Consider the following 122,446-nt stretch of genomic DNA (forward strand, 5'->3'; position numbering starts at 1 on the left):
ACTTTCCTGTAGTATTTTTTATTCTCCATACATTCTGAGTTTCTTTATCTTTTCTAGAAACTGTGTGTTATTTAAAAATTCTGGGTTTTGACAATCTGTCATTGAAAACAATGCCTAACATTAGGTTTCCTTCACAAATGTCCTAGCCAAGCGGCCCAAACAGCATGGCAGCAACATCCGGGCAAAGGGCTCTGGTCATAGTGTCACATAATTTCTAATAGGTGAAGGAAAGAAGGAAGATTGCCCAGAGATCACAGGACGTTCGGGATGCTACCGTGGTAAGCCCTGTCCTTCATTTACCATTCTACATATTCAAGCCTATTTATAGCAAGTCTGCTCTCAAAAACTCTGAAGGCTCTGAACTATAAAAAGTCCTTCTTCCTCTGAGTAGATACTAGGATCAGTAATGACCTGCAGACAGAATGTTTATTTACCTACTTTATTCCATATAAATACAATGGAAGAAACCACACTTTGCTTCCTCAACACTTGACGCTGTCATTAAGGTGTGGCAGGCCATTTATCCTTTCCTGTACTGCTGTATGGGCACAAGCAGAGGTATCATGTCTTTCCTCCTTCCCCTGACGTCTACATTTTCAGAGACAGTGAGGTGAGTAGCATCTTGTCAATCATTCCCATCCTACCTTAATAAGAGCAGGGCTGGGTGTGATGGCATAAGGCTGTAATTCCAGCTCTTGGGAAGCTGAGATAGAAGGATAAATAGGGGCTGGAGAGATGGCTCAGAGGTTAAGAACACTGACTGCTCTTCCAGAGGTCCTGAGTTCAATTCCCAGCAACCACATGGTGGCTCACAACCACCATTTGTAATGAAATCTAGTGCCCTCTTCTGGCCTGCAGGCATACATGCAGGCAGAACACTGTATACATAATAAATAAATAAATCTTTAAAAAAAAAAAAACAAGAAAGAAGGATAAATAGTAGCAATAGTATTAGTCTTCTTAGTAAGAATAATAACACCTGAGACAGTACCTCTTTCCTGTATCCTCTACAATGAGTAAAATGAGGGTTTATCAACTATTATCTTCCAGAATTGAGAGAACAATGGCAAAGACATGCTACCACACCTCCTACCAATTTTAGAATGGAGTAAAGAGTTTGGAGGAAAATTGAAAGGAGGGGGTTTGGTCGAAGGGGGATTGTCTGATGCTCATATATTCAGTAAGCTTACGATTTTGTGGTGAGCCACATTCATACCTATCCTAGGGTGGTGTATCAGTTGAACACATCCAGGAAAATTGTAGGTTGAGGCAGGAATAATAATGGACATTTTTCTTAGGTTGTTTTTCCTATTATTCTAGTTATTAGAGGAGATAAAATCCAACTCTAAGTGTCTTTCATCTGGGACTTTCATGCTTCCTTTTATCTGGGACTACCACTCTATTCTGCATCCATGGATAACTTACCACATACATAGAGAAGATAAGAGATCCATGAAGGAGGGAAAATAGATTTAATTCAAATCTACCAATCACCAAAAGATACCAATAAACTGTAGCTAATTTTTCTAAACATTTTGTTTTATTTTTAGAATCCAAGGACTCAGGCTGGAGAGATGGCTCAGAGGTAAAGAGCACTGACTGTTCTTCCAGAGGTCCTGAGTTCAATTCCCAGCAACCACATGGTGGCTCACAACCATCTGTAATGAGATCTGGTGCCCTCTTCTGGCCTGTAGACATACAAGTAGGCAGAACACTGTATACATAATAAATAAATAAATCTAAAAAAAAAAAAAAAAGAATCCAAGGACTCTACATCTGGGGGATCTGCCTTTAAGGAGTCTCTATAGCAGCAGATACTGCATGCAGTGCTTTCTGAGTGTGTACACACATATTCTGGGGAAGAAAAAAACATCTGCAGCTTTAGCCATTTTTGAAATGTTTGTGGAGGACTCAAAATAGTATCACTAACGTTCTGCTAAGTGAAAGTCAGATTAATGTGACGTGTCAAATATTTTGTTGGCTAGTATTAAAATAGAAACATAGAACAAATTAACATTAAAGATTTTAATTAATTTATGATTTATAGTCAAGGACAGATATGGTCCGCTAAATACATTCTTTATGTTGGAAACAGCATTTACAAATTAATAGTTACAATTGGCTGTAAATAATTGGGAATGTATGAACTCACTTCTGTGTGGAGTATTCCTTTTCACTTGTGAATATATGTCACTGTGATTGGGTTAATAGAGAAACTGACTGGCTGGTGGCTGGAGGTTAGGCAGGAGAACCAGACTAAAGACACTGGGAAGAAAAGGGGAGGGAAAGAGAGAGGAGTTGCCAGCCAGACACAGAGAGGAATCAGGAGGTACAAGATGAAAGAGAGGTAACACCATGTGGCAGAATGTAGACTAATATAAACGGGTTAATTTAAGTAGTAAGTGTTAGCTAGTAGCAAGTTTAAGCCTCTGTGTGGGTTATTTGGAAACTGGCAGACAGGAAAGAAAAGGCCATCTACACTTCTATAGTATCAAATGAACATTTTTGTTCTTGTAGTGTTCATTTGAACTTCGTTTACTAGAACACAGGTAAGCTTTGAACTATTCATGGGAGGTAACTAAAGACTGGCTTCCTCTATAAAAGTCCGTAGAACTGGTTGGTTGTATGAACACGAAAACCACAGTATGTTTGTTGGGTTTCTCTATGGGGCCATTGCACTCATGAGTGTTCCACTGATGCCTGCACACTTTTGGGTGGGAAGGAACAAGTGCCTCTTGTCTTCAGCGCCTTTATCATTGGGTACTCATAAAATTCCTTAGCTAAATACTTAGCAAGGTGGCAGGAGAAGCAGCAGGGGATACAGAATTGTGAATTTGAAGGGAAATGTCAGGAGACAAAAGCCCAAATGCTAATAAATTCAAAGACAGTGAAAACAAAGAGAAACAAAACCAAAACCAAAATGCCTTCAAAGTTCCTAAAACGAACAAAATACTGACCAAAATGCCTTTAGACATCCAGAAGCAAGCAAACAAACCAAACCAAACCAAAATGCCTAGACCAAAATGCTCTCAGAGCAAAGAAACAAATGAGATACTTTTAACAAAATACTTTGAAAACAGATCAAAGTAGGATCCTCTTGTCTATCGAAGTAGCTCCTTCCTAACCAGCTCAGTTTTTTGTTTTGTTTTGTTTTGTGTTTTTTTTTTTGTTTTTGTTTTTTCGAGACAGGGTTTCTTTGTGTAGCTTTGCTCTGGAACTCGCTCTGTAGACCAGGCTGGCCTGGAACTCACAAAGATCCTCCTGCCTCTGCCTCCCGAGTGCTGGGATTAAAGGCGTGCGCCATAACCGCCCGGCCCTAACCAGCTCTGAATAAGCAAAATGAACCACTGACCAAATTTAGGGAGGTCCAGAGTCCTAAAAGAATTCACCAACAATCCACTAAGGAAATAACAGCAGATGGCCTGCATTCAGTGGGTTCATACAGTCACCTGGCTTCCTCTCAGGTGATTTATTCAATGAAAAGTGGATCATTCTCGACATCCCACATTGCAGCGCCATACTTGATGAAGCAAAAACCACATCTCTCATCTTGAAGGGTATAAGAGATAGTTTATTCTGGAGCCATTTTGAGTAACCGTGACCTAGGAACACAGATTTAGGTTACCCCAAACTCCACGTTGCAATGTGGAAGCAGTTTCATGAAGTTCTTATAGTTCCATGAACAAAGGAAGTCATAAATCAAGACAAGTTTAACAATTGATGAGCATATCAGAGATGGAGGTATGTGGGGAGCTGTTCTATTCATCTAAGATCCTATCTGGTGACATCTGGTAGAAGTTAGTGGTCTGCTAAGCTAATAGATTCCAAAAGGGCTATTATCTATTGTCACAAGATGTTAATTGCGACACAGTGGGACAAGGAATGGCTGTTTTGGAGGGCCAAATTTAGAGGGCTGGAATTTGGCCCAAGATAAGGTAATTAACTCCTGGACCTGCAACATTCCAATCTCTCCACAGTCCTGAAATTCTAATCCTCCACTCAGCCTCTGCAGATCCTTTCGGGAGTTGTGGTTCACAGTAGGATGGCTTAGTGAGATACTTAGGCACTGTGAGCCTGCATTTTGGGCTCTAGTGGTCCCTGAAACAGTATCTATCTTTATGTCCTTATCAGCTAACCTACAAGATTATCTTGGCACGCTCTCACACCCAGTCGGTGTCTTTATCTGTCTCTCAGAACGTGGGAGATATACAGAGAATAATCTTTGCACTAGTTCAGACCTCATACTTCATATCATGCCTGGATCAAGCTGTTACACCCACTCTTAAAGACCTCCAGCACCGGATCACAGTTCCTCCTAGTCTGTGCTTTACAGGACTTGCAGGTCTCCGGTTTCTAAAACAAAACAAAAAAAAAAACAAAAGGATCCGGTTCGGATTGGCTGATCTAGGAAGAAGGACAGAGACTTCACCCAATCACAAAACTAGAATTTTTATTGTAGTCTCCTCCCTAAAATCCTAGTAACAGGGCTGCTTGTTTTTTTTCCCCTTAGAGAAGGTCAGCCTGGGGTTGCTATGGAGACAGGACGCTGCAACCTGTATAGCTTGTAGAACCCAGAAATTGATTGCTTAGGAGATCTCAGCAAAACTCCGTATTGCTTCCTTCCTTCCATATCTTCACTCTCCCTTCAGCCAGAATCTTTGTTTTTATTTTTGACTCCTATGGAAAACTCTACTTCTCTGAAGCAAGAAAAAGAAAACCAAGAGCCAGAGGAAGCAGAGCAGCTATGGGAAGGAGCATCAGTAGCTTCTCCCCAGGACCCTGGTCCCTCATCACCTGAGTACCGGGAAGAGGAGCAAAGGTCAGACACTGAACCCCAATACAGAATGAGCCCCTCTTGGGGCCGCCAGTCTGGAGCCAGCCCGTCTCTGGAAGACCTCACTGGACCAGGATTGCGGTCCTCCCCTCCTCTGCTTCCTCCGGAGTTTCATGCCACTCCTTTCCTGACCGCACCTACACAGGACCCTGTAACTTCATCACAGGCAGAGAGGGGCCTGAGTGGGACTCTTGATGCTGCGACACCTCATTCTGATCCATGGGAACCATATGCTGCTGCAAGACAATTAACTTCTCACTACACGAGCCAAGCAGAGGGAAGCACCTTCCCAGGGTCTCCGCCACACCAGCCTGACCTGTGTGGGCCAGGCGATGCCAGCCGTAATAAGTCCAAGCCCAGCGGGCTGAGATATGACCTTCTACCGGAGGAAGACTCAAACAGTAACTGTGACCCAGACCAGCCCGAGTTTAGGGCCGATGAAGCAGCTCCCAGTATGCTTGAGGTGGCCATTCAGAATGCAAAGGCATACCTGCTGAGTACCAGCAGCAAGTCTGGTTTAAACCTGTAAGTATCACAGGGGTTGGGGGAAGGACAGTTAGACAAAGCAGGACAGGGGCAGAGTGAGGTAAGCGTGTCTGTGAAAACATGCTGGAGATGAAAGAAGATAGAATTGGAAAGGCTTTCATTTGAAAAAGAAAAGTTACTGGGTGTGGTGGCCTAGGCCTTTAATCTCAAGACCTAGGAGGGGAACTAGAGGCAGGCAGATCTCTGTTTATAGGTCTGCCTGATCTACACAGAGTTCCAGGTCAGTCAGGGCAACACAGTGGGACTCTATCTCAAAAACAAACAAATAAACAAAGGAGAGAAAATACAAATAAATGAGTTAATGAGATAATTGTGTCAAACACTTAAATCCAGGCCACTGCTGACCATTCTTTCAGGTCTTTGAAGACCCTAGTCACACAGTCTAGGTATATTTTGTTTGTTTGGGGTCTCATTGTTGTTTGTTTTATCTAATTTTGACTTGAAGGGAATTATAAAGTCATGAAATCTAAGCATCTTGTAAAATAGAATGCCTACAGTGACCGTGTGCACTCTTGTAACCATTCCAGGACTTGTGTAGGCTGACTTTATGCTCAGTCCCTGGACAGCACTGGGGTGACTGCCCACCCTGGCTTCCTTAGGTCTGTCCTGCAACGTGAGCACTGAAAGTTCCACGTCCTGTGTTCTACAGGAAACCAGAAAAACTGGCTGTTTAAAAACATTCTAGTCTTTCTTTTAAACGTGTGGTAACCAAATGTCCAGGTGTGTTCTTGACATCTCATTGTGGTTTTAATGTGAAAACTCATCATAGTGTAGGTTTTTAGACATTTTTGCTTCTGGGATTATATAATTATAGATGAACTTTGTGGCTAGAAGCAATGCTAGAAAACATCAAATGGAAATGGGGGTGGAAGAGATGGTCGGTGGTTAAGAGTACTGGCTGATCTTTTAAAAGACCCACGTTCAATTCCTAGTTCACAATTGTCTGTAACTCTGGTTTTAAGGATTCTGAAACTCTCCTCTGGCCTCCCTGGCATCAGGCACACACTGGTTGCACAGACTTATGTGCAGGCAAAACACCCATACATGTTTTAAAAAGTGTTAATAAAATTTTCAAAATAAAGAAAACATAAAATCAGGTTGTTCTTTTTCAATATGAAGGACCTGACTCAGAAACTCATGGAAGACTTCATTTGCTTGATTCTCAATTTGTTTCATTCCTCATTACTCTTCTCCAGTTATAAGAAATAGTCAATTCCCATGATCTCTCTGCTGAGGAGGCTTTTTCCCTCAGTCTTTGCTTAGTTAGCTCTTGACCCTTCAGAACTCAGCTGCCACAGAACTCTCCTGCAATAGTGTATGTTTTTATTTCATAGTACTTTGTGACAGTTACAATTTTATAAATTTATGAGACATCATAATTTTATAAATGTTTATGAACTTATATTTTGATGCCTGGCCCTCCCACTAGGGATCATCAGCCTCCAAAGTATGAGTAGGTAGCAGCAGGAACTAGAGGCTACATCTTGCAAATACAATGTGGGTGCACGTGAGTACTGGAAACCCAACTGGAGTTCTCTCAAAGAGCAGGAAGAACTCTTAACCACTACATAACACCATGTCGTAAAAATAGTTTATTTTTAATTATGTATCTATGTGTGGGAGTGTGCTTATGAATGGGGTGCCCTTGGAGGCCACAGACATTGGATCCCATGGAGTTTTACTCAGTGTTTACTGACAAAACAGGACACAATGCAATAGATTTTGATGATATTGGAAACAGATTGTCAAGAGGCATAGGCCACTATTTCCCCATCCATCCATCCATCCATCCATCCATCCATCCATCCATCCATCCATCCATTCTTATTCTGTAAATCAGCATTGTGCTAGGAGATAAGTATTTAGTAGTGTGTAAAGTCCATGCAGTCTCTATAAATCTAGTGCTTGAAAACCACAGACTGTGAGTTATGAACAATGTATAATTAATTAATGGTAAATGAAGTTTTGCTACTATAATTGTGAAATAGAGTAGAACAAAATGTTATAATCACCACTCCAGAGGAGGGCCACATGTCTAAGAATATTTGGGCAGCACACATTGGCCCTGATGGAGGGGGGGAAAAAAAGACACAAAGTTGAGTTGGTGGATCTGGGAAGAGTTGAGAGAGAGAAGGTAAATGTGATTAAAACACATATAAAATTCTCCAAAAACTAACAAAAATAGTTTAAAACAAAAGAAAAAATCAAATAATTTGTTAACTTGTTTTTTACTGTATGTAGGTAGATAGCAATATGAAATGCTTTCTTTGGGAGCCTAAAAACATTGAAGCAAATCGTTACTTTAAAAATATAATGTAGTGAGTAGAGACAGGGCTTAGTGGTTAAGGGCACTAGTTGCTCTTTCAGAAACCCAGGATTTGGTAGCCAGCACCCACATGGTGGTAGCTCACAACAATCCTTTAATCCCAGTTCTAGGGGATCCAAAAATGTCTGACCTCCTCAGGAACCAGCATGCAAATGGTACATATACATACATGCATGCAAAATACTCACATGCATTAAATAAAATAGATCTTCTTTTAAAGATGTAGGGGCTGGAGAAATGGCTCAGCAGTTATGAATGTGTACTGCTCTTGTAGAGGACTAGAGTTTGGTTTTCAACACTCATGTTAGGCAGCTCAAGAGCACCTACAACTCAGAATCCAGGAGATCTGGCATGTTCTAGTCTCCAAGGGCACGTGCTTTCACACGTACCTACCCACATGCAAAGACATACTTGGAAAATTCTTTAAAATATGTAATATGGTAAGAACACAGCTCTTAAGGGATTAATAGGATAATATCAAATAACATCAGATTGTATTTGGTGAGGGCAAGGATGGGGAACAGGAAATAATTAAGGTAAGAGTGAAAAATGTTCATCACTGTTAGTGTATAGCTAAGAGGTTTCAATTTCAGAAATGAAATGTGAAAATAGCTGATGTGTATTATAAATCCTGCTGCTATGTTTTCCTTTACTAACTTAAATATCCACCTCATATTAGAGGATTTACTAGAGAAAATTCTAGAGTATGTACTATCTGGAATGGTAGAAATTAGCTTCTCTTCAAAATCACTTAAGATTTCAAATTTTTAATTTCCCCAAAACCCAACTGAATTTGCATGAAATTTTTTTTTTACGTGTTCATGATGTATATACTATCTGGAATTTTCTCTGTTTGGGTAGATATGATCATCTTTCTAATGTGCTGACCATGATATTAGACCAGCGTCCTGCAGATGCTGTTGACATCATTGAAAATATAAGCAAAGATGTAAAGGTGGCCAATTTTAATAAAAAATTAGATACACTCCACAATGAAAATGAGATGCTTCCAGCATATGAAATAGCAGAGAAGCAGAAGGCTCTTTTTCTTCAGGGACAGTTGGAAGGAATTGATCCAGAACTGGAGGAGGAAATCGTAAGTGATCACTAATTATCTCAACACTCATCCCTGAGCCTGGGAATCTCAGGGATGAGTGGCATTGGCTTCATGAATATACTATTTTATAGATCTGTAAATAGTAGTAAGTGATTGCCAAATAGCTTGATAGTACTAATGAGCACTGGAATCTCAGGGATGAAAGAGGTTTGTTGATGAGCACACCAACTGTTTTTTATAGATCTGTAAATAGTATGTGAATCAGATTTTTCTATATCCTTTCAAGCCTTCCAGTGCATTTCACTATGATCATCTGGTGACTTCCGTGTCAGTAAGTGGTATGAATTTTTCATCACTTTACGAGATCTTTGTCATGCATGATGTCTGTCATTTTTTAGAAAGTCACTATGTGGTGGTATTGTGTTCACCAAAATATTGTGTACCTTAATAAATTTATCTGGGGTCAGAGAACAGACAGCCACTAGATACAAAAGCTAGAAAATGGTGGCACTCACACTTTTAATCCTAGCATTCCAGAGATAGAAATCCCTCTGGATCTCTGTGAGTTCAAGGCCACATTGGAAATAGCCAAGCATGGTGACTCACGCCTTTAATCCCAGAAAGCCAGCCTTTAATCCCAGGGAGTGGTGGTAGAAAGCAGGAAGATATATAAGGCGTGAGGACCAGAAACTAGAGATTTTGGCTGGTTAGGCATTTGGCCTGGTTAAGCTTCAGGCTTTTGAGCAGTAATTCAGCTGAGACCCATTCCAGATGAGGACTCAGAGGCCTCCAGTCTGAGGAGACAAGACCAGCTGAGGATCCGGCGAGGTGAGATAGCTGTGGCTTGTCCTGTCTCTCTGATCTACCAGCATGGACCCCAATAACTCGGCTCAGGTTTGATTTTATTAATAAGAACTTTTAAGATTCATGCTACATCACTATTTGGTACATAATCAGATAAGGCATCCACTCTTGATGGATGGATCGAGTCTTTGTCACTGTTGTATTGCTGTGAAGAGATGCCATGAACAAGGCAACTCATAAAAGAAAGCCACTTGATTGTTTGGGGTCTCTCTTACAGTTTCAGAGGTTCAGTCCATTATCATCATGGCAGAAACCATGGCAGTACACATGGTGCTAGAGTAGTAGATGAGAGCCACAACAGTCGGCAGACATTCTCAGGAATACCTTCAGAAAGAAATGCCAGTATTAAATATAGGAACGGGGCTCTCGGTTGTCCAAGGCAGCTTCACTAGGTCAGGTTCTACACCCCGATATAGGAGGTGAGTGAGAAGACACATAGCTGTTTTGAGTCTGGAGCCTGACCCCACCTTGACCAAGCATCTTCCTAATAAAGGGTCAGGCTAGCAGCTGTGAAATACGGGGGCTGAGTTACAGGATGAAGAACACAGCTTCCTATCAGGGCCAGAAAGAGGGTAAAGGCTCCCGGTGTCATGCTTGAAGTCCCCGCTGGGTTCAGTCCTGGAACCTGCATGCTTAAGGACAGAACCAACCCCAGCAAATTGTCCTTTGACCTCCACAGTTGTGCTCCTGACCCCGCTGTGTGGTAGATAAGTGAGCAGGGCCAAGAGCAAGGGACACTCTACACGCCAGGGAAAGAACTTTGCAATCTTATATCACAAGTGAGGATTTTAAATGTGTTATATTATATTAGATGTATTAGCCAGGCCAGGTGGCTTTAATCCCAGCACTCAGAGGCAAAGGCAGACAGATCTTTGTAAGTTCAAGGCTAGCCTGGACTAGAGAGTGAGTTCCAGAGCAGCCACGGCTATACTCAATCAAAACCAACCAACCAAACAACCAAAGGAAAAAAAAAAAACTCAAAAAGTCCTTACTTTTATTTTGACACCACAATGGGAAAATATAAATAATAGTAAGTCACTTGTAAGAATGATGAGTAATCATACCTGCTCTATCCTGTGAGTCAAGACTGTCTGGGAAGCATTCCGCTTCAGTTAAGGCTCTTCCGTACTTCCCTTTGGTCTTGTAAATGCTATTCTCTGGTCCCTTAGCACCCTGTGTTCATTTTCCTCTATTCCTTTTATGGAATTATGTTTGTTATTTCAAATGCTGTTATCTACTATATAGACTGTCAGGTGCATTTGTATTTTTAAAGTGTAGATCATGCCAAGCACCTCAAAAAATGGTTTCCTTTTTTATCCTTCCCATTATTTTACATGTTACTATACAGATTGTTATCTACCTGGCATACATGTAATGCCACGAATGCAGTAATATTTTAATGTATTTAATGACAACAAACACAAATGTTTATAAATATGTCTCTGCAAGTTAAACTGTATCTTATTTTAGCAGTGTTCACTATTTTGTATGAAAAATAATGTTGAACGTTTTTTCAGATTGAGCCTCACTATATAGCCCTGGTTGGCCTGGAACTTGCTATATAGGTTAGGTTGGCCTCAAACTCAAAAAGATCTACCTGCCTCTGCCTTCCAAGTGCTGGGATTAAAGGTGTGAACCATTATGCCTGGCTTGAATTTTTGTCATTAGTAATTATTAAGTTCTTTTTAAGAGTCATATAAAACAAAGTACCTATCATCATATCAATGAGTATAGTACACAACTGGTGTAAGAAGCTTTATGTGTGAGGGAAGAACTGAAGTTTAGGGATTAACACATTTTCATGCATATCTTCAAAAAAAGAAGAGTAAAGGAGAAAGTTGAGCTAGTATCAAGACATAAAAAAGAAGTAAATATTCCCCTTATGAATAAAAATTTGTATTTGTTTTCCTAGGCAGAAAACTCTCTGCCCAATGTGATGGAGTCAGCTTATTATTTTGAACAAGCTGGAGTTGGTTTGGGGACAGATGAGACGTATCGGGTGTTTCTTGCCCTCAAGCAACTCACTGACACACACCCAATCCAAAGATGCCGCTTCTGGGGCAAGATCTTGGGTCTGGAAATGAATTACATTGTTGCTGAGGTGGAATTCCGTGATGGCGAAGATGAGGAGGAGGTGGAAGAGGAGGCGGTAGCTGAGGAGAGGGATGACGGAGAAAGTGAAGCCGGAGAAGGGAGGAGGATGAATCACCAAAGCCCTTGTATAAGGCCCCACAGGCTGTCCCAAAGGAAGACCGCAGAACAGGTACAAACAAGTACGTCTATTTTGTTTGCAATGAGCCTGGAAATCCGTGGGTGAAGTTACCGTCCGTTACGCCTGCACAAATTGTTACTGCAAGAAAAATCAAGAAATTTTTCACTGGGCGGCTAGATGCGGCCATCATAAGCTACCCACCCTTCCCAGGAAATGAAAGCAATTACTTAAGAGCCCAAATTGCCCGCATTTCAGCAGCGACCCATGTCAGCCCTCTAGGATTCTATCAGTTTGGTGAAGAGGAAGGAGAAGAAGAAGAGGTGGAAGGTGGTCGAGACAGCTATGAGGAAAACCCCGATTTTGAGGGCATCCAAGTGGTTGACCTGGTGGAATCTCTATCCAATTGGGTTCATCATGTGCAGTACATTCTTCCTCAGGTAGGGGAGTATTTGGATAGTACATAGACTTGGATTTACTTGTGTTCTGAAATAATCTGCTATACTGTAAATATTGACATGCATTAATTTTGTCAACAGTTCTTTTATTCTACATGAAGCTTTGATGTTCAAGAACATTAAAAGATTACTACAGTTTTGTACAGCGGTTATATAGAGACTCTGTGCCAGATACACTACATGTAACCAATTATGTATGTAAACACATATGATATGATTCTCACCACAACCCCAAGAAGGCTGGGGGATTACCTTTATTTTTACAATGATGGATTGAGGCAGGCAGAGTGGGAGAAATGCTAAAGCAACCTTAGCTGATGTGTTATAGAGTGAGGTGTGAGACAACGGACCCATAGCCCTTTCCCGAAACATCCCTTCGCTTCTCCATCACGAACAGAAAATCTTCACTTCCTTCTAGACCAGAGGTGCTCCTGAGTACTCTAGATAAGAATTAATACCTGAGCAATTAGGACCCCAGTCCTATCACATTTAAAATGTCGTTATTAATAATAATTAGCATTGGAAGGGGATACAAGAGAAGCTAATGGGGGCTGAATGTGATGAAAATACATTATATACTTGTATGTAAATATCACAATGAAACATTATTTTGTTCAGTTACTATATGCTAATAAAAACAAATATTTAAAAGTTACTATGGTCAGGTGATGGTGGTACACACCTTTAATCCCAGCAAGCTGGAGGCAGAGGCAGATGGATCTCTGAGTTCAGGCCAGCCTGGTCTAGAGAGTGAGTTCCAGGACTATCAAGACCACACAGAGAAACCCTGTCTCAAACAAACAAACAAAAAACAAAAAACAAAAACACACACACAAAACAAACAAATAAACAAAAAGTACTGTGAAGGCCAGATATGTATGATTATAAACCATTTCACCAAGGCTATCATGGCAATGCCTTACAACTATAAATATTTTAGGAATATTCTATAAATAAGGAAATATAGGAACTGGTCATAAGAATGCCTAGCTAATAAGAATGCTTGCTGGCCTTCCAGAAGACCCAAGGTTGGTTCCCAGTATCCTTGACAGGAGGCTTACAATGGCCTGAACTCCAGCTCTAGACTATCTCATATCTTCTTCTGACCTCCATAGACACCTGCACACATGTGGCACACACACACACACACACACACACACACACACACACACACACACAAACCTTTAGAACAGAGGGAATTATAATGATAGATTTTTATTGTTTGAGACAGGATCAGATTATGTATTCCTGACTAGCCTGGGACTTGCTATGTAGATCAGGCGAGCCTTGAACACATAGAGATCTACCTGCCTCTTCCTCCTGAATTCTGGACTTAAATGTGTATTCCATCATGCCTGGTTTTAATGATTGGATTTTAAAATGTTAAATGATCTTAAAACCATTCTTACAATTTCTAATCTAAAATAACATATTAATAAAATCAATTAGAACCTTTCAAGAGAAATGAAAAATACGCTTTTTAAAAAATTACCAATTATTTCATTTATATAAAGTACTACAAACTAGTTAAATGTATTGCTGCCATTTCCATTAAGATTCTGTCCATTTTAAAGCAAGCATCCACCTTCAAGTTCTGAAACTCCAAGAAATGGAAAATTATTGAAGTAACTACTACAGGTTAGTTGTTTTTCCTTAAGTAACCCAGATGGAAATAATACTTGGTGAAAGTACACAGAATGAATAAGCTCAGTGTGAGTGCCTGTGTCGGCAAGCCTAGCACTATAAAAACGGAGGCAGAAGATTGTAGAAAGTGACCCTGTATCAGAATAGTTGGCCAATTTCCCACACAGAGAAGCCTCATCTTGATAACTACCAACCAATATGAATATTCTGACGTTTGTAAGGTTCACATTAATCATTAAACCTTGCAACGTTCATCTCCAGGGTCGCTGTACTTGGTTCAATCCTATACAAAAAAACGAGGAAGAGGAAGAGGAAGAAGATGAAGAAAAAGGAGAGGAGCCTGACTATATAGAACAGGAAGTGGGGCCTCCTCTTTTGACACCCATCTCTGAAGATTTAGGTAACTTTATACAACGGTTAACAAGGACTCATAAACCATATATTTCACACATTGTGTAGTAAACATGCAACCATTGGAAACCCTAAGAGGGGGACAGAGAGATCGGTCTCTCCTTCCTGGGTTCTGGAAGGGTGGGTGTAAAGAGTGCTTTCGGCTATACTAACATGCTTTGAAAAAGGTTGGTGGTGTACAGAAGAAACAGGAATGGGCTGTCACTAACTGGAAAGGTCGACGTCATTCTTGTCTGGCATTCTGTATGCCACAAACACATGGCATGGCTATGGCAAAATGTCACATGTGGTCTGCAGTTGGCTTCCAATCTGTACTCTATTGTTTCTTCCTATTCTGTTTTGCTTGCAAGTCTTTTTTTTTTTTTATTGATTTATTTTATTTTACAATACTATTCAGTTCTACATAACAGCCACAGATTCCCTTGTTCTCCCCCTTCCTGCCCCCCTCCCCACCTCCCATTCCCACCTCCTCCAGATCAAGGCCTCCCCCGAGGACTGAGATGGACCTGATAGACTCACTCCAGGCAGGTTCAGTCCCTTCCTCCCAGATTGAGCCAAGCGTCCCTGCATAAGCCCCAGGTTTCGAACAGCTAACTCATGCAACGAGCCCAGGACCTGGTACCACTGCCTAGATGCCTCCCAAACAGATCAAGCCAATCAACTGTCTCACCTATTCAGAGGGCCTGATCCAGTTGGGGGCCCCTCAGCCTTTGGTTCATAGTTCATGTGTTTCCATTCGTTTGGCTATTTGTCCCTGTGCTTTATCCAACCTTGGTTTCAACAATTCTCGCTCATATAAACCCTCCTCTTTCTCGCTAATTAGACTCCCGGCGCTCCACCTGGGGCCTAGCTGTGGATCTCTGCATCCAGATTCCTCAGTCCTTGGATGGGGTTTCTGACACAACTATTAGGGTGTTTGGCCATCCTATCACCAGAGTAGGTCAGTTCCAGCTGTCTCTCGACCATTGCCAGCAGTTTTTTGTGGGGTATGTACTCACTCATAGGAGGATACTAGATGTGGAACAAGGATGACTGGACTGCTACTCACATCACCAGTGAGGCTACCTGGAAAACAGGACCCCAAGAAAGACACGAGGATCGCCCAATGACGGAGAAATGGCTGAGATCTACATGAACAACCTGGACATGAGTGGGAGCAATGAAGGGTGAGGGTTGAGGGAAAGAGAGCGGGAGATCCCAGCTGGATCAAGAACAGAGAGGGAGAACAAGGAATAGGAGACCATGGTAAATGAAGACCACATGAGAAAAGGAAGAAACAAAGTGCTAAAGAGGCCCACAGAAATCCACAAAGATACCCCCACAAAAGACTGCTGGCAATGATCGAGAGACAGCCGGGACTGACCTATTCTGGTGATGGGATGGCCAAACACCCTAATGGTAGTGCCAGAAACCCCATCCAAGGACTGAGGAATATGGATGCAGACATCCATGGCTAGGCCCTGGGTGGAGCACTGGGAGTCTAATTAGTGAGAAAGAGGAGGGTGTATATGAGCGAGAATTGTTGCTTGCAAGTCTTATTAGCCTTTTCCATAGTAATGCATTGCCTTGTCCCTTGGTTATCAAACTATTTCCTGACTATACAAACTTCTCCTTTAGTAAAGTCTCTGTTTAGCAAAAATATTGATACATATTTATATATTTGTGTTATATATTTATACATAAGATATATGTATGTATATATGTATACCACATATACAGGCTTAAAATTATATTGGTTCAGAACACTCATAAAAACTCTCTTGATTCATACACCAAGCTGCTGTTTTACCTTCTTATAGCAAATGTTGATTGTTCCATATTTACAAAAATCACTTCAGTTATTGGTAGATTCTTGTCTGTTTTGTTGTTAAGCTTGTAACTTTCTCATTGGGTTCCAGATATTCAAAATATACCCTCTTGGACATCACGGCTGTCCTCGAATCTCATTCCACAGTATGCAATTGCTGTCCTTCGATCCAATCTTTGGCCTGGAGCATATGCCTTTTCCAATGGCAAGTAAGTATCTGGCTGCTCACAAAGCCACATGTAACCAAACTCAGTTTATATTTTGGTGAGTGTGAAACCAAAGCTAGCTCCACCAGGACAGAAAGCTGTGAAAGGATATATTTACCCACAGCAGGTAAGCAGAATATCAAAATCCATCAAGAATGATGATGTCATTCAGGGAGCCCCTATACTCACCCAGGGTAGAGACACTCCTGAGTATATAGTATGCTGGGTTGTAAGCAGTACACTCCCAAGCATATGCAATTAAAACTCATAATCTGGGAAGGAAAGATAACAGATCTGTTTTGAGACATGTTTAGCTGAAGATTAAGTAGCAAGGTTTGGGGCTTAAATCCTCGACAGGAATGACTCTGGGCATGCTCAGATAGAACTGTAGATACAAATAAAGGACACGTTGAAAGTGCATTAATATAGGCATTGGCTTTGAAGGTGCTAGCCTTGCTTAGTGTCTGACTACTGTAATTATTTAGGCTCTGGAAATTATGTTACTATTGTCTAAATTCATCTTTGGCATGTTAGATATACAGTGTATGATTTATTAAAATGACTTCTGTAATGTAGTAAAGATTAAGTTTAGAGCTAGAGTAATTCAGGGTTGTACTTTTTCACATAATTATCCCATTTATCTATATTGGACATGGTTTTACATCACTCATTTAAGTTAGTGGAGAGTTTAAGGTGCAATTGAATTAGACATTATGTTTGTTGAGTGTTTTGATAAAAGTTATTTAAAATATGCTTTATTTAGGTGATCACTTTCAGGGGCATTATGATCAAGAGACTACTACAGCTTCCTTTATCCCTTGCTGAGAAAGAACACAGTTCCATTTGTCTTGTTTCTGTTTCTTTCCTAATTAGGGTCAGAAAGTGCCACTGAGCAGGTGAGAGCCGAGCTACATTGGCTAGACTAGCCATTAAAGCAAGCCTCATGTTCAGGTATTAGTTAGCCAACACAAAACACGCGCAATGCACTCTGTGTGTACATGTGCATGTATGTGAGATGCATTGTTTCTAAGAAAGGAAATTGAGTTGGATGGATGGGGGAGTTTGGAAGGAGTTGGAGGAAAGAATATGATAAAATATATTGTATGAAAAAATTTAAAAACCACAGTAAGTCAAAAGTGAAAACCAGTGGCCACTGGAGTTTGACCATGCTCCAGTGAGTATATGGACAACACAAATTGGACTTGTGTTTTTTTTTTTTTTCCACTTTTTTTTTTTTTTTTTTTGAGTGGGGAGGTCACAGGGTTAGGGGACCAGACCTGGGACTTAAGGACTGGGAAGTGAGTGTAATCAGGGTGCATAATGTGAAATTCCCAAATAATAAAAATATTATACTGAAGAAAGAAAAAAACAAGTAATAGCCAAGCTTTTAATTATTTATCATGATAGCACAAGGAGGAGAAAGTTTTGCCTTTCCCCCCACATTTTTCTCTTCCAAAGATCAAACAGATTTGCAGGAATGTGGTTGTCACAGATATATGGATATCATCAGGTCATCTCATGGGTGGGCCCCACCCTCAGGCCTGAGACAGAACACTAAGAAGGAAAGCTCTTGAGTTAGGAGTACATGACTAGCCTTGGGGGCAGAGTTCTTGACTGATACTCCTGTTAGCATAGGGGGTCCGTCAATTGGTTATGCATCATATCTGCTGTGGGATGGGGAGTCTTCCCAAGTGGGGTGAGGCCTACAAGATAAAGCCTCTGCAATTTCCTATGATCAGGCCTAAAAAATAACACATCAATTTTTAGCCATAGCTCTTACTCTTCATCCAGCCAAAGTGAGCAACTTTTGAACTTTGTAGAAAATGTCTGCAAAAAGTGAAATAATTGAATAACCCAAGGCCCTTTCTTGAGGGAGGTCTAGATATAGGGTGTGTTTTTGACAGACTCTGGCCCTGTTTTTCATAACCAACTTAGCAGTTTAGTACAAATAATTTCCAGTACTTGAGGAATTACTGGGGACTATTTCACTCTAGCCTTTTAAATGCTTTTTAAAAAAACAAAAGAAAACAAAACAAAAAAAACCAAAACACGTGGTTCCAAGATACAATAACAATACATTATTACAATGAAGGGATCAACTTTTCTTAAGAGACATGGCTTTATTTTCTTTTCACTTACAGGAAGTTTGAAAACTTCTACATCGGCTGGGGTCATAAGTATAGTGTGGAGGATTACACGCCCCCAGGCCTACCACCAGTCTATCAAGAGTATCCCAGTGGACCGGAAATTACAGAAATGGATGATCCCAGTGTGGATGAGGAACAGGCTTTCAGGACTACACAAGAGGCTGTGGTCCATTCAGCTGAGGAGAGTGAAGGAACTGAGGATGAAGATGATGATGATGATGACTAGCACAAAATCAGCCCAGTCTTACGTGGCACCCCCCCACCCCCCCACATGAATCTTCTATGGGGGACCGATTTTATATATACATACATATATGTTGGAAATACAGATATGTTGGAAGTGATGATGCAAAGTATCATCCCTTTAAAGTTATCAAATGGGGAGGGGATGTGGAGAGATGGCTCAGTGGTTAAGAGAAGTTTTGCCCTTGCTGAGGACAGTTCAATCTCCAGCACCTAAATCAGGAGACTCGAGGAATTCCTATGTCTTCTTCCGCCCTCCATGGGTACTACTGCACATGTGCATATCACATCAAAATCAATCTTTTTGTTTGTTCGGTTTTTGAGAAAGGCTTTCTCTGTGTAGCTTTTGTGCCTTTACAGGAACTCACTCTGTAGCCCAGGCTGGCCTCGAACTCACAGAGATCCACCTGCCTCTGCCTCCTAACTTCTGGGATTACAGGCGTGTGCCACTACCACCCGCCTTTCAAAATCAATCTTTAAAAAATATTTTAAAAGATAGATGTGGTAAGACACATCTTTAATCCCAGCACTTGGGAGGCAGAGCCAAAATCTCTTTGAGTCCAAGGCCAGCATGGTCTACATGAGTTCTAGGACAGCCAGGGTTACTACATAGGGAGACCAAGTCTTGAAAATAACAACAACAAAAAAACATAGGAAATTGGAGACTTCATATATAGAACTGTCAGCATTTACAGAAAGTTGCCCAGTGGATTTTCCAGAAGCTCATGTGATCATATCACTGTTATAATAGCTACAATCAAGGTAATTAACACTTAAGTAATCTTGATTTGAAAAGATCTCAATTTTTACTCTCCTGGACAGGGTTTCCCTATGTAGCTCTATCTGTCCTGGAACAGGACAGCTTTGTAAACTAGGCTGACCTCAAACTCACAGAGATCCACCTGCCTCTGCCTAACCAGTGCTGAAATAAAAGGTGTGAAACACAGTGTTGTTGTTTTATTTTACTCTTTTGGGGGCCCACCACCCAGCTCCCAAATAAATCACACACGGAGGCTTATTCTTCATCATGAATGCCTGGCCTTAGCTTAGCTTGTTTCTTGTCAGCTTTTCTTAACTTTAAATTATCCCTTCTACCTTTTGCCTCTGGGCTTTTTACCTTTCTATATTTCTGTATACCTTTCATTATTTCTTAGTCTTTGCTGGATGTGTAGCTGGATGGCTGGCCCCTGGAGTCTTCCTCCTTCTCAGGCTTTCTTCTTTTTTCCCAGATTTCTCCTTTTATATATTCTCTCTGCCCCGTCTATCCTTTCTCTTGCCTTGCTATTGGCCATTCATTTCTTTATTAGATCATCAGATGTTTTAGACAGGCAAAGCATCACAGCTTCACAGTTAAACAAATGCAACATAAACAAAAATAACACACCTTAAGATAATATTTTACAACAACAATACTCAAATTTAATTTCTAATATGGCAAGTACTGAAAGTTGTAATTCACAATGCTTTTTGGAAATGCCTAGATTTTGAGTGTCAATGGATATGGAATTAAAACATCGATAACCAGGGGCTGGAGAGATGGCTCAGTGGTTAAGAGCACTTGTTGCTGTTGCAGAGGACCTGGGTTCAGTTCCCAGCATCCACATGGTAGCTTAAAACCATCAGTTCTAGGGGATCCAATGCCTTCTTCTGGTCTCTTTGGGTCTCTCTCTCTCTCTCTCTCTCTCTCTCTCTCTCTCTCTCTCTCTCTCTCTCTCGCTATAGACAGGCAAAATAATCATGCACATAAAAGAAGTCCAACAAACAAATCTCTAATCATTAACCTAAAGCAAGTATTTAGCCTCTGCCAGAACTGGAGTATATATTCTTAAATCTGTAGCTCCTTATGCTGGAGCCAATGGTACTGTGTGCGGGAATATTGTGCATGTGCATCCATCCTCTTTCCTGGGTGAGTAATGACAATTCCAGAAACAGAGTAAAAGCTGTACAGTGGGGTTATAAATTATAAATGTACTGCCTCCTGTCAACATTGTATACTTCTATTTGATGATTTCTGTGTCAAACATTATATGGAAATGTTTCCAAATATTTTCTGTATTAACTGTGAATGAATAGAACAAAATAAATTGCCTGTAATGGAAAAAAAAAAAGCTGTACAGTATTAAAATTTTAGAGCTTGTATTTTCATCAACTTCTCCATCAAACTTCTTGCTCATCATAAACTAGTTGGTGGGAAAAGAATTACAGAGATGGGAGGTGATGATATCCAGACACTTTACATGTTCCCACTCTAATAAAACATTTTCATTCATTAAAAAGGAACTTGAAATTTTATTTGTATTATGTGTGTGTTTTGCCTACATGTATGTAAATGTACTAGGTATATGCCTGATTCCTACCAAGGTCAGAGGAGGGTGTTGGATGCCTTGGAACTGGAGTTATAGGTGCTTATGAGACACCGTGTGAGTGCTGGGAATTGAACACAGGTCCTTTTGCAAGAGCAAAAAGTGCTCTTAACCACTGAGCCAACCTTTCAGCCCCCAGCATTTTAAAATCTAAATGTACTGGACATCATGAGATTATGAATAAAATCTTGGCACTGCTTCTGAACATTGCTTTTATTGGAGAGGGATTATAAAAAGGAAAATATAATGTGGGGTCCCATAGATCAGCTTCTCAAACTCTATACTAAAGGACCAGTTAAAAACAACTCTCTGGGGTTCCGCATTTCGGCTCTCTGGAGTGTGGGAGGCAGATCGGCCGGACTCTGCGGACTCTGCGGTGTGTGCTGGTTCGAGGCGGCTGGACCCCAACCCCAAGACCGGGCCCTGAAGCTTGGGCGGCCCTGCTTAGCCGCGGACTGCCCTCCGCTTCCCAAGCCAAGTCTGACTGGGGCGGGGGCCGTGGCCCCTTGGGCTAGCGAGGATGAGCTTCCTCTTCAACAGCCGCTCTTTGAAAACATTCAAACCAAAGAAGAATATTCCTGAAGGCTCCCATCAGTACGAACTCTTAAAACATGCAGAAGCCACTCTGGGAAGTGGCAATCTGGAGCAAGCTGTCATGTTGCCAGAGGGAGAGGACCTCAATGAATGGATTGCTGTTAACACTGTGGATTTCTTCAGTCAGATCAACATGTTGTATGGAACCATTACAGAATTCTGCACTGAGGCGAGCTGCCCAGTCATGTCTGCAGGTCCCAGGTATGAATACCATCGGGCAGATGGCACTAATATTAAAAAACCAATCAAGTGTTCTGCACCAAAATACATTGACTATTTGATGACTTGGGTTCAGGATCAGCTTGATGACGAAAAAACCCTTTTCCCTTCGAAGATTGGTGTCCCGTTTCCCAAAAACTTCATGTCTGTGGCAGACTATCCTGAAGCATCTCTTCAGGGTTTACGCCCATATTTACCACCAGCACTTTGACTCCGTGATGCAGTTGCCAGAGGAGGCCCGCCTCAACACCTCCTTTAAGCACTTTATTTTCTTTGTTCAGGAGTTTAATCTGATTGATAGGCGTGAGTTGGCACCACTTCAGGAATTAATTGAGAAGCTTGGATCTAAAGACAGATAAATGTTTCTTCTAGAACACAGTTGCCCTCTCGCTCTATCTACCGCTAGCACTCTCTCTTTGCTGTCTGGTGTGGACTAGTGATACTGACTATAAGAAAGCAGGATCAAAAGACCCATTGTTGTCTGCAGAGAAAATTGTCCCAAAGGTAGGTTGGCCAGATAGCTTCAGAACAAGGCCTGTATGGCACAGCCAGATTGGAGGTGCTGTGTGGCCACCCGTCCTTTAGTGTCCTCTGTTGTAACCTTAGGTTAACCTGTAGTTTGTTGCTGATCTTTTGTTCAAGAAAGTGATTGAAGCCGCAAAACAAACAAACAAAACAACTCTCTGAGGCAGAGAACTGGCTGAGGATAAGAGCACTTCTCGCTCTTGCAGAGAACCACAGCTCAGTTCCCACAACTCACATTGGGTAGCTAACAACCACCTTTAAGTTCAGCTCCAGCAGATTCGATACCTCTTGTAGCTTCCACAGGCTATACATACCCACAAATAAAAATAAATCCTTAAGAAATTATGAATTGGCCGGGCGGTGGTGGTACACCCTTTAATCCCAGCACTTGGGAGGCAGAGCCAGGCGGATCTCTGTGAGTTCAAGGCCAACCTGGTCTACAGGACAGGTACCAAAATTACACAGAGAAACCCTGTCTCAAAAAAATAAATAAATAAAATAAAATAAAAAATAAATGAATCAATTGTGTTACATTTAGAAAGCAATCAGCAATTCACACTTTTCCACCTTGTCATAGAATGGGACTTTGGAGATCACTGGTCTACACTTTTGAGTGACACTGTGGTAAATCAGGTGTGGCTACTCCACATTTGAGTAGCTCTGAAGTTCATAAGAGCCACCGCATAGACCACTATGGTGAAGGGCTCCGAGCAGCAGGGGCTGCATTTTGGCGAGTTTGTGTGTGTGTGTGTGTGTGTGTGTGTGTGTGTGTGTGTGTGTGTGTTAGGGGGGTGTTGAACCTGCAGAGAGGCAAGCAGAAGCTGGCTAGTGTAGGAAGGCTGGTGCCATGGCTCCAGGGATTGATCTGACAGGGGTGAGGGAACGAAGAAATGACAGACACACAGGAAAACTGGGATGGGAAAACTGGGCTCCCTGATGGAGAAACCTCAGCAACCCGCAATCTCAGTGTCTTTATTGTTCACAGCTGAACATGAGGCAGGTTTTTGCACATGAGGAGAAAGGTTATTGTATGCACCTGAACAAGGAGGCAGGTTTGACTGATCTTGGTAGGCATAGAAGTCTCTGTAGGGTATCAGTCTTCAGACCATAAACATGGGATGGGTGTGAGAAGGCTGGAAGTTTTCTGCACTCACTGTTAATATTCACACTCAGACCCCAGGAAGGTTTTGCCACCATGCCGAGCTTCACCCAGGGAAGGCTTAGCCATTCCAATGAGGCTGAGACACTGGTCCTTGATATGGGCATGGCCCATGTCAACAATACACATTCACTCAGGACTTCACTGACTTTCCTACAGGCTGGGTTTTATAAAGCAGCAAGAAAGAGTACTGAACTAGGTCACACAAACACACGTAAAGGTTGAACATTTTGGCTTCAGTGTTAAAGACAAATTATAGAGAATTAAGACAGGGAGACTCATTGGGAGGCTGGAGGACTGAAATTTATGCAAAAACCTTCAATCAGGGGTTTTTGTTTTTGTTTTTAAGTAGAAACCTTTTAAAATTGCTCAGTATCCATTCCTTCTGAGGACTTCTGTTCCACACCAATCAGACGTACTCTGTTTATAATCTGAAATTTGAGCATTATAAAACTTCTAACTTGATTGTTCCTGCTTTAATAATTGACACCAAATTGTAGCCTCTACTTGATTTGGTTCCAAGCCACTTCTCTAAAGTTACCAACAGATTCTGTGAGTTTCTAAGTCTTTTAATAATTCCCTTGTTTATTGGGCAGAGTAAGAAGATTCTCGTGTACACGCATACAAGGGATGTCTGACCAGAATCTTGCACTCCTCTTACAGGACACATTAAACCAGAAGGCATTCATCAGAGATGTAGGGTTAGTGGAAATGTTTAACAAGAGAATCCTTGGTTTTAGAGCTGGTTACATATTAAGGCGATTACTACATTGAGGAGGGGCTCTCATTATATGGTAATAGAAGTGTTCCCCCACTTAAAAAACAAAAACAAAACAAAAACCCCAGCTCATCTGTTCAGTTTAGACTCAAGTGGTAGATCCAGTTATTGAGTTGATTGGACCAGAAGAGTTCTGACCTAGTCAGGGATCAGTCATTTGGTGGATTATTTGAAGTCACTCTTGGAGAACATTGGAGGAAGTAGGTCACCGTGGGTGTGCTCCTGAGCGTACAGCTTGTTCCTGGCTACTTCCTGCCTCTCCCTCTGCTTTCTGGCCACCAGCAAGTCAGGGGCTCTGTTCTAGCAGCACCACAGCCTACAGCCATGGTGTTCTGTCTCACCAGAGGCTCTTGTGTGCCTGTCACAGCAATGAAGCCTTGATGAACACAACCCTGGAAAATCCAGTCTGGGCTCCATCTTGTTATATTCTTGGACTAATCCCTAATCTCTTAGTGAGTCAGCTTCCTTCATGGGGTTAATAATAGTACTTGCCTCAAACAAATGTTTTAAAAGTAAATGTTATTAATAGATGTTAAGTACTGAGAGTAACTCATATAAGTAACGACCCAATTTATATGAGCTTATAACTATTTCTGAGACATGGATAAGAAATCAAAACCAACAACACAAAGTATTTTATTCAACTAATTACTAGACAATGAAGTACTAAGAAGTATAACTTAACAGGCATTTACAACTTAAATATTATATCAAGAACTTACATGAAATCAAATTCTTCAACTATATCAGGGTTCTATATCAGAAAAAAGATCAGTACAAAATCACCAAAATATTTCACTCAAGGAATCTTCTCCGCTGTAAACACTTGAGAAGCCTGTTTTCTGGCCTTGAAAAAGAATTGAGAAGAAAGCAGCCTGTGAATTATAATCTAGAAATTAATTACATATGCTACATTATCATTCTTTCAACTTAATTTATCATTTTATCTGTGCACACGTGCGTGCACACATGCACGGAGCTCAGAGCACACCTACAGAAGTCAGATCTCTTTATCCCAGGTGGACCCTGAGGTTAGTTTGTTAGCCTGGGCAGCAAGTACCTTTGACTGCTGAGCCATCTTGTCAACCCTGTAGTTTATAATTTTAACGCAGAAAATAAAACCTGGATTTTTTTTTTTTCAAGATAACAATGAAAAGTCCTAGTGGAAAATTATGGCCTAAAATTTAAAAAATCAGTACTACATATTTTTAAAGTCAAGTCATAAAGAAACTTCTAGATAAAGACAAAGTAGAATGAAACAGAATGTTATGCACTGTGTTACGACTGTGTCAAATGTGAAAATGCTAGCTCACAAAGAAATATAGATGGAGGAGGTGTGAGGAACACCAGGGGACCAAAGAAGAAGCGAAAAGGAAGACAGAGCAATGAGAAAAGAACCTTTAAAAAACTTAGCTACTTTGTTAGTACCCTAACCATGTCTCTTCAAAAATCTTTAATCCCACCGCTCAGAACGCAGAGGCAGGTGGATCTCTGTGAGTTCAAGGCGGGCTTGGTTTACCTAATGAGTTCCAGGATAGCAGTACTACAGAGTGCAACTCTGTCTCAAAAGCAAAACCAAAAACAACAACAAAACCCCCCTTATTTATTATGAGTTAGTATTCCAGCCTTGGGGTGAGGGAGAGTCAGTTTTCTCTCAGGGTACGGCCCCTCGTACCCAGGACTATATGAGCACAAACTGGACTCTGTGGGTTATGAAGACAAAAGTACAGGATGGGGGTGTGGTGGGAGTGGATCTGGGAGGAGTTGGGGGAATAGAGGGAGGAAAACATCATCAGAATATATTATATACACATAGAAAATTCTCATAGAGTTAATAAAATACTAAAAGAAAATAGGAAATTTCATTCACTGTGCTGCTTCCAAATTTGGGTTACAAACTAAAGCATATTAAACTAAGCTAAACTTAACCAGTTTGGTTAAATCAAATTCAAAGTAGTGGGATAACATAATAAAAAACTAAGAATGTAGTGAGGCAAACTAACAACTATCATTAGATGTGAAAAGGAGCAAGGTATGGTATTAAATACCAATAATCCAGGAGGCTGAGGTAAGAGAATGAAGAGTTCACAGTTAACCTAGGCTACACAGTGAGTTCAAGACCAGCCTGGGCCACATGAAACCTTGTCTCAAAAGTTGGCAAAAAATTTTGAAGTGAAAATAGGGTGCTAGAAAACTGGCTCAGTGGTTGAGAATGTCGTTCTTACAGAAGATGTAAGCTCAGTTCCCAGCACCCACACTGGGCAGCTCATGGCCTCCAGTAACTCTATCTACAGTGGCTCTAGCGCCATTGTCTGATGCCTTCTGATGCCATCTTATATTCTGGTATAACTCCAGTGTGGTATGCACATAGGCACACACACAAATACAAAAAAAAGATCTTTTTAAAATTGATGATATGGCTAATGGCTATAGTGGACATGTTTATTTATTTTTTAAGTAACCTTAATTAGAAGGTATTTATTCCTTCAACTAGTAAGAGCTTAAACATCTAGACAGGTCTGGAATAAACAACTACTCAAAATATATTCACAGCAAACATCTTATGGCAATCATAAGACAGTCTCAAGAACAGAAGACGTTTTGAATGTCAACCTCTGTTTGTGGATAACAGTAAACAATTAGTAAAGTATCCTAACAACAGGGCCAGTGGAATGGCTCAGTAGTAAAGGTACTTCCTGCCAAACCAATAAACTGAATTTAAGGCCTGGGACTCACTCACATGGTAAGAGGAAAGAAACAACTTCCGAATGCTGTCCTCTTGCCTGCCTACACACACACACACACACACACACACACACACACACACACACACACACGTTTAAAAATAATAAAAAATAAGCATAATTTAAAATTATGAATAAGGCGGGACATGGTGGTGTACACATTTAATTTCAGCACTGCGAAGCAAAGGCAGGCCAGTCTCTGCGATTTCTGAGGACAGTCTGATCTATATAATGAGTCCCAGGTCAGCTACCTGTCTCAAAAATTTTTTTTTCTTTTTGGAAAAAAAAAAAATCAGAACCACGAGTGGGTTGATGGGGTGGGAGGGAAGCAGAAAAGGTGGCGGTGGTGAGAATAATCAGAATGCCTAGTATACATGTATGAAATATCAAAAAGAAAAGAAAAATAATTTAGTAAAACTTAGTAAAAAGTACCAGAACTTGGGCTAGAGAGATAGAGGGCTAGATCCCTTCAAGAGGCAACAGAGAGCTGAGCGCTGATGAACTGCCCACACTGAAGGTCTGATTTTACCACTCATTATAAGTGTCCTCATTTATAACATGGGAATGATAACCATTTACCTTACAGTGATGCTATGTACACTGATATAGGTAAAGCGCTCAGGATGCTGATAATTCTTAAAGGCACAGCTACTGTCTAGCAACCTCCTAACCTCCAAGGAACAAAGTCAAAAGTAGAGAACAGAAAAAACATGTTTGGTATTCTAACAGCAACAGTGACCCACTTTCCAAAACCGGAAACATAAAAGCCAGCTAAGACGCTGTTCACCAGGAGCCCATGGCAACACCTGACCACCACTATACTCTCAAAAGTTACTGTGCACTGGTAGGCAAGCATCGCGACACGTAAGAAGAATTCAAACGAACCCTAACTCTATCTGGCCAAGCTAGCAATAGGATTACAAAGGAGATGGCAACTGGGGATTAAAGACATTGCAAAGAAATCTTCTAAAGCATAAGTAGATGGAGTAACCCAGCAAGCAACCCTGGCATTTCTATGTCAAGTTGAGCTGAGCTGAGCTAGCTCCTGTCTCAAACGTTACTCCTTTCCTTGACCCTGTTCTTTCCCCAGTCCTTCTCGAGCCCGGTTTCGTCTGTAGAGGGAACAAACAGGAGGTCCTCAAATAAGCACTCTTTCTAATTTTCTCATAAATCTCCAGACCTCAGGCTGGAGACGTGCTCGATGGTTATGAGGACAGTGTGCTCTTGCAGGAGGCCACATCCAACAGCTCACAACCACCTCTAACTCCAGCTCCACGGGATCTAACGCCCTCTTCTGGCCTCCCTGAGGGCTACACTCCATGTACAGTCTCACACACAGACATACACAAATGCATGCAATTAAAATAAAATAAAAAACATCTTTACAATCTGGGATCTTATGCATTTTCTAGGATTGGTGTGCTACGATGTAGCTGAGGCTCACAACTTCAGTGGAGGTGTTCTAATGACTACAAATTCTTCAGTAATTTGGAATTCATCACATAACTATAAAGGATAAAGGCAACAGTTATTCTAGAACTGATTATAATCAGAAGATAAAAGGATAAAATACAGCTTCAGAATCAAAATTTAATAAACAATAAGACCACCTGAGTTAGGTTATAGACTGTTTTTATAACACATTATTGCTCATGATCACTTGCCTGACATCAAAAATTAAAATTATAAAATTAAATTTTTTATGAAGATGAGTTCAGCAACTAAAAGACATTTAGGTACCATCTAAATTTAAAAATGGCCATTCCCAAAATTCAGTGATGTTCAGACAAATGAATTTCTCATCTCATGAAATAGAATGAGTTGTGAGGAGATAAAAAGAGATAACACTGATTTTAACTAAAAATTTTAAGCCACTTCACCCAATACTGAGATACTTACAACTTTCTCCTCTGGCGAAAGAACGCCGTCTACTGCTACTATCTGGTACTGCTTATGTTTTAGATTTCCCACGGATTTCCGCAGCTGCCTGAGACTCCCAGCCTCTATGTCTTGTTTTAACAGTTTCTGCATTTCTCGGGAAGGACATCCAGGATCAAATATTAGTAAACACAATGTTCGGTTTTTTTTCTCTTCAATTCCAACAATTGTTCGACTGTGACCTAGTCAAAGTATAAGTAACAGTTAATATATTACATCTATACACAGTTATTACTACACACATACACACACACACACACACACACACACACACACACACACACACACTTGCACGTTTAAATAAGTGCAGTCTAGAAAGGCTCAGCATAGTGACAAGTTGGTAAAGACAGGAAGAAGGCAAGGGATGAATATGAGAGCAGTGAACCAGAAAGAGGCTGTGTTACCCAAGAACGTATTAGAACGACAAGCAGCTCTGACAACCGGTTACATCAGCCCCTCCCAGCCCGTCACCTCCACTATTACAGTCCTGCCCTGCCCTTAAGCAACAGTCACTCTGCTATCTTAAAAGCGACATTTCTGTGTGATCTACTAACCCTGGTGCTGGAGATAGACAGGAGGTTTAGATGTACACACCACCTTTGGGTTCCCTTCCCGCTCTGAAGAATAATAATTCAATATCCACTCAAATAAACGAGGGTGTGTACCCGAAGGACCGGTTGGCTTGTGAAAATCAATAATGCGGCACCTAAACAATTGATAAAACAGATAATTTAGAGACAATTTCTGCATAAATGTAATTATCCTAACCAAAAAAAAAAAAAAAAAAAACTTAATCCAGAACAAATTTATATATCCATTACTTCCTTATGAAGAAAAAAGTAAATATAATTTTTACCCTTATTTAGAAAAACTATCATTTTGTGGGGAAAATAATTATTCCAATCCCCACTCATGCTAAGACTGAGGAATGAGCTAAGCATTACAAAGATTTCCTAACACGGAAAGTCTCCCTGCACAGCAAATGAGGGTCTCGCTGGACTTTGAAAACCCATGTGCTAGAGTCTAGGACATAGTCACTTTTAGTCTACTGTCTCTATCCCTGATCATCAACTAGAGACCGACTTTGGAGCTGGTGAGGTGATGGTTCCATGGGGAAAAGTGTTTGCTCTGCAAGCCTGGTGACCTGCATCCCTGGAACCCACATCAGGGAGGAAGGAGTGGTCAACTCCACACACTTGTCTACGACCTCCACATGCACACTCCAACACACACATAATAACAAAAACTCAGGAGCTTAGAGAAATCGCCCAGTGCTTAAAAGCACATACTACTCTTTCAGAAGATCCACATCTGGTCACAACTGGCTGTTAACTCCAGCTCTCAGGGATCCAAAGGCACCTGCACTCATGTGTACATATACACAAATGGGCATATATACACATAACTTAATAGCAAAATAGTAATTTTTAAGGCTTATTAAAAAAAAAACAACTGACTCCTAGCAAAATTTTTTCTACCTAGCTAATTTATAACAGTGTAAACACAGAAATAGATCAGTAGGTTTTTGTAATTTTTTTGGTTGTGAGCCTAGCCTCTAACGGCTGAGCCATCTCTCCAGCCTGGTTTTTGTAATTTTTTTAAAAGAAAAAAAAGAATCTGAATTCTGATTTTAATCCTCAGTCATTTCTGTACATTAAAAGCATTCTAAATACTTTCCAAGAATATATAAATAAATATAAAAATATTCTGAATACATTCAGTTTTCTTCAATTCCAGTTACAGACAATACTGGTGAAGAGCATAGAAAAATGTGTGAGAGCTCACACCTTCATATCCATGTATCTCCTGCTTGGCCTCAGACTATGGTGGTATACTTCTTTTAAATGGAGTCATCTTGAATAAATGAGGTTGTTGAAGTAGGCTCACTTCTATGTTACTCAAAAAATATTTTATAAAGTTTAACCAAAAGCATGTAATAGCTTGATTATTTTAAGTCCCAGCATAAACAATGCATCCTTGTCTCTCACGGCAATGAAACCTCAAAAAATATTCAGAACTGTTAATGGTTTCCACCATAGTTTGTATGTGAAATGTCCCTTGTAGGCTCCTGTCAGACTTGGTCTTCAGCTGGTAGTGCTTTCTGGGAAAGTTGTGGAAACTGCAGGAGGTGGAGCCTTGCTGGAGGAAGCAGATCACTGGAGGCAGGCCCTGAAGCTTTACAGCAGGTCCCCATTTCCTGTTGAAGCTCTGCCTCCTGACTGCCAACGCAGTGTGACAACCAGTCTACTTTCTGCTCTATGCCTTCCCCATCTCCCCACCACGATGGACTATATCTTTTGAAACGTGAGCCAAAATAAACCCTTTCTCACTTAAGTTGCTTTGGTCAGCATATTTTATCACAGCATGGAAAAAATAGCCAAGGTACTTAATTTTAGTCAATACTAAATTTAATGCCGGTAATTTGCAAATGAATACAATAATATTAACTGGAGTTAGCGGGTACATACTTTACTCTCAGTGAGGTCAGAAGTGTATAAATCTCACATGCTCCAATCCAGGCCTTTGTTCCCTGTAATTTGTTGTTAAGTTGACAGGCTCCCTGAGGATCAAAACCTTCCTTCCATGCATCTTCAATCATGGACTGAATTTTTGGAATACAAGGAATTGACATACCTGAAATTATTTAAGCAAACAAGTCACAAGGCCAGGTACTAATATGCTGAACAATAATATCACATAGTAACATGTATTCTACTAAGAACCCACAAGAGTTTCTATGACACTTATTCATAATACCCTCTGTATATTATAAACTCAGATGATAACAGTATTTTACATACCTTTCAAGCAGTCACCATACACATCATTTTGTAGTAATGATGAAAGCAGCATCTGGAAATTTCTATAACCACAACCCCAACCTTTGTCCCCAAAAGATGAGTGAAAGTGATCCACCATTGTAGAGAGCCACACACACCTCACATCTGTGGCAGTGTTCTGATAATATCTATGGAGGGCTTCAATAATTCCTAAAATAGGAGAGATTCAGAATACTTAGGAAGATTCGTTATCACCATTACATGGCTGCTTACGTCTAACATCGGCCTCAAGCTCACAGAAAAATCCTACCAACTCCACTTTAAATTCATCTTCTCGCTGCTACAACCCTAGCTCATGTTCTCACTGTGCCCACAACCCAAGTTTTCTAGCACTAAAATAGCACTCCCTGCACTGAACTGAAGTTGTCTGCATCTTTAAGCTCTTCAACTGCAAAGCCCAGGACACAAAAGCACCACCCACAGAATGAAAACTCTTTCCATTTGTTACACGCACCACTGGAGCTTGTGAAGTCTCATTAATCTGCTTCCACCTAAAGTACGTATCTCCTGAGAGCCTACAGCATCAGTACCAATCCTCAGCACATAAAGCTTACGCCAGGGTCCTCCATCTGACCTTCATTTTTTATTCTTCTTGACGTAATTTTGTTTGTGACCTCACAGTGAAATATCCTGCCTATGAGTTTTAATTTAACTTCAGTATTGTGCTTTGTATAGATAACAGGATAGTAAGTGCTAACCAAAGAGAGATAAATGGGACAATATCCCTAGAAATATGGCCCTAGACTAGAGTGCTAGAGTTTGGTTAAGCAAGGTTATTTGGATAAGTTTACATATGATTCTTCCTTTTAGAATATTCTTCTTCTATTTAGAATCCTAAAATACCTGTAAGGACCAAACATCATCTTCAAGTTACCTTCTTCTGACTCTTAAAAACAATCAGTGCATTGATTTTTTCATGACCCTACTTCTCCAGTCACACTTTGTCACAGAGGAACATTACAGTCCTTTGTGTTTGTTTTGTCTCCTTTAAAAACCCGAAGCTAATGGGCAGCGATGTGTTTTCTGTGGTTCATGCTTTCTCATGGTTATGTGGCATGAAAAAGGAAAAGTCATTATATGTATTTTATTTGAATGGAATACATCGAAATATGTCTAGGGAGATAAGTTTAAAAGAAAACAAGCCGGGCGTGGTGGCGCACGCCTTTAATCCCAGCACTCGGGAGGCAGAGCCAGGTGGATCTCTATGAGTTCGAGGCCAGCCTGGGCTACCAAGTGAGTCCCAGGAAAGGCGCAAAGCTACACAGAGAAACCCTGTCTTGAAAAAAAAAAAAAAAAGAAAACAATAAATCAAAACAGTCCTTTAACCAATAGCTGTAACTATGCCCACTATCATGGAGAGCTGAAATTAGATATCAATTTTAGAAAATATATACTTAAACAAGACTCACATTCAAGAAAAAGAAGGATGGAAATGACTTGTGACTGAGGATTGAGTTTACACATGGAGAAAAAAAATGATGAGGTGGCACGGAACAGGTACTCTCAGAACAGAAAGATAAATGTTGACTCAGATGAGATCAAGATTTAAGACTCCTTTAAGAATGAAAAGGGGAAAACCTAAAAGAATACGGTAATATATGTTCAAGCATACTCTGACATGCATATTACATATAAGACAGAATGGTAACTTTTCTCTTAGCAATGATATCATATAATCACATTATAACAAGTATTTTTTATTCCTAAATTTCCTTAGATGTTTTTTTAAAAAGCTACCTTTTGTTAAATTATATTTTATTGTTAAAAATAACAAGGCTGTAAATATGTAAAGGGGTATCAAATAGTGACTGCTCTAATAGACACTTGTATAATTAACAAAAAAATAAAAATCTTGGCCCTGAGGCTGGAGAGATGGTTCAGCAGAAAAGGACATTTGCTGCTCTTGTAAAACACATGAGTTCAGTTCCCAGTGCTCACGCTGGGCAGCTCAAACACACTGTAACACAAACTCCAGGGGATCTGACACCTCCACAAGGAAAACAGACTCAATAAATGGTACCAGAGAAACTAGTTCTGTCATATGTAAGTGCTGGCAAATATAACATTGATCCTTCCATCCCCACCCTGACCCCTTAATAAACAAATACTAGGTAGATAAACATAAAAATATAGGGACTGTAGAACTGTCTCACGGCTACTCTTCCAGAGGACCCAGATTCAGTTCCTAGCACCCATGTAGTGGCTAAAACCATCGGTAACTCCACTTCTAAAGGATCTGATGCACAATTTTGGCCCACGTGGGCACCAGGCATCTAAGCAGTGCACAGACATATATGCAGCTGAAACTTCCAGACCTGTAATATATTTTTGAAATAAAAATATAAATAGCATATTTAAAGAATCATAAAGGAATGCACATTTGTGATCTTAAAGAAACCCTTTCACCTTATTAAGACAGACAGAACACACACAGTCAAGACAACAACTGATAGACCTGTGTGTGTTAACTCACTCCTGCAATCCCAGCACTTGGAAGGATGAGGCAGAGGTCTGCTAAGAGTCTGAGGGTAGCCAGGGCTAACAAATGAGTTCCAGGTCAGCCTGTGCTACTGAGCCTCAAACTTCCCTCAAAAATACACGAGAAATGTGATTATATTCAAATTTAAAACTTCTACCTAAAGATCCATATACAGGTCTGGCACAGTGGTACGCGGCTTTAATCATAAAACTTGGGAGGAGATATACGTGGATCTCTGTGAGTTCAAGACCAGCTGATCTACAAAGCCAGGCTGCAGGACAACTTGGGCTATATAATAAAATCACGTCTTTAAAAATAAATAAATAAATCATTTGTGTGTGTGTGTGTGTGTGTGTGTGTGTGTTTATCTATCCCCTAGATCTGGAGTTACAGATTGTGGTGAGCTACCATGTGAGTACTGGGAGTTGAACTGGGTTCTCTCTAAGAGCAACAAGTCCTCTAAACTACTGAGCCATCTCTCTAGCCCTGTGAGATCATGCCTTTAAAAACAAAAGACCTAGTCATGGGAATGCAACTGCTTCCATATAAACTGTGTTAGAACCTTAGCAAACATAAAGAAACATAAATGGGAAAAATAAAGCCACTCACTAGAAAAAGAGACATACCATCTTGAATAAGGCAGATCTGATTGTTAATACTAGCTAGCCCTACAGCTAGTGGACAATGTAAGTCCCAGACAAGTTAGTTATACACACTGTAAATATCAAGTACATAAGAATATTCATTTGGGCCCAGAAGAAACAATGTATACAATGCTTTTAGTATCCAAAAATGTAATGAGCAACAGGGTGGCCATGACACACATGAGGCTATTGAGCATTTGAACTGTAGCTTATTTAACTGAAATGTGCTGTGAAGTAGTAAATATAAAAAAAATTGGAAGACTATACAAAGAGTGTAAAACATTTCAATTAATAGTTCTTGTGAGATGAGCATGGTAACTATTACACTATGGAAAAACCCTCTTCATACTGACAATATGTTGAAATCGTGCTGTAGATACTGGGTTTAAACTATTAGAAGGTGGGATTCAGACTTCTGACAGTTCAACTGGAGTTTTCTTAAACTTCACTGCAAAAGCAACATTGAACAGAAACCATACTTTGACTGTTGAAGTGTTCCTGAACTATGGGTAGGTACGTAGTAAGCTACTTTCCACAGAGTGCTTCCAGTCAGTCACCGCATTAGGAAGGCAACTGCAGAATGAACAGGGCATCTTGGGAAGCTACAGTGTCCAGTAGGTTAGGTATATACAAAACGCAGTTTCAACTTATACTATTTTCAACTTGAAATGGATTTATCAATACATAATCTACCATAAACTGAAATGCTTCTATAATTTTATGGGTTTTTTTCCCCCTTCAATGTGGCTCTAAGAGATGTAAAATTCTGCAGGTGGCTTACATTATGTTTTTGTAATGTGTTCAAACAACCAATAATTTAAGCTAATGGTTCAGTGACATGACTGCTTTGGGGTAACCAGGCACTTTCTGACTGGATTAAAGGTGTATCTACAAGAGCAAAGTCTGGTCTGGTAATGTAACCATTGTCAAAAGCCCCCTGGGTAGGGAACTCATCAGCCCTAGTAGGAAAGCAAGTTTTGCCAAACTGACATGCTATGCTATCGACCTGTCTTCTCTATGTTTATATTTACATGCATAGATTAGTGTTTGGTAGTGGGTGTCAGTAATTAGGCAAAGAACTGAGGGAGAATAAATGACTATTTCCTCTTCAGTCCTAGATGGGATAACTACATCAAGCCCTCCAAGGCTCAGCAAACATCAAGGAAGGGGAGATTGAGAAACAGAAGAGCTGTCTCCCAGGCATGGCAGGGCTGGGGGCTTTCCAACGAAGCAGCGGTGACTATCGCAACAGTACTGAGCTGGCCAACACCCTGTCACAGAGGAGAGAGGTGCTCACAAGGACCCACCCCTCTCTGAGGATTTACAGACATTACCCCATTGCTAGCTGGGAGCTCGTAAGGCCCCTCCCCTCCCTCAGAGCTATAGGAAGCTGATGTAACGTTACTGGGGGTAGAGAGTGGTGAAAACACACATCTTTTCCCTGACCCACGCTCCGTGTCAATAACCCTTCACCTATGCTCTTATTCGTAACCCTTACCCAGAACCAAGTAAACCTAACAAACAAATAAAAAACACATGGAAGCAGATGTGGGGAGGGGTCAAGGGGTCAGGGGTTGTGGTGGACACAGGCTGGGAAAGGAATAAAGGGTACAGCAGGAGCAGGACAAAAGGGGGTAATGGGGTGGTGGGGAATGTCACCGAAATATATTACATACCTATATGAAAGTATAATAATAAAACATATTACATATAATTAATATATGCTAATAAAAACGTTTTTTAAAAACCCTAAAGGTTCATTCCCCATTGCTGTTAGTTAACACAATAGAAACTAAATTATTTTAAGTGACTTATTTACTATAAAAATAGAAGTTTAGTTTTAAACTTTTTGGAAAAAAACATGTGAACATAACAATCTCACCTCAAACTATATAAATAAACTGTTGACTGAAAATTTAGCAAACTCAAGTGATAGATGCAGTGGCGTATGCAATATTAAACTGCAGCTTGGATTTTTAAGCACTCACCGGAAGTTTTTGTTTTTCCGTCATCAATACCAACAGCTATCGATTCCATCATGTCGGCTTTTCTGCTATGAAATTCAGAGGGATGCATCCTTCCCCTGCTGACTTCTCTCTCCATATGCCACAGCTGCTGTTGTCTGTAACCTCCAGAGTTATCCAAACCATACTGCCGCTGTCGAACAGAAAAGCAAATAACTTAGTTTTGTGCCCCCGTACTTCAACCAAACGGAAACTTACAACTGGTTTTTTAATTTTTGGAAATGTACATTCAAATAGTCTGGTTTATGAATTTTTCATACAAGTAACTGTAAAGATTTTTTATGAAAATTAAACCATACATCCATAACTTAATAATTAGATATTTCTCTGTAAGCTTTTGTAGCTCTTATAAATAATTAGTTGCTTTCCTGGCAGTGTAGGAATGAAAGACCCATCTTTCTGCTGAAGGTCTTGTGAAGGGCAAAACTGTAAAGATACAGTTGGTAAAGGGACCAACCCTAATTCACAGAGTCCCATTTTACCCACAAATCACTCAATCATGTTACAGAGCAAATGGGCTGCGTTTGTGCAAAATGGACTGAGACTCAAACATATAAACTGCCTTTATGAATAAGCTTCCTGAGGTCCAAACAACTTACAAAGTTACACCTGTGTCACAGTTAATCTTTGATTATCAGGGTTGAAGGGACTTAAATTCACTATAGAAGCACTTTAGGGCATGTCTGTGAGTCTGTCTAGATTGAGCTAATAGAGACAGGAAACCCACCCTAAACATGACACCATCCCCTGTAATTCACAGACTGAATAAAAAGGATCAAGATGTTCGCTCATCTGTCCCTGCGTCCTGGCTGTGAATGTCACGTGACCAGCAGCCACCCCCTTCCTCACCCTGTTCATAGAAACCCTCCTTCCCTACAGTGCTCCTTATCAGTTATTTGAGCAAAGCACCAGGTGAGGTGTAGGAAAGCTGAAGGAGTGGGCATCTACTGGAGTAAACAACCAGAGAGTTCTCAGGCCTCCGGAACCTGTCTGAGGGGGACTGTGAAAGAGCTTGGAACTTCAGGCTCAAAAAGCCCTAGAATACCGTAAGCGGGGCGTAAGGGGCCATTCTGATAGAATGGGAAGACCAGAATGCCAGGAAAAATGTAGAGTGCAGGACTGGCTCAGGAGGTTTCGGAGGCAGACTGGGCTAGAGGCCCTTCAGGATATCTTCTGGCAAAGAATTCAGCTTCATCCTGCTTGGGTGCTAAGAACGTCACTCAAGTTGAAGGAGTCATGAACCGGTAAGGAAATCTCAAGACAAGATAGCATTCAGACTGCACCATGATTACAGCTTATCCCTTATGTAGGTCTATAGTAGAGCACAAGGTAGAACAGAGCGCTGGAAAAATGAAGTGGTAAGGAAAAGTGTTAGCTCAAAGTTACAGACAAAACAGGTATGAAAGCAGCTGCAGGGTGAGAAAGCTCCGTGGGTAAAGATAATTGCTTCTGAAACCTGATTATCTGACTTCAAAACCTCACACCCAATGTTGGAAGGAGAATCATCTCTCAGAAGTTTTCCTCTAACTTCCACATGCTTGCTATGGCATGTGTACACTCATAACCACAAATGACTTTTATTTTTTAAAGCAGCAGTTAATTGTTGTGGTGATCTGAATGAGAATGGCCGCATAGGCTCTATGTTTGAAGACTTGTTGAAGACTTGGTCCCCCAGTTAGTGGAACCGTTTGGGAAGGATGAGGAGGTGTGGTCTTGTTGGAGTAGGGATGGCTTTGTTGAAGGAAGTGTGTCACTTGGGGTACACTTTCAGGTTTCAAAAGTCTATGGCAGGCCCAGGCTCTCCCTCTGCCTGCTGCCTGCTGATCTAGGTGAATTCCCAGCTCCCATTCTTAGTCTTCCTGCCTGCTGCCTACCACGATAATGGACTAACCCTCTGACACTGTAAACAAGACCCCAATTAGATGCTTTCTTTTATAAGAGTTGCCTTGGTATGGTGTCTCTTCACAGCAATACAATAGTAACTAAGATAACCATTAAAGAGACAAGCACATTAAGAGAGAAATGAGCCCTGAGACAACAGGAAAGATTCCTTACTTTTATCCACTAAAGGCTCTATCTAATGAAAAGAAAGGGAATTCATTCCAAAGGAGGGGGCCTAAACTGAGAATGCCACTGAAGGGTTCCCTAATCAGAAACCATCATGCAGGAAAGTGTTTTCCCAAGGTTGACACTCAAGGTCAAATGCAACTATGTATGGTCCAAGGGGCCAGGCTCCATCCCAAGAAAGTAACAGAATTTGAGTGTTGTCGAAGTGGTGCTGATTTTGCAGGCATGAATGATACGAGACTCACTGGGTCTTGCACCGTGGGTCTAGAGAGCCACTGAGGCCATGAGTGTGTGGCGGGGTCCTTCCACAGCAGAGACACAGCAAGGAGAACCCAAGAGGTCAGTGAGTAAAGCTGTGAAGGTAAAGCATAGGTTGTAATAGAGATCCCAGGATGCTGGAGATGGAGATGACAGATCCACAGGACATCAACTGAGGAAAGCTGTAGGCACAGAGTGAATGGTCCAAAAGAAAGGCTATTTGTGTTAGAGGCCGCAGAGCTAGAGAGGCAGGACAACCAAGCCCTCTGGAGCCCGTGATTCCATCACGAGTCCCAGATGCCGAACGTGGAGCTGCAGGATTTGGTGCTTGGTCTGCTGGACTGTGTTTTGCTTTGGTCTGATATTTCTTTTGCTATGTCCCCATTCTTCCTTTACGGAAACAGAACATCTATTCTCTACCATCCTATGGTAGAGGCATGAAACTTGTTTTGTAATATTAGAGAGGCATACAGTTCAGAGATTGTGTGAGCCTCACAAAAGACTGTGCTTTCACTTTTGAACAGTACTGTATTAGAGACTATGCGATCTTCTGAAGTAAAAATGAATGCATTGGACATTATGAGATAGCATGAAACTTTTTTTTTTTTTTTAAATGTTATAGGAATTTCCAGTTAAGACAGTGCCTGAAGCCGGGCAGTGGTGGCACACGCTTTTAATCCCAGCACTCAGGAGGCAGAAGCAGGCGGATCTCTGTGAGTTCTAGGCCAGCCTGGTCTACAGAGCAAGATCCCATCCAGGACAGGCTCCAAGTCTATACAGAGAAACCCTGTCTCAAAAAAAAAAAAAAAAAAGAAAAGAAAAAAGATAGACTTTTGAATAATGTCACACATCCTGACATTATTAAAGACTATGGGGACTTTTGAGGTTGGACTGATGGATAGTCACAGGAGACAAGTGGTGGAAAACTATGGTTTAAGAATGATGTGTTTGGGTGTCAAGTTGACAAATGGCAGAGTTGCAGTGTTTTGACTGTCAACTTGAGGAGATTCAGAATCAGCAGGAAGGGTTGCTGGAATGACCCAGTGTGTAAAAGTATTTACCAGGTCAGGCTGATGACCTGAATTAGATCTCTGAAACCCATAGTGGAGGGAGAGAACTGATTCCCAAGGGTGTTCTCTGATTTCCACGTGTGCTTTATGGCATTGGGCACACGAACACACACACACACACACACACACACACACACACACACACACATTAAAAACAAAAATCACCATGAAAACAACCCCGGGGAATGAATGTGAGAGAGCTTATAGATTTGGTTAATTGAAGTGGGAAACCCATTTTGAATGTGTACTGCACCATCGTCCCATGGGTTGGGGTTCCAGACTGAATACAAAGGACAAAGTGAACTGAGACCTGGAACCATTTTCTTGCTTCCTTAACTGTGGATGCAGTGTGAGCATCCATTCCTCCTGCCATGTCTTGCTGCTCTAACAGACTGCATCCCCTCCAACTGTAAGGCTCCCTCCTTTATGCTGCTGCTTGTCAGGTGTCTGATCACAGCAACAAGTAACTAACACAGTAACAAAACTCTAAACGTTAGGGACTTTCTTATTGCTGATACTCAAAAGGCATTATACCCAAACAACAGGCCATGTTTTGAATACCTGTGTCCCAGACCAAGGTGCTGTTTGGGGAGGTTGTGGACGTGTGGGAAGCTGTGCTTCCCTGGCAAAAGGAGGCCAGCAAGGAGCAGGCTCGGTTCCTGCCACATCTGGTCCACCGTCACGTGAACGGCCTTTCCATGTGTTTCCCATCATGACGGTCGGAAACTGTGGGTCCAGATTAGTCATCCCTCCCTTAAATTGTTAATGTAGACAACCATGGCTGCAGTGCTGTAGAACTAGTGGGTATGGCAAGAAAAGGACTTAGAAAAAACAACCCCCTCTCATTCATCTGAATTCTGATATGAAAAGCAGTTTGCAAGTAAATGAAGAACTAGTACACTGTGAGGTGGTAAAAACCCTAAGTTATAAATGAATAACTAATGAATTGTAAGGTGGTCAAAATCCTAAGTTAGATCTTCCAAAACTCATTTCAAGGAAAAATAGTCATGAGTAGGATGTCTGAGAAAAAAAAAAAGGCTTTCAGATGTATGTAAATCTGGGAACATTTTCAGATCTATTCACTCACAAACCCTTTATATTTATACTAGTCTATTAACACATACAAATGACATTTAAAAACTCCACAAGCATTATCAGTATAAATAGCCATAGTCCACAAATTAGAAATGAAAAAGAAGAAACATGCATTAAAATTTTTAATGCATTAAAAATCCTCAGATGCTGCAAGTTTAATCCAATAGATACTACACTCACATAAGGAAAATGTGCCCTCAAACATCATGAAACACCAACCTCTGAACATTCATTAAATATAAATGTCTGAAATTATGAGCTGCCATGTGGGTGCTGGGAACCAAACCTGGGTCCTCTAGAACAGTAGCCAGTGCTCTTAACCTCTGGGCCATCTCTCCAATCCAGAAATTGTGATCTTTAAGGGAATTTAAGACTAAGGAGAGATACACAATAATTTTAAGTAAACAGACAGGCAGATTCTTAGTACACTATCACGATCTGCCCCTCATTTGCATAGTTTTACATGAACATTTTTCTACCTAATCTTCGTCTAATCTGGGGCAAATCACTAAACTCTTTATTTTGAGTCTTCATTTAAACACAGGAAAGAAAGAAAAATGAAAACAACAAACCCCTGTGTGTTTTCTGTGAACATTTTCACATATTTTATCTGAAATGATTATTCTAGTATTTGAACAGATGGTACACTGCTTTCTTTTGTTGGGGGGTTTTTTTGGAGATGGGTTCCAGGCTGGCCTCAAACTCAAGAGATTCATTCATGTTCCTCTGTCTCCCTAACACTGGGACTAAAGGCATGTGCCACATAGTCAAGAATGGCTACAACTTATTTATTTATCTTTTAAATTTATTTGTGTGTGTGTGTGTGTGTGTGTGTGTGTGTGTGTCTGTGAAGGTAAGAAGAAATGGGATCACCTGGAGCTGGAATTATAAGCAGTTATAATTCTACAACTCTTATAACTGTCCTCTGCCGGAGCAGCAAGCACTCCTTACTGCTCAGCCATCTTTCCAGCTTTGGAGAATAGCTACTTTTAAGTGCCCCAACCCCCCAACCCCGCCTCAACAAACTCTAAAGTACACAGATAAAAGCAGTTTTTACATAACCTGGACAGGCTAGGTAGAAATCTTTTTGGCCGTGAATCTTATCCGTTAATGGTGGAGCCGTATCTCCAGATATAGGTTGATGTCTCAAATGCTTATTTGGGAAATAAGAACTCTACTCAGTAAAACTGTTACTAATCTCTGTACCTGCAGCTTCTGGAACTCTTCCCTTTCTTGTCTTGATTCTTCAGATTTCCTCTTCCGGTCTTCCTCTTGCTGAAGCTGGTGAGCTAATTCTCGGTCACTAGAACACTGGACTGTGTCCATGCCTGTTAGAGGGTAACAACCAATATTCACTCAGTGCTCAGGTGGTAACAAGCACTTCTCATTAACTAACTAAGTTGATCTTCCTGACTACATTAGGAAGTATTATCTGCTGAGAAAAAAAAAAAAAGTTGAAAGGCTAAGTGACACTTTTCATTGACACCTCTGAATACAACTAATGGAGATTCGTTTTTTAAAGAAATATAAAGAGAGAAAGAAGAAAGTAATAAAGAATTACAAATTATACATTCACTACCTCCAACTATTTCATTATAGTTAGTTTTACCCAAGCAAGATGAATAATTTTATAGCATAATGACTTGTTTACTCTCTCCCAGTGAAACTCAGATTCTTTTCTCAGTAGCTTCGGTATAGTGTCTTGTTTCTTAGATTTCTTTATTTTTTCAGGGTTCTACAGTAAAACAGGACTGAGGGTAAGACAGAAACACCACACACAGGCACACAGACACAGAAACACACGGAGCCAGAGTAAGACAGAGAAACAGAGACAGAGAGACAGAGAGAACATCATTAAATATCATGAGTCATGAGTGATTGGGTCACATGAAGATACAAGTGAAAAGTTCCTGATAGCAAGAGAGACAGAGAAGTCAGTAGTGAGATTCAGACCAAGTTGGAAATGCCAGAACCAGTTTGGAAAGGACAGAACTCAGTCTGAGGTCAAAGGTTCAAGATTTCTGGTAGGGATGCTCACAAGAGTCCCAGAGTCAAAGGACACACATGAACACATACAATTTAAAAAAGAGAGAACATAAGACAATTTTTTTTTCTTTTTTTTTTTTGGTTTTTGTGTGTAGCTTTGCGCCTTTCCTGGAACTCGCTTTGGAGACCAGGCTGGCCTCGAACTCACAGAGATCCGCCTGGCTCTGTCTCCCGAGTGCTGGGATTAAAGGCGTGTGCCACCACAGCCGGCAAGACCAATTTTTAAAGTCATTATTAAACAGATAAGTAATTTTAGAAGCTGAGGCAACCAACTGAATATACATATCGAGACTTTTAGGTTACTGTTGTGTAACAGTTTCTTTGAGAGTGAAACATTTCATCATGCAGGGTAGCTCTTTTAAGAAAAATAGCGTCAGGAAGTCCCTGAAACTGACCAGATTTGCTAGGCCCCTCCCTGCCGGAGTGAGCAACAAAAGCTGAGGGTCCCCCTCAGATGGAAGGAGCCAAGCTGCAAAGACTCAGTGAGCAGAGCACAGGTGTGAATAAGACGCAGACCAGACCAGCAGCCTGAAAAAGCAGCACCCAGCTGAGCTGTCTAGGAGAGGGCTAGACCCACCGAATCTCTTGGAAAGGGCACTCTCTAACCTGGTGAGCTGCCTGCAAGCTGTGTGCAGTGTACTCCAGCTTTTGTGAGCTATCCCACATGAGAGGGTGGGTCTTGGGGAGGCAGCTGTCTTTCAGTCACTCCTGCTCTTGTAACTCCTCACCCATCCTCACGTTGAGTAAGTCCAGTAAAATTCACTGACCGGCCACACTGAACGCTGGTCGTATCAGTACCTTGGTCTGTCATAGACAGGCGCCCTATCTGGGTAAGTAGACATGTGTATTATGAATTCCTCAGAAAAGTTTTGTCACACAATAGCTACAAGATTCACATAAATTCACGTAGTTTTTAAAAATTGGCAGCTTCTTAGTTCAAAATTTTTCCTGGCTAAATGCTAACTTCATTACTTCAAACCAATGAAAGAATGGCCTCACCTTGTCAATAAAAACTTCAAAATGGCAAACGATTTAAAAAGCATTATCTTAAATGGTGAACCCTCTACATGTCAAGTAAAACCTTGGTTTGAATGTTGTCTCCACAGTTCATCCTTTACAACTTTTCTGTAAAACATCTTCAGGGAAAGCAGTGCAGCTACATAAGAATTATGTAAAGCACAGACTCACTTTTAAACCGTACGGCTTTTTTCACTGTATCATTAACCTAAAAGAAACGTGTATTCTAGGAAGTAGAAATTAAAATACTTTTAGACATAAACATACCTTGTTGAAAGCTGCTTTCTTCTAAATGCAAGTCCACATGTTCCTGGAGAATATGGTAATTTGTACAGACGAGTCCACACATGGGACAGTCATAGAACGGTTGATGACAGCCTGGATTAGAGACACAGATAGGCTCATTTAATTTGTAGATCTTTTAAACTTTTCATCCCACGCCAAGGACTATTTACAATCTCACAACTTTATCAGATGAGTAAAATGTTTTTGTACTTAACATTAAACATGTCACCAGGCATAGTGGTGCACACTTTTAATCATGGCACTAAGGAGGCAGAGGCAATCAGACTTCTATAGGTTAAAGCCTGCTTGGTCCACACATCAATTTCCAGGCCAGCCAAGGCTATATACAGTGAGACCCTGCCTCAATAAACAAACAAACAAACAAACCAAACATATCAAAGACTTTCTAATCTTATTGTAAAAATAAAAGCTCTTTTATAGTTGTATTTAAAAGCTACTTTTCTGGGGGCCAGTGAGATGGGTCAGTAGATAAAGGTGCTAGCCACCAAGCCTAATGACCTGAGCTTGGTATCTGGGACCCACATGGTGAACTAAGTTCTAAATGGCATCCCTGGACCTCCACACATGTGCTATGGCAAAATACTATGTGCAATGGATATCGCTCTGTATAAATAAAATGCTGATTGGCCAGTAGCCAGGCAGGAAGTATAGGTGGGACAAGGAGGGAGGAGAATTCTGGGAAGTGGAAGGCTGAGGCAGAGAGACGCTGCCAGCCACCGCCACCATGAGAAGATGTTAAGATAATGGTAAGCCACGAGCCATGTGGCAACTTACAGATTAATAGAAATGGGTTAATTTAAGATATAAGAACAGTTAGCAAGAAGCCTGCCACGCCCATACAGTTTGTAAACAATGTAAGTCTCTGTGTGTTTATTCGGTTGGGTCTGAGCGGCTGCAGGACTGGCAGGTGAGAGAGATTTGTCCTGACCGTGGGCCAGGCAGGAAAACTACAGCTACAAACACACACAAACTAAAGATATGCTACTTTAAAATTAATATTTGTAATTAATTTTAGAATATTGTTTGAACACTGGTGGTGCTTATGTCAGCCTTGGATGAGTATACTGGGCGGTGACAGCTAATCTGTAAGACTTGGATTTTTGGTTATGAAACAGAGCATACAGGGATGTGAGTATGGCACAATGGGTTAATGCGTAATTTTAAAAATAAATCAAGTAACTGCTTATCTGGTTCTAGAGACAAAATGAGAGGCTGATAACAGTACAGAGCTCTCTTACTACTCTATAGAGAATAATATAAGAAAATAATAAACATTCACATTTGTGGTTGAAACAAGCAAAATCAAAACCAAGTGGGTATGAATCTGGAGGGTTTGGGTGCTAACTTCCCAGTATTTACCATGAAAAGTGGTCAGCTACTGAGCTCAGGTGTCCAGCACAAAGCTTAACAGAGAAGTCATCCTGCCTACTTGGGAACAGGAAATTAAAGAGATGACTCCAACAGGCCAGGACAGACAGAAGTATCATAGCAAGACTAAAGCCTAGCTCTGACAGGTGGAGAAGAGGGGCTCAGAGTTATAGCCATACACAGAGAGAAAGCAGTGAGCAATTTATACACGTAGGATCTGGTCTGACATGGAAGCGAAACTGCCATGATGAAGGGAACATACAGCTTCTTCAATGGGATGGATAATAGTATAGGAAACTTTCATAATACACTAAAATATTAATTTTAAAACACAGGTACTTGGGAAGCTGAGGCAAGAGATTCAGATTTCAGTACCAGCTTGAGCTATACAGTCACACTGTATTTCTAAATTAATTTAATAAAAGTAAAAAGCAAGAAAGCTAATCATATCTACTAAATATAACAGTGTGGGTGTGCTTTTACTTAGCAATTGCATCTTTAGGAATTTATTTTAAAAATAAATTACAAAAATACCAATAAGTATAAATACATACTGACAACACATATTATTGCTCAAAAATGTAATTTAACTCATCGCACACAAACGCACATACACAAACGCACGTACACAAATGCACACACACACACACACACACACACACACACACACACACACACACACAAGCAAGCCCAAAAATCTACAAACTGAAGAAATCCTTCTGGCCTCAGACTCAGACCTGCCTCTGCCTCCCAAGTGCTGGGATTAAAGGTACACACCACCACCACCTGGCAATCATCCGCATCTTAACATTAACTCCTGCCTCATTCACAGAAGTCTATACCAGTGGTTCTCAAACTGTGGGTCAGGACCCCCTTGGGGGTTGCATTATGCATATCATATATTTACATTTTGGCTCATAACAGTAGCAAAATTACAGTTATAAAGTAGCAAACAAAGTAATTCTATGGTTGGCGGTCAGCACAACATGAGGAACTATATTCAAGGGTCACCGTGTTAGAAAGGTTTGCCACCAGAAGTCTTAGTCTCATGTGTCAGCCATCACTATTCAATGGACTGACAGAGCACCAACACTAGCAATGACTCAATTCTAATCAGCCAGCATCTGGGTCTTCGCGGTCCTTAACCACTGGCACTCTTTTCAATTACGCAGATGAAAGCTATCAGCCTTTCTCATTCCCACTTCCTCCTGTCTCAAGCCACAGAAATCATAGCATGCCACCAGCCGGCCAGCTGTTCTGTCGCCCCAAGTGTTCTCTGGATCTTCACTTCATTTTCTGTATTAACCGGTTATTAATGAGAATGGTGGGCCTCCTTCTCTAACAAAAGGGCTTTCTATTTCATGGTCCTATGTTGTTCGAATCTTAAATGGTCTTTAAATAAAAAACCCGGAGCCAGATATTGGGGTGAAAGCTGAAAGATCAGAGAAGCAGAGCAAACCACAGCCAACCTCACCTCGCAACTCCTCAGCCGATCCTGTTTCCAGGAATCCTCAGACTGAAAGCCTCTGAGTTCTCACCCGAAAGGGTCTCAGATGAACTGCTTTAGTTCCTGCTTCCTCTCACCTTATATACCTTTCTCTGCCCTGCTTCTACTTCCTGGGATTGAAGGCGTGTGTGCTTCCCAGTACTGGGATTAAAGATATGTGCCACCACCACCTGGTTCTGTTTCCAGTGTGGCCTTGAACTCAAGAGATCCAGATGGAGCTCTGCCTCTGAATGATGGGATTAAGGGTGTGTGCTACCACTGTCTGGCCTCTATGCATAATCTAGTGGCTGGCTCTGTCCTCTGATCTTCAGGCAAGTTTATTAGGGTACACAATATAATCACCACAGTCCTAGAAGTAAAAAACACGTCTCCTCCGCTCCCTTTCAAACCAGTGTTTTTTCCTTCTTCAAAAGCTGCACTGCTTTGCCAGTCTGTTTCCAGACTATAGAACTATAAACTTTCAGTAGCTAATCTTTTCTTAAGCAATAACTACTCAGTTTCATTTTCTGAAAATGTCAGCCCTAGACAAGTATCTTGCCCTGCCTCTTAACTTCAGTATGAACAGGAGTGGGCCCTGATCTTCACCCGGACTAATCTTTTCCTTTACTCCAGTTTAGCCCCACAACAGCATAACTGACATCCTTGTTATCAACACCGCCGGTATCTGCTAACGTCTGAAGTCTTCTCAGATGTCCCTCTTCTACTTACCTCTCCTTCTACCTCACCACTCTGACTTCTTCTGTTCTACCAATGACAACCGGGCTCTTTTTCACTCACACTTCCTAGGTGAGAATCAGTGCACCGATAGATTGACAATGCGTCTATAAATTTGCAAAAGTGAATTAAATAAAAGAGCACGTACAATGAAGAAAGTGAGACGTCTTTATGGAGGGATAGACGTGATGACCTGGATTAATGTGAACATGGACTATGACTTAACATCGAACAACAGTTCAACATAATTTTCAGGGAATTTAATAAAATGGTCCTAAAAATTAAGTGAATAAATAAGTAATGAAGGGTTGGAGAGATGCCTCAGCAGTTAAGAGCACTTGTTGCTCTTCCAAAAGAGCAAGAGTCAGTCCCCAGCAACCACATTGCGGAGCTCAAAACCAGTTATAACTCTAGTTCCCTCTTCTGGACTCCAGAGGCACCTGCACATGGATGCACAGACACACAGACACAGAGACACATATACATACAGAGAGAGAGACAGACACAGACATACACAACAATAATAAAAATCTTAAAATAAAATGAGAATGCCTAAGGAAATAATAAAAAGAACTGTCCTCTCTGATATCAATGACAGGTTACAAAATGATAGTTATTGACGTAGTCGAGTAGTAAGGAATAGCTAAGCAAATAGGAGCTGGAAGACCAGAAATGGACTCATACAGATGTAATAACTTAAAAATTACTATGAATCACTATAGGAAAGTTTTAGATTCCAAGCTCTCACAATATACACTAGTACACACAACATATACATAATTCAAATGAAATAAAAGTATGAGAAATGAGAATATAAGTGGATACCTTTATTATCTCAGAGTGAAAAAATACCACTGTAGGAAACAGATGGAAAGCAAACACATCTAAAATGTAAATCCTGCAAAAATTAACAGGGTAAGCCATAGGGGTGGACAACAGCTTAAGTCAAGGATTACTACCGAGAATATATTTCAAGGCAACTGAATAAGATACGTCGGAAATTGAATCTTAAAAGCACATTTGTAACAATGAACAAGCCAACTTGATACCACAGATTAAAGTGAGACTATTGTTTTTATAATAATTTAAGTAAGTTGAACACTTTACCTTCTAATGGAGGTTCTAAGAGACTGGCGTGCTTTGTCTTCACGTGCATCTCCATATCTTGACTACGCTCCTCTATTTTTCCACAAAATGGACATTCAGGGAGACTGTACGTTGTCCCGTAAATTGGTCCTTGTACCACAGACAATCCAGACTGCTTCTCTGGGCTTTTCGGGGACTTTCTAGATTCAGTTATGCTCTCTGTATGAAAAGCTTCATGTTTTAAAATCCCATCTCTAGGAAGGCTTTGAGGTGAGTATTTTGGAAAATTGGACGCACAGGCTGAATGAATACTTGAACTCACTTCCATTGCACTCTGCAGGGTGGTACTCTTACTGTCTGGATTTTCATACTGTCTTGCATGTAGCTTCTCAAAGTTTCTGTCCGGTGTATTCTGCTCAAAATGAGCAGTTTCAATATGAAAACACATTTCATCGTAGTTCACACCTGACAACTTGCAAAACGGACATATAACTTCGTTTTCCATGTGAACCATGAGGTGGGCCTTCATATCTGGTTCTGAGGTCACTGTTTCTCCACATATGTCACAGGAGAGCATGGTGGGGACATGCACCTAGACATGAAACAAAGTCCTAAGTCTGACAGTAAGAGCTGAAGAAAAGCACGTTTCATAAAATGACTTGGGACTCTTGGAGTGTTTGGAGCTGTGTTTAGCTTTGGCAAAGAATACTTATCATTCCTTAAATGCACACAGTTACTTATAAGTCTCAACCAAAACCTCACTACAGGTTAAGCATCTCTGATCCAAAAATCCAAACTCCAAGTGCTCCAAAATCCAAAACTTCTGAGCTCTGACACGACATCACGAGTGGATCTAGGCCTGATCGCATGTGAGGGATGACAGTCAAAACACAGGCATGCTGAAAATATAAATATACATGTATAAACAAATATACATGGAAACACGAGATATACATGACACATACGTAAATTTTGTGTTTAGCCTCGTGTTTCCAAAAATTTTAGGAAAAGGATATTTATTCAACCTGTGCCTGAATTTCAAGATATCAAAGGTAATAGTAAAATTTAAAAAAAAAAATGAATAAAACATTTCAATAGAGCATGGTGATGCACGTCTTTAATCCCCGCACTCCCAAGGCAGAGGCAGGTGGACCTCCGTTCTTAGAGACCAGCCTGGTCTACACAGTGAGAATTCCAAACCAGTCAGCGTTGCATAGTGAGACTCCATCTCACGCAACGAAAACTCAAAAGTGTTTGGTCCAAGAAGTAGCAAAAAAGTACATTTATTTATTAGTTTGTCCATGCAAGATAAGGTTAAAAGAAAACAACAGTCTACTACTGATCAACATACTTACTTGCATGCAGTATTATGAGGAGGGTAAATGCACCTTAGTAACATTTCAGAGCTTTACATATGGCAACACTGAACACTACTGCTACCGTTCTACATGTATCACTTTACATACATGGAAACCCTGGATCAGACAGGTCACGAAAGCCAGAAAGTAATGGAAGGCAAACACACACTGCAGAGTCCAAAGGTAAAAGCTGGAAGGCTGTGGGAAAACAGCACTTACTCCCCGAATCTAGCCAACTGGGTTACACACGCTGGTTTCATTATGTTAGGTAACAGCTTAGTCCTCTGAAGTCCTCTGAAGTCCAACGCGTCCCGAGACTTTGGATTTGATGGACTAATGGAATGCTGACTACTTATAGGAAGGTGTCTAAAAAAAGCCAAACCAAACAAACCTTTCAAGCAACCACGCCACTTTTCCTAACCAGACGATCACCTAGCTGTCAAGTATTTAATCCCAGAACAGAAAAAGAAGGACAATTATCCCCTTCATCTAAATTCAGCTTTACAAATCTCTCTACATTTTTCTCTTCTTTTCTCTCCAGACAAGCAAAAATAAGTGTCTGATTCTAGAAGGAAGTCAGTTCTCTGGGCACCCAGTTTCGTTTCTTACAGAGGCTGGGGCACGCCAGATAAAGGATACGCTGGGAGGGAGATAGGCCCAGGCTGACGGAGGGGCTAGCCTGGGTACTCGGTGGCGAAGGCGGTCAGGCCCGAATCTGACAAAGTTCCGCGCCAACGTCCCACCGGGCTCAGGGAACCGGATCTGCGGCTCCCCAGGGCGGGCCTGTGGACGGGGACCCTCGGCTGCACCGCCGCCCCTCCCTGCCGCCGGAGCTGCCCGGCGCCGCGGCCCGCACAGCCCGCCCGAGCGCCGCGGGCCCGGCCTCCCGGGACTCCGCCCCACCGCGAACCGAAAGGGACCCCGGGCCTGCGAGAGCCCCCCGCAGTACCGCATGCACAACAGCCCTTCCTCCGTCGCCGGGAAGGAGATCCCAGCATGCCCCTCTCCAGATCCGTCTGCGTGGCGATGCATTCTGGGACCCGCGGTGAGGTTTTTTTTTTTTTTTTTTTTTTTTTTTGGCATCCTCTGCTAGAGCATCCCTGGTCCCTCCCAGCCTCCCGCCGCAGTTTCCACGGCTGATTTGCTAAAAAGAAAAACTAGGTTCAGAGATTTTTGAAATCTGAGTAAATGGATACGTCGGATCCTAGGGCAAACACGTGTTTCTATTTACATATCGTCTAGTGTCAGCCTCTCAATTATGCTCTGCAGGCTAATTAAGGCAGGTTCCTTCGTCCGGATTACAAAGTTTGCCTGTTCCTTGTAGTGACAGTCTCCCCAGAGTTCCCACAAGAAGTGTTGTTTGTACCTGGAGGCTCCCTGCTAACTAAAATACACAAAACACAGGATAGTCTGCTGAGGCAGAGACAAGAAAAACAAATGGACACCGTAAATGTTACAAAGAAAATAAAACCGAGTTACAGAGGTTGCTGTTGTCAGGAAGTCTCCTCATAAGGTGTTCTCCTTTTAGAGAGACCGTATTAATGTTAGGAAGTCTGCTTACAGAGTTACAGATGTTAGGGCAAATTCTGTTTAACGAGGTGGATATCCTGATGAACAGAGGGAAACTAACAAGAAAGAAGCCTTAGCCTGGAGCAACAGGGATGTTTTGTGACTAAATCATAACGTGTTAGCAGAGTGATTACTACAGTGGTTCTCAACTTGTAGGTCGGGACCCATTTAGCAGGAGTCGAAGGACCCTTTCACAGGGTGGCCTGAAAACAGTTATTAACATTACGATTCGTAATATTAGCAAAATTACAGTTATGAAGTAGCAGCGAAAATAATTTTATGGTTGGGGGTCACCATAACATTAGGAACTATATTAAAAGGTTGCAGCATTAGGAAGGTTGAGAACCACTGGATTACAAAATAAGCTTAGAGCTTCAGGGTCTTCAACTCACTTAATACCTCTGAGGAAGCTACTAGAGTATTTAAGTGACATAATCTGATGAGTATGATATTTTTAAATAATGGGGGTATGGTTAAATGTGGTACAAGGAGCAAAATATATTTTTTGATTCTCTGAATCTACTAAAGGAGAATGAAAGGGCAGAAGTCATTATAAGAGCAAATGATATTCTTACAGAACACTGAAAGCTAGAAAACGAGCAGATTAATAGCAATTAGCTGAGGAGGTCAACAAAAAAGTCAATTCTCCAGAGGTACAAAAAAATATTCAGAAAACTTCCGGAAAAGAACTTGAAGGACTGAATGAAAGGAAACTTCGTGAAATGTCTAAACAAGGGGTCGCTAAAACTCCGCCTCCAGATTTCCTCCATCACCAGCTTCCCACGTGACTCCTCTTTCCCTCCAAGACAGGTTTGGTTAATGAAGAAAGGTGTACAGGTCATCTTCTGTAACCAGGCAAGGCTTCCAATTTTGGGACACCAACCTAGAAACAAATCCTTCTATCCTGCCTATAATTTGTGCTGGGGCAATAGAGGCACAGAATTTGTGGGAGTGGTTAAACAATGACTGGTCTAATTTGAGTCCCATACCAGGAGAGGGAACCTCTGCCCCACACTGCCTGGATGACTAGAAACTGGAAGCTGGATAGCCCAAGACCTGGAGAGCCCAGAGACCTAGAATAGAGGAGGAGGAGGCCAGAATCGATAAAATGATTCCTATGATATTCTGCTATAATCATAGATTGGTGCCTAGCCCAATCATCATCAGGGAAGCCTCTGTTGGCAGCTGATGGAAGCAGATGCAGAGACCCACAGACAAGCACTAAGTGGAGAGAGCCCCAGTTGGAGATCTTCATCAGGTCCCTCCCCTAGAAGCTAGGAGAACCCACAGAAGGGGGAGGGGGCGATTGTAGGAACCAGAGGGGTTGAGGACACCAGGAGAACACTGCCCACGGAATCAACTAAGCAGGGCTCATGAGGCCCATGGAGACTGAAGCAGCGATCACGGAGCCTGCATGGGTCTGTACTAGGTCCTCTGCGTGTGTTACGGTTGTTGGCTTGGTGTTTTTTGGGGACTCCTGACAGTGGGAATGGGGTGTCCCTGATTTTTTTTTTTTTTTTTTTTTTTTTTGCCCTCTCTTGGGACTCTTTTCCTCCCACTGGGCTGCTTTGCCCAGCTTTGATATGAGGGTTTGTACCTAATCTTATTGTATCTTGTGCCTTATTCAGCTGATATCCTGGGAGGCCAATTCCTCCCTTAAGGGAAATGGAGTGGATCTAGAGAAGAAGGGAAGTGGAGTGGGGGGGAAGGGGGATGGGAGGCATGAAGGGAGAGAAAACTGGTCGGGGTGTATTGAAAAACAAAACTAAAAGAAAAAAATGTTTGGGCTGGTGAGATGGCTCAGAGGTTAAGAGCACTGGCTGTCCTTCCAGAGGTCCTGAGTTCAATTCCCAGCAACCACATGGTGGTTTACAACCATCTACAATGAGATCTGGTGCCCTCTTCTGGCATGCAGGTATACATACAGGCAGAACACTGCATAATAAATCTTTTAAAAAATATTTTTTAAAATGTTCCAAAAAAAAAAAGAAAGGGAAGAGATAGGGAGAGAGAGAGAGAGAGAGAGAGAGAGAGAGAGAGAGAGAGAGAGAGAGAGAGAAAGGAAGGAAGGAAGAAAGGAAGAAAGAAAAGAAAGAAAGATTAGAAAAGAAGAAAGGGAAAAGAAGTTCAGAAACGTGCTATTTGAAGAGAAGCTATTGGTTTATTTCTTTTGATGTAGGCTTTGACTAAAGGCACATGCATTCAGATCACTAGGACTAATATCGTTTTAATCAAAAGGCTAATGCATGTGAATAAAACCAAACTTTGTGGAATGCCTTAACAAGGGGTCGCTAAAACTCTGCCTCCAGATTTCCCCATCACTGGCTTCTGACGTGACTCATCTTTCGCTCCAAGACAGGTTTTGTTCGTGAAGAAAATAACCCATAGAGGCAATGAACCCAGCAATGGATAAGGCTGGTGTCAGGGTGTTGAGTTGAAAATAGGAAGTAGAAAAAGGCAAATATTGAACTATGAACTAAAGGTTTTCTGTTCAGGGTTCAAGGAGGACTCTGAGGTCAACTGCCCATTGGGATAAGAAATATACTGAGTTCTTAATGCCATAGACAGCAGGCGGCTGCAGAAGTACTCTGAGGAGAGCTCAGGTCCTTGTGCCAGAATGGGAGTCCTTAGAGGACTCAAGGAAAGGATGGTGGGAAGGAGATTTTAAAAGTTTTCTCTTAACCCACGGTTGGCTATTTCTAGGGTAGGTGAGTTGTTTTATTAAGGTTTCTATTGCTGTGAGAGAGAAAAAAAAAGACCACCACGAAAAAAAGCAACTTTGAGGAAAAAGTTTATTTCAGCTTATAGCTCTCATGTCATATTCCATCTCTGATTGGGGTCAGAGGCAGGAACAGAAGCAGAAACTTTGGAGTTCTGCTCATGTTTTTTTTTTTTGTTTGTTTGTTTGTTTATTTGTGGTTTTTTGAGACAGGGTTTCTCTGTGTAGTTTTGGTGCCTGTCCTGGATCTCACTCTGTAGACCAGGCTGGCCTTGAACTCACAGAGATCCGCCTGGCTCTGCCTCCCAAGTGCTGGGATTAAAGGCTTGCGCCACCATCGCCTGGCTCCCTGCTTATGGTTCTTCATGGCTTGCTCAACTTGCTTTCTTGTATAATTAAGGACCACCTGCCCAGGGATGGCACCACCCACAATAGGCCAAGACACCGCCCCATCCTGGGACACCACCCCATTCCAGCCCCCACCCACTCCACCCCCTCTTCAATCATTAATCAAGAAAATGCCTAATGCCTCACAGGCTTGCTGACAGGCCAATCTGGTGGGGGCATTTTCTCAATTAAGGCTCCCTCTTTCCCAATGACTCTAGCTTGTGTCAAGTTGACGTAAAACTAACCAGGATGTCAGTTAAGAGAATGGCAGGTGGAGCACAAACATTTCTCCTGGATAGACACTGTTCTGAGTTCATAGAACAGGGATGGCAGGAATCTAGAGAAACATGCTGCTTGAGTTCTGCACACCAAATTACTTTAGTTTTGAGAATACCACAGTTCAAGCAAAGTGGAGGAATGTTGTGGAATATTACTTTAACTAGGAAAGGGTGTGCTACATTTGTTTATGCTGCATTTGTTTGATGATGTAAAGATGTGTTGCTGTTTCACTTTGCCTGCCTAAGGCACCTGATTGGTTTAATAAAATTCTGAACGGTCAATAGCTAGGTAGTAGAGGGATAGGCAGGGCTGGCGAGCAGAGAGAATAAATGGGAGGAGGAATCTAGGCTCTTGAGGAGAGAGAAGGGATAAGAGAACAAGGGAGAAAGAGAAGCAGCTGCCAGCCAGCCAAACAAGGAGTAGGACATACAGAATGAAAGAAAGATAAAAAAGCCCCAAGGCAAAATGTAGATAAAGAGAATCACATTACTTAATTTAAGTAATAAGAGCTAGTGGAACACGTATAGGCTAAGGCCCAGCATTCATAACTAATAATAAGTCTCTGTATCATTATTTGGGAGTTGGTTGGTGGCCCCAAAAGGAAGCCTGCTACAGAGGAACTTTATGAAATGCCATGGTTCTGGCTAACAGTGAATCCCTTAAAACTGTTTTTATCTTATCTCATCCCGAGGCCTGGTGTGTGTTTCCAAGGCAAGAGATTGAAAATTCCTCCCTTGAGAAATGATAAGGGATAAAGAGGAGGGGGAAAGGAGATGGGGGAGAGAAAGAGGGAGGGACAGACTATTGCCTGACGAAAGTCAGCCCTCTCCTTGTGTTACCTGGTGGAGAAGGCATCAGCTGATGCGCAAAGAAGCCTATCTGGTGTGTGCTTTCTTACAATAAGTATACAGGTACTTCAGTGTCTTATTCATAAATATGAGTTGTTAGATCAGGATTGATGGAGGCAATGGGAAAATCAAAGAGGAGACTGACCTTTACTGAAGCAGATGTCCTTCCCTGGGACAATGAAAGGCAAGGAGTCTCTTTGCAGAAGTTGAAGATGTACACCCAGGCACAGGAGGCTTGGGGTTTTATAGGGCAGAAAAGGAAAACTTTGGGGTGAAAAATTTTATCTGTAGATATATTCTTTGTAGTCTTAGGGCTAAATAATGCCAGTCGAATAATGGAATAATGTTGTGGAATATTCCTTTACACTGTGTGAAGATGTGTCACTGTGGTTGGTTTAATTAAAAACCTGAGTGGCTGATAGTTAGGCAGGTTTCCCAGGCATAGAGGATGCTTGGAAGAAGAAGGTGGAGACGAGACATCAAGGAAACAGAGCAAGCAGGATTGGCAATATGGAGATGAGGTAAGAGAGCCATGAGGCAGAAAGTAAATTAATAAATTGGTTAATTTAAGTTATAAGAGTTAGTTAGAAACAAGCCTAAGCTATCAGCCAGCTTTCATAATTAATAAAAAGTCTCCATGTCACTTTTTGTGAGCTGGTGGCCCAAAGAAAAATCCATCTACAGAATAATGTCAGTTCTGATCACATATTGACTTTCTCGTCAAGAGTCTCCCAGCTCCTAACTGATGTTGTCATTACTGTGTTGACTATCTTGTCAGGCAGGTGTTCTTATTCCTATACTGAGTCAGGAGTTTCTTAGCTCATCTGAGGCTCTTTGATTTAGGCCGTTAATCCTTCAAGAGTCTATTTTCAAGGATCACCAGGCCATTGAGTAGAGCCAAAATCAGGTAGGATGGAACATATACATATTTGAGTCAGGGTGTGTTAATCCCAAAGATTGGAGGAGAAAGACCACTGACCCAAATCACATGACCAAATTAATTAAAGCAACCTTTTAAAATTCATAAATACAACCTGGCTCCCCCTAAGGTGAGGTTCAAGAGGTCAGCATTGAATGTGGGGAAGATAAGAGATTTTATAACTCAGGGGTAGGTGTAGATGGACGTTTCCTTTCTTGACTGCCTGTTCCCAAATACCCGACAGCCGCTTTCCAAATTACCACACAGAGGCTTATATTAATTATAAATGCTCAGTCAATAGCTGAGGCTTATTACTAACTAGCTCTTACACTTAAATTAACCCATAATTCTTGTCTGTGTTTAGCCATGTGGCTTGGTACCTTTTTTCAAAACAGAATTCTCATCTTGCCTCTCTGCATTTGCCAGCCTCTCTCTGACTCTATCCTTCCTCCTCCCAGAATTCTCCTAGTCTGGCTCTCAAATTCAGTCTCTTCCTGCTCAGCTATCAGCCAATCAGCTTTTTATTAGCAAATGAGAGTAATACATATTCATAGTTTAGAAAAGGACTGTTCCACGGCAGGTAGGGGAGTTCCAAATAGGGGATTTGGCAGGCAAATAGGCAGGGTTATAAAGCAGAACATAACAAAGTGGTCATAACAAGGAAGTAATAACAACAGGTAGTTATAATAACCTTTTGAAACAAAGGTATAGTTGTAAGGATGGTCATAATAACTTTTGAAACAAAGACATGGTTGCTGTTTCCTGGAACAGCCAGCAGGTAAAGAACTATTTGTATTTAAGGTTACAGGTGGGGCATAGCTCAATTCTTGAGAAACAAAAGTTTAATCATAGACAAGAATTAACCTACTTTGTCTTATAAATTCCACCAAATGGGAGTAAAGAACATTACCCAAATTCTTTGGTCAAATTATGCAAGCTTTATTTTCTGTCAGACAGGGAGGGCTGTTTCCCTAAAGCAAGGTTTGAGAAAATAGCATTGAACACAGGAGAAGGTTTATATAGCCCCCAAACCTGAAAGATGGGTGGTGGGGGCAGTTCACAGGCTGGGAGATTTCCAGAGGAATTTTGGTTATGTAGAAACTTGGCAGAACATCTTATCAGGGTGGAGGTTAAGGTATAGGGTGTGGAATATATCAAATTCCAGAAAATAAGTCAAGGCATGATCAAACCCAAATTTTACAGAAAACAGGAGTAACTTATTTTGATCTTGTAACAAGATGGCTTCTAATGTTAAGATGGAGACAAGCTAGTCCATCAGTCTTCACTATCAGATAGCTTTCAAGCCTAAGATGGAAGTCAGCTGATTCATCAGGTGGTCACACTGTATAGTCCTGACTGATTTTAAAGTTGCTATATAGACCCCAATGGCCTCCAACTCACAGACTTCCACCTACCTCAGCTTCCCAAGTGCTGAGATTAAAGGTGTGCATCATCACCTCACCTGGCCTCAAAACAATATTTTTAAAGTTAGGTCTGAAGAAACACAGCATAAGAATAAAGGTAGAAGTTAAAACCACAATATCCTCTAAGCGACAATAAAAATATACTTAATTCTTAATTTAAAAACACAAGCACCTCTTGGGATTAAAAAGTACTATCACAAGCTTTAAGTGTATCTATCAGTGGGAATTTAAAGGATACAACAGGAAGTTTCTCAGGAAATAGAACAAAAGAAGAGATGGAAAATCAGAAAGTACAAAAAATTTTAAAAGTACCAAATTAGACAACAAGTTGAGTTTTCCTAGCGAATAAGAGCTACACAAAGGAGTAAAAGACAAAAGGTGGAAATTAATTCTGAAGGAAATAAAGTAGGAGACCATTTTGCCAAATACCATCTCTCATTTTTTTTTTTTAAAAAAAAAGCAGGAATAAGAAAAGAAGCAAAACAAAGAAAGTGGAAAGCATGGAATTCAACAGCAATCTCCATCTACCTAAATGAGGCAGGAAAGAAAGAAATGTGAAGAGGAATTGAGATTACGGTTACCAGACTGAGGATCGCAGCTTACACCCCAGCACCTAGATCTGGCCTCCTATTCTCAGTAAGTTGATTAAAAGAGCCAAATAAATAATGACAAGCATGAAAGGGGGATCTATTCGATGTGGCCATATTGGGAAGGGAGACAAAGAGATCCGGCAACCTCTCAAGTCCATCTCTGGGATCTTGAGGTAGTATTTAAAGACAAGGCCAGAAGTACTCATGACTCATCAGTCCGCCGGCCATGGCACATTTCTTTTTCCACCATTGTTTCCAAGTCTGTCCTGCAAGGTGATCTGACAAGTTGTGACTCTTTCAAGACACAGGTTCCTCCCTGGCTGCCCCACCCGCGTCAGCCATCCCTTTGCCTAACCGGAGATTTCCGGAGAAAATTTAATTTTGTGGGATTATACTTCTAATAGTCTGGTAGGCAAAGGATGCAAGTGTATCTTTAGAATGTGTTCGTTCATGCTTGGCCAGACAGGCTGCTCGTCGTATTAATATTTGAAAAGTCTTATCCTGGTTCCTTTTGTTACACTTCCCTTCTCGGTTACACATATGGACAATCAAAGAATCACTTTGTATCTCTTCATATTTCAGTTACCAGACATAACCGATTTAGCTACTCTAGTACATTGAAAGATTTAGCTACTCTAGTACATTGAAAACTTCTTCGTGGCAGGAACCATGCTATTTACCTTGCATATTCAGAGTTTAGCGTTACACGTGGGCCTTAGTCGGCCTCCTCCACTACTGCTTGTAGCTCTTCAGGGTGGATTATGGGGCTCGTGAGAGTTTGCTTTAATTTAGAGTACTTCATCTGGAGTTGATTCTTGCATTGATAGGAAATGACATTTGTGGAAAACCTTCAGGTGTTATAGAAAATTATAAAAGAATGGCAAATTCAAAACTGGAAAGAAGCATTCAAGAGGCCGAAGCAGGAGACTTGTAGGAGGGTAGGAGACTATTTCTGAGCTACATGATAGCCAGCCAGGGCTACACAGCAAGACCTACCCCATGATTAAATTCGAAAGACTATTTCTTGGCCGGGCGGTGGTGGCACACGCCTTTAATCCCAGCACTCAGGAGGCAGAGGCAGGAGGATCTCTGTGAGTTCGAGGCCAGCCTGGGCTACAGAGTGAGTCCCAGGAAAGGCGCAAAGCTACACAGAGAAACCCTGTCTAGAAAAAACCAAAAAGAAAGAAAGAAAGATTATTTCTTAAGCTACATACGCACACGCACAAGCACATCGCCAGACGTTTGTAAAGCTGAAGAAGGCAAAAGGCTGCATGTGACCTTTCATGAGCCTTGAGTTTTTGTTTTGCTTTTTAAAAACCACTTCCGGTGCTAGATCCCGGACAGTAATTCGGTTCTTGGGTCTACCCAGCACTCTCAAAATAATAGTCTAGGATGGAGAGGTAGCTGAACCAACGGACACAAGAGAGCTGACTAGTGACACTCTTGACAGGCTGCTACAACCTAAGGGTCAACAGCAGCTGCTCCCTCAGAGAGCGAGCTGCAGGGTGCGGTCCTTCCACCAGCTGAGCGGCCACGCCCCCTCCGCCACTAAGCTGACTGCCACGCCCCCTCCGCCACCAGGCTGGCCGCCACGCCCCCTCCGCCACCAGGCTGGCCGCCACGCCCCCTCCGCCACCAGGCTGGCCGCCACGCCCCCTCCGCCGCCAGGCTGGCCGCCACGCCCCCTTCGTCACCAGCTGGCTGCCACGCCCCCCGCCACCAGCTGGTCCCACCCCCCTCCGCCCCAGGCTGCCGCCACGCCCCCTCCGCCACCAGGCTGGCCGCCACGCCCCCTCGTCACCAGGCTGCCGCCACGCCCCCTCGTCACCAGGCTGGCTGCCACGCCCCCTCCGCCACCAGGCTGGTCGCCACGCCCCCTCCGTCACCAGGCTGGCTGCCACGCCCCCTCCGCCACGGCCGTCGAGAGCAAGGGCTTCTGGGAAGCCGGGTCTGGGGAAGGGGGCGCTGGAGGCGGCCATCTTGGGTGGCTTAGCCGATCGCTGCGAGCCGCGGCCCAGGCGGGGCGTCCACCCTTGTGCCGTCGGCAACCGTGGTCACCGCGGGAGACTGCAGGTCGGGGCCCGGGAGGGGACGGCGTGCATGGGTAAGTGTGAGCGACGCAGGCCGCGCGAGCGCGGGGCTGAGCAGGCAGGGCTCGGGGACGGCGACCCGCGCCTGGCCGGGTCCCCCGAGGGCCGCCGCTTTGGGGGCGTGGCCGCGATCGCGCTGCCCCGCCGCCGCCGCCCGGCCCCCGCCCTGCCGCTCGGTCCCCGTGTGCCACGGCCGGCCGTCACCGTAAGGACACGCCACACCGCCTTGCGGGAGGGACAGGACGGCGTGGGGACCCTCCGTGCTGCACCCCAGCAGGTGGCTCTAAGCCTTCAGCCCCAAAGCCAGCCACTCTGGGCTCCATGCTTCTCTCTCTGTCAGCTGGCGTCCCTGTTTCAAGATGAAAATGTAATGCATCATAGATGGAGAGATTTGGAAGCTAGGAGAGGGCGTAGCGAGATGTCTGCTATGACATTTACACTTGAGCCTTTTCTACGCATCAAAACAAAAACAAAAACAAGGGGAAAAGACAAGAGGATTTTTGACTTGGCTCCCAATTTCAGTTCTCAATAATGGCTAGTGTTTTGTAGGAGAAAGGGTTACTAAAGGCAGGCAGGAAACTTTGCTTCACACCGAAGTACTGTTTGGTCGTGGGGGCTCAGAGTTGGCACTCTCCTCCCTGTTCGGGCTTGTCATTTTCTAACGAGGTGTCCAAGCACAGAAAAATGAAATTGCATTAACAAATATCAGGAAAACAAAGACCTTTGGAAGTTCAGCTTCCAATGATGTGCTTAACTTCCAGTGTGGTTTTTGTAAGAAGTGGATAAAAATAAGTTTATGAATGGAAAAGAAAGAAAGAAAGAAAAAGAAAGAAAGAAAGAAAGAAAGAAAGAAAGAAAGAAAGAAAGAAAACCCAGTTCGGCAATTTTCAGATGTCTGAATAGCATTTCTTTTATTTCAAAAAATTTTTGTGAAATTCAAGCCTTAGAATTTCAGTCCTTAAAAAACTATTTTCCATCTAATTAGATTTCTTTGGGTGAGATAACACAGTAAAGAAGGCAAAGATACAGAAAGTATCAATGAAGAAAGAAAATAATGTATGTGTTCTTGGAGCTACATTTTATTTGTATTATAAATTTGTTAATAATCTAAGAAGCATCTAGAATGCAAAAGTGTGGTGGAGAAGGGCCCAAAGTGACCCAAACAAATGTAAGAAGTAAGATTAGAACTCCTATTCGTTTACATTTTAAGTTGAATCCTTGAAGAAAATGGCTAGTTTTGTAATTTTCACAATGGGATAATAATTAGGATAGTAATGCATGTATGAAGATAAATATTTGTTGTGAATAGAATATTTGTTTATGTAAAAATGTGGTGCATTTGCTTGTGTTGCAGAATAATTGTTTAACTATATAAAGGTGTGTTGCATTTGTTTACGCTGCATTTGTTTACGCTGCATTTGTTTTAACTATGTAAAGATGTGTTGTTGTTTTACCTTGTCTGCTTAAGGCACCTGATTGGTCTAATAAAGAGCTGAATGGCCAGCAGCTAGGCAGAGCAGGGACAGGTGGGGCTGGCAGGCAGGAAGAAAAGGGGAGGGGGGGTCAGGCAGCTGGAGGAAGCAGGAAAGCAGGAAGGACAGTATGTAGATGAGCCTCAGGGCAGCACATAGATTATTAAAAAAGCTAGCTAGAAACAAGCCCAGACTAAGGCCAAGCGTTCATAATTAATGGTAAGTCTCTGTGTGATGATTTGGGGGCTGGTGGTCCAAGAAAGTCTGCTACAAGTATTGAAAAGGCTGGGGAGGTAGCTAGGTAAGTATGAGGACCTTTTAATCCTCAACACCCATGTAAAAGGCAGCACTTGGGCTGGACATGGTGCATGCCTTTTATCCCCGCACTTGAGAGAGAGGCAGAGCTAGGCATATCTCTGTGAGTTCAAGGACAGCCAGGGCTACAAAGAGAGACCCTGTCTTTAAAAATAAAGCAACCATGGATCACTTTTGTGATCCCATTGCTAGGGTTGAGACAGGTAGGTCCATGGAGCTCCCTGAGGGCCAGCATAAATAACAAGCCACAGGTCCTTGTCCTAAAAAGTGGATGACACCTAAGGAACAAAACCTAAGGCTGACTTCTGGTATTGACACATATGAGCATACACATACACAAATAAATAAATAAATATTGAAGATGGAGATACATTCCACATACATAAAAAATGTGTGTTCAAAAATCTTTAAATGCCAGCAATCTAGAAAATGCCAGTATGTAGTTGAGAAAATTTTAAAAGATTTCTACAAATAGAGTATTATAGTAACTAATGTTGAGTTATTTCAGAAACTAGTTTTTTCCCCTTTGTTTTTCTACATAAGCCTAAGCTGTTAGTGCAATTAGAGAGATTTTTAAAGATACGTTTTCCTTTAAATTTATTTTTATTATTTTAAATTATTTATCCCGGGTATGGGTATGTGAGTGCAGGTGCCAGAGGCATTGGCTTCCTATGGAGCTCAAGTTATGGGGAGTTGTGAGCTGCCTGATTTGGGTGTTGCAAGCAATCTGGGGTCCTCTGTAAGAGCAATACACACTTAACTACTGAGCATCTCTGCAGCCTAAGGACCCTAATGTATAAAATAGAGAAGAATAATGCATACATTGCTATTAATTAACTTTGATTTAACAATTTCTAATTACTGTTTGTAGGTTGACTTAGTTAATTTTCTATTGCTGTGATAAGACACCATTACCAAGGCAGTTTATAGGAAGGAAGAGTTTATTTGGGCCTTACAGTTCCAGAGGGATAGAGTTCATGACCATCATGACAAGGAGCTTGGCAGCAGGCCAACAGCGTGGCATTGGGACAGTAACTGAGAACTCACATCTTGAGACAGCCACAAGGCAGGAAGAGAGACACTGCGAATGTTCAAGTCTTTTGAAACCTCAAAGCCTGCCCCTAGTGACACCCCTCCTCCTAATCCTTCCCAAACAGTTCCACCAACTGGGGACCAAATCTCATTCAAACCACCACATAGGTATATATGAACTGCTGAAACATACTAGATATGTTAAAACTGGGTTTTTACTAGCTATAAATGTGTCATATATTCTGAGCCTGTAGTTTACCATTAAGCTAAACCTCCAATCACAAACAAACCTTTCCCCTCATTCTTGAGTCCTTAGCCCATTATATTCTAGTTTGAACTCCATTAGTAGTGAGCTTTGTTTTACTGTCTTTACCAGGGATGTCTGATTACCACATCTGATGCCTGGTTTGGTACTTGGCTTGTTTTCTTGATGAATCAATGAAAGAGTAAAATATATTTAGGAGTGTGTTATTAATGTCAGTACCACTCAGATACTTCTGGCTCCCTTTGTTGCACTCACCCCACTCCCTTATTTTCTCTTACTCTCTTCTCTGTACTGTTTCTTTTGGTTTCCTTTTCTTTTGCCCTTTTTCACTGAAATGTGAATACTATGAAGAGTTTTCCTGGTCACCTTTCTTTTTGTGGCTCTCCATGACATTGGATGATTAAGTCAGGACCCTTATTCTATGTTTGACCTGTATTTTTCAACCATGGATAGCTCAAAACAGTGTCCTGAAGTCAGTACTCATCTGTTACAACAACTACAGTTAACATCAGCAGCAGCTGCGCTCATTGAGATTTCCCTTGTTTTCTCCCCTTAGTTTCTTTAGTTCGGTTCCATAGGATCAAGTTGAATGCCTCAGCTGGATTGTGGGAACTGTATTTGATTTTTGTGTATATCTTCATCTCCTGTCTCTTTCCCCTTGAGTCCTTTGTTGAGGCACACTGTACTTCTTACTGCTCTATGTTTATGCCAGACTTCCTTCATATATTCTTTCTCTTTGAAATGCTTGTTCTTTTTATCCCTTTCCATCCTTTTACAGAGAGTAACAGTGCAGCCCCTCTGAGCTTCCTAAGGGACCGTTAACTGCTGTATCTTACTGTGTTCTCACAGGATTTAATGCATATATTTTAGTGTACTTTATTGCTGTAACTAATTAGTGTAAACTGTAAACTAATTAGTGTCTTTTACTAGAGATGACAGATAAATGAAAGCCTTTCTGTTTACTTTTTTTTGTTTGTTTGTTTTTCCAGGTAGGGTCTCTCTGTGTAGCCTTGGCTTTCCTGGAACTCTATCCATAGACCAGCCTGGTCTGGAACTCAGAGATCCACCTGCCTCTGCCTCCCTAGTGTTAGGATTAAAGGTGTGCACCACCACTGCCAGGCAACTGATTATAGTAGTTTCTGATCAGGCCTGGGTATGTTCTTCAAACTTCTCACAATAGTGTGTTAAGTAATCACTAAGTATCTGTCACATTTAACTTATAATTGAAATACTGCTTTAGACTACTGTTTGTTTAGTCTTCATGTGTAAGCCCGGAATAGGTTCTAACATAAGCATAAAATGTTCATATCATATATCAATATAATATTGCTATACTAAAAGGTTTATAAATTTCTGAATATGAAACTGATGTATATTTCAAATATAACATTTCATATTTATGCTTTAAAATATTTATGTTTATATTTTTTGTTTTTTTGAGATAAGATCTCACTGTGTACATCTCTGTGGCATAGAACTCTCAATGTAGATCATCAGGCTGGCCTTGAACTGACAGAGATCCAACTGCCTCTGTCTCCCAAGTGTTGACATTAAAGGCATGTGCCACCACACTTGGCTTTCAGTTGTTATTTTAAAATACATTTGTAATAGAACTTTAGAAATAAAATGTACAAACACGTCATTACTCAAAAGAACTAATTATAATAGAGGACTAAAAACTGATAGTACAGTCATAACACAATGACCTCCATGACCTTGGCAATGTCTTAATTAAATGAAAGAAGCCAGACTCCAATAAACACTTGAAGTGTGCTTATTGGTGCTAACACCATATTCTATTGAAAACGGGACTGTATAATACTGGCTGTTTCTTGATTCTGCCAGCAGTATAATTCAGAAGTTTCTTTTATCAGACAATTCATGAGTTTCCTGACAGTGATTGAAAGGTGTATGTCCTTCAGAAATGTTAACATACCACAAAGGGTAAAGCTATTCAGTCTTGGTCTCTATAAAATAAGGGTGATCAGTGTTTTTAGACCCAAATTTGTTACTCAGTTAATATTTCTAAGGCTTAGCTGTGATTTGTTCCTGCCAAAATTTGTGTCCAAATTTCATTGGCAGTATAGAAGCCCTTTGGGCCAGCAGCTTTGTTCTTATCTCTTCTACAAATGCCCGTTGCCTTTCTGCTTCTCTGCTCTGTATGAGTTAGCCTCCATCACAAGGAGGGCTGCACCTTCCTGGCCTCCAGATCTGTGAGCAGACTAAACCTCTTTTCAAAGTAAGTTGCTAGGGTCTCAAGTTTAAGGCATCAGGAAATGTGCTAAGAGTAAGAAATAAATACTAAAATATTTGGTCATTTTTCTCCAATATGTAGAGGAGTGAGAGAATGTATTTTTAATCTGTAAGTTTCAAAGTGGGTTTTATTGGTCTAATGTAATCGGTGAGCTTAAATTTAGCTGCCTAGACTAAGCCTCTTACATTGTTTTGAGAGTTAACCTTATCTGTTTTCTTCCCCTAAGATTCAATGGCTAGTCCAGGGAAGGATAACTACAGAATGAAAAGTTATAAGAACAAAGCCTTAAATCCTCAAGAGATGAGACGGCGAAGAGAAGAAGAAGGAATACAACTTCGAAAACAAAAAAGGGAAGAACAGGTAGGAGTTCTTAGATATTTAGTGTTGCTTAGCAGCAACCAATCCGTCCATCCATTCATCTAATCTGTACCTCATGTGGAAGTTTAATTATCATTGCTGTATTTTAGAAAATTTCAAATGCTAAGTGTTTGAGAAAATTGATTTGCTAACTCTGTTCTTTAATTAAGTCTCTGGAATAATATTTGTAAATTCATTGATTAGAATTTTGTACTTGTTTAGTTACTGACTAGAGTGATTTTCCTCTTGTGTTAATAAACATTTTGTTACCGTATTTCTTCCTGCTGCTAAAAATGTTTACCTTGAGTCATTTAGATCACCTCCAGTTTTCAGTATAGAATTTGCCCTCAGAAAACACATTATATGCATTTGTGGATTTCATAAGTCTTAAGGTAATTAGTGTCATTTTTCTATGTTTTCATTTTATGCTTTCTATATTTCCTAATATATTTCTCTATTTCATAGCCTCTATTTATACTATGCGTATGCAACATAAAGAATATAAAGTCACTTAAGAGTACTTCTTAGCATTTTTCATTCCATTATAGATTTGGAGATATTTATAAGTAGTCCTTATAATAACAAATAATAATAAGTAAATAGTCCTTCAATAACAAACTAAAAATGATATATGAAAAGAACTATTCAAAAAAGTTTAAGAAGGCCTGCTTAGAAATATAATAATTATGATTTTTCAGCTCCTGTCTGCAGTATCTTGCAGGACTTACAAAAAACAAACAAGCAAACAAACAAAAAAACCTGTTGACTAAAAATAGTGTGTACAGTCTGAAGAAGAGCTGTATTTATTTAGTCATCAAAGCATAAGGAGGTTTTGTTTGGTTGTTTTATCTTTCTATTTTTATTAAGAAGTACAGGAATATTTTTCCTGAAAAATTTCTCCTATTGCTTTTTTGTTTTATTTTGTTTTAGACAGTGTCTCATGTAGTCCAGGCTGACCTCAGATTTTCTTGTAGCTGAGGATGACCTTGAATTCTAGATTTTCCTACCTCTACCTCAGGTGCTAGGATACAGGCATGCATCACCACACCCAGCTTCCTATTGCTTGTTAATCGGCTATAGTAACTCTATAGCATGCTATTTATACTGTGTGATTTGCTTTTTAAATCAATATTTCTCTTTTCTAAGATTTCTTTTTATTTACTGTGTGTATATGTGTATGTCTGTGTGAGGATATATGCACATGAGTGCAGTTGCCCATAGAAACCAGAGGTATCAGGTGCCCTGGAACTGGAGGTACAGATAGTTATAAGTTGTCCAGCTTGGGTACTAGGAATCCAGCGTTGGTACTGGGACTCTCACTCTGGTGCTCTGCAAGAGCTATTTGTACTTTTAACCATCTCTCCAGCCCATAGTAAAAATTTTCTTAGAAAAATTCTTCAACAGTTAGTAATCAAATAAAGAAATATGTGCTTTTTCAAGTCCTATAAAACGTAAATGCCTGTTTAATATTTTTAATTATAAAAATTGTTTACTCATATGAATCCTGTGAATGTTTTGGAAAACTCAGTCTGTAAAATAATTTCTCTTTGTTGCAGTTGTTCAAACGTAGAAATGTCTCTTTGCCCAGAAATGATGACTGTATGCTGGAGAGTCCCATCCAGGACCCAGACATCAGTTCCACTGTGCCCATTCCCGAGGTATCGTTTACAAAACTGTGTTTGTGCTGTGCTCCGTGGTACTTCAGAGACAGGATAGACATCAGATAATGTAACTAATATTCACGCAGAAATTGTTGCATGCTAATTTATTTTTGTGTTTCAGGAAGATGTGATCACCGCAGATATGATTCAGATGGTTTTCTCTAGTAATGCTGAACAGCAGCTGACAGCCACACAGAAATTCCGGAAGCTGCTTTCTAAAGGCAAGAGTGGTTCCCAGTTCTTATTGACAGCACACATTTAAAGTTTGAGACACTTGCTTTGTCCTTTTTAGACCAGAGACAGGTCTTAGTTTCCCTTGAAAATGTATTTCAGCCTGGTGTGGTTGTGTGCGCCTTGTTCCATTTTGCTTTTTTTCTTTGGGAGAGGGTCTCTATCTAACCTCGGCTAATCTGGAGCTCACTAGGTAAGTCCAGATGGCCTCCAAATCATACAGGTAGGCTCACCTGCCTCAGCACCCGGCTTGGTTGCGTTTACCTTTGATCCCAGCACTTGGGAGGTGGAGGCAGGCAGATCTATGCGAGTTCAAAGCCAGCCTGGTCTACATCATGAGTTCTAAGCCATCCAGGGCTGCATAGAGATCCTGTCTTTAAAAAAATACTTTAAAGTATCATCTTTTAAAAAATATATTGTTAAACACATTGTAGAAAAAATTACAAATTGTAGAAGAATATAAAGAAGCAAATATAAAAATAATTGTTACCAATAAGTAAGGCTATAATTCCTTATAGAAATATTTTTTAGACATACTTTTTATTTGTTCAGTTTTGACTTGGAGGAGATGAGGTTTTACCATGTAGCTAAGGCTGGCCCCAAACTCTCCAGATCTTCCTGCCTCACTTTCACATATGCTGGGAGTTCAGATACACCCAGCTCTTTCATTATTTACTGACCATTTGTGGTTCATTTGGCCAATTTATTTATCCAGTTAATATTAGTATTGTTTCATATGTAGAATTTATAGAATTAGTAATTTGAATTGTAAAGAATTTTGAAACTATTAAGATTTTGCAGATGACACTGAATCACCTACCTCAATTTCCTAAGAAAGATAAAATTGACTAACGTGAGGAGTGAATGAAATCTTGTTTGCTCAGCATGGATTCTAAGGGTTTTGTCTTTGTTCTCTTATGTATGAAGAGTAAGTGTATTACAAACAGTTATAAGATAGGCCGGCAGGAGGGCTCAGTGGGTAAAGGCGATTGCCACAAAACTGACCTGAGCTTGATCCCTAGAACCTGTGTGCTTGAAGGAGAGAACTGACTCTCCTCCCAAGTTACCTCTGTTCTTCATGTGTATACAGTGTCATACAATCATTTGTGAACAGGTACACAGACATACCACATAGAATAAGTGTGAGAACATTCCATAAGAGAAAAGTTATCACATAGATTTTATTTTTTAATAAATACATGTAACTTTTATATCTCATCCTTCATCTTCCAGTAGCTCAGCAATTTTCAGAAATACTTAAACAATCAAGAATGACTTTTTTTTTTTATTTTGGTTTTCAAGACAGGGTTTCTCTGTGTGGCTTTGTGCCTTTTCCTGGAACTCACTTGGTAGCCCAGTGATCTCACAGAGATCTACCTGCCTCTGCCTCCCGAGTGCTGGGATTAAAGGCGTGCGCCACCACCGCCCGGCAAGAATGACTACTTTTAATTGCTACATTTTTAAGTTGATGTTTATTTTACACGATTCAAATTTTTTCATTATATTCTCTTTCAAGATTTGTTTTTTGACATATGCATAGTGTCAAACTGATAGGATTTCTGTAGATTATGGTTGAGAATTTTGAAGTTGCTCTCAATTACTTTTCTACCACATCTTATCATTATTGAATTTAATTTCTTTAAAGTAAGAATGTAGTTAGAAGGAGTTTAAGTATTCTTTCCGTTATCTGTGACGTCAATCTCTGAGATGAGATTTCTTCTAGTAAGACTTTATCTTCTGTAATTGTTCAAACTGTGGTGTTTCTATTAAACTTTATATGCCAATTATTTTCACTGTTTCTTCTTAGTAGATGTTAACCTAAGTTAGACATAAAACAGGTTATAAATGTTTCCTGCCAAATGTATCAAGGATAGGAGAATGTTGGATTTACTCTATTTTTACTTAACCTATAGTATAGGAAACATGGAAAGCAGCTGACAATAGACCTGTAAGCAGAAACAGCAGAGAGTTAAGTAGCATTCTAACTATTGCCAGTAAGCAGACTTAAGTGTGCCCCTGGCCACTGCATAGCCGGCCATTAAACCCAGCCTGGATTCAGATCAGATCATAACCATTGCTAAAATCCCCATATCTGTTTCCCTATCGTAGCCACTCTAACAAATGTAAATCACGGGTTACACTTCAATTCCAGTTTTACTAAATTTCCCCTTTGTTTTCACTGCTGAAGCATGCATTTTCCTATTTTGCTTGTTTAAATTGCCAAAGTGTCTCTGAATCTTATTTATGATAGCTCATCACCTTTATAAGCTTATGTAGACTCTTATTTTGTTATGTATTAACAGCAGTTCATGGTGTGTGTTAAATTAGCTGGTAATTCTAGTGCACTTTAATTGAACTCGTTTGGATAGAGTATTAATAAACTGTTGCTTTGAACTTTGCCAGAGGAGGCTGCATCTGTGTTCTGATGTAGCTGACAGGTCTGTGTCTGTGGACCTGTGGATACTGATGTAGCTGACAGGTCTGTGTCTGTTGACCTGTGGATGCTAATGTAGCTGATGGTTCAGTGTTTGGTTTCTCACCACCTTCTAACCACACATCCTACGTTTTCATCTCCTATCTGTCTCATCGCCTCTGTCCTCAAAAAAAAAATTTTTTTTTTTTTTAAAAAGGAAAGTTTAGAGTTTTCCAATAGAAAAAGAAAAAAGGTGAAGCTGGTAACCCTACCCCTAAAATTCGGAGACTTTGAAAGGTAGAAGGTAAAGCGTAGAAGTGTCTACTAATGTTTTGTAAGATGGGAGGGTGGACATTTTGAAGTCTGGGCTTTCATTAACAACACATGGAACAAATTTAATGGACATAGTTTTGCCAGCTTTGCAGAAGTCACAGAGAGAATGAGAGTTCTTCTCTTCATGTGACTTGGTGAACAGCTGTTTTAGTACAGTCAGGTTGAGCTTGATAGGTGTGTGCGTGACTCTGGCTATGCTTCATTAAAAAAGTTATAAAAACAAGTGCATCTAATAGACACACAGAGTATGTGTGGAACACATTAGAAAAGGATTCAGTTTAGGAAGTTTGTGAAGTTTTATAAGTGGTAATAGTGAGTGACTAGTAGATAAAATAGGTACATTGCTATGAAGAGAATAGAAGACTTATAGGAACACCAGCCTAGAAGCTGCTGAACCCCTGAGGCACTGTTTATTGAAGCAGAGGTACAAGAAAGATTTCCTTTTATGTAGCTGGTCAGTACTTGAAATAAATTTGTTTGAATTTTACATCAATTACAAGAGGATTTATGGTTCTCAAAAGTCTGCATTTCATGAAAAAATTTCAAGATTTTTAGATAATCTAATAGCATTACTATAAATAATAAATAATATCTAGACAAAACAAAATCTTGACTAAGACAGGTGAGTGATATTATTACTAGTGAGGGAACATCCTTGGAAATCAAGGATAGTGCTATAAGAATTTAGTGGGGACTTGCTCAGTTTGTATTGTGAGTGTTCTCCCATTTTGTAAGGATGATCTCTTAAATATATTTCATATTAGAAAATATATTTTAATTTCCTATCATTGCAATTAATGAAAAAGTAGAGTTTGCTTTGTAAAAAGTACTGCAGTAATGAGAACATTTATCTGCAGTAATATCCAGCTAAGAGTTTACACTTAGGTCAGCGAAACCTAGGGAAACTTTCCTATGCCATCTGTGATAGTTCCATTACTTCCAATTTGTTAAAGTCACCTAGGAGACGGGCCTCTGAGCATGCCTGAGAGGGACTGTCTGGCGACCTTAACTGAGATGGGAAGACCTGCCCCTGTCAGCAGCACATCCCCCAACTGCATGGACTGTACCGTTGCAGAGGTGAACAGAGTAGAGAGGCTTGTTGCTCTCTCTGGGTGCAGTGTAACCAGTTGCTTCCAGCCCTGCCAGTGTGACTGGCTTCTCCTCTAAGGCTTTAGTCAGGATGTTTTATCACAGCACAAGGAAAGGACTAAGATACCATGTTGCGTGGAGCGGGGATCAGTTCATTGTCTCTCTGTCTATGTAACAACCTTTCTTTTTTAAATCTTAGAACCCAATCCACCAATAGATCAAGTTATACAGAAACCAGGAGTTGTACAGAGATTTGTGAAATTTCTTGAAAGAAATGAAAATTGTACTTTACAAGTGAGTCTGAAGTTTTCTTTCTTAATCTTCTAGAAATGACTGAGTTTCTAGTGGAAATGGCTTCAGTGCTGACTATATTGTAAGCATTCATTAAACACTTGACAATTAAAGAAAAAGTAGGTATCACTCTTGGCTAAGGCATGGCTACACTGCTAGTTTCTGTTAGGAATTATTTTATTCGACAGTTTCAGGAAACAAAATCACAGCTAATATTAGTGAAATTCTATAGGTATCAGCCTTTTAAAAACTATTTTCTTTTAGAAAACTCAAACTAAAGTGTTAATCTCATTATTAAACTTCTTTATTTCTTTCTGAGACAGGGTCTAAGTAGCCCTGGCCTTAAATTTACAGAGTTCTGCCTGGCCCTGGTAATGTGGTGGAATTAAAGCCATGAGCCACTACATCCAACTCTGTTGGTTCTTAAATAACTGCTTAAAATGTTTTTAGCTGATCTTTTTTTGTTTTTTTTAAAGAATAGACTGGTATAACTTACAAAAAATATGAACAAAGTTAGATTTTTCCCCCTGAGGAGCATTATCTCTGAACCCAGATATGGTGATAATCTTCCAAATCATTTGCTACTGTTTGCCAACATTTTGATGTTACAAAAAGAGATTACATTCTCTCACTTTGATGTTGGTGTATACTCTAGAATCAGACTCCTGTTTTAGAACTTGGAAATTAGTGCTACTGTCAGTAGTGACGACTGTTGAGATACAGTTACTGAAATTGCAATGTAGAGTCGTGGTCTACTTGTTTGGGCAGTTTGGGAAAGGCCCCTCCCTATTTTGGGCATAAGCAAAAGAATATGTAATACATGTGAGTGTGAAAAACTTGTTTAGACTTTCTAACCAGAGTCTTTGAGGGAAAGGCTACTTTATTTTCAGGTCAGTTATTTTGAATTAGAAATAATAGGATTTAGTCTCTGCTTTATATAAGCTGTGAGTACAGACTGAAACTCAGGTCTAAGATATTTATTACTATTTGGCCCTTTACTTCCAGTGAATGAAGGAAGAAATAAATGGTAACAAATAAATAAAATTATTGAGTGCTAACTTGAGAGCCAGGCATTGTATAAAGATATAAGTCCAAAATTAAGGCGTTGTTTCTGCTTACTGAAGTTTGCTGCCTTGTAGAAGGTAAGCATACCGAGAGATAGGAAGTACCTCAGTGTGCTCAGCGCTACAGCAGATCTGTGAGAGAAGTGCTCTGGGGAGCACAGAAGGAGGGTGGAGCACTTGACTGGGGATGAAGGAAGGAGTAGTTCCTGGGAGCATAGCTCGTGTAAACAGTGTGGTGTGTATGCAAGAACATGGAATCGTTAGCTGGTTCTGATGAAATTCACTAGTGTCGTCTGGGGATAGCTCTATACTGTTACCCAAGTGGGTATTATTCTGCTAGTTCAGACTGTTTAAGTTCAAACGAGGTTCCTGTGGGACACATTGCCCTATAGGCAACTTTTATTAGGCATGCACACATTTTAAAATGTGAAGTAGACATGAGGCTTTTAAAAACCAGGGGACATCAAATGAATATACAGCTGTTTTACATTTTTAACAAATCAAAACAATTGTCATTACTACCACACAGTACACTTGTATTTATGTGTGTGGCTATGTTGCTCATGAGTGCCAGTGCCCTCCGAGGTCAGAGGCATCACATCTGGAGTTACAGGCAGGTTGAGACCCCAGGTTTTGGTGCCGACAGTCAAACGTGGGCTCCCTGTAAGAGCACATGCGCTCTTCACCACAGAGCCATGACTCCAGCATCTCCTACCTTTAAGGTCATAGCTGTGACTCCGGTTTCCACAGGTCTTCAGTAGGTTGTGACTTCACCGGTCCCCGTGAATGCATTCTCCTAAGGGATATCAAGGAGAAATTTGTAAACCTGCAGTTGCTTTCCATGTGTTTCCTTATTACAGCTGATGAGGGCTAGTATCGCTATTGATGTTAAATATAAATTATTTCCTCAGCGTTTTTTTCCTTAGTCTTTCAGAGGTTCTGCTGTGTGAAAGATTAGCAAATGTAATAAAACCTTTATGTTGAACAAACACCTAAATGTCTGGCATTCTAATTTTTATGTTCTTAAATGAGGTTGGGGTGACATGATCCTCCAGGAATCAAATAGCATTTATGAGTTTTTCACTCTGTAAGTAGTGTCTCCATTTCTTCTTGTCTTGTGACATTTCCTTTATGCTTTCTTTTATTTCACTTTTCATTCCTTAGTTTGAAGCTGCCTGGGCATTAACTAATATAGCCTCTGGAACTTTCCTGCATACCAAGGTAGTGATTGAAACTGGAGCTGTTCCAATTTTTATCAAACTTCTCACGTCGGAACATGAAGATGTGCAGGAACAGGTAAGTTTCTAACTCATGCCACATGTTGTATGTAGAGATTTAAATTTTCTATTAAAAATACTACTTGTAATTTTGACCTCCACTTTGACTCATTTTTATTCCTAATTTGCCTAGCATTTATTTAAAATATGTTAATTTTTTTGAGTCTCAGATTAGAAGTGGGAGAGGACTACTTTAGCCATAATTCTGGGGCTTTGATGAGAACTGGTCTCAGCACAGGATCTACTGTTTTTATTTATGATAGAGCACATTGAGACATAAAGAGGAGTGCATCATGGATGCCTGCAAGGCTTACATCTGGGATGTTCGGACTCATTCTCTGCATGTACAGGGCATATCTTACTGTTTCTTGAAAATAGTGTATTACTTCTAATTGAATCATTTTAATAGATTTTAGTAGTAAATGTTCAAAGTTTTTTTCTAAGAGAGAAAATCTGATAATATGATTAGACCATACAAAGAAATTCAAGTTTTGGGTACTTTTGTTTTTGCTATGCATGTTCATCTGTTGGTCTCCTGTTCCATTCATCATTTAGTTTCATGAAATTTTGTATCCACTTAACGCTAATATTGGAAGGTTTTCTTATGAGGTTACTCTTCCAAGAAAAGGTTACTAATTATCCAACACAAACTCATATTTTTCAATCATTCATTATTCAGTCCTTAATTGTACATTTGCTATTTCTAGCTTACTAGTGTTAATAATGTAGTCGTGAACATCATTGTGTATTGGTTCTTATATGCTTCTGGGTTACTTGGTTATTTTAGTAAGGAAAGGGGACTACCCTGTCAAAGCATATAAAAAAATATATAGCCCCACCAACAGAGAGAGAGTACTTTCTTTTTAAGATAGGGTGACAGGGCTTTACTATGTAGCCTTGGCTGACCTTGAACACACAGAGATCCACTTGCCTCTGCCTCCTAGGTACTGGCTAGGATAAAAGGCACACATCACATCTGCCCCCTCTTGATACTGTTATTTCAGATAGTAAGAATTATCTTCAAAGTAATTTTTTCCTTATCTTGTTTTAATTTTTTTTTAATCTTAGGTCTCAAGTAGATGTTAAAAATAATAATTTATGTTTTAAATTCTAAAATAAGACTTTCCCAGTTGAAAACATAATATGCTTTTGTATTTCCATGAAAACTTTAAAGTTAGAGTATAATAAAATGATAATTTTCATTTGGATAGTTCCTCATATAATTGAAATTTACTACCATTTACTTTTCAAACTATACTAAACTGATTAATCTTAAATTTTTAGTGATCATCTAATTCTCATCTTAGTTATTATTTATATTTTGTCCATGTATTTTCTCTCTTATTCAAAAATCAGTACCATTCTAGCTAGAATATTCTTGGCAAAGGAGCAAATCTCTAGTATAAGTAATGAGAAAATTTGCTAGATATATTTTGTCTCTCTTGGTAGATTAAGAATAGACAGACTCGTTCAGCTCTCTTTAAAGAGTACTGAGAGTTCACTGGAATGTGAGGGAAACTTCTTAAGTGCTCTTAACTTGGGATTGAAAATGCTATAGCACTGCATTTAAAATTTTCCTTTCCTTTCCTATTTCCTTGCTTTTGTTTCTCAATGTTCTTGAAAACCATGGTTTTGTTGCTTTACTAACACAGGGAGTGTCTGGCTTAGGACGTTGTCTTAAGAGCACTGTTTTATTTTTTTCAGGCTGTTTGGGCCCTTGGTAACATTGCTGGTGACAATGCAGAATGCAGGGATTTTGTTTTGAATTGTGAGATACTTCCACCTCTTTTAGAGTAAGTATTTTGTTTCAGTTTATCATAATTAAGTTAATTTTGCATTTGGAAAAGAAAGCTAAATACTCTTCCATTTCTATATAACAGTTAAATTCTCAAACAGTGTTTTATTTTGTAGTTTTTACTTACAATTTGCCAGGTCTAAAGTTACTTGAAAATAGGTAAAACCAGAAAAAAAAAATCAATTGTATTCTTTTTTAAAATGTCTTTTATGATGCCAGGAAGTGGTGGCTAATGCCTTTAATCCCTGTACTCGGGAGGCAGAGGCAGGTGATATCTGTGAGTTGAGGTCAGCCTGGTCTATAGAGCAAGTTCCAGCACAGCTAGTGTGCGCACGCGCACCAACCCCCCACACACACACACACACAGAATCTTCTGTGTTCTCTTAATCTGTACTTATTAGTAGTCATCACTTACTTGATGACTTCAGTGCTAAAATAATTCTAACAAGGATATATACTACTTTATAATATAATAACATTTAAGTGGTTCCATAGCATGAAAAATTTTTTTAAGATTAAAAATATTATGTATTTATTGTGTGTGTATTTGGGGACAGGAGTGTGTGCACATGACTACACTTATCCATGGAGTCCAAAGGAGTGTGTCAGACTTCTGAAACTAGAGTTATATATAGGAAGTTGGGAGCCAGGATCTGAACTCAGGTCCTCTGCAAGAATAGCAAATGCTCTTAGCCACTGCCCTTTTTTTCCAGGGCCTCATAAAATAGAATCTTTAACACTGAAATACTGAAACAAATTGTGTATTCATGATGTCTGCAGAATTTTATATTTGTTTTTGAAATGTCTGCATTACAATGGCCATAAGAGATTTTTGTTTTAGTGCTTGACAGTTACTTTTTACTTAAGGTGACTGAGCAAGTGATTTCTTCTCTGGCTGCTTTACTTACAAAATTTATCTTTTTTTTTTAAGATTTATTTATGTATTATATATACAGTATTCTGTCTGCATATATTCCTGCATGTCAGAAGAGGGCACTATATCTCATTATAGATGGTTGTGAGCCACTGTGTGGTTGATCATGTTTTCTTTATCCTATTAATGTGGTTTATTACATTGATAATCATATATTGAACCATCCTTTAATTCCTGGAATAAAATTCTATCAGGTGATACTCTTTAATAATTTGAATTATGAAATGAAATTTCCTGGAATTAATTTTCCTAGAATTTTATTGTAAAATTTTATATGTACATTCATAAGGAATATTGGTCTATAGGTTTGCCTTGCCTTTGCTTTGAGGGTGACATTGTCCGGGTGCTTGGGAAATATTGAATTCTTCATAGTATTCAGTAGTGAAGCCAGAGTGAGTGACTTGTTAGAAGCTCATTCTGAGTCTTCTTCCTTTATTGGCTTAAAATTGTATAAAGTTATTTTCCTTTTGATTATTTGAGGTAATATAATTATCATCTTAAACTAACAACAATTTTGTCTGGAATTTTCACTGGTTTAGTTTAAGAAATTATCCAAAACTCAGCTCTCTCCTTCCCTTTAAGTTGTTATTGCCACAAGTTAAGTCATTATATATTGTGGCCTGTTGCTAAATTGTCTTTTAAGTCACATAGGGAAAAGCGTCTAGCTCATTCACATGTCATGGTCTTTAGTAATGTTCCTTATTTGTGTGGTTTTAGCCATTCTGGATTGGCCTTTTATTTCAGCCTGAAAGATTTCCTTTAGCCCATCTTGTGAAGCAAACCTGCCATTGATGACCTTCCTTGACATATAAAATTGACAAGGAATGCCTGCTTTCTCCTGAAACACTGACAAAGGGATAGTGATTCTAGATAGAGTGTTGAATGACTTTTAATTTCAGCACCATAAATATGTCACCCCGTTGCCTTTGTCCTCCTTTATATGAGAAAACAGTTGTTACCAGTGAGCCTTTGGACACACGGTGGTGGCCTACTTGTTCCTTCGCAATCTGATAATTTCCTCCTTAGGCTTTTGAGACTTTGAGTGTGTGTCCTAGTGTGGATTTCTTTGAGTTTGTTCTTGGAATTCTCACTTTCTTGGTTTGCTGATACAAATATTCTTTCTGCTCTGTTTCTTCTCTCCATTTTGTACTTCCATTATGCATATATTGGTAGGATTGATTATGTCCCATGGATATCTTAAATTCTATATATTTTTGTCTTCCATTTATTTCTCAGACCCCGTCATTTGAATTAGACTGCCTTCAGATAATACATGGATTCTCTTTGCCTGTTCAGATCTGCTGTTGAAAGCCCCTAGTGAATTTTTAATTTCTTTATTCTTTATTTTTTTTTTTTTTTTTTTTTTTTTTTTTTTGGTTTTTCAAGACAGGGTTTCTCTGCGTAGCTTTGCGCCTTTCCTGGAGCTCACTTGGTAGACCAGGCTGGCCTCGAACTCACAGAGATCCGCCTGTCTCTGCCTCCCGAGTGCTGGGATTAAAGGCGTGCGCCACCACCGCCCGGCGTTATATTTTATAATTTTTATATTGATAATTTTCTATTTGTTCATTGTTTTTCTTTCACTAAGAATCCTTTAGTTTTTAGTCTAGTATTTAAGTATTTATGGTAAAATCCAATGTCTAATTCTTTTTTTTTCTTTGTATGCCTCTTTATTCTGTTATTTATTAAGTGACCCAATATTATTTATTAAGTGGTGCTGTTTATTGTACAAGAGAAGCCACGAGGCACAACAAAACCCACTATAAGAGTTTATTAAGGGAAGGGAATAGAAAGGGTGTGCATAGGCCTATGGAATGACCGTGCATGAAGAGAGGGAAGGAATAGGTGCAACCCGCTTTTATAGTCCCCCCCCACACACACACATGTGCATGTGGGTTTATAAAGCTATGCCAAGCCTGCACATGCACATAGATTATATGACAGGCTGTGCTCAGATTATGTAATGTAGGATGTAAGACCCTAGGATGACTAAGCATCTTGCCTGACTTCTGGACAACACATGTGTGGTCCTGTAGCTGGGGGAGTGGCCAGGAATTCTAACAAATTCCTTGTTGAAAACTGCACATTTTGATTATAATAAAACTCAGATTATCTTCTCTTGGGTTCTAATGATCCTTATTATAGTTGCTTGTTTAAAGTTTTTTTTTAAAGTTAACTTTGTAAAGCTTGTGTTGTTGGATATTTATAGTCTCTAGTGTTTCTGTGCCTTTAGCTTATTGGGACTTATGTTGTTTTTTTTTGGTTTTTTCGAGACAGGGTTTCTCTGTGTAGCTTTGTGCCTTTCTTGGGACTCACTTGGTATCAGCTGGCTCGACTCACAGAGATCGCTGTCTCTGCTCCGATGCTATTAAGGCGTGCCACATGCGGGACTTATATTTTAACAACATTTTAAATGTTTGAAAGCATAAAAAGAAGGGGGAGGTTTTGAAAATTAGTTTTATTCATTTTACTTTATGTGAGTGTTTTGCCTGCATGTCTGCCTGTGTACCACCTATGTAGTTGGTGTCTGCAGAGATCAAAAGAGGGCAGTTGAATCCCCTGGAACTGGCATTACAACTGGTTGTGAAGAATCACTGGTTGTGAATCACCGTATAGATGCTGGGACTTCAAACCTGGGTCCTCTGCAGGAGCAATAAGTGTTCTTAGTGGCTGAGCTGACTTTCCAGCCCTTGAAAAAATGATGTTTTAAAAATTGTCTTTGTCCTCGTCAGCTATGTGTCACTTAGCTGCACCAGATACCGCTGTGACTCAGCACTTTATGCTAAGCCTGCCAATCAGGCGCTAGCTAGGGCCTTCCTTCCCAGGTGTTTTCCTGAGTGAGTACTCTGACCAGAAGATGTGTGACTATCTAGATGTCTGCTACACCAAAGCTCTTCTAATGGCTTATTCCTCCAGAGTATTTCATGCCCTAGTTTTCCCTTCCATGTTTTCAGTGTCTTCCATTTGCCCTATATTCTTTGCTCTAGGTTTCTGCATTTTATTAAGACATTTAGCTACTTTTCCACCTCTAGCAAATTCTCAGATAGGCAAAATAAAGACAAACACACATTGTATCCATTTTTCAGGGTCCCCAGGAAGCTGACACCACATGTAAAAGCACTTGGAAACAAGGTATATGCTCTTACTCTGCTTGCTCTGGAACAGGGACCCTCCAGAGAAAAAGATTCCATTTTAAAGTCAGCTGCCAGGCTAGAGAGATGGATTTGAGCAAGGATGAATTAAAATACAAGAAAGGTTCATTGATACTTTCAGTCCTTCCGTGGCAGTAAACTTTTGACTGTCTTCCAGAATTCTGACAAAGTTGATAAGAACAGTGTTTACAACTTCTTGTTGTTGTTTGCTCTTTGTTTGTAGTGCTTGGGGGTGGGGGAGAAGCTTCTTAGGGTTCTCTTCTTTGCCATTTTTGCTGATGTCATTACAAAATGGGATATTTTTTTTTTCCCTCAGCCTAGGTTCTCAATATACCTAAGCAGGTTTGTGAAGATCTGTAGCAGCTCAAAAAAACTCCTGAAATTACTGGGCTAATTTTGCTGTGTGTGCTCTTTTTCTAAGATATAAAGACTTAGTATGATGTCACCAGGGTCCATACCTCCCTAAAAGTTAAAAAACAACAACAAAAACAAACCCAAAACTACATTAGGGAATCTCCTGTTGTTCATTTAGTGTGTGCCTGTAGGGTTCAGAGAACAGCTTGTTGAAGTCAGTTCTCTGCCTCCATCATCATATGGATCTTGTGGATGGAGCTCCAATAGTTATGCTTAGTGGCTAGTGCCTTCCTGCTAATTCATCTCACTATCTTGGAAGTCTCCTATTTAGACATAAGTAACATATAAATTAACAAAGAACATATAAATAATCCTAATAGTTACTTTTGTATGATGTGCTAAAATACCATGGCCAACGTGTCTTACAACAGAGTTTACTTGGGCTGGGCTTGCAGTTTCAGAGGGTTAGAGTTTATCATGGCAGAGAGAAGGCATGGTGGCTGGAGCAGCAGCTAGGAGCTCACATTCCTGGAGTGGTGGAAGGTTGGTGAAGCCTCAAGTCCACCCCTAGTGGTACACCTCCCCCACCTAGGCCACACCTCCTAATCCTTCCCAGATAGCCACTGATTGGGGGGAACCTACTGTGTTAGGGTCCTCCAGAAGCCCCATAAAAGACCACCAGACACTTATGCAATCAGCAAGAGCATTTATTTACTCTACCAGCATATGTGGGGTTGTTCACCTGTACAAAATGGCAACGATGACAGGAGGAATGTGCAGGCTCCTTTTAAGCACAGCTAAGGGGAGGTTTAGAAGCAGTTGGATCATCTTATCTATGATTGGCAACTATGGCAAGTGGCAACTATGTTAGTACATTTCTAATTGGCTAGGGCCAGCAGCTGGCTAGGGCTACAGTTTTATCATCTTTGGGCAAGTTTGGTCAAGCTCCAAGTGGGGAGGGTATAGAGGATTTGTCACTATTTGGTCATTGCCTTGAGATACTGTAGGGGATGTCCCAGGCTTGGTACCTGCTGTCAGGGGCGTTGAAGATTGATTATTCATTGTTCGTGGTTCTTTCAGAAACTGCTTGCTCAGTCTCAGGAAACGAAAACTGAGGCCTGATGTCTGGCAGAAGACTGAGCAGCCTGTTATGGCATCTGCTTGGCTCTCTCATTGAGTATTCAAATATATGAGCCTGTGGGGGCCAGTCTCATTCAAACCACCAGAATAATGAAGTGTGTTGTATGTGTAGGGAAACTGTTAATAACTTCATAGGGAGCTCGGAGAAGAGACATTCTTGTTTCAGATACTCAGTTTCTTAAAATCTATCAGGATTCATTGCAAACCAGTTTTAACAACACACATTGTAAAACCTGTTAAAATAAAAACAAAGAACTTCTTTTACCAATAGCTGACCTTCACTTAATATGACACTATATTCCCTGCTTCTTGATTTTGGATAATGTAGCATTATTTTCATTATTTTAACAAAGTAATCGTGTACATTTCTTCTGACATCTGTTATTTTCAGTCTGTTATGATTTAAGTGTTTAGCTCTTAGATTATAGACTTGAAAAATAGAACTATAATAATTTTAATGAAACTATAGTGAATTTTAAGTTCCCCTTTTCTGTTTGATCAGTTGAAATATCTTATAAAGTTTATCAGAGAGAACTTAGTTATTACAAGAAAATAGTTGAAATGGAAAAGTGAATATAAAATGACAGTTCTTTTTCTTTCCTTGGCAGGTTATTAACAAATTCAAACAGACTTACAACTACCAGAAATGCTGTCTGGGCCCTCTCAAATTTATGTAGAGGCAAAAACCCTCCTCCAAATTTCAGTAAGGTATGATTGAAGTATACAAGTTAAGAAATCTGTTTCCATAAGTAAGTTTCTTTATGATAAGGTTTTTTGAGATTCAGTAGACTCTTGATTTTTGTTATTTTCTCTATTAACTTGACTCTATTTATACATTCAGCAAATTAAATAGATTTATAGATTGCTACTCTTCTTTTGCCTCTAGATCCTCTGGCTAGAAACTCCACTGTAACCAGATGTCTGTATGTCTTAGAGTTGAATTAGAAATGTTTGTAGTTTAGTTCTTTTCATTTTTAGGAAATTGAAGTTGTTCCTCAACCCCCATACGATTAAGGTGGTTGTTCAGATCCACTGTTAGGTAATTGAAAATGGAAAATGACACAGAGACTTTGAGATAAATCATCTGACATTCTCACTGGCTGGTACTTTCTGAAAAAAATCCAGCACCATAACCATAAAGAGACCTGCATGCACATATCATTCTTTTATCACCTGGGTTATTGCAATAGATTTCTAGCAAATCATCTTTCTATTTTTTTATTTTTTGCCCAGCTATCATTTTTTTTTTGTTCCTAAGAAAGCAACAGGAATAATCTACAACATTGAAACTACACCTCTGTTCCCAGTGACTGCCTATGTTTTATTCAAAGAACAAGATACTTTTGTTAAATGCCCTGTAAGAATTGTCATACACCAGTCCACTGTGATCTCCCTGACGCGTGTCCTATTTGCCATCTCTCTTTACTTTCTGCCCTCCCTAGACCGTTGGCCACTCCTCAGATTCACACAACATGGTTTGCTTTAGTCGTTTTCTCTGTTTAAAAACTAAGAAATGATTTCTTAACTCTTTTAGTCTTAGGACTTCCTTCCATTTTTAAACGTTACGAAGATCTGTATCAGTGACTACTGTTGCTGTGACCATGACCAAGACAACTTACAAAAGAAAGCATTTAGTAGGGCTTATGGTTTCATAGGGTTAGAGTCCATGATGTCAGAGCAAAGTAAGCAAGCTGCAGACATGTTGACTATAAGAAGTTGAGAGCTCATATCTTTATTCACAAGCAGGAGACAGCACACTGGGAATGGCAGGAGTCTTGAAACTTCAAAGCCTGCCCCTAATGACACACCTCCTCCAACAAGGCCACACTCCCAGTCCTGTCCAAAACAGTTCCAGTTCTACCAACTGAGGACTAAGTCTTCTAACATGAGCCTTTGGGGGCCTTTGTCATTCAAGCTCCCACAGGATTCAAATTCTTTTATTATAAACTTGCATGTAATAATACTAGATTAAAATTTTAAACTATGAAAAGTTTAAATATTTATTTCACTTATAACAAACCAATTACATGTTCAGTAATATTTTTCACAACATGCATGTTTCAAAAGGAGGATTTTATAAGAAGAGTGTCTGTTTTGTGTGGGTCTGCTAATTGAACTTAAAACCTTTTGTGCTGAACCACCGAGCTACATCCTTAGCCTTTTGTTGTTGTTTTGAGACAGGGTCTACTATGTGGCTCAGACTGGCCTGACCCTCACTGTGTAAACCAGGTTGGCTTGGGTCTCGCAGAGAGAGATTCATCCGACTCTGCCTCCCCTGTGCTGGGGTAAAAGTGTGTACTGCATGTCCAGCCAGCGCTTTGTTTTTTGACTAGGGTCTTACTATGTTGCTCAGCTACGCGTGTACTGTTCGTAGTCTTCTTGCTCATGCCTCTGAAGTGCTGGAGTTGCAGGTGTGTACCACTGTGCTTGCTCAGTTTTACAAGTCTCACTTGTCTCTGTGCTAATTTGCTGTGCTGTGTTGTTTTAGCTGAAGAATGTGATGTTTGTTTGGATAGTTGAAAGGATGTTCTTTGATACTATACCAAAACTTGAAGTGGTATGCTTATTTGAGACAAGGTCTCGCTGTGTAACCTTTGCTGGGCTGGAAATGTTAAACCAGGCTACCCTGGCTTGGGGTAAAGGCATGTGTCAAAGTCCATCAGAGTGGTAGTTTCTTAGGAGTTTCTCTCATTGAGGAGTTTAAAATTCCACCAGTGAACCTTTTCTTTTCTAGTACATTCAAATCCATCAGTCTTACCTTGAATTTGAAGAGTCTTTTTCTCACACATGATCTTAGAACACTGTGCTTTGGCCATTTGGAAAATATGGTCCCTTAAATTTTATATAAAAACCATCAGTACTAGCAAGCTGTCAGACTCAAAAGGGAAGATGCAAGTTTTCTAAAATTCTAATTTTTGAAATCTGGAAGTTATTATTGGCAAGAAATACAGTCAGTTGTAGTTCTTAAAGTGACAGACTCACTTTGTGTGTAGTTTCTAAACTATCCTCCAGACACTTAAGACTGAATAAGGATTAAGTCATTCAGGTAGAAAGGTCGGTCAGTGAGGAAAGCAGCTAATCCAGTATGCGACTCAATCATGAGAGTGCTTGTTCCGACCACCCGAGTTTCTGTGAGTGGAAGTGTTTATAGATGTTTCTCATTTCATCTGATAAATTATTCATGGAAGGCATATGCACAAGGGGTGAGTTTATTGAAATTTTTATTTTTTACGCATAATTCAAGGTGTTTCTTAAATGGACTCTTTCCAAATGTTCGTTTTTGTTGGAGGTGAAGAATATAATGATGTATAATGAATTTTGCTACTTCTGCTACTTCTGCCCTGGATTGTGTCCAGGTTCCAACAACTTTACCCACCATTTACTTTTTATCCATTAGTTTAAATGTCACCAAAGTAAATATTTTACTATTAATTATAAAAATAGTTTTGAGATCACACACCCACTAAAAATGTTTCAGGAATTTCCTCTCCTGGTCCTCCGATGACCTACTGTTCCTGTTCTACCACACGGGCAGCTTGCCTGTTCTTACAGTGGTACTTGACTGCTTCTCTTCTTTAAGATGTTTATTTGTGTGTGTGTGTGTGTGTGTGTGTGTGTGTGTCTGTGGAGACCAGAAGAGAGTGTCAGGAGTCAGCAGGTGTGAACCATTGGTGTGGGTACTGGGTGACTCCATCCTGCAAGAGCAGTGTCACTGATAACTCATCTCTGCAGCACCTGGGCGGATTCTCATGTCGCCTTGTCAAGTGCTCTACTGACTAATGCACTTAATATTGTAATCTGTCATAGCCGCCCTGAGGTTTGCTCACCCCATTATTTTACTTTTTTTTCTTTTGTCATAATGTTATTTATATTAATTTAAAGTAAATCTTCTCCCATTTAAATGTAAACCCGACATTGTAATGGACTTTTGGATAAGATAAATTTTGTGGTTGTGTAAGACTTTCTGTTGCTCACTTTATGACATTTTATTTCTTATGCACATCACATTTTCAGTGATTATCTCCCTTAGTCTTTGGTTGCTCATGTTTACCCAGAGTTCTGTCCTCTTTCATTAACCTGTCTGACGACAGATTTTTCCCAGTGTCTTTTTCTTTGGATTGTTTTGTTTTCTTTATGGGTGCTGTCCTCAGCCTCAATTATCTGTTCATCCTTAGCTTTGGATAGATTCAGGACTAAGGCACAAAATTCACTAGAAAATGGGTGTATGTGTACAGCCTGTTATCTCATGAGCCTTGATATGGGGTGATTAATTGGGCAGTGAAACCTGAGTATCTTCTTCTTTTTTTTTTTTTTTTTTTGAAACCTTAGAATCTTTAAGGAACTTCATTTAGAGTGTTTTCTGAGTGTGTTGTGCTTTCCAGAAACAGATGTTGCATTCTTTTGCTAGACGATAAGGTTCCGTGTAGATAACACAGCTAGGTCCTGGAGTGGAAGAGAGGTTGTCATACGCTTTCCGATCCCTTCATGGCTTTGTTTCAGCCTTCACTCTGCCTGACACCCACTCCCTTTCATGGCTCACACTTTGTTGTCCCTTTGTCCTAAAGTAAAATCCCAGTGTTTGTCTTTGAATGCTGGTCACCTCCCTGTTGATGGAGGACACAGGGTCTGAGCTCTAGTCACATGTTCTCCCTTTCCCTTCCTTGCAGCTCAGTGTCTCCTGTCTTCTGTGGCACCAAGGGACCATTTTTTTAAAAAGGCATTTTAAAAAGTACTGGGAATAAATTGGCTTTTTCTGGCACTTCTTTCTTTAAGTGTTGGTTGTTGGCTTTCTGTTGATTTGTTCTGTTTTGTTTTGTCTTTGTCACAGTCATTTTTTATTAATTTAGTCATTGTGGGCAAGATTTTTAAGTATCTACTGATTTCCTCAAAGGTAAATTTATGTTACTGTTCCTTGTTTCTGACAAGACTATGGGACAGAATTGTTTTTAGCTTGCTTGTATAAACTCTAGAGCTTTGTAGGTTGGTTGTTTTTGACATAGTATTACTATGCAATCCTGACTGACCTGAAACTCATAGAGATCCACCTGCCTCTGCCTCTTAAATGCTATGATTAAAGATATGTGTCACAACACCTGACCCTAGTTCTTTGTTTTTTAATTCCACAAAAGTGTATATATCAGCTATCCTGAGTTTTTTAAACTTAGAAATTTCTATAGTTAAAAACAACAAAAACAAACTGTTCCAGTGGGGGATTAGAGCTCAGAACCGTCTGTTAGTCCATTTCCAGGTGATCCGATGCCCTTTCTTGGTCTCTGAGGGCAACAAGCACACAAGTGATGGACAGACATACATGCATACATGCAGGGAAACACCCATACACATAAAAAATAAAGTAAAATATAAGTAAAGCAAACTGTTTGGTGCATTTCCCTTTTTCATGGAGGTTGTTGGCACAGGTGGAGGCATGGTTATTGAGGAAAGATTCAATTGTGCTAATTCTATTTACTAACTTATGGATGGACACATGTATTTTATAAGCCAATTTCTATTGTAACCAGGTTGCTCAACTCACAGAGATCTGCTGCTCTCCCCAGTGCTGGGATTAACGGTGTGCACCACTGCCTGATAAGCCAATTTCTGTACCTGAGCCCTACAGTTATCCTTAGAGGAAGGACGCAGCAAAAATAAAACCAGTTTCAGAAGATATAGTTTATGTACTGTTTCAGTCTTTAGAGATACAGGGAAAAGTAACATTAAAACATTGTAATTCTTTTTAACTTTGTCATTTTTTTTTTTTTTTTTTTTTTTTTTTTTTTTTTTCGAAAGTTTTCTGTGTAGCTTTGCGTTTCTGACTCACTTTAGCCAGGCTGTCGATACAGAGATCGCTGGTCTGCTCCGAGTGCTGGATTAGGCGTGCGCCCCGCCGGCACTTTGTCATTTTTAACATATGTACTGCTACCATTATCTGTAGTTTTGATTTCTGAGTTTTCAACTACTCTTGGTGCAAACATGGCAAACGGGAAACCCAAAAATAAGTAATTCATGAGCCTTACATTGCATTCCTTTCTGTATACCATTACAAGACCTTTGCTCTCCTACCCTGTTACAAACACTTTTTGTTCATGCTGTGAAGTGCTTCTCTTCTAAATGGAATTATGAAAGTTTTCGGACTAATAAGAAAAGTTATATTGAGGTTGCTGAAATCTATGGTAAGAGAAAAATCATGTGTCCATAAAATGATAAAGAACTAAAATGAGTCATGTTAATTTTGTTGTTGAAACTTCAACTTCAGTGCCTGGCAAGGGCTTGGCTAAACTAGAAAGATATTACATCTGTGTATATGTGTATAGGAAAACAATACAGACCTATGCATGATCCCAGGCATCCACTGGTGACTTAGGATGTATCTTCAACAGAAAAGGGATGAGAATGGAAGCCACTACTTTATCTCCTATCTGAGGGATAAGATTAAGGGCTTTGTGAGGTTGCCAGCTAAAAAAAGTCAAAGTAAGTTGGGAAGAGACTCAGTATTGGTAATGGGGGACAAGAGCTGATATTTGAGTAATTCCTGTATGCCAGGCATTGTTCTTAGCTACATGCATTCTTGCACATCTGACAGTTCTTTATTATGTCTGTTTTACAAGTGAAGAAATTTGGATATACGGATAATAGGTAATTTTTTTCATGCCACAGAGGTTAGCAAATAGTATTTGAATTAGAGTTGTCTGACAGGAAAATAGCAAAGATCACATAATTGATCTTATTTAATAGTCTGTTTCACAGACTTGGAAACAATCATTGAGAGCTGTAAGTGCCTTGCTTACTTTCACACTGATTCGTTGTGGTAATATGAGATAGTAAAATAATTATGGTGCTAGAGGGGTTAAGGCATTTCTTTTGTCATGTTTTTAGCTGGTATTTTCTTTGGATTTTGTTTATTTCAGACAGTATTTTATTATATAGTGGGAGGTGGCCTCAAAGTCCTCCTGCCTTAGCCTTCTGAGAACTGGGATTATAGGTGTGCATTAGAACACACCTATTGAATTTTGTTTTGTTTTGTTTTAGTTGAAGATATATGACATTATTCATTACAGTAAGAAGAAATCGAGCTGATTATGGTGGCACATACCTGTAATGCTACATTGAGGCAGGAGATTTAAGTTGGAGACCAGGATAGATAGTCTATCTTATGGCTAGCTAGCATGTGCAGGGCCCCGAGTTCAAGCCCCAGCATCTTAAAATAAAACAAACCAAAAAAAAAAAAAGAAAAAAAAGAAAGAAATATATACTATCAGTAGTGGCTTCTTTTGGAAAACCTCTCAGAATATTTGTTTTTACATTTCCTCTGTCTTTGCTACTTAATTATTCAATTTATCTGTGTTGAGCACATGTAATAAATAAACCAACTTAAATTTATTTGTAAACATGAAGAGGCTTTTTAGTCTAGATATGTATATAGCTTAAATATCAAAAGGAGGTACTAAAGATATATATTTTATTGCTTTAACATGTTTTATTCAATAACCAATTAATAGCAACCATAATCATTGATACTCATATACCTCATCATAATCTTGAAATAATAGAACAATTCTCTAGTACTTTAATTGTATTAGATTTTGGTTTTTAACTAAATTTCTACATTTTGATAAGGAACCTTGATATTAAAGAAAATAATTAAATATTAACTCATTTTTTCTTACAGGTTTCACCTTGCTTAAATGTCTTATCACGATTGTTGTTTAGCAGTGATCCAGATGTGTTAGCAGATGTGTGCTGGGCTCTTTCATATCTCTCTGATGGACCCAATGATAAAATTCAAGTAGTCATTGATTCTGGAGTCTGTCGAAGATTGGTGGAACTTTTGATGTAACTATAATTTATACTTAGTAGTTACATGATTGTATATTAAGTTTAATAGTTAAGATTATGGCATTAAACATTTCAAAAGTCACCATGTTTAGGAAGAATTTAAAAGTTACTAACTCCACCCTTTATAGAGTAGCTATAATCCTTAAATACTGGTCCTTCAATATATATTCTGAAATGCAAGGAAATTATTTTATAAGTTAATCTCTGTATGAATGAAACTTTATGTAGGAGCCTTAACTCAGGAAGCATTTATAGAATGTCTGTTAGCACCAAAGGTGACATGTGAAATGTTATTAGGGAGAGAACATAATTACTGCTTTCACAGAACCAATAATCTAGTTTATTATTCTTTACAGTAATTGGCTTGAATACAAAGCCAGGAAATTCATTTAGTGTCTCCATGGTGTTTCTTTTACTGGCCAGTCATTACCTTTGTTTAAAATTACAGTTTTTCCATGCAAAGAAATTAAAAGAAAATTTTGTTTAAAAAGATGTTATAGCTTCTATATCCTCCAACCTTCTTTCCAATTGTCTTCGTTTTGTCAAAAAGCCATTAGTAGTAAACTAGGCATGCCTTTAGTAGCTCATGCCTTTAGTCCCAGCACTTGAGGCAGGGGCAGGTGGATCTCTTGAGTTTCAGGCATAGCAAGTTCCAGATCAGCTAGAGCTACATAGTGAGACCCTGTCTCAAAGAACAACAAAACAAAAACAAAAGGCCATTAGTTAGCCCAAGTGAGGCAGAGGGCACAAAGCACAGAGTTGTGCTCAAGGGGTGATGTTCCCGTATGAGGACAGTGTCAGCAAAAGCTAGACAGGTGCAGTGGGGGTCAAGGCCCCAGCTGGAGAATGACTTATACCAGAGTGGGTAGACAAGCAGGCTAGAACAAGGGTTAGAGCCAAAAGCTCATGACCCGGTGGTCTCTCTTGTCAGATTATGTAGGAAGATGTGAACTAGAGCACCTGGCTTCTAGTCAGAAAATGTGAAGGGAAAAAGCCTTTGCTGTTAGATTAGAATTAGATCCCTCAGTGGAAACCCATGGCTTTCCAAATAAGGAGCTGTTTAAGTCTGTGTGCGTATGTGCATGGAGGCTTTTGGGCCAGGGACTCTAGAAATACGGTGAACACACTCAGGGCACAGCTCTTGGTTTCTAAACATCACTGTTCCTTTAAGGAAAGTAGCTTTTCTAGAGAAATTATTGGATTAGAATGAGGAAAAATGAGATGAACACAGAAAATAATGAGCTTGGAAATAAATAACAGTACTGTATCATTATAAATTAGTGAGGGCTGGAGAGATGGCTCAGAGGTTAAGAGCACCGGCTGCTCTTCTAAAGGTCCTGAGTTCAATTCCCAGCACCCACAGGGTGGCTCACTACCATCCAGAATGAGATCTGGTGCCCTTTTCTGGCCTGCAGGGATGCAGGCAGGCAGAACACTGTATACATAATAAATAAATAAATCTCTAAATAAATAAATTAGTGAATAGCAGCAACCCCAGAGTTCACATTAAAATATGTGGATGGGTCAATAGGTAGATAAGGCATATGGTCCAGATGATAGCATTACAAAATGGTTGTTAAAAAAATACAAATAATTACTAATTCAGATAATGAGCATACAGATACTAGCACTAGTGGGGGAAAGAGGAGTCAGCCCTGATCATATACATGTAAGTAACATTATATGGACTGAAAAAGTTATATTTAGGAATATATATGTGTATACATACATGTATATGCATGCAATAATAATTTGTAAAAAAAAGACCATGAATTTGAAGGACAGAGGGGAGGGTTATATGGGAGGGTTTGGAGAGAAGAAAGGGAAGGGAGAAATGTAATTATAATCTCTAAATAGGTTAAAGAATGGGATTTTTATATGGTCTCAAATATTTCCTCATCAAATACTAAGAATAAAGGAGAAATTGAGAATAGTAAAGAAGAATAACATGATATACAGTCTTAGTGACCAGAGTTCAGTACCATAATAATGAGACAGAGTATACACAGTGTATCACCTGATAAGATATAATGAGGTTATATAGCATTTATAATACTGGATTGTATTTTTTTGTCTTTAAAATATTAGTAAGTAAAAATTGAGTAGGAGCTCTGAGTAAAGACTATGGAAGTTTTCTGTACTATTTTTCAGCTTTATGTAACTTTTAACTTGTTAGTGTGTAAACTTGTATTTTTATTTTTAGGCACAATGACTATAAAGTTGTATCACCCGCATTAAGAGCAGTTGGTAATATTGTGACTGGTGATGATATTCAAACACAGGTGAGTTGAGAATTTAGGACACATGGTTAACATTGTTTCATATCACTTGGTTGTGTGTTCATCAAGGCTTAGTTACTGTAATTGTGTAGGCATCCTTGGCAGTAAGCACAGTTTTCAACCTCAGTTACCTAATTGGGTAGGTACTGTCACAGAGCCTGTCAGTGCATATGTACCACATGTTCTACTCAGAGGATTCAGAATCCTTCTGATTTATTCTTCTCTCATACAATACATCTTGACTGCAGCTTCCCCTTCCTCGACTCCTCCCAGTCTGTTCCCCCACCTCTACTCCCCCCACTTCCCAGAGAAAAGAGCAGGCCTCCCAGGGACATCAACTGGACATGGCACAACAAGGTACAGTAAGACCAGGCACAAACCCTCACATCAAGGCTAGGTGAGGCGACTTGTAGGAGGAAAAGGCTCTCAAGAGCAGGCAAAAGAGTCAGAGACACCCCCACTTCCACTGTCAGGAGTCCCCCCAAAACACCAAGCCAACAACCATAACACATACACACAGGACTGAAGCGGCTCTGTGATTGCCACCAGTCTCTGTAAACCACCACGAACCCTGCTTAGTTGATTTCCCAGCCCCTTTGGACCCTGTTCTCCTGGTGTGTTCTCACAATTCCTCCTCCCCTTCTTCAGCTGGAGGAGCTTCAAGGGGAGGGACCCCATGGAGATCTCAAACTTGGGCTGGCCATCTTTCTAATGTTTGGCTGTGGGACAGCCAGATGTTAGGATTCAGAATCTTAACTAGGTAGAAGTCATTGAAATAAAGCAGGGTGCCCAGTTAACTCACTCAGTAGAATTTGAGACTCAAACAAAGCAAACTAACAAGGAAATGCTTGTGCTATGAGCTGATCATCCAGTGAGTGCATTAAGGTTTTATAAGATGGATATGATGAGAAATCTGTAGTTCTGTAGATGAGTGGACCTGAATAAGTAGAGTAGTACTTAAGTAGATGAGATGAGATTTATAGTCATAAGGAGAAAGGTAGATACATGAGATATGTTCAATAACCATTAAACAACTAGAATAGCAGCTGTGATTTGTTATTAATAGGTTATAGGACTTGAGAATCAGATTATAAGACCAAAGGAAAGCTAGCAAGGAAATGATTCCAGAATTGATGATTAACTGTGTGTGCACATACCTGTTTGGGAGAATGGTAAGAGGTTAAGATTGACTCCAGATAGGTTTCTGTTTTGATAACCTACCACAGTTCTTAAAAGAATAATCATTAACAGGCAATAATGTCCATTTTAAGGGTAGTTCTCTATACACTGCACTTGCCAGCTAAATTTTCAAGGTGCTAATGCTGCATACCTTCCACCCTCGCTAAATCAAAATCATTGTGGATGGTCATCAATCTTAGGACAAAGCAGGCAGTATTTATGCCAGTTAGTTTTTGTGTGAGACAGGGTCTCATTAGTAGCTCTGACTGGCTTTGAACTCACAGAAAACTGCTCCTCTCTGCTTTTTGAATTCTGGGATTAAAGACATGTGCCACACACCTAACTAGATAACACTTCATTATAAAAGGCAAATTCTAAAAACAAAACAGAATAGATTTATTCTGTACTTGAAAATTTTTATAATGCTATACATGGGTTTGGGAAAGAGGATCATTCAGTCATTTGTTTTGAAAAATGAGGTTAATCCTATCTTCCGCCACTAAGTCATTCTAAAAGGAGTTTTCTAAGTTGAACTTTGCAGATATTTCTATGGGTATGAGCGGAAATCATAACTTTCAAGTTTTGAGTTTCAAGACTTCCCTACTTGGTAGTAGTCTTCCAAACCTAATCTGTGCTGATAATGTGATCACTGTATTACTTTAATTTGTATGTTTGATGGGTATGTCTCTGATTCCCACTGCAGTGGAGAACTACAGTAGCACTAGGTAAGACCTGCTGACAGCAGGGTGTAGACGTTAGCAGGTGCCTCGTTTTCACCTTGACAGGAATTTATTCCTTCATTTCTCAGATTGACTTCTGACTTGTAATAATTCATAAGATGTTTGCATTTATACTAAAGCCCCTTCTGTTTTCTGTCTTCCCCATTTTAGGTCATTCTGAACTGTTCTGCATTGCCCTGCCTCTTACACTTGTTGGGTAGTCCAAAGGAGTCAATTAGAAAGGAAGCCTGCTGGACCATTTCTAACATCACTGCAGGAAACAGAGCTCAGATCCAGGTAAGCGCCTTTCAGAGTTGAGATGACAGTAGGAGGGTCGGGGCTGGGATGGCCGGCGTTCAACATGGCCTTTTCTTCTCTAAGTGAAAGCATTTGCGGTTAGTAACCCAGTGAGGGATGCCCGTTACGTCTGTAGAAGTAGCTGAGGTGTAACGTTAGTTTCTGCTGAGCACAGTGGCTCACCCCTGCAATCCCAGTACTTAGAGGCTGAATCGGGAGGAGATTAAAGTTTGGAGGCCACATGGGTGGGCTATACATAGGGACACCTTATCTAGGAAGAAAAAAGACTTTTTAAAAAAGGTGTAGCATAGGTGTAAATTGAGACTGAGTCAGGATGATGATTTTTGAGGCCAGAATGGGCAGTATGGGAGACCCTGTCTGGGCGGGGTTTCCATCAGTTTTAAATATCAGGAGTCATCTTTCTGTTGACTTTTGGTGTTTATTAGGTTCTGTCAGCTTTCTTGAGCCAAAGGATACTTACCCATTTGGTTAGTCACATGCCTACAGTTTATCACTTTTGATGTTTGTATTTTACTGACACATTCTCCATTCTTTAAAAAATTTCATTTCTTTTTACAAAAGAAATCAGTTAAAGTGTTGACAGATTACAAACAGAATCTTTCTAAAACCTCTCACATCTTAAGATGTAAAAAAATCATGTGTCTGTAAAGCACAACGTGTACAGGTGCCCGTGGCAGCCAAGGTGTCGGGTTCCCTGGAACAGGAGGGACAGGTCATTGAGAGCCACCCGATGTGGCTGCTGTGAACCACACCAGGTCCTCTGCTAAGAGCAACAGTTGCCCATACTGCTGAGCTGTCCTCGGGCTGCTCTCATAGAAAGCCTCTTTATTTCAGTGCTGCACTAATTTTGTCGGATCCTTTTTCTTAGGCTGTCATAGATGCAAGTATTTTCCCGGTTTTGATTGAGGTTCTCCAGAAAGCAGAATTTCGTACCAGAAAAGAAGCCGCATGGGCCATAACTAATGCCACATCGGGAGGCACTCCAGAGCAAATCAGGTGGATTCAGATTCTTTAACACTGTCTTTAAATGTGAATCAGACAGTTTGAAATAAAACATGTTTTTTATTGATGGATGAAACTAGCATCTTTATGTCTGTTTGATATGCAGTAACACGAGACGACAGCATTGGTTGTCTCTTTCCTCCGGTTTCTCTCATTATTTTTACTTAGGTGAAAGTTAACTCCCATCTTCCTTGGCAGAGATTAGAAATTCAGATGGGAAGAATTTGTTGATTTGCAGAAATACATTGTCATGAGCATTAGATTTGTTTTAAGCATTAAAATCATAAAATTAACTATTATATAGAAGTTAGACATATGACTATCAACTTGTTTAAAGTAAAATTAAAATATGCATTTGTTTAATGGTGTTCTCTTTATTGGTTGTTGTCTTGCTGGTACATAGTGTAGTGCTTTTATGCACGACTTGTCTTTTTCCTTCTATACATGTTTTATTAGCTGTGCCTTTTATTATGTATATTACTGACAGCACTCATAGTTGGTACATGACTTTAAGTAAGCCTGGCCAAGTCCTGGTCAAGTCCTGTCCCTAGGTAAAACTTGTCACAGGATCAGTTTTGACAGAATCATTTAACCTTTCTAGTTGAGTTTCTTCTTGCTAATAAATTCAGTAACCATATGAAAAGTGCAACGTGTGCACCTGACGTGCTCAGCACAGTGCTTACTAAACATTGGGGTCTCAGTTAGAATGAGGTACTGCTGTCGTTTGTAACTGTCATTTTCAAGTTTTGATTCCAGTCTCTGTGTATTGTATATCTTCCATCTTTTTGACTTCTATAGCAAAGATAGACTTTGTACCTCAAAAAACTTGATTTCTCTACATAATCTCATTCTTAAAAATCCTCCCATAAAACTATTTAAGAAATATTTTCTATTAAATATATAACTCTTAAAAATTTATAAAATGATAAATTATGATAATATCTTAGCAAAGCAAAGGATTTTAAATCCACCAAATGTTAGATCATTATCTTGTTTGTTTCTTGTTTTTTTTGGTTTTTCGAGACAGGGTTTCTCTGTGTAGCTTTGCGCCTTTCCTGGGACTCACTTGGTAGCCCAGGCTGGCCTCTAACTCACAGAGATCCGCCTGGCTCTGCCTCCCAAGTGCTGGGATTAAAGGCGTGCGCCACCACTGCCTGGCTGTTTCTTGTTTTTAGAGACTAGTTCTCACTGTTGTGTGCCTTTTTCAGTGGCATACATTTTTCTTATAAAAATAGTACAATATTTGAAAATATATGTATACATACATGTATGCGTGTGTATGTATGTATGTATATATGTATATATGTATATTGAGACAGGATCTCACTATGTTGCTCTGGCTTGTCTAGAATTTACTATGCAGACCAGACTGGCCTTGAACTCAGAGAGATCTATTGGCTTTTATCTCCTGATTGTTGTGAATAAAGGTGTGTGCCACAGTGCCCTTCAGAGGGGAAAAAAGTAACTTTATCATGCTAACAGTTATTTTCATTATTCACCTTTCATTTTGTAACAACTTTTCATTATTTCCTTGGCCAGGCTCCCAAGTGCTGAGATTATAAATGTGCCACTGTGTCTTGGTAGACCAGTTGTCTTTCAGAACCTTCACGTATACTGCCAACCTTCATGTCTGTGTATAGAGATAGCATCTGTGCCTGATCCTTTTCTGTTCTCCCTTATTTTAATTAGTATTTCCTTTATATCGTGTCATAAATATAAGCAGTAATAAAACAGACTTTGCTTTGTTGTGTATTGTTTAATTGCTCCTGTTATTTTTATCTGTGTTAAGCTGAAAGTAGACACATATACGGGAAGAAAATGTTTTAATCTCAGATTAGATTCAGCATGCTTACCACAATAGTTGTGCTTATTATTGCCAGTTATTGCTCTGGTAGCTAAGTCAATTTGGTTACACCAGGTATTTTTTATATATTTTATTTCATTTAACCTCATACCTATGAGATATTATTCACTCAAATGTTTTTGTTCTGTTACTTGGAAATTGAGTGCATACCTTCTTTTTTTAATGTGTGGGTGTGTGTGTGTCACAGTGCATGTGTGGAAGCCAGAGGATGACACTGTAGGATCAGTTTTCTCATTGTGGGTTCCAAGAATGAACCCAGGGAGCCCTTGCACAGCAGGTGTTCAGCCACCATGCTTCCCCCACGCTCACACACACACACACTCCTTTTTCAAAGGAGCAGAAACTTTTGTAACATACTTCCTGTTGGGAAACCGAGGTAGAGAGAAGTTGCTCAAAGTTACATAACTAGTTAAAAATGGAATTAGGATTTGAGACCATACAGTCTGGCTCCAAAGCCTGTTAAAAACAGGTAGAACCCTTTGTGGTTCATATGAACTCTTTGCCAAGTGAAAAAAAAAAATCATTTCATTTATATAAGAAGTGGAAAGTAGGTAATAATAATGCATTAGGAAATTAAGGGATATTTCTGTAAACATATTTTTTTTTTTTTTAGACAGGGTTTCTCTGTGTAGCTTTGCGCCTTTCCTGGATCTCACTTGGTAGCCCAGGCTGGCCTTGAACTCAGAGATCCGCCGGGCTCTGCCTCCCCAGTGCTGGGATTAAAGGCGTGCGCCACCATTGCCCATCGAACAGTACTTCTTAACATTTTACTAGGATCGCCTATTTTCTTCCTTGTGGTCTTTTGCATTTCTGAAATAATAATGTATGCTTCAGAGCATTGGCTATGATTACTGTTGTAAGAAATCTTTTGAAATTGAATTTGGGTGTTCCCTTTCCTTCTCCATTTGTACCTTCCCAACGAATAAACTAAGAGGGAGGAGGGAAGGAGAGAGAGAATACAGTCTCACTTTTAAAAAGAAACGGGTGGATCCTACTATTCCTAACCCTCCTCTGCAAAATCATCTAAGTGTTGGTCTGTGTGGACATTTTGTCATATTTGTAATGCTATTATTGCTAATTATGTAAAACAGGAGAATAGGAGAAAACCGTTTAAAGATTGCAGTGTAAATAAAAAACTTGATGAGTTTAAGCCAGGTATGGTGACAATAGCCCTGTCTGTAATCCCAGCACTCAGGAGGCAGAGGCAGTTAAATCTGTGAGTTCAAGGCCAGACTGATTTACATAGTATGTTCCAGGCCAGCCAGGGCTACCTGTGAGACCCTGACTCAAAAAGAACAACAACAAAAAGTGTGTATAGAAACACTTTCATTACTGGTTGTAACATTTCATTCTGGTCCTGTGTTACTGTGATACCCAGTTTTAAACCCTCCCTCCCCCATCTCTCCTTAACATCTCTGTGAAGGTATTTGGTAACCTTGGGCTGCATTAAACCACTTTGTGACCTTTTGACTGTCATGGACTCCAAAATAGTTCAAGTGGCTTTGAATGGACTTGAAAACATTTTACGTCTTGGAGAACAAGAATCTAAGCAGAGTGGAGTGGGTGTCAATCCCTACTGTGCGCTCATTGAAGAAGCATATGGTGAGTAGGCAGGTGAACGTTTAATTTTAGTTCATTCTTAACTATCTGCCCTAAGTGGCTGTCCGCCTTCCGTACCTCCACCCTCCCCCATTCTCTATGGCTTTTTTTTTCATTATAAAAGCAGTATAATATTTGAAAATAGTTCCCCATACCTCGTATATTGTAGCAATTCTTCTTCATTTTCTTTTTACTGTTTAACTTCCCGTATCTACCTTCCTTTTTATATTTCCCTTTTGTACAAGCACTTTACATTGATTTAAGTAATGTGTGTAGTACATTTCTCCATGATTGCATAGATGTATAAGGTATTGAATAGATGTTTAAGTGTAGTTTAAGCACTATTTTAGTAGTTTTAGTCACATACTTATTAGTTTCCAAATTACTTAATGCTTTAAAAAAGCCAAAGCAATCATCTTTCTACTTGTAAATTTACTTCTTCTATTTATTGGTAGCAGTTTTTGGCCTGGTTTGGGATTTTTTTTTTTTTTTTTGGATGCCAGCTGTCAACTGTGTAGCTGAAACAGGCCTAGAACTCACTGTGTAGCCCAGGCTGGCCTTCACCTCCATTTCCTGGGAGTTGTGATTAGAAGCATTGACTGTCATATCCAGCTGAATCAGTATGTCCAGATAAATTTTCAGGAATGTAAATGCTGAATCATAGGCACACATTGTTTATCTTTTCATTTCGTTTGCCTAAGGGCTTTTAATTGACAGTGTCAATTATGTGTGTATGAAGGACCTCTATAACTTGGTATTTTCTTTTACTGGCTTGTGTAAAGTGATGTCACTTAAATTGCTTTTATGTTAATTTCTTGGTTTATGTTGTATGGAAAGTGCTATTTTAGGCTAGACAGATGGCTCAATGGTTAATAGCACTGGCTGCTCTTCCAGAATTGAAGTGGTTCAATTCCCAGCACCCGTACAGCAGCTCACAACTCTGTGACTCAGGTTCCAGTGGATCTAACTCCCTCACATAGACATACATGCTGGCACATAAAGTAAGAATAAATTATTAAAAAAGAAAGTGCTGTTTCTCTTGTATTAGTGTATTTCCTAAGCACAATTGACTATTTATTGTTACTTTATTTAGTTCTGTACTTTACTGTTTTCACAGTGGTGATTTTTTTATTTTATTTTACTTGTTATAGTGTGTACAGGCTGGGTCCATTGGCTCTTGTGCCATGGCATTTTTGTGGAGGTTAGAGGACAACTTCATGGGTTGAATTCAGGTCATCAGGCTTGATTTTTAAAAGATTTATTAATAGGAATATTCACTGTTCTCTAGTAAGTCCCCCCCCCCTTTTTTTGTACACTGATTTAAGTTTTTACTTGGAATTCTTAAAGCCTGAGTTATATTACTCTTATTTCAAAATGTAGAAGATATCATTGAGTTCTGCTTACTGGTTTGCTCCCCATGGGCTTGCTCAGCCTGTTTCTTACACATTTCAGGGTCACCTGCCCAGGGGTGGCAACACCCACAGTGGACAGGCCCTCCCACATCAATCCCTAATTAAGAAAATGCTCCAGGCCTCCACAGCCTGATGTCATGGAGGCATTTTTTCAGTTATGGTTTCTCTCCTCTCAGATAGGTTGTGTCATGGTGACACAATCCAGCCAGCACACTGTGCTAGTATAGGACCCAGATTCTGTTCCAGTAGCCACATTTGGCAGGTCACCATCTCCTGTGACCTCAGTCAGGTGACCTGAAGATCCGGTCCTCCTTAGGTTCCTGCATGCATGTGGTGCATAGAAAGTCAAGGTTGCTCACACACATATACAGAAATAAAAAAATTAAGTTAAAAAACCAGTATTTTCTTATTAACAGTCTTTTTAATCCCAGATTATACTGGAGTTTGGGGTGTTCTGTGCTTGTATGTAGAGATGGTGACTGCTTTGCTTATTCCTTACCCTACATTTTAAACATTTAGAAATGTGTTTGTTATTAGGGTGATTTGTGGACATGAGTTCATAGTGCACATGTGAGTATCAGAAGATAGCTTTGTGGAGTCACTTCTTGCTTCCATTTCCCAGGGGGCTACAGGATTCTAACCCATGCTGCCAGGTGTGTATGGCAAGCACCTTCACCTGCTGAGTCATCTGGTTGGTCCAAAGTCATTTGTCTTTGAATGGAAAATATTCTAGCGTCACTCAGATCTGTGTAGAATTTTTTTCTGAAAGCAATAAAATAGGATGCTACACATTTCTTTCATCCTTTCAGAATAAAGTTTTTTCTCACGCTTCTTTTTAGATTGTACTTTTAGGACATTCTGTAACAGCCATATATGGTATTTTGTTGTGAAGTATCATGGATTCTAATACAGTTTGCATGAATTTCATGCCCAAACCCTCTGGTTCGATGTGTTTTAGTTTGTGCATTTGTTTTGTTTCTTTCTGTTCATTATTTAGCATAGTTGTTCTGGAAGGGGTCTGTGGAGTTGCTCTAGACTTTTGTAACTCAAGTGCAGATAATCCAACTTGTCTTAGTCAAGAACACAGCAGGCTGGCGGTGCTTGTAACCTTCCTCCCCAATGTGTGTCTTTTATCACATTGTACTTCCCTGTACTTTTACAAAACCCCAGTGTTTGTTTGTTTGTTTATTTATTTATTTACTTATTCTTTAGAAAGACTTTTTTATTAACCATGAGCTGTCCTAGAACTCTTTGTGTAGTCAAAGATGATCTTAAACTTCTGATCCTGTTGCCTATACCTCCCAGTGCTAGGTTACAGGCATGTACCACCTGCCTGCTTTTATGCACTAAGGGTGTTTGAATCTAGGGTTTCCTGTGTGGTAGTCAAGCATTCTTACCAACTGAGCTACATCCCTAGTCCACTGTACTCATCATTCTTAAAGAATAAGGCATAAGTGTGAACTCACTGATTTGTGCAAAAAATAAATTTAAAAAATCTCTCAGTCTTAGTGGAGTGAATGAATGCTATTGATTTGTTACATTCATATAATATATACTGAAACCCTAATAATAATTTGTTTCTTGTATGTATTCTTTCTATGATAGGCTTGGATAAAATTGAGTTTCTGCAAAGTCATGAAAATCAGGAAATTTATCAAAAGGCTTTTGATCTGATTGAACATTATTTTGGTGTAGAAGATGATGATCCCAGCATTGTACCACAGGTGGATAAAAACCAGCAACAGTTTGTATTTCAGCAGCAGGAGGCACCAATGGAAGGATTTCACCTCTAACGGGTAGTGACAATGACCGACTGAAATGGCTAGCTCCTGGTATCTCTTCCACGTTACCAGTGCTGGTAGAAATGTTTTTATATAATACGGAAAAGAAAAAAATGGATGCACTTTTAAAAAGCAAAAATGAAACAAAAGCTTTCATTCAGATCAGATGCACCCTTTCTTTATAGATTTCTGTTTGTTGTTGTGGTTGTTCATTTTGATGTAGCTGTGTTTGTCTTGTGTGTTTGGATTTTTATATCTCTTTGTGAATATACATTATGCAATTATTTCACTCAAGCTTGAAAAGGAGGGCTTGGTATTATGTAATGGTTCTAAACTTTTCAAGTATTCTTGAAAACTGCACAGTAGCAGTGTTGTGAATACTGATAATTGAATTTTGGCAGGAAGTCTGACAATGTCCAGGCTTTAAAATCTACCTCTGTCCTGAAGCAAACATCAAAATAAAAAGAAGCTTCAGGAGCATGAAGTCATAGAAGAGCTGAATTAGAATGTAATAGACTCTGCTTTAGATTATAAATCACTGTGCTGTAGGTTATACTTCAAACGGCTGCACCAGAAAACTTGCAAAATTTATTTATAAAATAGAAGAAATAGTGTACTCATGGTTAAAATGTGGCAGTTATGAAGAGAGAAGCTGTTCATTTGATCACATTATATACCTATAAAACACTTAAATATTTGTCTTGTTCACATAAAATACTATTATTCTAGTATATTTTATATATTATGCAGATATGCTATCCTTTTAGAAATGTTTATTTTCACTCCTCATTTTAAAGAGGATCATGACAGAGAGGTGATCATGAATCTAAAGTAGCTACATACCTAAAACTAATTATTTTCTCTGAGTTTTCAGAAGATCTTGAAACATTTTATTCTCTGAATAGTTGTGAACTTGAGTACTTGAATGACAAAAATATCCTGAAGAAATCACCTTGTCATGTACTAAATTTTGTTAAATTCATTTTAATGTTTCTACTAAATGAATGATACTAAGGAAAACTGTTAAGGATTATTTAATGTGTAGAAGTCCATATTAGGAATATTTCCTTTTGGTAGTACACAGCAGGTCATACTGCTATTTATTATGAACTATATGGTAGATGACCTTTGTATCAGATTGGTCAGTCTAATTTGTGTTTTATGAGTTAATAGCAAAAAGTCTCTTGAAATATGAAAGTCTAAAAGGTTTTGATAGAAAATTTATATTTATTTACACATGTATGCGTTATCCCCATAGAACTGTGCTTGGTAGAATTTTCTAAGCAGATGTGTTATTATCAAATTCAGTTTTTTGGTTTATAGTTATATGTAGGTTATGGATATATCCAATTACATACTTAAGAATGCTTATGTAAAACATAATTTATAACTCTTTTAAGATGGGAACTAAAACAATTTTGATATGATTCATAGTCTATTCTGTAAAGAAAGATTTCATTGATGATAGCATTTGTAATGTTTCTGCTGGAAATCAGAGGCATGTGACCTAAGGAATGTGTATATAGGAGTACTTTTAAATAGTAGTACACTTTGTAAACTGTATATCATGAACCTAAGCTTGTGGCAAGACACTTAAAGCCTACAACCATAAAATGTAGGTTTAAATGGTTTCCATAGTGCTGACTGCATCTGTCGGTCCTTCTGTAACATGAAGTAGAGGATTGTGTCTGCCCTTTTTATTGTAATGGAAGTTAAAGAGTTAAGTATAAAGGTTTTCCTTTTACATGTGTACATTCAAAGAAACAGGGTAGTGATAGGAAGATTACCAAGTTGGTGGGTGAATTTATCAAATCAACACTGTCTTATGGTGCCAATGTTTCTAAGTATAAGATGACAGGGTATTCGATTCTTTGTAATCAGTTAGTTGAACTTGTTGATGCAGCATACTTCAAACCTAGCCAGTTGTGCCTGCTTTGAGGACCCAGTAGTCACTATAACAAATCTCTTAGGCAAATCTTCCAAAAAAAAAAAAAATAGTTCTTATAGAAGAAATTATGTGTGTGTGTACATATACACATACATATATATACATTATATATATATATAAAATATTTGCAGACACTGAATGACCTATCAAAGGAGATTTTAGAAAGTACCAGTGGGACAAATATTGTTTTTCTCTAAGCACAGAACTTGATCATATTTTGAATATTTAAATATACATTTAATTTCTTGGATCTGTATCTTGTGTAATATGATTAGATTTGCATGTGAAGGGCACTTGGTTCTACTTTAAGGTCTAGCTCTTTTTTGTTGAACCAAGAATAAGAGATAACTTTGTAAGTGTGCCATTTAAAATGCCCCAAAATTTGTTTTCATCATCATAATACTGTCCCTTGTGACACAACTTAATTGGATGCTGTTCTGAGATTTATGACACACATATATGATAGATACTGTGCCAAAAAAAAGTAAAATGTGTTTTAGGGAATGTATTCGACATTAATGCAGATACCAAGAAAAAGAGTTGAAAGAGTCCGTTTAATTAAATTGGCCCATTTAATTAAATTTAATTGAACTTGAATTTCTACTGGTTGAACTATGCAATCACGCTCACTTGTTTTATAAACACTTGATACACTGGCCTAGGTCCTTACTGTTTGTTTGTTTAGTTTTTGCTGCAAGTTTTAAGTTGAATGGTTATTCTAACCTCATTTTTAGTGTTCTTAATTTTTAATGTCTTTTGTCACTTACTGGTAGCACTGAAACAGGGTATTTTTTGTTTTGCTTTTTGTTTTTAAAGTAAATCTCATGGCACAGAAATAGCTTCTCATTTGGTTCCTGAAACCTGTTTGCAGCTGAAGATTGGCTCACTGGGTGAAGAACTAAAGAATTTATTACCTCTGCTTTTATAGTTTTTCTTCTTTTATAAAGGAGTATTATGGAAAAAGTAAACGTAAAAATGTGTGAATTTTTGTTAGTGTTCTAAATTCAGTAACCTACTGGTTGCTTATTGTGATACTGTGAAATAAAATGAACTCGTATTCATTTCAGGACCTAGCACTGCTGTTGTCTGAAATGTGACATGCTGTTAGGAGCCAGTATAGTAAGGGCCTAAAAGGCTGTTGTCTCCTGACTGGAAAGTGAGGTGAGATGAGGGATCTCACTTAAGTAAACAAACAAACAAACATTTGAGCATTATGCAATATTATGAAATGTTACACTCTACTAAACACAATAAAATACTGTTTTGCAGTTGCATTTATTATGTGTGTTTATTTTCATTATTATTGCTGATTGTATATTCTCAATGGAATAAAAACAGATGCAACAGTTAATAGTCTATTCATTTTATAAAACAAGAATCATAAAGAATAGTTAATTCAAAACTAGGTAGAAAAAAGAGAAGAAAGGGGACCCCCCCCAAAAAAAAAAAATAGAGCAAATAGCAGGATGCTAAATCAGTTACATCAGCAGTCACAGTGATTTTTTTAATGAGGTGAAGATGTGTAAGTGGTGCCTCATAAGCACAGTAGGTAGCTGTACTAGACGCTTTTCTACTGCCATGATAAAGCACTGTGGTCCAGTCAACTCACAGAAGGAAGACTCACACTTCCACGGGGGTCGGAGTCCTCAGTAGCAGTCTTTTAAAGCCTCAGAGTTCACCCCTAGTGACACACTTCCTCCAGCAAGGCCATACCTCTTGTGCTTCCCAAACAACCACCAACTTGGGACCAAGGATTTCAATGCCAGAATTACAGTGGACATCTCACAAAGACTATTGCAAATAGAGAAATTGTCAGGCAAAGTGGACAAGTCCCATGTGGTAATTTTTTGTTGTTGTTTAAAAGTTGCACGCTTTTCTCCAGACTGGCCTTACTAATTTTACTCCCATTGGTAGGTAGTATGTACAGGCTCTCCTTTGCACATCCTAACCAGCATTTGTTATTTTGTTTTCTGTTTGTTAATAGCCATTCCAGTGAAGGAGATGGTATTTCGTTTTGTTTTGACCCATGTGTGTGTGACGACGACTAATGGAGTTGAGCCCTTCTGGTACATATCCCAGAGCAAGGAAATCACGATAGTAAGGATGACTGCCCCTGGAGTTACTGCAGCACTGGTTCTTAACAACCGCCACGCCACACAGCCTGCAATGAAGTTACATGGGCAAAAAAAACCATCCAATTGTTTTTTACAAGCTTGTTTAAACTTTGTAGGGGCAGTACTGGTCTGAGCATCTCCCATAGCCTGTGAATTATAAGGGTGACTGACTCAGCCACAGGTGAGTCCTAGGGATTGGTTTCTCTTGTCCTTCAGGGGTTATTTTGATGGCTTGGGTAGTCATTATACCTGCTCAACTTGACTGAAGACAAGAGGAACTGCTGAGTCTGAAACCATATCCCCTTATGCCTGCCTACTGTGTTCTGTCATGAGCTCTCCCCGTCTTGGCTTTTAGCTCAGATTTCAGGGGTTCCCTGTCGTGCTGGCCATCTTTAAACTCTCTAGGAAGGGAAATGGGGCAGTCTTCAGTCCCTTTGATTTTACAAATGACTGCCCACAATATTTACTGTCTGTCCACATTTTCCTCTGGTGTTTTAGGCTAGAGTGCACATTGAGTCCTCGGTCCTCCATCTTGACAGGAAGCAGGAAGTGCACCAGTCCAACCATATTAACAGTCTGAGAGGTAGGCTTCTGCCTCACTTGCCATTTCTAATACTTTTTTTCTTGCGTCTTGTTTTTTTTTTTTTTTATCTCGTTTACTCTCAGGTAATTTGGTTACATTGATTTGTGTGCCTTCATTTATTTAAGTTTCTGCCTTTACTTTTTTAGTTTTTTTTTTTTTTTTTTTTCTCAGTGTTGTTTGGTGGTTTTTTTTTTTTTTTTTTTTTTTGTATTTTTTCCTATACTGCCCCCACAAGCGTATTTATTAAGACATTCTATATTTTTTTTCTAAGAAAGTAGTTTGTAAAGCTAAAAGAAACATGAATAAAAGGTAAATGCTAAATAAAGAACATGTGAGGGCGAGGTACATAATTTTTAAGAAGTTTGAAGACTATTGACACACTTTTTCCTTTTTCTTTCTTTCTTTTTTTTGAAATAGGGTTTCTCTGTGTAGTCCTAACTGTCCTAGAACTCGCTCTGTAGACCAGGCTAGCCTCAAACTCAGAGATCCACCTGCCTCTGCCTCTCCCAAATACTGAGATTAAAGGCGTGCGCCTTCACTGCCTGGCTCCTTTTCTGTTTTTAAAATTGCTTTTCTAATTACTATTTTAATACTTCATCAATGAAATAAACTCTGGAATAATTCTTAGACTTTTCAGATCTGTTACTTAATTGCCAACAAGTGAAAGCATAACTAAAGGGACTATTCAGGTACCAAATACTAGAGACCTTGGGTTGAGAATTAGTATGTGGGGGGTTTTTTGTTTGTTTGTTTCTTGGTTTAGAGACAAGGTCTCACACTACAGCCCAGACTAGCTTTCCCTTCATGGGAATACTACCTCAGTCACCACGGTGCATGGGTTACATGCATAGGGTACCACTGATTGATGAAAGTTAGCAAGAAAAGGGGGAATGTAAGTATACACTTTGTGCATGAACATCATAATGTAGTGGTAAGAGTCCATACATCAACCACATACTCTGTGATCCCATCTTTACTTGTTGAAAACCAGGTAAAACTAGTCAACATTGAAATGCAGAACGGTGGTCACCTTCTAGGGGTTCTGAGTTGAGAGAGAGAGAGTTCTGAAGTTCTGTTGATGATTTTATTTTGAGCAGCGAGCCTACCAGGGCTGTAGTCCTTGGAATTTGGATCTGGAAACCTGACTCTGGCAGCCAGGGAAGGAAGAAAGGACAGGCACACTTGTAGAAAAGCTGGGGTCAGGTGTAGTGGGCAGCTGTTCCAGTTTTGACCTTGAACCTCTGAGTTCACTCTCTGACCTCATGGTCCTGGAGGCTGGATCTGCAGACCAAGTCAGAGTTCCCAGAGAACTGCGCTGGACTGTACCTTACCTCTCCCGGATCCTGTAATTGACTCCTTATTGGTTGTAAGTTACCCCTGAAATAAACCTTTTAATTACCAAATAATGTACCTGGAATTGCCTCGTTAATTACAGCAATTGTCAGGTGCAGTGTGCACACTGGAGGAATGGTATGACCACCACCACCACACCCTGTTTATTAGGTACAGCAGAGAGAGGTTAGCTAGTCTCCGTCGGAGGCGTCTGTTGACAAGCTGTCGCGGACTGTAAACATCCGGGAGAAGGAAGCTGCAGATGCTGGTGTTTGTACACACTGATCAGTCCTCTGTAAACACTGGCACTTGGATCAGAGAAAGATGATTTTCCCAACTTCAAGCCCAGCCCATATGGAGAACAGCTTTGCTAATTTCCCATGGGTCCAAGGGCTTGGATCTTCCTCATGGCTGTTTCTATGTCAACAAATTCACTCAGGACCTCACTCACTTGGGGCTTCCTTTTGAAGGACACCGCCCCCCCCAACAGCAGGGGCTTCCTCCTGGACCCCCGGACTTGGCACAAAAAAACACCCAAAGACCAGAGATCCTTTATTAAGTGGGAAAGAAAAGTTAAAGTGGCTGCTTTCTGACTCGGGCAGAAAAACAGCACCAAATGACCTTGCAGGTGTGATTTTTAAGAGGAGGAAAGGGGGAGTTCTGTGTTAGAGTGGGCTAGGATACGGTGGTAAAGGAGATAGGGGACAAGGGGAAGGGGGCAAGGGAAAAAGGGGAAGGGGTATTTGTCCCGGAGGGACAAAGGACTGCCTCTGGATAGAGGGAGACAGATGTGGCACATAGGCAAATGAAGGTTTATAAAGGTAAAGGGGGAAACTCGTGTTAGGACGAGGTGTTTAATGTTGATTGAACAAGTGGCGCACGCCTTTAATCCCAGCACTTGGGAGGCAGAGCCAGGCGGATCTCTGTGAGTTAGAGGCCAGCCTGGGCTACCAAGTGAGTTCCAGGAAAGGCGCAAAGCTACACAGAGAAACCCTGTCTCGAAAAAAAACCAAAAAAAAAAAAAAAAAAAAAAAAAAAAAAACAGTTAATTAGGTGAACCAAAGGGGCTTTTGATGGCTGGACCTCGGTAGTCAGCCTCAGGAGGAGGATGTGGCCAAATAAGGAAACAGACCATGGCAGCTAGCTTTAGGAATGCAATCTAGTGTTTTTAGCAAGGCACAGGGAAAGGGGAAGAAGGGAAAGGCCTGCCATAGCCACGTGCTCAAGCAGGCTAGGGTCCCTTGGCCTTCTGTTTGCTGTGTGGAAATCTACCAAGATAGTTATACTTTTGTGCAGTGTTTTTTTAATGGGTGTTAGTAAATGTTTACTAAAACATTAAAAAGATCTTAATGTTTTTGTTACCAAAATAAAACCAGAGCAAATATTGTATCAATCTTTTATTGTTGCTAATAATAGAAATGGCTTCTGAGTGAGTGTTTTGACACTTAGAGCATCATTTAGCCTTAGCCTGTGCAGCCAATGCAGCTTCTTCACGCCACTTGGCTTTCTTTGCCAGATTCCAGCTTGTTAAGGATTCATGTCGTTCTACAGCCTAAAAACAAAACACAACACAGCAGGACTATTTAGAAGAACTTACATCATTGCTAGATATATGGAAAAGCTTTTGTAAAGTGAAAAGGAGGAAAAGGTACCTTAAGCAACTCTCACAGATAATATCCCCACCCCTCAAAATGGCTTAGTGTTACAGTGTAAAAAAAAATCACGCAAGGTGCTCGACTTCCACTCAACTGGATAGTTAATACCAGGAATCCACTGTCACCTCTCTTAGTTCAAATAGACATGTGTGTTGGGTAAAACGTATCAGAAGTATCTTCAAACACTGAAGCCCAAAAAGGAGAACCTCAGGTACTAGAAATGAGTGTAACTCAAGGCTTGGCTGGCAAAGGATGGGAGAGAGATGCCAGGCTGGATCAGAATGGTTTCAGCCAGAGGGCATTTGGGAAAACACTAGCCCTCACAGCTGTGGGTTGGAACTTGAACTACTTATACAAAGGAGTGAGTGCAGGATTGGGGTCTTCACTGTGCAGCTGTGAATGGGAAGCTGACGGAGGCAGGAGAGGTGTGAAGTAAGTCCTTTCACCTGCCTGAGAAACTGGTAGAAGGGGGTCATTTATTTGATTAAACAAAACAAGCAACCCCAGGGTTCATCATTTAGAAGAGAATATATACCAGGCAGCGGCGATACACACCTTTAATCCCAGCACTTGGGAAGCAGAGGCAGACAACTCTGAGTTTGGGGCCAGCCTGGCCTACAGAGTAAGTTCCTGAACAGTCAGGACTACACAGAGAAACCCAGTCTCAACAAAACAAACAAAAAAAAGGGAATATAGTTGCCATTAAAAGGTTTTTAGAAACCAGAGAATTTGGCAAGCAGTTATCCAGGAGAGGCTAAAAATGAGATGGTTGAGATTTCTTTGTTCACTTTTGAGTACTCAGCCCAGTAAGCATGGTTCTGAAGTTTCCCCTCTGAGGATGAGGGTGTCATCTTCACTAACAGTGTAGCCACTGGCTAGGTGGAAATGAGAAGGGGTTCAGAGTGAAAAGGAAGATTCCAGAGGGTCAAGGGGGTGAATACGATCACATTGTATACATAGATGAAACTTAAAAAATCCAAGCAGTGAAGTCTGATGAATGCCTGCCACCCCAAAAGAAGGAGGAGCCATGGATGGAATGACGGCTGCCTAAATACACCCAGAAGGGAGGACACTGAGATCAGGCTACCCCAGCCCAGGCACAGGGGACACACTGAAGTAGAGTGTATCTAGAGACAACCCCCAGGTGGAGGTTCTTGGAGCATCTGTCAGCGTTGTTGGAGCTGCTCATGGTTAAAAAATAAATAAAAAAAAAATAAAAATGGTCCAGAGGGTGCAGAGACAGGAGACTCAGAGGCAGAGCACAGAATGTGAAATGGTCATCTCCCCACTTCTCTTTATAGATATTAAATAGAAAGTGTGCATGGAGGATGGCAAAGAGCAGCTCATTCTCAACAGTCCCTTCCAACTGCACACTTCTGTCTCCTAAGTCTGTGCAACCGCTACTTACGCAATGATTTAGAGAATGAGCTAGTCCGCTTTACGGTCACACAACAGAGTTCTTACACAGATTTTAAACTATTCTTTGTTATTTTACAAGTGGAAAAAACTTTTTTTTTTTTTTTTTTTTTTTAGACATTTCTTGTTAGCTTTGCCTTTCTGGACTCACTTTAGCCAGGCTGGCTCGAACTCAGAGATCCACTGCTCTGCCTCGAGTGCTGGATTAGGCGTGCGCCGCCGCCGCCGCCCCCGCCGCCCCCCCCGCCCGCCGCCGCCGCCCCACCACCAGGCAAAAAAAAACTTCTTGAACAATTAATTTTGAATCCAATTTTTTCATGAACAGATTTGTGTCTCTCATATGTATGTGGGTGGAACCAGGATCCAAAGATGAATTTGTTCGTAAAGCATCATCAATCCCTGAGTTCAGAACAAGTTCTTAAAACTAGTCTTGTTTCTGTCCCCCAACCCTGTAGGGTTGGACTGAACCCTGGGCTTCCAGAAGGTAGACAAGTGGTCTGCCCCTGCGCCTCCTCCCCTGCCCCCCACCACGGGGTATTTGTTCTAGGAAGACACTCACCCTTTTGGCCGATGAAATCACGGCAAAGCAGGCAATGATAGTGAGCCCGATCATTATGTAACACGCTTTCACCCGAGCTTTGTTTCTGGCGGCATCTACCATTTCTGGCCTAAACCGAGATGTGCATTTCGTTAATTATCTTTAACATTTGCTGATATTTTAGTATTTGTTAATTCTAAAGCGGTCCAAGTTTTCTGATGAGCATGATAAATAATGATTTATTCCTTGAATAGCCCAAATATTTCCCCAAATGCAAACCATAGTCCTAAAAGACTACACCAAACGCTAGCCCATTTGTCTTAGCAATTTCAAATTAGTACACATTTGTTCAGATTTCAGTCTTAAACTAAAGGCAGATACTATGAAACCAGTGTAATATATTTGGTTCCTAATTGATCAAGGTAAAACCACTAACAATGTGTTGGACTGTGGTTTGTTATTTCTTAGCTGGGATAAAAGAATTGAAACCATTTGGAACAGTTTATACTTAAAACCCTTTCCCACACTTTCTTTCATGAACCTCTCAGTTTCTTCCTGTCCTGTCCTATCTTTCTTTATCTTATTCTCCAAAGAGACTAGTTACATGCAAGTGTAGTATTTAATTACCTTAGATTTTAGCAATAAAAACTGTTACAATGGGAATCAAGCTTTGGGTGCTTTTATATTGAAACAAAACTTTACCAATTTACAATGATAATTAAGTGACAATTTATCAATATGCATAAGGTTCTTGACTCTTGAAAATAATGAGTGGCTCTCTTATCTAGTATAAAGTTTATATATGATTAGTTATAATGTAGTTACATTTTTAAAAAATTAATAAAGACATGTTAAATTTCTCTTGAAAAGGAAAATTTTAACTCTGATTATTTGAAAAAAAAATCACAAAAAACCCCCACAATACCTTGTTTTCTTATACTTTAGGCAGAATTAAGCTTAAAATGTCAGTTACAAACAGGTTCAATTAGTGTCCAGGGAGACATTATTAGATTGTATTTGTTGCTGGCTAAAAGAGCTAGTCATTTTAACCTTATCTAGCTGTGATCTGGCATACAGAGTTAGTTTAGCAATTAAAAACAAAAGAAAAAGAAAAAACACAGTTACTATAAAAAGAATCAGTATGCAGTGCAAAAACTTTAGGTCTCCTGTTAATTGTTTGTCTATTAAAATCATAGAGAAGAACATTCCTTACATTGCAAGCTTAACATCTTAACAGAGTGTCCCTCCTAAATAGCAAAGCTCTAAAAAAAATTATAGAAAATAATAAAATGAAAAGTATACAAATACTCTGAGCTCAAAATTACAGTGCTTTTTATAAGTATCTCATTCGTTGTCCAATGCCCCTATGTATGTTACTTCTGTGGACTGTGATTCTGGGGGAATTAAATTATTTCTATAAAGTGGATCTTTCCCATGTTCGGCTGTGATGATGCAATATGGAAATAGGTTCTCTTGGAAATTAATTTGCAACATTGCAGATTCTTTACTTCTTAATTTAGTATAATGATAGATATCAAAACTCGAACCAACTGAGGGTGGAATTTTATTTCTTGTTCTACTTATATTCTTTCTGCATTTTATTTGACTCTAAAATCTTAAATTTTAACTAGTAGAACTTGACCTGAAATTTTCCTGAGACTCATGTTTTCAGCAGTTTGGAGTCAACAAATGTCAGGGAAAGTAAAATTTGTTTTTAATATTAGAAAATACATTTAAGTTGGTTTCAAAATTTCATATTTTTATTTTTTTAACTATTTCTCAAAGAGCAAGGAAATGCTTCACAATGAATTACTGGGTATTGTGCATTTTTCCAGCACACGTTTTTCCTCTTTAGCTATATGATGAGACCAACCATGCTGAAGTTACCTAGCTTCCCAGCACCAGGATACCTCGTACCAGATGGCTACTCTCCAGTCGCATCTGGGACTCTTTCCTTGTCAAAAGGAGCAGTAGGGAACCATCCCCTGACACTGTCTCTGTCACCCCAGCCACCACCACCCAGGTTCTAGTTTAGCTTAAGCATTTGAATGACTTTCCATTGCTTTAACAAAGTACTTTGACAAAGGCAAATTAAGGATGTGTTTCCTTTGGTTCACAGGCTGTCATTGTGGTATGGTGTGGATAGATCGAGGATGTAGGCTATCATGGGGGTAAAGCATGGCGTTTGTAGCTGAGGCGGCCATACATATACCCACTGGAAGTCCAGAGTGATGAATGCTTGTGCTCGGCTTTTTTATTCTGTCCAGGAACCGCCCCACCCCCAACACACACCCCACCACCGGTGGGTCTTCCTTCCTACCTCAGTTAACCTAATCTAGTAATACCTCACAGACATGCTCAGAAATGTCCTTTCCGCAATTCTGTAGCCTGTCACGTTGATGCTAACCATCACAGTACTCCACTGCTCAGCCTACTCAGAGCCCTCCAGGAACCCGTGTCTATAAGTCTGGGAACTGCCCGATAGACTCCTAGGTTTTCATTTAGCTCGTGCCCTCGATAGTACCAACTTCCTACTGTCCAGTCAAGCACCTTGACATTTACCCTCATTAGGGGAGTGTTGTAAACTGCCCATGACTGAGTTAGTGCAAAGAACTCTGCAGCACCACGGCTGCCTTGCCCCTGGCCAGCAAGCACACTGGTTGGACACTGTGTCTCCCCATGGCGAAACCCAGGCCAAGACCCCTTTTCACACTTACGGTACCAGGGGCGGGATCTCGTCTATGGATTTGAAACGCCCGGTCCACAGCAGGATTTTCTTGTCGAATTGCGAAGGCTTGTACTGGGCAGGGATCCTGTGAACCTTCCCTGCAGCGAAAGCGACAGGCAGGACCAGAAGCCTAGTGCATTTGCAAGCCTGGACCCCTCTAGCCCGAGCCCCTGGCCCGCCCTCTTGCAGCCCCCTCCCTCCCAGCCTTGCCCTACCCCTAACCTGTGGGCTCAGAGCCGCTGGGGTTCTGGCTGCTGGAGCTACAGGGGTGGCCCGCGACCCGGGCACCCCATCCCGGCCAGCTCGAGACAGTTTGAGGGGCGCGGCGGACGGTGAACTGCAAACGCAGGACGCTGCTGCGGACCCAGAGCATCTTGCACACCATACTATCTGAACCCCACAGTCACCAGCTCCAGAGCTCCCGAGTAGGACCCCGCCCCGTCCCGCCCCGCCCCGGATGCTGTACTGAAGCTGTGCATTGTCTGCTCGTGTTCCCGCCTCAGCCCTGACCCAGGACGATTCTCCTGGGGACGCCCTGGGTCCGAGTGAAAATTTTGGGGTGCAGATCCACCAACCCTTGAGACAGCTCACAGGAATCATTTAAAAGACATTTCTTGGTACTGAGTAGAGAGGGATTTTCATCAGGAGTTTGGCCTTGGTCCCACTAGAGAATAAATCTAAACCTTTTATAAACTTTCAAATGCAGGAAACATCAAGTCTCACCAAGCAAGGGCAGGAACTCTAAACAAACTAAAGATTCCTTCCACACCCCTAAGCAGTTGTGTTCCGGTAGCTGGATTTCTAGATGGTTTTCCTTCTAACTAGACTGAAAGCAGGCCTTCTCTGCAATGTCCTGCTCCTCTTAAACTAAGGAGCTCACAGGATCAGTTCTGTAACCCTCCCCCATGTGGACTAGTGACTTTAGCAAGAGTGTGGCTTAAGCCTTCACAACTGCCTGTGAAGCTGAGACACGTAACGTAAGAGTTGCACAATCATAGACTAGTCTTGATCTCTTTGGTAAAAACAGAATTTTTGCCTTTTGTTCGTTTATGCCTTGGCTACTCAAGCCCTACTGTGCACCAGATATTTCTCAAAGCTGGTATAGAGCAGTGGTGTTCAATGGGGAGTAGTGGATAAAAGAAAAATACAGTGAAAAGATACAGCAAACAAGAGCAGGGCTTGGGTGTGAGGCTGGGGGCGTTGGGAATGCTGAGGTCTTACTCTCCAATAATGCTTAGAAGACGTGGTTTCTTTCCCTAGTACCTGAACCCAGGGCACTTTAATTTATGAAATTCCTTGTAGACATCTGTGAGTTCTCTGACCAGAAGGATTTGTTTATTATGTTCCCAGTATCTATGTATAGGGAAAAATAGGCACTTAGTAGATGCTAACTAGGTGTTGAATAAAGAATGGATGAATTCAAGTCTTCAAAATAGAAAAGATTTCATGTTGGTTAGTTTTCACCAATTGACACAGACTAGAGTCACTTGGGAAGAGGGAACCTCTACTGAAGAATTGCCTTCATAAAATTTTGCTGTAGGTTAAAATTGACGACCGATGCAGGAAGGTCCAGCCCACAGCGGGTAGAACCACCCCTGGGCAGCTTTTGGGTGGTAGAAGAAGCAACCTGAACAAGCTGTGGAGAGCAAGCTAGTAGGGAGCATTCCTCTGTTTCAGTTTCTGTCTTCAGGCTCCTGCCCTGAGTTCCTGTCTTGGATACGTTTATCATAGCAACTGAAGCAAACTAAAATAGACTTCATCCAGGCTGGTTTTAGAAAAAGACCGAAACACTTCACAATCTACATCCCTTTCTATCTCGTATCTGCTGTGCTGGTTATGTTGTCCAGCACATAGCATGCCTACAGATAAATATTGATGGAACCAAACTGAACGAATTCCTACTTGAGAGAGTGCATTGCCACAGATATCTAATGGCTCCTCCATTTGTGTTATTTGACAATTCTCCCACCGTTCAAATGCTTTTCTTTTTAAAATATTTTATTTTCACATTGCTGGGGAAGCACCCATAGAGCTAGAGTGAACTATCTCTGAGAAATAGTTCATCGCTAATAGTCCACCATAAAGTATTAAACTAAGTTCATTTTCTTGGAGTGAACAAGATGTTGTGCACATATACTCAAGCTTCCCTGGTATCGCAGACCTACATAGCACAGAGCAAAGAAATAAGAGCTCAGGTCACAAGAGAAAGAATAACTTGCGTTCTATTCCCTACCCCTGGCAGGATTAAGCTATGACTTTGGGGCAGAACTCTATATGATTTACAGCTGCATAAGAAATGTTTTCCTTAGCTCTATAGTTAGAACAAATTAAAAATAGTTTATTTTATTTTAATAGAATTTTTTTTTTTTTTTTTTTTTTTTTTTTTTTTTCGAACAGGTTTCTCTGTGTAGCTTTGCGCTTTCTGGAACTCACTCGGTAGCCCAGGCTGCTCAACTCACAAATCGCCTGCTCTGCCTCCAAGTGCTATTAGGCGTGGCACACCGCCAGCAGAATTTTATTTTAATAGAATTTAATAGAATCATTTTAATAGAAGATAAAATGATTGTATTCCTTTATTTCTTTTCAGCTATGATATCATATTTATTCATTAAACAATATTTAGCGAGTGTTTGCTCTGTGCTCTGGGTTCTGATAGGACAGCCATTAGCAGTGCCCTCACAGAGGGTACTCAATCCATAGTAGTTTCATGCAAGTCACAAAGATTATGTTCATTTGAAATGTTTCAAGGATTCTGAAAAGAGATGGTTTCCTGCCACTCATGGGATGTCTGGGGTGCCCTCCCAACTGTACTTATGATTCTACCCAGTGTTGGTTATTGCTGAGAAGTTGGGCTCTGTGAGATTCCTAACTTTAGGAAAACTTTTTTTTTCTTCTAGAATTTTTTTTTTTTGGGGGGATTTTTCCTTTGGTTCTGCCATGATCTAAGATTTCACAATGACATATTTTGGTGTAGATCCAAAGTTCTTGACATTTTGTGAGCTCCATGCTATGGATACTCATTATTTAGAATTGAAAGTAGTGGATAATTTCTTGAAAATTTTCTCTGATAAATCCCACCCCAGTACTTTTTCTGCTGGAAGATTTATTTGGATGTGACCGTGTTGGATCTTCATGTTTTCTTCCCAATCTTTCCCATTTTATTGCTTTTTTTGTTTACTTTTTGAAGATTTTTCTCAACTTTCTTTTCATCTTTGTTTACTACAAAATATCAACTGAGTGACAAAAGTTCCAGGCCCTTGTGATTACATCAGTGGGTGGAAAAAAAAAACCCTCTCTGTTCTCTTGAGTGGATGCTTTATTTTATTGAGGCAGATATTAAAAAGTGTATGACAAACAGAAAAATCAATGCAATAATGAGTCTCATAGAAACGAAGTCTGCACTAAAATTATATCATGCATACAAACACTGTCCTGTAAGGTGACATTGCTTAGAAATACCATGCCACATCAGTTTGTGAATACACTTTATGATGTTCCTGGTGTGATGAACTTGACCATCTATATGTGTCTCCAAACATATACTTGTCATTAAGTGACAGGTGGCTGAGGTTTAAGAAGTTATATGACAAAATTAAAATAGGTAAGGCTGAAGGAAGGTTTAGAGTACCATACAGGGAGTAGACTATAATTTTGCATGGAGTGATGAAGGAAGAACTCATTGAAGAGATGACATTTGCATGGAGTTTCAAGTGAAGGAGTTAGCGGGAAGGAGAGTGTATCGATAGAAGGAAGAGTTGGTACAAAGCAGGAGATGCACAGGGAAGTTCCACCGACGGCCAGAAAACAAGTATGGCTGGGCTAAAGTGAGTGACAGATGGTGCAAACCAACTGAAAATGTAACAAAAATAAAATTAGAAGCGAGACAGGGCGGCAATGCCTGGCTAGATAACTCTGCACATAGACCCTAGAGGTCATTCAGCAAAAACCCTAGTGCCAGGTGTGGGACACTTCCTTATGAACTGGTCCCCAGGGAGGCTCCAGAAGCTCCTAGAACAAAGCAGGTGCTGCCTTTTCTCTTTATTGACCACCAGAACAAAGACCACATACCTTGGATTTAAAATGCAGAGAAATCAGGCTGGAATCCTCCTTTTTGCTGACTAGTTTTGTAAGATCCTATACAAGCTGTTAGGAGAGAAACCTCACCCAGCTGTGGACCGTACAAACCATAGTATTAACCCTGTAGGCAAGATGTGTCCACTGGGGCAGTAGTGGAATAACTATTATGGAGATAACCAAGCACTTTCTGGTTGAATCTGCGGTCCATGCCACAGGAGTGGTATACTTGCTATTATAAACTGAGCAAAAACCACACGGCCAGGGAGATGATAGACCCCGAGCGGGCAACTTACTACCATTGTTTAGCTAAACTGACATGACACCAAACTGCCTTCAAATCATTTGTGTTTATATCCACAGACAAGTGCTACTTCTCAGACAGAAAAGCCTCCCATTCCCGTGAAGCCTCTCATCTTAGGCTCAGCTGCTCAAGATGCTGAGACTGCGTGATAAACACGTGCCCAGCTCTGTACAAGATATTTACTCTGTCTCCTCTGAGACTCAGAGAACACTGTGGAAGAAGGGCCAGTGAGAATGTAGGAGCTGGAAGATGAGGGGAAGAGCTCGGAAGTGTTCAGGGTCTGACACAACCATTGTAATCATGCTCTCACAGCGGCTGCAGTGGCCTGCACAAGACAGGGCCTGTCAACACTGGAGTGTAGATCCGAGAGGTGCACATGGCCTTACTCCTCCTTGCTGGGTTACAGGATGCCGATAGATCACAGGGGTGGGGAGGTCATGATCTTCAGTCACACATCCACTGGTGAAGCCACCAAGCTCTAGTGGACGGTCTCCAATCCATGGCCACACAGATGGCCTTGGTTGAACTCTGTGGGATGCAAAATAAACAAAATGCCACCAGCCTGGGAAAGGGACTTGTAGGGAGGAGAGGGGTTCACAGGGTTGAGAGGGAGATGAGGAAGGTTGGAGGCGAGAGTCATCAGAATACAATATGTACATGTAAGAAACTGCCAAAGAACAAATTTAATAATATAAAAATAAAAGCAAACTCTAAATATAGGTGAAAACAAAATTAAAAATACTAAGGAAACAACTCCTCCGTAGCCTAAATTTGATTGCTTACTGACTGTGGTACTCTGTCTGTCTTATGTTTTTTCTCTTCTCTTTCATTCCAATGCAAATTCTAAGGCATGTTTGTTTGCTCAGCAAGAATCGGGCGAAATCAGCATGCTTCAGACTCCTCAGCCCTGCAGCCTGCTTATGCTTCCTCCTCCCGTCTTCATCACTGGATAATCCAGGAGGAGTGGAGTTTGTATCTGGGAGACGGCACACCCTTCGATGTAGCAGGAATCTTAAAAGTTCTTATTAACAAAATCAAACCTGAGGCCAGTTATTGGGGTCAATGCTGGTAGATCAGAGAGACAGAACAAGCCACAGCTATCTCACCTCGTCGGATCCTCAGCTGGTCTTGTCTCCTCAGACTGGAGGCCTCTGAGTCCTCATCTGGAATGGCTTTCAGCTGAATTACTGCTCAAAAGCCTGAATGCTTAACCAGCCACATGCTTAACCAGCCAAATACTCAACCAGTCAAAAGCCCTCTAGTTTCTTGCCCTCACGCCTTATATATCTTCCTGCTTTCTACCACCACTCCCTGGGATTAAAGGCTGGCTTTCTGGGATTAAAGGCGTGTCACCATGCTTGGCTATTTCCAATGTGGCCTTGAACTCACAGAGATCCAGAGGGATTTCTATCTCTGGAATGCTAGGATTAAAGGTGTGAGTGCCACCATTTTCTAGCCTTTGTATCTAGTGGCTGTCTGTTCTCTGACCCCCAGATAAATTTATTAGGGTACACAATATTTTGGGGAACACAATACCACCACATCTCCTCTCTTTTTGTCTAAAATTAAAGAAAGCTTATAACTAATACAAGAAAAACTATCTAATAAGTATATACAATGTATACAGACAAAAATTACATTAATGATGTCTAGTCCATTAACATTTGACAGATTCAGATAAAAACTCCATTATATATATTAACAATGTCCTGTCCAGTAACATCTGATAAACTTAGACCAAAAAATTTTCATTACTTATCTTATTTAAAACAAGTAGTACCTTTTTAAAAGTAGATTCCATAATCTCCCTTTTTATCTTATTATATCCATATACTCTCTTTTTCCTTTTCATAATACATTCAGTAGTCTACCTTTTGTCATTTTTATATCTTCCCCTTTTTCTTCAGTGTAGATTCAATGATCTACCTATTTATCCTATTATTTCTTTATCTTTTTTCTCAGAGTAGATTCGATGATCTATCTCATATCTATATTCTCTTTTTCTTTTTGCTTTCTAGGGGTGAAGATATCTTTAGGGAATCTTGAAAAGAAAATTTTTAAGTTAATTGCCAAGTCCTGTATCATTTGTCCAGTCTTTGCATAAAAGGAAATTTCAGGGCTTGTTTCAAGTCCTTGTTCAAGTAGTCTGTCAGGCTGGATCATCTCAGCTAGTCATCTCAAAATTGTCCTAAGCAGTTTGTAGTCCAAAGCAGATCTTTCAGCTTAATGGCTTTATCATAGTCCATGTGGAATCATTGTTGTAGGAACCTGTCATCTTTTTAAAGATTTCAAAGTCATTGTTAGGCGTGGTCATGGTTTCCTTCGGACTTTTTTTTTTTTTTTTTTGTGCCTCCTCTGTGGTTTGGAGCAATCATAGTCTGATAAATGTCTGTCTCTCGGAACCATGAACATTCTTCCCTAGAACAGAAAATCTTCACAGCAATTTCTCCCCACCATTTGTCTTGCCAAACTTTTCCAAACTGACCTTTGCCGATGCTTTCTTGTAACACGATGGTCCTGGCAATTCTTCTCTGAACCAGCAGCAGTAAACCCTTCGTCCCAGGTA

At 40.1% G+C, this 122,446-nt stretch overlaps 4 protein-coding genes and 1 pseudogene across 12 annotated transcripts; 3 read left to right on the forward strand and 2 right to left on the reverse strand.

The window, feature by feature from the left end:
- The first annotated feature begins 4,500 nt into the window (after positions 1–4,500).
- Rsph4a (radial spoke head component 4A) lies at positions 4,501–19,124 on the forward strand. The gene is given in 7 exon segments (XM_028874806.2): positions 4,501–5,359; positions 8,568–8,802; positions 11,540–11,816; positions 11,819–12,276; positions 14,200–14,338; positions 16,248–16,365; positions 18,504–19,124. Coding segments are annotated over 7 exon segments (2,139 nt in total). The 5' UTR covers positions 4,501–4,679; the 3' UTR covers positions 18,736–19,124.
- Positions 19,125–21,635: 2,511 nt separating this feature from the next.
- Positions 21,636–22,302, forward strand: LOC114696841 (annotated as a pseudogene).
- A 2,693-nt stretch (positions 22,303–24,995) lies between these two features.
- On the reverse strand, positions 24,996–51,987 carry Zup1 (zinc finger containing ubiquitin peptidase 1). 6 transcript variants are annotated; one of them, XM_037200416.1, is made up of 11 exons: positions 51,901–51,987; positions 51,171–51,317; positions 49,615–50,185; positions 44,880–44,990; positions 42,756–42,877; positions 37,024–37,192; positions 31,874–32,062; positions 31,541–31,706; positions 29,627–29,778; positions 29,034–29,254; positions 24,996–25,237 (listed from the first exon to the last, which is right to left on the reverse strand). In XM_037200416.1, the coding sequence occupies exons 3-11, from the start codon at positions 50,168–50,170 to the stop codon at positions 25,190–25,192; spliced, it is 1,734 nt and encodes a 577-aa protein (XP_037056311.1). In that variant the 5' UTR covers positions 50,171–50,185; positions 51,171–51,317; positions 51,901–51,987; the 3' UTR covers positions 24,996–25,189. The 6 variants fall into 6 exon arrangements, with proteins under 6 accessions (XP_037056311.1, XP_037056312.1, XP_028730636.1 ...); XM_037200417.1 differs by lacking the exon at positions 51,901–51,987 and adding an exon at positions 51,591–51,788 and having other exon boundaries at positions 51,171–51,295; XM_028874803.2 differs by lacking the exon at positions 51,171–51,317 and having other exon boundaries at positions 51,901–51,981.
- On the forward strand, positions 38,146–106,410 carry Kpna5 (karyopherin subunit alpha 5). Of its 4 annotated transcripts, none has more exons than XM_037200420.1 (15): positions 38,146–38,303; positions 59,557–59,732; positions 67,341–67,474; positions 69,028–69,129; positions 69,254–69,353; positions 73,398–73,492; positions 75,718–75,849; positions 77,535–77,623; positions 83,811–83,910; positions 90,869–91,032; positions 93,239–93,317; positions 95,384–95,509; positions 96,399–96,526; positions 99,820–99,998; positions 103,013–106,410. In XM_037200420.1, exons 3-15 carry the CDS (start codon positions 67,346–67,348, stop codon positions 103,198–103,200), a joined length of 1,611 nt encoding a protein of 536 aa, XP_037056315.1. In that variant the 5' UTR covers positions 38,146–38,303; positions 59,557–59,732; positions 67,341–67,345; the 3' UTR covers positions 103,201–106,410. The 4 variants fall into 4 exon arrangements, with proteins under 4 accessions (XP_037056315.1, XP_037056314.1, XP_037056316.1 ...); XM_037200419.1 differs by having other exon boundaries at positions 59,560–59,732; XM_037200421.1 differs by lacking the exon at positions 38,146–38,303 and adding an exon at positions 51,909–51,996 and having other exon boundaries at positions 59,560–59,732.
- Positions 106,411–110,547: 4,137 nt separating this feature from the next.
- On the reverse strand, positions 110,548–115,928 carry Fam162b (family with sequence similarity 162 member B). The gene is made up of 4 exons (XM_028874786.2): positions 115,725–115,928; positions 115,492–115,600; positions 112,796–112,904; positions 110,548–110,717 (listed from the first exon to the last, which is right to left on the reverse strand). The coding sequence occupies exons 1-4, from the start codon at positions 115,885–115,887 to the stop codon at positions 110,619–110,621; spliced, it is 480 nt and encodes a 159-aa protein (XP_028730619.2). The 5' UTR covers positions 115,888–115,928; the 3' UTR covers positions 110,548–110,618.
- Positions 115,929–122,446: the final 6,518 nt, after the last annotated feature.

This window comes from Peromyscus leucopus, chromosome 8a, assembly GCF_004664715.2.
Source record: "Peromyscus leucopus breed LL Stock chromosome 8a, UCI_PerLeu_2.1, whole genome shotgun sequence".
NCBI classification, from domain to species: Eukaryota; Metazoa; Chordata; class Mammalia; order Rodentia; family Cricetidae; genus Peromyscus; species Peromyscus leucopus.

What these genes read in the sequence shown, in the direction of transcription:
- Kpna5 (XM_028874796.2), top strand. An exon ending in AACAAAAAAGGGAAGAACAG is followed by an intron (nt 67,475 to 69,027) that starts GTAGGAGTTCTT and finishes TCTTTGTTGCAG; the next exon opens with TTGTTCAAACGTAGAAATGT. An exon ending in CTCCTCCAAATTTCAGTAAG is followed by an intron (nt 83,911 to 90,868) that starts GTATGATTGAAG and finishes TTTTTCTTACAG; the next exon opens with GTTTCACCTTGCTTAAATGT.
- Zup1 (XM_028874798.2), bottom strand. An exon ending in AAGAGTTCCAGAAGCTGCAG is followed by an intron (nt 37,193 to 42,755) that starts GTACAGAGATTA and finishes TCTGTTCGACAG; the next exon opens with CGGCAGTATGGTTTGGATAA. An exon ending in TGTCTATCTCCAGCACCAGG is followed by an intron (nt 29,255 to 29,626) that starts GTTAGTAGATCA and finishes TACTTTGACTAG; the next exon opens with GTCACAGTCGAACAATTGTT.
- Fam162b (XM_028874786.2), bottom strand. Translation starts at nt 115,887, where the DNA reads ATGGTGTGCAAGATGCTCTGGGTCCGCAGCAGCGTCCTGCGTTTGCAG. An exon ending in CAGCGGCTCTGAGCCCACAG is followed by an intron (nt 115,601 to 115,724) that starts GTTAGGGGTAGG and finishes CTTTCGCTGCAG; the next exon opens with GGAAGGTTCACAGGATCCCT. An exon ending in GAGATCCCGCCCCTGGTACC is followed by an intron (nt 112,905 to 115,491) that starts GTAAGTGTGAAA and finishes ATCTCGGTTTAG; the next exon opens with GCCAGAAATGGTAGATGCCG.